Consider the following 144,179-nt stretch of genomic DNA (forward strand, 5'->3'; position numbering starts at 1 on the left):
GCTGGAGGAGCCAGTTGGGATGGGAGATGCATGCAAAAAGTAGATAATGGACAAAACATGATGACCTCTCAGTGTCTGTGTTGCAAACTATAATCCCCAAAAGTAGAAAGAGAGTTCGGGGAATATTGTCTGCAATAGAGACAGGGAGAGGGTGGAAAGAGGGTATACTGGGGATATTGGTGGTGGGGAATGTGCACTGGTGGAGGGATGGGTATTTGATCATTGTGAGATTGTAACCCAAACATGAAAGCTTGTAAGTATTTCATGGTGATTCAATAGAATTTAAACAATTAAAAAAAAAACCCCAAAAACACTACTTAAGTTGTTGCACAGCCACAAATGCAGCCACATGCTCCAGGAATTATAAAACTTTGAACAGGGTGATACAGCTGAAATTAAAATTTTATCTGGGTGGGACTTTGGGGTCTGAAAGCATCTCTGCAGCTTGTTGATCTCTTTTGAGATTTATTTATGAGTGTCTGGATCATGGCTGGTTAATGAGCTTATATGGTGCCAGAGGCAGTTCATGGCATGACTTTCAGGCTCACAGAAGAACAGAAATGGGGGCAGGTAGCCCATCCCTGACAATATTAACATAGAAGGTTTAACCTATAACAACATGTTAGTAATCTCTTATACAAGGACTTAATGGCTCCAGGGTGAGATACAGCAATCTTTTCACACTTTTTTCTAAGGAAACACTTTTGGATCAATTTTAATGAACTATTCATAATAAGCAATATAAAATAAATTATATAATTAACTGATCTGCTATTGGGGAAAACTTGGATAGTACTTGGGAAAATTGGAAATAATGATAGTGGGAAGGTAAAATGCTGGTGGGATTGGTGTTGGAATATTGAATGTAATATATCATCATGAACAACTTTATTTAAAACAAACCCTACTTAACCAGCTGTCCTCCCTTCTTCCTTCCTTCTTTCCTTCCTTCCTTCCTTCCTTCCTTCCTTCCTTCCTTCCTTCCTTCCTTCCTTCCTTCCTTCCTTCCTTCCTTCCTTCCTTCCTTCCTTCCTTCCTTCCTTCCTCCCTTTCCTTCTCTCCTTTCTTTCCTTCTCTCCTTCCTTTCTCCCCCTCTTTGTTTTTGGGGCTCACCTAGCTGTGGTGCTCAGGTTATACTCTTGGTACTGCACTCAGGGATCACTTCTGATGGAGCTTAAGGGACCATATGGGGTACCAGTCCTGAAAGCAGGTTGCTGCATCTAAGGCAAGTACCCCTTCTGTCTCTACTTTGATGTTTTCTCTTATCTTCAGTTCTCTGTTTGTTTATTTTTCTCAATTACTAAATCCTTTTCTGTGAGTGGATTAAATCTATACCTATTAATGTTATCCAGAATCTTTGTAGATTGAAAAGAAAGGCAGTCTCCTTCAACTTTACCCTTTCCCAAAGGTACTATATGCTATTAGTTTCTTTTATGATCAAAATGTCTGGATATAAGATCATCACATATTTTTGCCTCCCAATCATTCATCAACTTATTTTTTTCTTTTTCTTTTTCCTTAACTTATTTTAATATAGTTTCTGCTTACTGCATTTTAAAACATTACCTATCCATGTTTCTAGTGAAGACTGAATTCAAAACATTCATTTCCAGTTTATCTTACTTAATGCCTAACAAAATTCTGCACACTTGACCATTTGCTTCTTTCTGAAATCGCCCATTTCCTTAGTGTTTGACACATCACTGTATCTGTTTTCTCTCCCAATTTACTCATTTCACTAATACTCCTTTGTCAGAGATTTTAATGTTGCCATTTCTCAGATCTCCAATTCAGGGTATATTTTCTTCTTTCTATATATATTTTCTCTAAGTTAGTTTTTCTTAAAAATAAGGGAAATGGTTCTAAATATTATAGATATGTCTATATGTTTGTATAAAGTATTATATATAGAATATATATTCTTACCACTCAAGAGTTTATTTCTATATCCCAGACCATATCTCTGAGCTGTCATAAGTCTAAAAATATAACTTGTTTAGAACTAAACATTCGCTCTTTCTACCCTCTCAAGTATTGTCTTCCTACATTTTCCCCAATGTAGACCCCTAATCTCCACAACTACAGCATCCATGTCAACTGATGGGTATTTGGCCCCTTGATGTATATTTGGATTATTGAGTAGTTGGATTCATAGCCTATGTATCCCCACATGATGACACACCTACCTTCATAATTCACTCAATTCAATATCTGTTTCCTTATCTTAACAACATTCTCCTAGCACATGCCATAGGTACCACTTTACTGTGTTTTTATGGCTGTCACTACTTTAAATCTTTATGCATCTTGTTCCAGTTTATATATGACATCCATATTGTCTTTTAAGCTTGAACTTAAAAACTGAGACCTATCATGTTACTTTCTATGCTAAAATCTTTCAGTGATATGCCTTTAGACTTAGAACTAAGCCAGCATTACCACCAAAAATTGTTCACCAAATAACAAAATCAAGAGCTACCATCTTGCTGCATTTATACTAGATTTTTGGGTATTTCACTTCTTTAAATTAAGAAAGATCTATCTAACTTCCCAATTAAACTGTGTGTGGCAACCTAACTCTTTGAGTCTCAAATTATAGATACCTTGTTCAAAAGCATTATAATTGTCTTTAATACAATTATGCATTTTATTTGCTTGCAATTTCTTTTTCCCCCCACCTATGCTTTCCCCAGACCAGAAGCTCAATAAAGGTAGGCAATGTCTCTTCACAAATACAGTTGAATAGCATGTACCAAACTATTTGACACATGACATATTGAAGAATTTAGTCAACGACTATATCTGTAAATATGTTTCTTTGACTACAAAATCAAAGTTCTATGATCTTTCTTTAACTTTGTTCTTCAACTTTTTGTTTGTTTTTTTGCTTTGAACATGCCCAGTGTTGCTCAGGACTTACTGCTGGCTTTGTGCTTAGTGATTACTCTGGGTAGGCTCAGGAAGCCATATGGGGTACCATTGATTGAACCCTGATGATCAGTGTGCAAGGCAAGCTCCTTACCTGATGTCTTATCTCTCCAGTCCCATCCAACTTTTGTCTCTGGAAAGTTCTAAAGTATGAGTCGATTGATTAGTGTGAGAATCCATTTTCATTGTTACTTTTGTCTTCTTATATTTAACTGTGCCAATGGCTGAGGAAAATCAAGGGAATCCCTATTCCTTCATCCTTCAAGATATTAACTAAAATATTGTGCTTTGCTATGTTTATTTACCTACCATTTCTTAGAATTCTCACCACATAAGTTAGGTTTTGCTTATCTTTTACAGTTTACTTTATTTCTCAATTTCCCTAATAAAACTCAGAGGCTTAAAGAAGAGAAGAAAGCTTATTGTGGTTTGTAGCTTTGTTCACACTGAATACCTCTTCAGAAATAGCTGCATTCATAAGCCGTATATTCTCTGAAATTTTCAAGAAAGTACAAAATGGAATAAAGTAAATGTGTAATAACCATAGAGTTCAGAGATCTCTATATTTTGGTAGAAATTCAAAGAGGTTAATATGAAAAATGTAACAATATTTAACTTTGAAATACTTTTATAGAAATCTTTTAAAAAGAATTCTTTTTAATTGAATTTTAATACTTTAATATACATAAATAAAACATGAACTTTAGTGATAATTAGAAATGGTGTTATTTTCTTCATAGTTTTAAAGTGCATATTCAGTTTAAAAGTTCACTAGCCTGACAAGATTTCAATATGCTTAATAAATAGAGAGTAGACATTTTTCACAGTATTCTAGCAACCTAAGAATAAGATTACTTTGGATATCAATAGTATTAAATATTGAGAGTTCAAAGAAAACAACAATATAACATTTAAAATTTAAATGCTCGATTTTAATAGAGAGAACTACATAAAGCTATGAAACCTAAATTAGGGACTGAGCATTCACTTTATTAAATGCTACATATAATTACATGAATTATATCTTCCATTGGTTTTTACTATTCTTTGATAGATAGTCTGGATTAAATTTCAAATGTAGTGTGTTAAAAAAAAAATGGAATAAACTAAGAGATCCAAAGAAAAGAATAAATGCTGAAATAAATGTTGCAGCCAGAACTAAAAGTAACTCAAGTGAAAATGTTTTCGTAATGAACTTTTATGTTTAACAAACCCAGATACTTGGAACAGTGTAAGCTATATTAAACCCTTTTATGAAAGGATTATGCTTTGTATGATGAGTGTTTTAATATAAGTATGGTACACAGCATAAACTATAACTACATTTAACTCAAAGTAATTACGAGAATTCAGACAACATTATTTTCTCCTGTACTATCACATTGATACAGAATTTTTTTTTCTTTTCGGAACCGTTCACCAACATGTCTCTGTTTCAATTATTTTTGGCAGTATATATTGCGGCTCTGCCTCAGCTACCTTTTATATCGACAGTTGGTAGCACAAGCCTTTTAATGCACAAAGGGTAGCAGCTCTTCAGCCAATCTGTGATAAAAGTGAAAAAATGAAATCACTATGGAAACTGCAGGAAGGATCTAAAATCTCTCTTTATAAAGTAAACGTCTGATGTTTGTGACTGCAGGGGTAAAAAATTCATAAATCCGTATGATGCTATCATTTCTGATTTGTTATCACTGCAAATGCCAACTTGAAGCAACCTGACCTTAGGCTCATTAAGTGCTGTCTGTTTAGAAACAGTTACTATTCAACAGGAGGAAGACTGCTCTGCCTTTCAGGTCCGGCTTTAAGGAGAGCGAGTGTGATTGAGAGAAGTAACTAATTTGCTTAGACTGTTTCTTTTCTTTTCCCTTTCGATTGTCTTTCCCTTTTAAATTATAATACCTGCTCTGTGCTTTATTTTGGTTTGTCTTTCATTCAAAAATGGAGCCCATCTCAGATTCAAATTCAACTTAGAATACTGTCTGACATTGATCTTGAATTGCTGCTAACTCTCTTCCAATCCAAAAAAAAAAAAACCCAAAAAACAAAACAAACAAAGACCAAGGAAGGTCTCTCTCTCCTCAGCACCCTGGACCCCCACGAGAAAAAAGTGAAGGAGATCCAGATGACACAAACTCTCAGGAATCTCATCTTCAATGCATCACAGAAGCAGACACCTGTATCCTGGATTCTTTCTGAATAAATATCTCTACAGTTCTCAGAATTTAAGTGACTTTTTGTTAAGAATAGTTGTGTGTTAAAATAGGAAGTTTTCAATGTGCTAGTCATTCACCTGTGGAGAAGGGACTACGAGGTCAAGAAGACACTGAAAATTTCTCAGATAAGAAGTTCAATAGATTTGACAACCATTTGATGAGGATTAAAAGAAGACTCAAGTAAGTAGATTGTTTTAGCTTAGCACTTGCCACTACCCTTATTTCCCTAATGTTTACAATTGAATAGTACTTCATTAGATTTTTAAGTAATTGGCATTTTGGATCTTCTATGTATTTAATAAATCTGAAAAAATGGCAACTTTATTACAGTTGTAATGCATTGAAACGTCAAAGACTGATGTGCATGGTAATTGATTTCATATTGTCATGCTGCATTTAGACAATTATAAACATTGCTAATCTAATGTTTCAAGGTACTTATGAACAATTAGTGATTCTGCACTTGCATCTTAAACATACTTTTGATGATAATAGAGATAAATTCCATAAGTCTTAAAAAGTGATAAATGTAAAAGATGATTAAAACAAAATATTAGAAGGGTATTTTTTTCCCTTCAGTGAAATTAGGTTCTGAAAAGTAATTGAAGATTGGGGTTATGAACATGCAAAAATAAAAGGTTTTGAAAAGTAATTGAAGATTGGGGTTATGAACATGCAATGCCATTAATAAGGAGAATATATTAATATTTGTTTAAAATAAAATAATATGACATCTGCCTTACTGATTTTATTGAACTCCTACTACTTTAATTATTAACTTGACTCTTTTTATAGCATAATTTCCATGATGCTTTCTCTTCAGTTAGATGAATGTTAATGATCAGTGATATAGAATCAAATAGAAGTGTGTATTTGGGCATCCAAACATAAATACATGCATATTTTCATTTGAAAATATTTAAATGCCTCATACACACTGACTTCATTGATACTTTTGTGCATATAATGAAAACCAATTATCTGTGGAGAAAACTTGACTGGGTGGAAGAGAATTAAATTGGTTTTTAAAGACTCTCCTTAAGCAGCAGTAGCTAAGGATGATGTTTTAACTCAGGATTGTGAGGACTTTGTGATATTAATAGATCATGCTTTATTCTGATTTTTAATCAAAAGACTTGAATTAGTAAGACTACATGACCAAAGACAAAATTCTTTAAGGACATGTGCATGTTCTGGAATCTTCTGTGAACTTTTAGAAGGTTTTACACAGAAAAGGGAAATTCTTATCAATCTTTTTGCCTTCCTCCTTTTGGGTTTTTCCCATAGAAATGAAATGTCTTTACATTAAATCTGAACCCAGAAATCAGCTTCTTTTTTTTTATCCTATAAATCTGAAACTACTTACCAGGACATTTGTAGAAACATGGAAAGCATGTCATTTCATTTATACATGCAACAATGCAAATACTTTCTTAGGATTCAAACTATTGACACTCTATTGTCTGAGTATGTGTTCTCAGAGTTGACCCCCTGTAGCTATTGCAGAAGAAAGGTTAAAAAATATTTTTACCATTACCTGAAAGTATCTGATTGTTTTTGAATTGGTGAATAAAATATCTCACTGAATTTTCCTGAAACCAAATTTTTATCTAATTTAATCTGTGTATCAGGAATCTTGTCAGGCAGACTCTTTAAAAGTTTATGTATTTTGCTGTGGTAAAGGGAGTTGTTAGGGAAATTGCCTACTTTTTCTTCTATTAATTACCAAATAGTCACTCCTTTAAATGTTATAGGTTTTTGGATGGTGAAAGTAGCCCCTAACACTTCCCACCAATTTTCAATGCCTTTCAACAGTACTTTGGGAACCAGTGTTTCCACTTGATGGATTAAACAAAAATTTAAGTCATAAATTACTCAGTTCTGATTTGACCATTGGTTAACTTTTAGATTATGTATTTTATAATGATTTTTCTAATCAGCCAAGTTGCCAAATTCTTTTTTTTAAAAAATCTCAGTTTTGAAAGTAATCATGGTAATACTTTCTTCTTCATTTAGCTGAAAACTAATCTCTTAAAGTTCCCTAAATTTCCTGATGCTACCAAATATTCTCTGTGAAAAAGAGAACCTTGGAAGTTGTGCATAGTTTTAAATCATTTTCTTTTCATTAAAAATATTCTGCAATATTTCTAATAATTTCCAACTTGTGACCATCAGAAATTTTGATTCTATATAAGCTTTCACTCCAAGACAGAATTTATGCTCTAATCTCAAATCAGCCAACTGAGATAAGACAAGGATTTTTAATTAGAATTTTAATATGTAATCCAAGTCATTTATAGATTATACACGGAGGTGATCTTCTATGTATTAAATAACTATGTGGAGAATTTAGATAATGTTTAATTTGGTGGAGATACTATTTTCGACATTGCCGGAATTGAGTTACCCGCAACATTTCCAGAGAGTCTCTTAGAAGTTTTATCAGCATGTGGTTTATTGTGTAAATGAATAACCAAATGTGTCTATAGGAAGTTCTGGGAAGAAATTATAAGGAAGTCAGAATACTTTACATATAATATAAAGAGAATATTCTCTTTTCTTTTCATATCTTCTGGGAAACCCAATTTCAGATCCTTCAGCTCAAACTATGTAGCTGAAGAGAGGTAAATAAATGCACAGCAGTTACCACTGCTGTTAGCTTGCCCTTGCTATAGGTAATGAGTAGTGCCCTTCACCTGTGTGTGTATTTCTTAAAAAACTCAGGATAGAAACCAGTTTTATTTTCTCTTTCAAAGAACTATTGACACTTAGTTTTGACCTTTTTCTTGACATTAATTACTGGGGACTGATATGTGATAATGATAAACTTAGGCCTTAGGGACAAAGATGGCCTAGGAGGGTTTCATGAAAATGTTCCTGAGAGAAAAAATGATCTATTTTCCCTACTTATAAAATAAAAAGAAATGTATATTTTTCCAAATACAGGTAACTATTTACACACACAAACACTCACACACGCCCACATACACACTGCAAGAATACAGCCTCTGTTTTTTATCACATACACTACTTCCACTAATGTTGATAACTTTCCACACATGCCTCCAGAAAATAATGGACCCCCCGCTGGGAGAACTGTCTGTATTCAAACATGTTAAGAGCTTATTATTTGAAATCTATTTGGCACACCAAGCTTGGTTTTCTGAAGACAACAGAAGTTGGATAGCAAGATCAAAAGAAACAAACAAGAACCCGTCATAAAAGATGACATCTGGATGAGGTCTGGGTAATGCTCTAATTAAATGAACTTACACCTAAGTCTTATCACACGCTCAGGAGTGAGAGCTTAAATGTCCCTTTTAAACTGCAGCATTAGAGGCAATAGGGTCACCTGGCCTCCGTGCAGCCTATTCCCTCTGTTGAGATCCAGCTCTGTTCTGTACGCACACCTCTCATCTAGTCTGCTTTCTTCTATGAAATGGGATTTACTATTGTGATATTAAAATAATTATGACAAATAAGATTTGTAATTTAAGTGATCTCTTAAACTTACAAAGATATGCGTGTCCTTTGAAATGAGTCTGAAAATCTACTTGTACCACTTAGAAGAGAAAGGCTATATGATATATTTTTTAAATTTTATCGAATCACCGTGAGATAGTTACAAGCTTTCATGTTTGGGTTACAATCACAGAATGATCAAACACCCATTCCTCCACCAGGACACCACAGATATCCCCAGTATACCCCTACCCCTTTCCCACCCTTCCCCTGCCTCCATGGCGAAAGGCTATATGATTATCTTAACTTTGTTCCTTAAAGTTGAGCTTAGTAAGAGCCTTGCATACTTTCTCCTCTTTTAGGTAAAGTCTTTGGCTATGCTTCCTCTCCCTACCTCTATTGTAAAAGCTTTTCCTATGTAAAAATTATAATGCAGACGTATTAGCTGTTACTTAGTAAAGTAATTTTAAATTTGAAAAGAGATTCTAAAGCCCATATTAATTGCCCTAGGTCCTAGTTAAATTAGCATGACTTGAAATGGATTCATAAAGTTGGAGTTTGGGATAAGTAACTGTGAAAAGGGAAAACTATATTTTTCTAGGTCTGTTTTTCTTTTCAAAAAGGGATTTTGAAATTTCAAAATTCAATTTCTTATTAGCATTAAAAATAAGACAAATCTTGCATATTTAGAAGGAGCTGCTGGGTAATACTGAGATTTACACTGCTTAACTCATTACAATCATGAGCTATGCATGGTTAAATCTCCCCTATTGCGCTGAGTATTTACCCTCTGGCTCTGTAAAATGATGCATGAGTGTGGTTTTACAAAGAAATTTTCATAACCATTTTATAGCTTCTGCAGCATACCTACTATGTCAGATTATGCACAGTGATGTATCAACGGTAACAATGAGTGAAATTAGTGTTCATTCTAGAATAAAAAAGTCCAAAATGCTTGTTTTACTAAGTCCTTTGGGAAAGCTAAGTCCACATTTTGTTTAAACTCAACAGCAGCCTACTTTTTCTTTTGTGTTTCCTTCCTTCCTTCCTTCCTTCCTTCCTTCCTTCCTTCCTTCCTTCCTTCCTTCCTTCCTTCCTTCCTTCCTTCCTTCCTTCCTTCCTCCCTCCCTCCCTCCCTCCCTCCGTCCCAATTTCCCTTCCTTCCTTCCTTCCTTCCTTCCTTCCTTCCTTCCTTCCTTCCTTCCTTCCTTCCTTCCTTCCTTCCTTCCTTCCTTCCTTCCTTCCTCCCTTCCTTCCTTTCTCTCTCCCTTCCTTCCTTCCTTCCTTCCTTCCTTCCTTCCTTCCTTCCTTCCTTCCTTCCTTCCTTCCTTCCTTCCTTCCTTCCTTCCTTCCTTCCTTCCATCCTCGCTCCTTCCTTCCTTCCTTCCTTCCTTCCTTCCTTCCTTCCTTCCTTCCTTCCTTCCTTCCTTCCTTCCTTCCTTCCTCCTTCCTTCCTTTCTTCCTTCCCCTGATTTCTAATGGTACTACACAGTCAAATGCAAGACATTAGCCTTCTTTCATTTCTCAGGAGGCAGTTTATTCAATTAATACATAAAGATAAAAGTCAGAATTCATAGTTATTTTAAAAAGGTCCAGGAACTTACGGAATCAAATAGACCTCAGGAAACATAAGGGAGAAATTAAACCAAGTTATTTTTCTTTGGGTATTACTAATTTTGTTATACTACCTTAGGCAAAAATTAGCCACTGGTGAGGCTCTAGGAAGGTAGATAGTTTAGGGGGTCCTGGAGAAAACACAGGGGTCTAGAAAAAAAGTTAAAAAAAAAAAGGATTTCAGCCCTCAGGAAAACAGAAGCCTACTGGTAGCTTTTTGTGCTGAATGTATTCAGTGTGCCACACCCTTATGCAAAAGTTGGGACCCCTTTGGTTTAGGTAACCACATTCATGCTCTGGGAAACATTCTCATGGTTTTTTTGTTTTAATCCTGTTTAGGTCTTTCTTTTAAATTGGCTGCACTTTTTAATCTTAGATGCTCAGGTTTTCTTTTACTAGCTAAGTCTTGCCTGTGCAATCTAATTCTTCATTTCTGGGAGGGGAGGGGGATATTAGTATCAAAATCTGCATTTCAATAAATAGTAGGAAAAGGCCCAGTTTGTAAAAGATACAGGACTAGTTCACGCTGTGAGCTCATCTGCATCATCTCCATTTATTTCTTGTGGGTGATAAGAAGACCTCTGCATTTGACCAAAAAGCACTAGGAAATAAGGAGTTAAAATGAAGGCAGGCTCACTGGTTTGCTGAGATCTGTCAGAGTCTGACTGGCTGGCTACATATCTGTCTCTGGAACAATAGGTACCTGTATTCTGCACGGACTGCTGGGTAGCGCTGACACTCCGGAGGAGACCGTCCTCTGTCTGCGCCTTGCTGGTGAGAATTCCCTATGACAGCTCCACTTTTCAGTGGAGGAGGAAAAAAATATCTGTCTACACTCTTGATGAAGGACAGCGCTTTGATCATTTTTATTCAGGCTTGACTTGGTCGGAGGTTTTAGGTTCTTAGTCTTAAGTCAGCAGTCTCTGTCTCTGTCTCCCTTTTTCTCATTCACACACACACACATACACACACACACACACACAAACACGCGCGCGCGCACACACACGCACACACTCAAACACAGGCACACACACGCACTCACACATGCACACACACGCGCGCGCGCACACACACATACACACACACACACACAAGCACGCGCACGCACACACTTCCACTCCCTCTCTCTCTCTTACTCTTCTGTCTCTCATTTCCCCTGGTAGGTTCTGTGCAGGCAGATGAGTGCCCCAGCTGTAACTGAGGCACAGAGCAATAAACAGAGTGGAGCCAATTTCCACAATGGCAAGAGGGGGCACTGGAGGTGACAACAATGACAAGGACCCGAGGAGCATCGTTCTGACAAGTTTTAGGTAAGGAAATCTTCATGCCCCCGTTGTTTAAAATTTTTGCATCCTGGCAGCAGAGGTTTATACGATCTCCAATGGGAAATGTTTTCACGAGGGTGTCATCTGTGCTGTTGCTTGCCTGCAAACCTGTATTCTTAGGGCTTTGTGTTACTAGAATCATCCGGAGGTGAGGTGGGAGCGGAGCTGGGCGGAAGGGTGAGCTGCTTTTTATGTCTGTCTGATGACATTTATCATGCTGTTTAAATTCATAGCTGAGAAAAAAAATCTGTTTGATGATAGTTAGCAATGTTTTGTGCAATGTAGAGCATATGGCTGAGTAGAATTCAAGTGATGCTCTTTCATTCTTAATTTGTAATTATTTTTACACTCAACTGTACTGAGGTCAGAGAGTTTTAAAAATTAATGAGATTCCCCGTGGAGTTCAAATAGTAATGTCTACGTGAGCGGCCACAAAATAAAGATAGGAGTCTGTGAGTATATTTTAACGTAGGTTTAATTGTCCTATTTTGAACATTTGAAGCATATGAATTGTATAATAGTTTAAGGAAAGTAAACTCTTTTGGAATATCTGTTCTTAAAAGATCTTTTAATGAGTTGGAGAAATTTGTGTCAAAACTAGACTGTAGAAAATGAATATTTGGGGGGATTGCTCAAACTTAATAGACTTTCTTATTATTGCAAAATGGAGAATATAATATACTTTCTAGGAAATGACAATGAATGAACCACATGTTAACAAAATCTGCAAATGTGCTTTTTGTCTTTACTAGTAGATTAAAATGCAGGAGGTATTTGGGTGAAAAATTGCTAGCATGAACAAAGAAGCAAGTGTACACATAGATGAGAATTCTTTGTCACAAAAATGAGTCCAGGGCAGGGAATTAGGAGGATAGGTGATTCTTCCATTCTCTGCGCTCCACAAAAGGTTTGAGACCAGACATTTAAAATTGTGCCCCAAACTTTCATTTCCCACAATTTAAAAGCATTGTTTATGTTCCTGATATAGCACATTGTTTAAATGAGGGGAATTGAAAAGCAGTTTGAGTATACAGTAATCGGGGCTAAAGATGCTTTTTATCCGGAGTTCCCCATTTACAAAACCCATTCTGAGCTTCCTGTGATATATTGTTATGTAAATACGGTGCAGCCAGGGAAAGCAGTACTATGGAGATTCAATTTACTTTGAAAGTTGTTCATTATAGCTGAGATGAATGTTATTTATTTGATGTGATTCAAAGGCTGGAAATGACTTTTTCATTGTGGTGCCTTTTGTAATGGGTGCAGGGTGATCTAATCTTTTTAATTTTGGCTTTCACACCAGTGGAGATGAAAAGAGATCTGAACTCATTTATCGGTTGCTAGGTCCTTCTGGAGACCCAAGTCCTGATCTTCGTTGCCATGGCCAGTTCGACCTCCGTCTCTGTGGTTTTGGAGACTTAGGCAATCTTTTTTGATTTTTTTTTTTAATTGAAGAGCATGTACCTTGATTTATGTCCAAAATTGTGGCCGAATGTCTTTGTTTGCTTGTGATAAACGGGCGCCGAACAATTCATCAGTCCTTACAAGTAAACACCGCTGTCCCACTAAAAATGTTTTGTTCTGAGTTAATGAAATGGAACAAGGCAGCCTCCACAAACAGCTATCTTTTATTGTGGAGGGGGCCTCTAAAACTTGGCGCAAAGTGGAGGAAATTGTCATTAGTGGTGATTGGGGGTGATAGGCTTTAGGGGGGTTGCAGAAGAGAGGGGAAGCCTTCCTACCCTGACTTTCTTTGCAGTTGAGGCTGCCTATGGAGCAGACCTTGTGAGATGCCTGGTTGCGGCCAGGCTAGTCAGAAGTAAGGAGGAGTTTCTCCTATGGGGTTGGCATCCCCTTGCGAACTGCCAAGTGCAAGGCAAAACCAGGCAGACGTGTTGCGGTTGTTGCTTTCAGGCTCATGCTTTTTTTTTTTTTTTCCGTCTTCTTTTTCCTTTTTTTTCTTTTTTGAGGAAAAGTTGTATCCAATACTGGTGACTCTTAGGAATGTTCTGCCTGTGGGCGATTTACTAGTCCCTGGGCATGCTGGCATGCTTGCGTTCTAGAACCTCGTTAGAGAGCTGCGCTGTGATTAAGAGGCAGTGGGGGGTATACAGCTGTGCTTAGCAGATGAGACCTCCTATATTTCCTGTTCCCTCAAATAATACAGCTTCATTGATGCTGCTCGGAACTTACCCTGTGCTGATAAAATGGTGATGACAAAAACAGGGGCTGGAAGAGGTATTAGAAGCACCCTCAGCTTTCTTTCTAGAGATTGTAGCTTTGAAGGGCAGCTTATTTTTTTAAATAGTAATATGCTAATGGTTTTATCATAAATGACCAGCACTGAGTTTCTGCAGAAAAAAAAAAGGGTTCCATAAGAAGTAGTTTCTTCATCAAATTAAAAGGTAAAAATGAAACGTCTTTAAAAGTGCAATTTGCCAACTATATATGTATTTCTTGCCAGTAATTTTAGAAAATTGCTTTCTAAAATAAAACTACTTAAAACACATAATGTGCCTTTTTATATAGTAAATAAGGTGTTTAAAGAAGACTGTCTTTGAAAATTACATAGTCATTTTTCTAAAGATTGTTTAGCTTTTGTAAGCAAATACAATAAGGTAGTTGTGTTATCTTTCAGCCCTGAAAATAGGCAGGTTTTTATTTTTTAAAGAAAAGTATTTGGGGGGGGATCAAGAAAAAATTTCTTTATCTGCTTTATGTTGATTTTACTGCTAGAGCTGGTAAGAACTGGGATTAGGCGATGTGGAAGGTCTCTGAGTCTTGAAGAATCTTCATAGATTACCAGTTTTCTTGGAAGAATGCATAAGGATGCTATTATTAATGTAATTGCACCAATTCTACTAATGTTTAGCTCCTTTTGTAGAGCAGCAGTTAAAAGTTTTATGGTCTATTGTACAGGTAATCATTGTGGCTGGAAGTAATATCCCAAAAAATGAATGTTTGAAGGTAGTTTTTTGAGACTGCTGCTTTAGCACCTTATTAAGACTGGGGTTTGTAAAACTCCATTCTCTTTCTTCACTTGACTTTCTTATTTAAGGTCTTCTTACAAGTAATACTTAAATGGATGTTTACTTCACAAGAAATTTAATTCTAGGTAATTGAAGGCAATTATTCCCTGCTATACGCTATACGGTATGTATGAATGTGTATGAACATATTTTAATATAGGATGACTTATAACTATCACATTGTGTTTTGTTTTGCTGTTATTTCAAAGAATTTAAGTGAGTATTGGATAGTGCTCAATTTCCTGAAATGATTAAATTCAGTCTCTAAAGAATCTGGAGAAAAGGGCTGTAATGACATTTTGATGACTTTCATTTTAAGGTGTAATAGAAATTGAGTGAAATATTTTAATAGCTATTCTCTAATATCTCATTCCAAATACAATGTTTTTATTGCTCATTCTAGCTTACAATTTTCTGGTGGTAATAATGTTGGCTGGTAATTGTCTCTTACATAGAAATCATTTTATCCTTATGTAAAAGTTATTTCAGAAAAGTCTTCATGCATTTATTTCAGCTGAAGCAATTGAATTGAACTCTTGAGATAAAACAGTGAGTATTTCCAGATTCCTCTATTATAATTTGGTAGTTTTTTAATAGAATTAGTTGTATCTTTAAGGGAGAAAAAAATTATATAGATATATGGATATAATTAGGTATATCCATATATCTGTATATGAGTTTGTGGTTTAAAGAGAAAGCCAAAGAGGCTAGGGAAGGTTTAGAGAAAAAAAGCAATAAATATTATGTGTTATCATATCAATGGCTTTGTTTTTATACAAAATGCATTTTAAAAATTTTAAATGGGCTGAAAAATAAAATATGTGTATGGAAATTTGCAGTTGTTAAATTTCAGTTTTACTAAATAGGTAAATTCTGATATAAGCTTAATATGATAGTTGCTAATGTTACCAGGAATGTCTACACCTCAAATCTTTTGGGAAATGTAGACACAAGTAAAGTTAATCACATAGCTTTAAAAGAATCAAATCTTTGGGGAACTAGAGTTGTGACATATTAGATCAATTTTCATGTAAGTCAAAATGAAATATTTAAATCAGCTTTTCTCTGCAAGTTACTCACAGAGCCATTAACTTCTAGACTGAGTTGTTTTAAATGCTAATTAGAAAAATTTTATTCAATTTAATTGATTATAGTGAACATTAAAAGTTAGATTGTGGTGTTATTGCTAAATTAACACACCAGTGCAATTTTTATTAAAGTAAAATTGAGTTCTAGTTTATTCTTCTCTCCTAAAATGCTCACTAAATTTCCCTCAGTTTGCTTTCTTTTTGTAATTAATATTCTTTTTCATATTCCAGTCTTGCAGAGTAATTGGTTACTACAATACTTTTGAGCTTTCTCTTTTAGCGTGTTATGGATTTTAACTGTAACCTAGAAAGTTGTCTTGACTTAGAAGATATTTGTCTGACCTGTTTGGCTTGCACTATGGGAGCTTAAAACTTGTTTTATTAGAAATTATACAAAAAGTTCTAGAAAATTTGAGATAACCTTGGAGGGTGGGTGATATTTGGATATCACATTTTCCCAATTACAGCAAGTTAATATCATTAAGTAAAATATTTATTACAGTTTATTTTCCCCAGAGTAGTTTGCCAAATGCAAACCTCTGATTTCTACTGAGTATTACCTAGAAAATATAAAGATCTGGATGGGGGAGCTTTTAAGCAGTTACTGAAGTAATCACCACAATGCTTGTGCTGTTAATTCTAGCCTGTCAGCAAAGACATATGGGAAAATTTTATCATCTGTATTTTGTGTCTAGTAAACTCAGGGTTCCAACAACAGGTTTTAATTTGTATTGCCATTGGGAAAAAGTGCTTTCAATTGAAGAGTAACAGAATGATATAAGAAACTAAAACCATGATAATGAGTATAGTTATCTACTCAGCCCTAAGTTATAATTAATGGAAGTGTTTAAAGTTTTTGCATATTTCAAAATGTGAAATTTGTTTTTGCTTATTACTATTTATAATTTCTTTATCGAGATGTCCTTTAATGATTCATAATGACCCTGAGTTTGTACCAAGTTCTAAAACTGCTAGACTTGATTTTACATCATAAACTGAACAGAAACTTTTAATATCCTTAATAATAATTCTAAGTCATGACTTATGTTTTTAATTTTTCTCGGCTTTATTCTATCATTGTATACCTATGATTCTTGAATTTCCTCTATGTTTCTGACAATTACATCCACAGTCTAAATGCAAAGACTAAAACATACTGTAAGACTAAGAGTTCCTTAGAGAAAGACAAGGTAACATTCCATGGTCAGGAACATGTGGTATATAATTAACACTCGCCAGGGTTTTAACATAGTTACAGTAAGTTAAATATTAAATTTTCAGGAAATATCTAGAGAAGAATACCAAGTGCTTGAAATATGAAGTTTTTGAAATACAAAACATAGAAATCAAGTAAATTATTGTACAAACATTCTCCTTTTTGATGATAGCTTACCATTAACCATTAATTTCGTATTCACTATTTGCCAGATTTTACAGGCTAGTAAAGTGTCACTAGTAATTCATATATCATCTGCTAATCACATTTAATCTATACCACTTTAGAACTTGGATTTCTCATCTGTTTTTTAAATGGATTAAAATATGTTCTAGTTATGTATTTTAATTTAGAAAAACATACTCATGAAAAGTAAAAATATGTTTTTAGATGTTATCTGTTGATATAAATGCACCTAAAAAGTGTTGCCTAAATGCATTCCTTTTTTTTTAAACTATTCTGTTGATGCTACAGCAAACACTAAATTGGGTTTTATTTCTGCTTCTTACATTATTTTATACTCTGATTATATTAATTAACTGCTAACATGGTTTTTTTTCTATTTTCTGGCCAGTATGTTAAGGTTTTTACCTTTATTTTTAATCTAATACTTTCAAATACTAGAAGAGTAATGTCACTATCTTTGGTTGTATATGAAGAACTGAGACACTGAGACTGAGAATTTCAATAACTCTTAGGGAATATCTGAAATGATATAAAATTAAAGTCTCTCAGACTCTATTCATTCCTCCAGTTATTCAGCAAATATTATTGAGCCTCTGTGATGTCCCTATTTCAATCAGGTTTTTGAGAATAAAGCAGTGGATCTCAGAGTCACATCTCTGCACTTAAAATAGGGCTCACAACCACCTTACTGTTCTTTCAATATTATACCCCTTGGCATCCCTGGATTCCCCAGTAAATAGTAAATAATTAAAAATTTTAAGTTTCACATCTTTATTTAGACTTCTTGTCATTTGGATTTGGTCTCTCTCCAACTGCATTAGTACTAATCTCTGAATACAAATTTTCTTACAGTAGGAAGTTATTCTTAGTATTCTCTCAGAGTTTATCTTATGCTTTCTGTGATCCACCCTGGACCTGAAGCACTTTTTGCACTACTTTGTCAGTGCCCTCCTCTACCACCCCCTCCCCTTGGGTTAAAACCCAGGACATGCACAGAGCCTAGTCTATCTTGTATTTGTACTAATCTCTTTACACATAACATTCGAAACATCTAAAGTGACTTCGAGTTTAGACAATCTTCAGGGAACCATCAGTACAGTAAGAGAAGAGGCTTGGAAATAAGAGGTCCTCTGCTTAACTCAGTGCCCGTCAGAGACAATGTACTTAATACACCTCTGAAATTGGGAAAAAGGGACCAGAAGTATGCAGAAGAGAAGGAAGGACTGATAAAAGGGGAAGCAAACAGGGAAAAGAAAAGCAATATACCTACATTTACAGAACAAAGATGTCAAAGATCTTTAAGTATTTCTATTACTGACAGATATCCTAACTATTGAGTATAGAAATGACAATTTTCACTTTTAAATATACGTTTGCTGCTTTTTTGGAATCACTGCTCTTTCCAACATAAATATTCCAGGTACAGAACAGTAAGAATACAGTCATCTTATATTTGTGTATGTTTTCTTTCACTACTCAGATCCGTGACACAGCTGACCCTAGTTGGCTTTAGTTGTTTTATGCTTTGTATGATTATTTCCTCTAGTCCTTAGATGTTATTCAGTATCTTAGCTAACCACTCACCTCCACACAAAAAAAAATCCCCTTAACCATCATGACATTTTATTATTTAACTCTTTCCTGTTGAACTTTCAGTATTGAAATCCTACTGCAACTCTGTTTCCAAAAAGGAGTTTTAGTTTTGTGTCATTTTATTTTTCATTCAATTGTATATTCAAAAGTAACTTTGACATCGCAAGAGAAGCACTTATATCTATATATTTTGGCACCTCTTAAACCAAGTATTCAAGGAAAATGCTCTGCATTATAGAAATATCCCAGCCGACATTTCATGAATCAACAACTACAGTTGACCTCTGCTATGGAGCTGTTTTACTGACCACAAAAACACTGACTTATACACATACATAGTAAGACAGAACAAGCTTTAAGGAAGTACGAATAACATGCAAATCAACAGTATATTATTTTCCCTAGATAAATCAAGTTAGAAAGTTTGGTCTTGAGCTGTTGAACCGGTTACGCACAGTTAGCCTGTGCATACCCTCCTAAGTCAGAGGGGCATATTCTGCTGACAGGGCCCCTTTATTCTGTTGTCATTTGAGGAAAAGTGAGGGGGGACTTTTATCTTCAGTCAGGGGGTCTTGAGCTATATCCTTCTTCCAAGAAATACGGATTTTCTGCAGTCTGTATTGTAATAGTAGCAATCAAATAGTGTGTGAGAATTCCAAAAGACAAACCTGTACTCCACACGCTTATCGCATGCTGTGTTGATGTTGGTAAAATGCAGAGGATGAACTTCTCTCCCCTTTAACCCTAACTTGCTATGGTCCTTTCATTTTGACACTAATTTCAGGCATGAACCTTGGCACTTAGCTACAGTGTGTAATTGGTGGTGTCTCACTGCCACCTGGGTGCACAATGCAGCACAATATTTAGCCCCTACGATTTGCCATAAGAACATACCACAAGCAGTTGGAAAGGGAAATATTTAATCAGCCAGTTTGCTCACTGTAGTCTCAATCAGTTGAGTCATTAAAGATTTCTATTTCTTCTAAATTAACAGGTTGTTTGGTTGCTGTGAAGAGAAAACCTTCAGCTTCCTCTCGAATTCACATCATGGAATTTCAGGACATAGCTTATCAGTTTGAGTGTTAATTGATGAGATATAAAATGTGCTAAGTTAATAACTCATTTTTAATGAAAAAATTTTTAACTTCCTCTCTTTTGTTGGTTCACCGTGAGCTTAATATGAAAAAGGCTATAAGTGACGCACGAATAATACCATTCCTTTTTTAGGCATGCTGTATGATGATGCTGTTGATCTTTAAAGAAATTCCATTTGGTGACATTTACAAAAATAGTTTTACGTTAGCACTTTTAATTTTAATTTAAAAAAGAATGAAAAAATTTTCAAGTGACAAGAAAGTCACCTAGTAGGTGTGCACTTATGTAACAAAAAACAAAATCTACCTTACCTATCATCGATGATGGTGTATTACTCAGTCCAGGGCAACCAATGGTCTTGGCAAGTAGAAAAACGACAATAAAATTTTCCGTATAGGCAGAACATAATCTTAAAAAGTGAATTATATTTTCAAGTGGTGATTTTAAAGTATCAATGAGTTTTGAATCCATAGTTCTTTTTTTTTTTTTTTTTTTTTGCTCTTTGGGTCACACCCGGCAGTGCACAAGGGTTACTCCTGGCTCTGCACTCTGGAATTACTCCTGTAGTGCCCAGGGGCCCATATTGGGGTGCTGGGATTTGAACCCGGGTCGGCCGCGTGCAAGACAAACACCCTGCCCGCTGTGCTATCACTTCAGCCCCAATTCTTTACTTAATTGTGCTAATGCAATATAGAATGCAATGTGTATTCAATACTCACAAATCCAGTGAGAATTCTAGTTAACCTAGTATCCTCATTAATTTAGTTACTCACTGGATTTCAAATATTTATGAACATTTTTACCGCTTCCAGTAAATTATTTCTATGACAGTTTTATTTAGCGCTTTTTTTTTTTGGCTATCGAAATACAAAAGCAACTGGCGTTACATATAGCAAAAAAATTGGGTTTTTGCCGAAAATTTTATTTACAGTTCTGGATTTCTGAATGGTTTAGGAAATTAAAATTTTTTATTTTAAGTTACATAAAAATTGGTATGGCATCGGATATTTTTAGTTAAAATTGTTGCCCTTTTACTCAATATTTATGGTTATTTCCATGAACTTAGGAGGCCTTCAAATCATTTGCTCAGTTACTTAATTAACTCCTCCACCTCCCTTAATTATCCAGTTTGGTCAATGTTGTGGAAGGCACTGGGGAAGATTTTATACAAGGAGGAAATGTGATCTTTCACTCATTAGCTGCAGCATAACTGGAGAAATAAAAACTTTAAAGAACAAATTGGCTAATATAATAAAATCACTAATCTAACAAAATTATTCTCAGCAATCATACTCCATGCTGTGAAGGTAGAAATAAACTTCCCATTGGCAGAAAGTGCTCCTAACAATCAAGTACAGTTTTTTTTGGTTCACAATATTATTGACCTTTTTTGAATGCATGATGAGAACATTCAGAATTAAAGTTCTTGAAAATAAATTTTATGATTTTGATTAATTTCACCAGCAATGATTTTTTTAATGAGGAGTTAAAACATTGTGTCACATTAATTTAACCTCACACTTTGCAAATATACTACTTTGTTGAACATTTGTGATTAAATATGTATGTGGAAGATGAGAATTTATTTTTGTCCTTCCTGAATTTAGTAGTACGCTTGCAAAATTTAGATATAAATATAAAGCAAATTTTGTGCGTTTGTTTTGTTTTATACTTAAACTTCCTTACCAATTTGAGAAGATAGGCTAAATAGATTTTGTGCCAGGGTAATAGATTTTATACCAGGGTAATCTTTTAAAATATGTTTTTAACAACATCTCTTTATGAAGAATTCAGTTTATACCTTTGCGCGCCCAGCACAAATATTATACCAACTCCCATGCAGACAAAAGTACTGTTCCAAATAAAACCTAACATTAAGAAAAGAGTTGTGGGATGATTACGTCTTAGTCTCTATTGGCTATAAAAGTTTAGAACTTTAAAGTAGAATCAACTTTGGGGCTGGAATGATAGCACAGTGGGTAGGGCATTTGCTTTGCATGCGGCCAACCAGGGTTCAATTCCCAGCATCCCATATGGTCCCCCAGCACCGCCAGGAGTAATTCCTAATGATGGAGATCAAAGCTTTGGTCATTTCTGACTTCTTCACTTAAAAACAGGAAGAATTGCATAATAAAAAACACACCTATTGCTGCCAGATACGGCCAATGGACTGTATATGGCATCCACTTAGTTGGGGAAGACAGATGTCTTATTGTTAAGAATTGGAGAGGGGGAGTTTAGCTTAAGGATTAATTGGCCGTCATATCCTGTTATGAAGTAGAGGCACATCATAGGGAGACTGAGACAAAGATTACTTAAGGAGCCCTACTCAGAGAAAAAATATCAATATCCGTTCTAACTCTCAAGTCACAGTGTCTTTGGGAAGCAGGAATCATCATTCTCCTGTCTAAACAGATAATGAGAACAGAGAACCTCTATACCTTCTCCTCAGACTTGCGAAGGCCAGTTGGATTTCTATTGCTCCTTACTACCCTTGCCACCTACCCCAAATCCCAAAGGGTGATTTGGAATATGAATATTCAAGACATAGGGATATGAGTAATAGGTTCACCTATTACTCAGTTTCTCTTTTACCTTGCTAGGTCTCTTTGTTCATTTTCTTCCTATTTAATTTTAATTTCATATCCCCCCAAATGAATATATGTGCATCTGGACATTCTGATCTGTATGGGGTAACCAACAGAGAGTAATGCACATATCAAGAAGCTCATTCTTTACAGTTTAACTTTGGCATAACTTGCTCATTGTCATCTGGGTCTTGGCCTCACAAAGTGATTAATGGTGAGATTCTTGTGGCAAATACAACTTATTATGTTTTAATTTGCATATTTAATATAACTTGTAGTTATAGTATGGTGCCACATTATTGTCCAAGAGCTCAAAGCCTTTTTTTGCAGCTATGGTGGATCTATATTGTATCTTATCAGTCATCAGTGAATGACAGTTTCTAAGTTTAAATGCATTTAGGCTACATTAATTGGTCTTGATTTCTGTCATTCTGTATATGGAGTTTTAGTGATCTGAGAGTGTTAAATTTCTTTTTGAAAATCTATCACTCTAATATTTAGCACACACTTTGAAGAGAGGATTATTAGAACATAGACATTTTTGATTGATTTTAGGGATAGTATGTGTTTAATTTTCTTCACTCAAATTTCCTTTTCTTATTCACTTTGGGATTGTGGGTTAAGCAGTAGCTGTTGTGACAGAAAGCTCATGTAGTCTTTGGAATCAAATCTATTAGACTCGAGTCCCAGAATGGCAATTATCTTGAATCAATTATTTGACATTCTTGAAACACATTTTCTTCCTTTGCAATAAGGATACTAATACCCACTGAAATATCAATATTTTAACCATTTCCTACATGCCAGGCATCATACCCACATAGGCTCTAAAACAAGTACTATTATAATAAATAACCATGTTAAGGTCTCAGAGATAAGGAAAACCTACCCCAAAGCACATGTAATGGTTAAGTAATAGAGCCTAGAATTGATTCTTTTATTTCCATAGTTTTTTTCAGGAAAAGACTTGCATGGTCAAAAGGTAGATACATACTGTATCTAATTACTTTCCAGAATGTCATTTCATTTAGACTCTTGACCATGAGAAGCAGTTTTAATGCTGCAAATTTTTATTTTGCTATGTGGCAGAATTGCAAGCTGATGCTGTTTGAGAGTATGTTTTAAGTGGCCATGAAGAGCTATGTGGTATGAGAGCTGCTTTATACTCTTTTTAAAGATGGTGATGATGCTCCCATCTTGATAAGGACTACTACTTTTCAGTACATATTCTGGTCTGTTGCATGGAACTGAATGCAGTTCTGCAAGGCAATCATTATACCATAGATGAAGAATAGATGCAATTTTCAGATAAAAACTGCCATTTTTTGGAAGAAGACTTGTAGTCTATTAAAAACTAATATTTATGATTTGACTATAATAAAAATAGATAATTATTTACTTGGAATATAAAACTTTCATCCTATTATAACTTTGTCTACTCTCATTCCTTGTTCATAAGACACTGCTAACTTCAACTTGTACTTCATCCGAAGTCTCTTGAAGTCTGTGGGATGCCCGTGTGTATAGAATACGGAAATAGCTCAGTGCCTTTGGTTAAGAATAACGTGTCAGTTTTCTTTTCTTGCTTTTGTGTGCTATCTGGAGCTCACCCATGCATGGTGTTCCAGTTGACTTCAAAGGCAAGTCTATGGTTGGATTAGCTCCACAGGACAGAGAGCAAGGTAAGAAATAGGCTTAGTGCTTTCAAGGCCCACTGGGGAGCTGATAGAATGAAGCAATGTGGTTACCAAACTGATTTGTATTTGTGTCGTCAAGGAAGAGCAGGTGAATTTGCCTAATTCTTTTTTTCTTTTTGTCACTATTAAGAATCATTTAAAAAAACTACCAAAATATAGTACAGTAGGTAGGGTGCTTACCTTGCCCACGACCAACCTGGATTCAATCCCCAACATTCGATATGATCCCTCAAGCCCAGCCAGGAGTGACTTCTGAACACAAAGCTGGGAATCAGCCCTAAGCAGCACCAGGTGTGGCCCCAAAACAATAAAAAAAAAAGATAACCAGACACTATTTTTAAAAAGTTTGATTTAGAGCTACGTGCTTTGAGCTCTTAGAGAGTTTTTGGAGGTTGAATCAAAGAGATACAGATAATTTAAATTTAAGTGCTTGAAGGCATAAAATATACAAAAATCATGGTATTACCCAAAATGAGTGGAATGAAACATTGTTGCGTTTGAGAAATAGAAGCTAAGATGTGTTGCCAGCAGATAGACTTCTTACAAAAACACTAATCAAGGCATTGCAAAGGGAAGGTTGGAAGAAGATTGAATGAGTTGGAGACATCATCACAAAATTGGAGCACACTGGTTAGATGGCTGAGAAATGATTGGGTGACGACTTTAAGAAGATTTGCCTGAAAGTAATATGGTAGAGGGAGGGTTTAAATATAAAATAGAGGAGCAGCTGGAATTCCCACGTAAATTGTGAAGCTAGGAAAGCCTACACAATAAACCATCAAGGAAACCTAAGAAGGATGTAGACCTGGTGAAGTTCAAAGAAAACTGGAGAAATTAAACTAGTAATTCTGTCATATTGTGATAATAGAATGTAAAAGCAGATGAAGACACTGCTTTACAGAAGTGAAAGAATCAGATGAAGGAAGTCACAATTATCCAGATAAGTAGTAGTCCTGGAGTCCTGGCCTAAAACTATAGATATGATGTTAAAATTAAAAAAGGAACCAATGAGAGCAATTGTGAGGGAAATAATAATAACAACAACAACAACAACAACAATAATAAAGAAAATAACTAACACCAAAAATCTAACACACTAGCAAGTAGGATAAAATAGGGAGGCATTAAACACAGTTGGAAGTCTTAGCTTCTTTGCTAGAGAAATTTCAGAAAGCATGAGTGAGTGAGGGCATGCAGCAATCCCAGCGCACCAAACATTCCATTGCATTCATTGTCATGAAGGACAAAGAAAATAAGGTTATTTCTTTGCTCTTTGATTTATTCTGTTTTGTCCGCAGGGTCACACCACACGCACACCAGCTTAATTTATAAGAACCTAAAGCACTTTTTAATTTCCTAGCTCTGACCCCCGCAGAGTTCTTTGAGATCATTTATTGTGGTATTGTCTAAGGGAGACACAACTGAAATTGTTGTCTGTGTGGTCACCAAAGGCAGAGACTTAATATTGTTGAGTCTTAGATGGAATCTCAACTGTGGTTATGTTGTTCTAGTGAATAAAGTAGAAATAGAAATGAATCATTTGTCTCCAAAATTTGGCATTCTGGCTTTGCTTTCAAAGATACTGGCATGTGTACTGTGTCTGGAACAATCCTGTTTTGATTTGTCATCAAACATTTGGTATTGAAAAACAATATTGAAAGAAAAGATTTGAAAGGGTAAAATATATTGTCAGATCCAAAGGAGCTTTTTGTTTGAGTAAAAACACAAGGATTATGGGGATTGCTATCTCTTCATAATTATTACCAATAGAAATTTGTCTCCTGGCATCTATAGCATCATTTTGTGACTTTAGGCTTTGACTTCTCCAAGCATGTTTTTATTTAATTTCCAAAAAATTAGAAAATATAACAGGATTTTCAGTCATAGTTTTCTTTTAGCTGGAAATTCTGAAAGAGGAAACCATCAAGTAGAAGCACAATTCTAATGAAGATTCATTGAGAGGAGGGATTTTTTCAAAATCAGTAGGCTAGGTAGTTACAAGCCATGAAAAGCTCAATCTTAGGGGCTGGAGCGATAGCACAGTGGGTAGTAGGGCACTTGCCTTGCATGAGGCCGACCCGGGTTCGATTCCCAACATCTCGTATGGTCCCTTGAGCACCTCCAGGAGTAAGTTCTGAGTGCAAAGCCAGGAGTAACCACTGTGCATCACCAGGTGTGACCCAACAAGTAAAAGGCAAAAAAAAAAAAAGCGCTCAATTCTTTTCATATTCAGATGGACCTTTCTTAACGATGCCCTGCTATTTCTTTCTGGTGTAGGAGATTTTATTTTTATTTATTTATTTATTTATTTATTTACTTTTTGGGTCACACCCGGCAATGCACAGGGGTCATTCCTGGCTCATGCACTCAGGAATTACCCCTGGCGGTGCTCAGGGGACCATATGGGATGCTGGGATTCAAACCCGGGTCGGCCGCGTGCAAGGCAAAATAAATGCCTTACCCGCTGTGCTATCACTCCAGCCCCTGGTGTAGGAGATTTTAAACTGTAGAAAGTTAAGTACACACATACTTGTCATCAATAAATAAATTAGATTTCATATTGAATGCCACATCATATAACATGCACACCTATTTCAAAGGCATTTAAAATAAAATATAATCAATCTGATCATAATGGACAGGGTTTAAGTAGAAGTTGAAGAGATACTGGTGCATGCTCAACTTAAATTGATGAGCAACAGGATGACAGTGCTACAGTGCTATGGTAATTTTATAAAATCTTATTTTTCTGATATGCTAGGGAGATTTAATAAAAAAATGAATCTGACCTATTTTATTCCATATTTTATTTGCTAAAAAGCACCTGTATCCCTACCACAAACACACACACACACACACATGCACGCATGCACACACACCCACGCGCACGAACACACACACACACACACACACACACACACACACTCACAGAGGGAAGGATCAGGGATGGTGCACAGAAAGTTTTCTCCAAGGTATAAATGGAAGGAAAAAAGAAAGGACAAATGAAAGAGGGCAAAAGTGCATAGGTGGAGTAGCCATTTCCAGAGTCTTGGCTGAATTTGCATTGCTCTGGGTTGGCATTCAAGCCAAATAGTTATTTGATCAAGTGTATTTCCCTCATTCTCTCATCCTAAAAGTCCTCCAACTTGTCCTTGTCCCTGTCTATTTCCTCTCTGATCTCTTTCTTCTGCTCTCATTCAAATGTTTTTAAACGATGGGGCTAGAGCGATAGCACAGCTGGTAGGGCATTTGCCTCATACGTGGCCTACCCAGGTTCGATTCCCAGCATCCCATACGCTCTCCTGAGCACTGTCAGGAGTAATTCCTGAGTGCAAAGCCCGGAGCAGGTGTTGTGCATCGCCAGGTGTGAGCCAAAAAGAAAAAAGAAAGTTTTAACATGTGATCTGTATATATACTTTGTGCATGTCCATGTTTCCACATTACGGTTCCCACTGTTTCATACCTGCTCTCAACTCATGATTGAACCAGTGGTTCTTAAATTGTGAATTCCAGAAGAGTTCTCGGGTCTTTCTTTGTGTCTCTGTCCAGTTGCCCCTGTTCTCTCCTTCCCTCTTGAAGTTTCTGCTCACCTGGCTTCTGTGGCAGCATACCTACTTGGTTATCCCCTACTGTCTCCTTTTCTAGCTCTCCTCTGGTCGATTAGAGGAGCTCATTATTCTCTCACTCCCTGTACTCTCCTTTTACTCTCAACTACTGTCCTGATTTGCACTCACTCACAAATTTTATATGTACCTCAAATCCCCTTATGTAATTCAGATTCAAATATCCGACTTCCTGTCATATCCACTCTAGTCCAACATGTGTAAAGTCACTTAGTCATTGTTCCACTTAACCTGCATGTCCTATAAAGTTTGGTGCAGTGTTGTCTAATTCATTTACTGAAGCGTGATGGTTAATTTTTGGCTTTTCTTTTCCAGCTTCTGTTGTTTTCCACTTCAAATTCACCTTCAGGGCCTATTAGTCTCCTCCCTGAATTTCTTTCTGAAGTTGTTTATAATATCTGCATCGCTACTATTGTAGTTCACAACTGCTTTTTCTTGCTGTAGTTTGCTTCCTTGAATGGCTATTTCCAGCATTTAAGTGGTCTTTCTTCCATCACCCTTGTCACCATCAAATCCAACATATATACCACCCAGAGTTAACATTCTCTATGCAAGCTTAAAATTCAATTCTTCACATCCAAAACAACCCTTACTTTTGTTGAGTTAGAGGGTTTAGTCTAGCAGAGGAGTATTTGCTTTGCCTCTGAGGCAATCCACAATACTCTTGGGAACGGGGTTGGTGACGGGCAGCTAACTTCTGTGATTTCTAAAATGTTCCTATCTTAAACCTGCTCTCGAGCAAAGAACGGTAACTTGGATTTGAATCATATTGTTCATTAGCTTTATTCTTATTTACCTCTAACATATTTCACTTTCATATGTCTTTCTTATCCCATTCATAGTCTTTGTTTAATAAACACAAATTTGTGACTTTCTTCCCACACCTAGCCTTTAACTTTGTGTCATCTTCATACCAGTTATCTTTAACCTACTCATACCCCCTGCATATTCCTGTTCTTTGAGTATACTATTTCCCAATTTATGTTTTTGTGAGCTGAGAAGTGCACTGATTGTTGCTACAACTTGTTTTCTTCAAATAAACTCAGATGTCTTTGAATAAGATTTAGAATAACAAAACAATATATTATATGTATGCATATGCATCTTTAATTTAACTTTTAATTCCTTCTGAAATGTAACTGAGTCATTTTACTTTCTTCCCACATCCACACTTTACCTATATTTTATCCTCCAAAGAAGCTAAATTTAAAAGAACTAAGTAGTTGACATACATACAACACTACAGTTTATTTAGAAGAATAAATTTTCTTATTATTTCTTGTAATTTTATGACATTACTTCTCTGGCAGGACTGGGACAATAGCCCAGCAGGTAGGTCATTTGCCTTGCATGCAGCCAACCCGGGTTCCTTTCCTCCGTCCCTCTCGGAGAGCCTGGCAAGCTACCGAGAGTATCCCGCCTGCACGGCAGAGCCTGGCAAACTACCTCTGGCATACTTGGTATGCCAAAAACAGGAACAAGTCTCAAAATGGAGACGTTAATGGTGCCCGCTCGAGCAAATCGATGAACAATGTGATGGCAGTGCTACAGTGCTACTTCTCCGAATTTCTCAAATATTGTCTGTTCTATGTTCCCTTTATTCAGTCACATGTCTAAAACATAGATTTTCCAGGGTGCTCAGTTACCACACCAAAGATTTTTAAAGCTTCCTTTATCCACATTTTAGATATGAATTTTTCATACTGAAAAAATAGCACACTTTACTTTGCTGTCCCCCAAAATACTACAAATTCTATTTTCTCAGGAAGGAGAGTGAGGTTTATTTTTTGTTAATGAATGTCAAACAAGCCCAGCCAACGCTCCTGACATAATTAAATTGTAGCATCTTTGGCAGTAGCTCCAACCACGCAATGTTTTTGCAGAAATTTAGTTTAAGCAATTTTTTAAAGACCAAATTCTTTTCAGGAAAAAAAAAATGGGACATTCAGGAATTGTGACTGCTCTCACAATGTCATACATTTCAAAAATCTGATTAAGAATAAGCCACTATTATTATTATAATTGTTAATTTCTGACCCATACCCTGTGATCACATCTGGTGGAGTTTAAGGTACCATAGTTGGTGCCAGGAATGAACCCGGCTTGGCCATGTGCAAGTCAAGCACCGCTCCCACTACATTACTTCTCTGGCCCAGTTTGTTTTATATCTATCTATAGATATACGTAAGTATTCTAATTTGTTAACTAAGATTCTGTGGTTTATAATACTGCCAATAATGGTTTCTCATACAAACTTTCCCAGTAAAAACATAGGGGTGGCCAGCAGTCATATGGAAAATTGCATAACATCACTCATGATTAGGTAAATACAAGTCAAACAACAATGAAATATAATCTCACACCCATGAGAGTAGCATGTATCAAAAAATCTGGAACCAGACATTATTGGGTGAAACTGTAGTGAGAAAAAAAAAACCCTCAACAACTTTGGGTGGGAATATCACCTGTACAGTACAGTACATTCTTTTCACCCAGTACATTCTATTTTTATTGTAATTTTGCAACTTTCTCTTTTTTTTTTCCGAACCACCAATGAACCAAAGCTTCAGTTTTTTGGCTAATATGTGTGAATGTTGTTTTCAAATCCATACCTCAATGCATTTCTTGTAAAGTTACTTCTATTCTCTCTTGCTTTTTATTTTATTTTTTATTTTATTTTTATTTATCTATTTATTTATTTATTTTTGCTTTTTGGGTGACACCTGATGATGCACAAGGTTTCCTCCTGGCTCATGCACTCAGGGATTACCCCTGGCAGTGCTCAGGGAACCATATGGGATGCTGGGAATCAAACTTAGGTTGGCCTCCTGCAAAGCAAATGCCCTACCTGCCATACTATTGCTCCAGCTCCCTATTCTCTCTTGTCCTTTATTGGCTTTTGAATTTGGTGTTTCGTTTTTGCTTTTGGGGGCCACACCTAGCAGTTCTAAAGGTTTTCTCCTCACTTTGTGCTCAGAGATCACTCGTCAGTGCTGCAGAATCAGATGTTGTGCAGGCTATGGAACCAGGGTTGGCCACATCCAAGGCCAACGCCTTAAATCCTATGCTATCTCTATGGCCTCAAGTTCTGTCTTATAATACTATTTATTTTCTCTTTTTCTTCTTTCTAGTATCAGAGAAGGAAGAAACACAGGCTTCTTAATAAATCATCTTTAGGAATATATTACTCCAAAGAACATACGAAAAAGGAAAATAGACAAATGGGATGTTTTCTCTTTTAAATATACCACCTATTTTTTTTCTTTTCTTGCTTTTTGGGTCATACCCAGTGTTGCTTAGGGGTTAAGGCCTGGCTCTGAACTCAGGAATTACTCCTGGCAGTGCTCAGGGGACCAAATGAGATGGTGGGGATCGAACCTAGGTAGGCTTCATACAAGGCAAACGTCCTACCCACTATACTATCAGTCCGGCCACAACCATTCAATTTTTAACATTATATTTTCTACTGTACCAACTCACTACTTTTCTTTTCAGTTCAATAGGAATAATAGGTAAAGTATAAGTAGGTGAGCATTATAGTTTTCCAGTAAAGTTTTATTCATTCAAACGAGTGATAAAACTAATTCTTGAGGGTGGAGTAGTCTTGGGCTATACCTGGCTCTGCTCAGGGATCACTTCTAGTGGTACTCAGGAGACCATATGGGGTACCAGGGATCAAATCCAGATTGGCTGCATGCAAGGCAAGTGCCTTATCCCTTGTACTATCACTTGAATCCTCAAGCACAATGAATTTTGCATATCAACCACAGTTTACTAACTTCCCAGTTCACTCATTACTTTCATTTGTAACTCTTTAAATTTTGTTTGGTGCTAGAGATTAAACTCTGGACCTCAAACATGCAGGCATGCACTTTACCAGTGAGGTACACCCCTGGGCCTTATTTTGAGCTTAAGATCATAGATACAAAGATCAACACTACTATAATGAGTGAAAATTAAGTTTGTATCGAACATGATCACATTCTTCAAAGGTTGGAAAGTAATAACTCTGAAGATTTTTTCTATGTTTCTGATTTTAAAGTTGTACTTTTTTGAGGGGAGTGAATAGGTTATCATCTATCTTATGCTTTCACCATCACTAAAGTGACTGGTTCATGGTAAAGGAATATTTTTTTCTTCTTTTGGATCTTGGCCTATATGTAAAGGCTACTCTTAGCTTGGCTAATGGGGGATCACTCCCAGGAGTGCTCAGGGAACTGTGTGTCCCAGAGATTGAATCCACAACTCCTACACTCAGACCAGGTAATCCAGTTCTTTGTTTCATCTGCCTGGCCTAGAGGGATGTTCTAAGATGAACAGTGAATTATCAGAACTATGTGTGCCAGCTAAACCACATAGTAAATAAAATGTTTTTGAATTGCTTCCATTTTTTTTCTCAGTTGCTTTAAGAATCTCAGATTAGTGTTCTTAAAATGGGGGATAAAGAACCATGTCATGGATATTGGGGAGAGGTGTGCTATATCCAGGGCTCTTATTCTTTAGCTGTTGCTCATGGGGGTTACAGAAGGTAAGGAGGTTGATACCTGTGTTTTAGTAAGTAGGGTAGGACTCTTATCTCTTTTGCTTTACATTGATACAATTAAAATAAGGAGGATCTGGGTGAACTATATTCACACTCAACCAATCTCTTTTGTCTTTTAAAATTAATTTCAGATATAATTCGAGTCATACTGTATTTTAATTTTTAGAGGAGAGGTTGTTGGTGCCACACTCAGCCATGCACAGGGCTTAGTCCTGATTCTGTTGAGATCAGTTCTGACCATGCTCAGGGGACCATCTCTGGTGTGAGGGATTGGAGTCCACAGTATCCAAGACAAGTGGCCTAACCTTTGTTTTATCTCTCTAGCCTCATTCTTCCCCTCTCCAATCTCCTCAATTCTACTTCTTTTTTGAGATAGAACATCTATTTATAGATTTGTCTTTTTACACTCTTTTCAGTACATACACTTTTCTCTATGTATAAAAATTTCTTGGTTCACAATAGGCTTAAAGTTGTTTTCTAATTTTTGATGGAGAGGCAGCACACCCAGATGTGTTCAGAGTTTACTCTGCATTGTGATTTAGGGTCATTCTTGGCAGTGTTCAGGGTCTCTATGGGGTATTGGGGATTGAGCCTGAGTAGATCATGTGCAAGGCAAAAGCTCAGCTTCCTCACAGTTAATGTAGCCCATGGCATTACCATTTTATCTGTTTTTTTCTCCACTCCCTTAAGCTTAGAGTACTCTGCTCATAGCAAAATTCCAAGGATGCTTATATTAGTTAATTAAGTAGATAATAACAGGCCTCCTCACAATGAGAAAATTAATATCTGCTTTTATTAGCCTGGTTTTCTTCTTTAAGTGATTCACCTGTCATAGTTTTGCAGAGTTTCTGATAGCTTTGTCCTATTTTATGGCACTCTTCCAAATGTGACTTTGGGTCTTATAGTGGCATGTTTTGTATGACTACATATTTTATATAGATTATTTGCATATTTTGTATGAACTATTTTGTGTCTATAATTCTATAAACCTGAGAGTCCATGTGTGCATGTGCACATACACACTGATTTATATCAAGTTCCCAATTCAGATGGCCAAACTCAGTATGAGATCATTATGATATGCATGTGTCTTTGTGACAGTGACATTCTAACTGAGTGTGCAGGTGTTGGGTCTTCAGAACATTCTGTTATCTGACGATAATTGCTACATACTTCCAGTCATATTCACCAAAAGCATCTTTACCCTTCTTTGTTCAGAGGCCTATATCTCTAAACTATTCAGAGTCAGCAATTTTTTTTAAACTTCCAAATTTGCTTGGAGCCTTTTTTTATGCAAGATTTCCCCATCTATCTAAAAGTGTCAAACTCTGACAAAAGATAGCAGGAAATAAGAATAAAGTGTGCTTGTCATTCACACTGGCTAAGAGATAAGCTGAGAAAGCAAGAATTGAATAATAGAGGAATGAGAGTACTATCATTTGAAATAAACTCTTCTGTTTCAAATTCTTACTCATTGGAACTTACCCATTGTAAACTGAGTAAGACTTAATAGTAGCAATTATAATAATGCCTAAATCTTGTCTAGTGTCATATTTTATACCAGTTTGTGTGTGTGTGTGTGTGTGTGTGTGTGTGTTTTGGTGCCATTCCTGACAGTGCTCATGGAATGCATCTGTGCTGATCAGGGACCATGAAGTATCAGGGACTGAACCTAACCTCCTGCATACAAGCAGTTTTTAATGCTACTTTGCTACATTCATTTTTATCTTTTTAAAATCTCATCATTGTGCAGCACAAATTTTTATCATTTCCTCCCTGTTTTCCTGTAGGAACTTTTGCTGCTCTTCCACAAACTGCTGCATCAGAGTGAGAAATATAGAACTCCCAGCGTTGGCTACACTGAATGACATGATGCTTGAGTATAAAGCTTGTGGATATCTTAGCTTAGAAATCTGTGCTATACTTAACATTCCCCTAGAGAGAATACATATCACTATAAAGATCAGATCAGAAAATAAAATTATTGAGGTTATGCTACTCTTTTGATATAGAGACCCACGACAATACTAAAAAATGGATAGCATGTATTAATTCTGAAAATTTACTCTCACTTATATCATAAAGTCATTTGAATTCCATCAGTTTCCCTAATAAATTAGCCACTGATCATCATAATTATGACCTTACTTGCAGTGTGACAACGAAACGCTTCTTGAATCATTAAGAAATGTAATTTATGGCTACTCTGTACTTTTGAGTATTTTACTACGTTATTATTTCTTGAAAATTAGTCACCTCTATATTACATGATATTCATACATGAGATAGTTATAGTACTATATATCAGAAAGTCCTATTCTGGGGCTGGAGTGATAGCACAGCAGGTAGGGCATTTGCTTTGCACGTAACTGACCCAGTGTTCAATTCCCAGCATCCCATATAGTCCCCTGAGCACCGCCAGGAGTAGTTCCTGAGCCCAGAGCCAGGAGTAACCCCTGTGCATTGCCAGGTGTGACCCAAAAAGCAAAAAAAAAATTGTCCTATTCTGGGCTGGAGCAATAGTATAGCGGGTAGTGCAATAGCCTCATTTTTTTATCTTGGTTTTTATCTCCTGCACTCTATACAGTCCCTGGAGCACTATCAGGAACACCACTATCCTGCGTGGAGTTAATTCCTGAGCACCACCAGTGTGGCCCAAAGCAAGCAAAGAAAATTCTATTTCTAGGTTTTAATAAACACTTTTATATAGATTTCCCCCATAAATGTCTGTTTTGATATCTATGATACTGACTTCTTTTTCATTAGGTACAGGTTGCTATCTGAAGAAACTCAAAGAATTCTGGACATTTATACCATGTTTTAATAACTAATGCTTTCATTGTCATACACATTGTCTAATGTTACATAAACCTCAAAAAGGTATTCTTACTAGCTATTTTATACAATAAGTCTCAGCAGCTTAAGTGGTTTGTAAAACTTCTATCAAAAAAGAAGTGATAGAGAAGAAAGCCAGTTCCCTCTGATCAGGTCAAGAACTTTTCCTGTTGTCAAGTCAATGCCATCTTGATATTCAGCTTTGCTTAGTGTCAGCAAGTTTCGTCTGGCTGTGCTGAAACAGCCTCTGCTTCCGCAAGTTCAGCTAGAAGAGTTTCTTTCAACTGTTCACTAGAAAAGCTTGTTTCAAGCAATAAACCCAAGATTCAGGACATGTGGTACAATTCAGATTATTAGGTTCCCGATGTTAAATTGCATCCCATCCACCTAAGGGATGCATACAATATGCAGTTTTCTAGAGAGATGACTTCATTTGTCTAATGATACGAGCAAGACAAGAACTTAGCTAATAGCTTTTTAAAACCATAAGTGATAACGGTAAGCTTGGAAAAGAAATATAGGTGTGGGTATACTTTATTCTCCATGTCACTTATATACAAATCACAATATTTTTTTGGTTCTTGATAAAAATAACACACAGTACTCATTTGGGAAGACAGTGTGAAAAAAGAGAGAGTTCTGAATATAAGGTTTCATCATCTCCTGCTCCCCCATTTTATCATCAGAATCCACTTTTAAGCAGGTCATCCTGATATCAGTAGGTGACATAGAAAAGTTAGTTCCTTGGCTATGCTTCTAGAGGATGTGGGAGCAGAAGGCAAGGGATATATTTATTTTTTTGTTTTGGGGTCATCCCTGGCTGTGCTCAAGGTATACTCCTGGATCTTCTCTCAGGAATCACTCTTGTGGGCTCCGGGGACATATGAATGTCTAGGATTGAACTGAAGTAGGTTTCTTGTAAGGGAAGCTCCATCTCACTATACTATCACTCCAGCAGGAAATACATACACACTTGCCCTGGCAGAGCCTGGCAAGCTACCCGTGGCGTATTCGATGTGCCAAAAATAGTAACAATAGGTCTCATTCCCCTGACCCTGAAAGAGCCTCCAATCATTGGGAAAGACGAGTAAGGGGAGACTGCTAAAATCTCAGGGCTAGGAGGACTAGAGATGTTACTGGGTGCCCACTAGAGTAAATCGACGAACAATGGGATGACAGTGATACAGTGATACAGTAATATATATATATATATACATATATATATACACACATATACATACATATACACATATATATCTTTTTATATGTATATATATGGGGGGGCACAATCTGCAATGCTCAAGGGTTACTCCTGGCTACGCACTCAGGAATTACTCCTGGTAGTACTCAAGGGACTATATAGGATTGCAGGGACTGAACCTGAATCAGCCACATGCAAGGAAGTGTGCAAGGCCATACCTATAGAACTATCACTCGGGCCCTGGCAAGGGATATTTTTTGAGGAAGATTGGCCTTTACCATTATAGATTTCCTATAAGGGTCAAGCTACCTGGAAGGTAGGTTGCATTTAAAGCAGTAGTAATCTAAAACAGATGAGCAAGACTCAGTTATTTCACGAGAATAGTCTGTTGCTATGTGCAAATTCCTAACAAAAACAAAGCAGTTAATCTGTGATCTTCTACTCTGGAATATTAAAGAGAAATATCTCCTCTATTTATTGTCATGTAATTATTTCTGACATGTCAAATAACCTGGATAGAAAGAATATGGAAGAATTTGGGGAGGTGGTGAATCTTTTAAAATGTTTTATCAGTCTTCAAAGATTTCAATGAAGAGTCTCAGAAGGATCAGACTGAAAGTTTGACACTGCCATTTAAGAATCAAATGAAGAAAATATTGAAAGGAATTCTGTCAACATTCTGAGATGAATGTAATTTTGAACAATCAAGCATGATGGCAAGATCAAGCTTAATGTCAAACTGTAGGGCTTATAATTGTGTGAAAGTTTGAATTTGTGAACAAAAGTCAAGGAGAACTACTTACTGTTGAAACAGAGACAGGGGTATGGAGAACTTAAGATTCCAACTCTGTCCCTCTGGTCTTACCAATTATGCAAATAGTTTCATTATATCAAAATAGCAGACTTGAAGTGATCAGTTTCCTAAGAAAAGAATATCCAATTTTACTATGAAAAGGAGCATTTGACATGTCTGAGAGCATCTTAAGTGTTGTCTCATTAAAATGTATGATCAGAATTAATTCACCTTCATTTCATTAAAAACCAGTCACCTGAGTGAAATATCTGTAGGGAATCATAAATACAAAAAAACAAGAAAGGGCAATGAGTTTGTCAAGTGGCCAGCAAGGATCTGTGGTGAATTGGATTCTTTTCCTTTTTTTTTTTTTAATTTTCTGTTAGGATTTGCAAATGACTTGGTATGTGAAAATCATGGCCACTTGCTAACATTTTTATATGATGTAAATAAAAAGAGCATTTAAAAAACTCAGGGTAAGGAGTAAGACTTAAAGACTTACCATGCATGAGGTAAGGAAATATATGATTTCCATGTATGATTTCTCATAAAGAAATCATGAGACTGTCCCTGAAAAAAAGCATTTTGTTTGTTGAGAATAATTTTGAGCATGGCTCTGCCCTAAATAGACTTAATGATGCTTGTAGATAGAAAGTTTGAGCCTCTGATGACTTTAACTCAAAGCTGCTGAAATGGTCCATTTCCTTCCTATAAAGAACTCCTTACCTCAAGTAACAAGCCACCTCAGACCAATTGGCCTTTCCTCACCCCTAATCTACATAACTTCTAGGTTGTAGGATGCTGGTCTTCCCATTTTCCTTCTAATAATTAAATTGCAAACAGAATTTTCTTCTCCTTCCTCCTCCTCCCCTTACCCACTCTCCTCCCTATCCTCCTTCTACCCCTCCTCTTCCTCCTTTATGTTAACCACTTTCTTCTATCTTCATGAGTTCTGATCATGGAACTGCCTCTTACTTGGTTCTTTAGGCAGGTAACTGTTTCTGAGACCCATCATCATCCTCATCCAAGGAACTGCTAGTTGGTTATTGCTACAATTTTATTTCAGAAAGAAAGTCTGTTGGGCTGTGAGTTTATGAATTTGTGTCTTCTGAACATCGGTAGGGGTAAAGTTTCAGCACACTCAGATATCAGATTAGAATCTGAACTTCATGTGCTCTGTCTCACAGCTGCTTTTTCTCTCTGCTTTCTTTACACTAAATGAGGCTGCATTAGCACGTCTTTATTCAAAAATATAATGCTTGACCAGAGTGCTACTCTATCAATACTTCCTTCCTTTTGTGTTTTTCAAAGTACATACTGCCATGCAGACCCTGGGAAATTTCTAAGGCAAAGTCTCCCTCTCACTGTAGCTCCTTGGGGACCAACAAGTGCTTCTCAAGTCCCATGGTGCCAGAGTTGCAAAAATGCAGTTCATTGCATCCTGGGAATAGCCAAGCAAAAGTGTGAGCTTTACCTAAAATAGCTTCTCCGTGTTTCTCCTGCTGGGCCTCTAGGCATATTGCTCTCTCATTTCTCTCAAATGGTGATGTCCATTTTAGAACTGAAAGGAAAAAGATTTCAATCTGTTCCCTTTTCTTTGTATAACACTTACCAAATAGCTCAATGCAAGCAGGCATTCAGCGAGTCATTTTCTTCTAGTATGTGCGTTACTCTCTCTTTGCAATGGAAATTTTCTATTTCAGGTTCCGAAACAGCTATTTCTAAGTCACCCATGTGGCCTCATAAAGTTGGGACACAAGGGTACACAAGCATGGCCCTAAGCTTCTGGAAGATAGAGAAGGGAAGGGAGCAAAGAGGAAAACAGAGAAACAGGATGTGTGGACAGTTTTACTGCTGTTGAATTGTATTAAAATTACATCTTGGTTGTCCGGGTCAATTTCACTTCTATAATTATGCAGAAATTCATTTTTATAATATAGAGAAACAAACAATTAAGCAAGCAATGTTTTCGTTTTGCTTAAAATGTCTTTAAAAAATAAAATCTGTCTCTGGCTCTCCCCCCCCCCCCAGTTCACTTTTCAAGCTTTTCCTAAGAAACTTTTTATTTATTTATTTATTTATTTATTTTAAATAAATAACCATGAGATGCAGTTACAGACTTAAAAACTTTCGTGATTTCATTTCAGTCATATAATGATCGAGTAACCATCCCTCCGCCAGTGCCCATTTTCCACCACCAATGTTCCCAGTATCCCTCCTGCCACCTTCCCCTCCCACCCCACCCAACCCCTGCCTCTGTGGAAGGCATATTTCCTTTTACTCTCTTTCTCCTTTTGGGTGTTAATGGTTTGCAATACAAGTACTCAGTGGCCATCATGTTTGGTTCATAGTCTACTTTCAGCATGTATCTTCCATCCCGAGCGAGCCCTCCAAGCATCCTTTACTTAGTGGTCTCTTCTCTATCCCAGCTGCCTTTTCCCCGAGCATGTGAGGCTGGCCTCCAAGCCTATAAATGATCCTCCTGGACCTTACCTCTAATGTTCCTGGCATTTTTAAAATTTTTTATTTATCTATTTTTTTTGCTTTTTGGGTCACACCCAGCAATGCGCAAGGGTTACTCCTGGCCCATGCACTCAGGAATTAACTCCTGGTGGTTCTCAGGGGACTATATGGGATACTGGGAATTGAACCCTGGTTGGCCGCATGCAAAGCAAATGCCCTACCCACTGTGTATTGCTCCAGCCCCTGTCTCTGGCTTTTTCAGGTGAATGTTGACAGCAGTGTGAGTTCTGATAACTTTTTTGCTTTTTTAGGAATTCTTTTTTGTTTTGTTATTTTCTGTGATTTGTCTGTGTTCTTGCAAAATAAAGGAGAATAAATTTATGGTGCCCTATCTTCATAATAGTTTTTGTTTTGTTTTTGTTTAGTTTTAGGGTGACGCCCTGTGGTGCTCAGAATTTAGTCACAGCTCTGAGCTCAGAGATTATTCCAGGCAGGGCTCAGGAGACTAGGTGAGGTTTCGGAGTTTCAGGGATCAAACCTATGTTGGTAAATAAGCATATCACCCTTTGTATGATCTCTCTGGCACCTCATAATGAATATTCAAGGTTAAATTATTATTGGTTGTTTCCAATGAACATAACTAATGCTACTAAAGTTTAAACTTCCAACCAAAATGTCAAAACTTTTCTAATTTACTAAAGGTATTGTCAGAATTTATCATCAGGGGACCTTGATCACATTAGGACATAGTTAGACATAGGACAAATTACCATAGGAGATAATTAGATACATGGGCTACTTGATCATGATTAATTTTGTAATTCTTTTCTTATTTGATATTTTCCACAATGAATAAGAAAGGACTCTCCAGAAATTAGGCTTTCGAAATAAAATGGAAGGAGATATTGGTTTAGTCACTGTCACTGTCATCCCGTTGTTCATTGATTTGTTCAAGTGGGCACCAGCAACGTCTCTCAATATGAGACTTATTGTTACTGTTTTTGGCATATGCAATATGGCACGGGGAGCTTGCCAGGCTCTGCCGTGCGGGTGCGATACTCTTGGTAGCTTGCCGGGCTCTCTGAGAGGAATTGAACACAGGTTAGCTGCGTGAAAGGCAAATGCCCTACCCCTGTGCTATCGCTACTAAAATGTGTATCAGAAGCAGAAAAATTAAGCTTAATTGTTATAACTGTAAAGTTTTTTATCGTAGGCATTAATTACAGTCATATAGAAATGAGCCAATGTGAGTAAATCACCTTTATAAATATCTGATGTTGATAAATATGTGATAGAGATATCTATTCAAAAATACTTTGGTCTGATAACCATAGTCAGTTATTCTGAAGAGAAATAATGCAAAATGATAAACTCTGGTGCTAATATGTGCAGATTAAAATCCTAGTTCTGACTTTTTGTAACCAAGTGATCTATTTGGGTAAGAGCCTTGCTTTCAATTCCTTATCTGTAAAGAAGGGATGATAATGCCCATTATTTTAAATATTTATCCTGAGAATAAAACATATTTATAGATAAAGCATATGGAGCATTACTTGACTTACAGTATTATCAAGGTCTCTATAATATATCTTCATTCACATCCTTACCAAGGGATGCTCACACAATATGTGGCAAATATATCAACGGTGATTTTATACTTATACACTTTTATGACTTTCATTTAGAAAGAGAAGGTCCTGAAAGATTTATCTTAGATGAAAGTTTTCTGGACAAAGCAAATCTAAATCATCTACATAAACTTTGGTTTTAAAATTTGAATGGAAATTTAAAATTCATAAACTAATGTATTGTCACAAATTTAGTCTGAAGGTGGAATTTTGCTCCAAGCTAAAGATTTAGCCCCTAAATTTTAGAATTTTCAAGTAAAAACAGAATAACCATTGTCTTGGAAATTTTTTAATGGGAGTAGCAAAAAGAATGGGAACAACTCTTCAGTATTCATGTAACTGGAGATTTTTAATATTTGGAGTCTTACGTAGCAACTATACTTGGGAATGATACGGATGGTGATAAAATTCAGCTCTTAGATAATAGTTTTGATGGAATCCAGAACATTTAAATGTTCACTTCTTATTTCTTTAGCAGTAGAATGGTTGCTCCTTGACACTCTTTGTAGTTACACACAGGGGTGAGAGATTTTAGTCCACTAAGCAATTTGATCTAACTCTGCCTGCTTATCAATAGGGAATTTGGCGAAATCCCTAAGGTGATTGATAGATGATTATCCTTTGCATTATTTTATATGAAAAAGTAAGGCTTAGCAGATAAAGGACAAAGCCAATAATTTCACATTTATCTGGCTAAATCTTTTTATTTTCCCTAAAATTTTATAAAAGGGTCTCAACATCTCAACTGGGGGCATTGTCCTATCCCTAGAATAGATACCATTCTTAATTATGGCTGATATTCATGGTAAAATTTGGAAAAATATAAATGTTTCTTTTTTTCAAAATATCAATTTCTATTTTGATCCTTTTGGAGCAATGATGAAATCATCTTTTCAGTGCTTTGACCTTTCATTATTTCCTCCCATTAATAGCAAATCAGACTTTTAAGCTTAATTTATGCCAGCTAGGAAAAATATCATATTCTAATATAATTTCCCCATAGGCTTGTTTTGGAAGAATGTGATTTGGGTTTAACCAAATGTTATTAGTTATTTTTAATACCAATATTCTTTGCCACCTGCGAAGTGTGAGTATTCCATTTTAGATCAGTTCTTTATATTATGTTCTAAATGACTACTAAGTAAATAAATTAGAAGCTTGTCATGTTCTTTTCTCACTTTGGATCCTCTTCATCAAATGCTTAGTGATTTCATTGCACTTGTGCAATTAGGTGAAGAAGCTCCACCCGGGTGTCCATGGGTCAGCTATGTGGACTCTAGCTGCCAAAGGCGCTTCTCCTTCTGAACAGAGCGCTTTGCTCAGCCAGTGTAGACATGGCCTGATAAACAATGGAACTTCTCTCATGAGCACTGGAGTTCGGATTGATCTAACTTTTTTAAAGAATGTGCACGAATTTGATGAGGGATCAAATGCCTGTGTTTAAAAAAAGAGAGAGAGAGAACTAAGTTGACAGTAATGTGAAGAACACCATACTTTATAATGAACTTGGAAAGCAGTAGCACTCCGTATGGGCAAGGTAATCAAAGGCCTATCACATTCAAGTTTTATCTTGCTCTTAAGTGTTTGTGCCAGGGAGGTGGTTCTTGCAGGTTTATATCTGTCAAGTTGTAACACCATCAAGTTGTTATATCTGTTGAACTGTCATGCAACACAGCTGTGTCACTTTTAACCAAGATGTCACACATATCGTGGGAAACAACTTGCTTTGTATCTTATTCTTTAGGGTTTTACTGGGTAAAATAAATGTGCAAGGATTTTTTTCCCCCAACGCTGCATTTTATTTTGCAGATTCTCAGATCGGTGAGAGTGAATGACGAGTGAGTTGTCAATGGTAGTTACTTCGCTCAGCGCAGAATGACTGCAGGGAATATATTCTGACATACCCAAAGAAGTCTGCCCAGGGTGAAACAATTACCTTTGGGGTTTATATCAGGTGTGTAAAGAATGCTGGGAACATGACTCCTGTGGCGGGTGGTAGCTGTGATTTTTCTTTGGCTTTCTGTTGAATAAGAAAAGTGGGGTGATTGGTAGCTCCTAATCTCTGAAATACCTGAAACTTTAATCACCCAACAATCTCTCTCTCCTAGGATTTAATACATTACTCCATTTCCTCAAAGGTACTACTGTTTTATCAAAAGCTTATATTTCAAAGGCTTGACTGTGGTTTTCATATTAAAAGGTTTTTAATTTTCAAGATTTTTTTGGCGGGGGCTAAACCAACCAGTTCTCAGGGGCTATTCCCAAGCTCTGTGCTATTTGGGGTATCTAAGAGCTATGCTGTGTGGTGCCAGAGATGAAATCAAGCCTTTCCACATACAAATAATGCTCTCATCCTGTTGAGCTATTTTTCTAGCCCCTGAAAGTTGTCATTTTTTTTTAAGAAAAAATTTTTTCACACTCAGCTCTGCTCAGGGCTTACTCCTGGCTCTGCACTCAGGGATCACTCCTAGCAGTACTAGAGGATCATATTGAATAAAGGTTTAGCCACAGGCAGGCATGTTCCTTAACCCCTGTACTATCTTTCCACCTCCTTACCCAGATGTATTTAAATTAGGAATTGAAGATTGGTAGATTACATCATAGCTCTACTCTTTAGAAAAATAAAGGCTATTTGTGAAATCTTAAGCTCTGTGATACCTAAGAAAATTATGTTCAAATTATCTTACAAATATTTCCATTATCTTTAAAAATTGCTAAATGGTTCAGAAAAATAACAAGTAAAGATAACATCCTTTAGAAAATGTAAGCCATATTTCCTCACAGTATGAAGTTTTGTGTAATAGCTTCGTTTGATTCATTTAGAAACTACAGAATTTTTGTTGCTATATTTTGTTAGAAAGGAAGGAGAGGCTGTTTCTACAGGTGTCATTGAAAAATCAATACTGAGCCACAGATTATTGGATCCCATAGAACCATGGAGGCTTGGCAGTGAAATTCTTCTAGAGGTGAGTGAGGGCATTGATTTTCCTTCTCATGCCTGAAGAAATATGACACAGGGGAGAGAGGCTAAACTTAGATTGGAAACAAAGCTGTTTTGAAACCATGGCTTAAAATAATTAATGACAATTTTCTGAAAATAAACAAGGGAATGGAATGCAAATTTGAGAATAGATGTGGTTTTCTTACATTTTTTCTTATGTTTATTCTGTTTATTAATTTTGAAAAAATAGATTATTTGACCAACATTTAACCTGTAGTTTAGATCCAGTGAGTTCCTCATGGGATAGCTATCTTTTAGAGAACAGAAGTCCGTCTCTTAAGCCTATTGCCGAGAATACATCAGTCTTTTAGCTTCTAAGGAAAAAGTGTTACACAATCACACTAAAATATATGAACCTGTCAATAATCTCTGCATTTTAACTGTGAATTTTTTCCAGCTAACGTGTACCAGGATTTTATGACATATTTGTCTTTATTTATTTATTTTACAATTTTTTTCAGTATTTGCAAAATTGAAAGCTATACATAACACATTGGTTGTTTTACCGCATTGCTTAGCATTCCATCTATGCAGGCAGACGGTGTTCCTAGGTTTGGAAGTATAAATCCCAGGGGAAGTGAGCTGAAGAACATTTTATGCATCACTCATCCTATTATGAGCCCTGTGCTGTTCCATCTCTCTACAAGGCAAGAGATTTATTGTAAGTCAGCTTATAGCAATAGAAAAAGATGTATGCTAATGGTCCTTTGTTCAAAGTGTATGTTTTTGGAACTCATAATGGGAAGTATAGAAATCATTTTATAAGCCAAATAATAATGGGAACAATTTAAGTTACTTAAATGCGCTCTAGCAAGCTCATCTGTCCCTAGGTAGTATTTGCTTCTTCTACCCTGGGAACCACATGGTGTAGTATCGTAGTCCTTGTGTGAAGTGAGGTGGTAAATTGGTCATTTTTATAATGAATTTAGGCAGAGTCTATGATCAAGGAAGATAATTCAGACCTCAAAGTAGAAAATTGCCAAATTACCACTTTGCTTTGTCTGGGGGTAGAAATAATTTGCGTTTTATTACTTTGCAGGTTCACAAATTGATGATAATAAAGTTAAAACTGAAAATAGTTTGAAGTTCATGATAGTGTAAATAATTCTCTCAATAGTAATGCATTCTTTTTTCTATATAAAAAATATTTAAAAGACTTTTTTTTTTAGATTTGGTGAAAATTCTTATCCTTTATTTCTTATTCTGAACTTACAGAGTGGCGGAAAAATCAAATAATGGCTTGCAATTTGTATAGTCTCATTTCGGATCACTTAGTTTATACTGTGACTGTTTATACTGATAAAACCGTTCTATAAGAAAGACTATATATTAGAGGCTGCTACTGCACTAAAAAGAGAAAAAGAAAAATGCAAGGTTCTGGACCCCCCCATCTAATGAGGTAAAATTTTATCATGTACTATACAATGACATTATATTTAAGTTTATTAATCAATGCCAGTCCCAAGAGACTTTACATTTTTCAATTTGACACAGAACTCTATAAAATGGAACTTTATATATTGTCAAAAAGGGTCTCACTAGAGGTATTTAAATCAGGCTATTTAAATTATTTTATTTAGGAATAAATTAGCTTATTTTTGCTGTTTTTCCATTCTTTTCAACTCAGAAAAGTTTGTCAGTATGTCACAGGACATATGTAAATAAATGATAAGCGATGTACTTTATAATTCTTGTGTGAACGATGCATACTGTTCTCTAACTTATGAGTTATATGTTTTGATGTGTGAACAAAAGCAATGGTATACTTTGAAGTGTTCTAAATTTAAGATGGTATATAAAAATTTTATGGTAAGTAGAATTCTTTTTTATTATTATAAAAATGTAGTGTCTGCCTGAGGGAAAAAAAGGTGTGAAATATACGAGAGACAGGACAGAGAATTTAGACATATGAAAAGTTCCAGGTGACTATTGGTAGAATATATGCATACTCAATTAATTCAAGTAATCTGCTTTATTTGGTATATATGCCATAAGCCATCACAGTGATCAGATGATTTTTGGAATTCCCTTCATAGCCCAAAACTACTAGTATTTTCAACCCATTATCTTGTATGTTTTACCAAAATCTCGAATACATAAAATAAGTCTCATTCACATCTGAGTAACATAAAATTCATTCTTTGGGTTTAGCATATCTTATGACTTTTCCTAAAAAGTTGCAAACATGAATGTTTACTATGCAATTTGTGGTTTGTAAAGTGTCATGAATTTCTGTGGTTATTAACTGGAAAAATATTGTGAAAATGTGGTGATTAACTGAAGCATAATTATATTCAAGTTGAAAATGCTCTGGAATTCGAAGTATAGTGAGCACATGTCTTTGACTTGTTATCATTTCCTTGACTGACTTTTTTGCCATCCTTCCAACTCTTCCTGGACCCATCTTCTTTCCTTCTTTTTCGACTCTTCCATTGAATTCCCATGGCAGATTAAAGAACAGAAACAGAACAATAAGAGTTCATGGCCACATTTTCCCAGTGCCACCAACTGGGAGTTAAGCTAACTAACATCTTGAAAGTCATTCACAACAGGCATGGCAGGTAAAAGAAATTTTTTTGTATTAAAGTACAGACTGTTTCTTCAGATTCTTGGTCTAATTGCTTGTCAGTTGGAGAAAGAAGCAAAAGTAGGTTGGGTATACCTGGAGGTATTGAATCAAATAAATACCCAGCAACTCTTGACTATAGGATGCAGACATTTCACTTTTGAGGATTAAATGTAGTGGATTTTACCAACTTAAATGGGTCTTCCTTCTACACAGCATAAGAATACGCTACATCCTACCATGGCCAAAGGGTTGAGTAGATGAATTGCAAATATTTTTTAATAATAACTTGTGGATTATCAGGAACTAAATGATGGAGTGAAAATTCCTATTAACTAATGTCATTTGTGAATTTCCTTATTATATGTTTTGCATGAATTTTTTTTACTTCTATTAGAGCAAGATATTGAGAATTTATTTCACTGTTCTGTTAATTTGATTACTGTTTTCCAAGTGGTAAGTATAAACATCCTTAAATATTTCATGAAGCTCTTTTAATCAGGCACAGCTCTGAAAGCACATCCCTATATTGATCGTTGGCCTTTTGACTTGTCTCCCTGTCACATTGGATGCCTTTTTCTTGCTGATGATCACCCAGGGAACAGAAAGGCTTCATCCTTTCTCCCTGAGCAGCAGGGAATTTTCTTAAGAATGGTGAACTTGGGATGAATAATAGCAATTTACATTCCTGTCAAATGTATTTTTAGGATGAGTAAGGTCACTACACAAGAGTCATCTCAGAGGTATAAATATAATGTGTGATTAAGGTGGGAAGACTGGAGTTCTGAGATGGGTTAGATTATTATGATCACATCATAGCATATCATATAATCAAACTAATATATTCCTCAGATAGCATTCATTGAAATAAATTTTATGGAGCCTCTATTTTTTTCCTCTACTAGAATTATAGCCTTGGCATGCACCATCTTGCTATGGAAAACATTTTAAATTGTTTTAACTTCTATGACATACGATGACTATTTCTTACCAAGCTAGTTCAAAAAATAACATTGGATGCAGTGGGGAAATCAAATAAGCTTTACCTTCAAGTTCTAGACAAATTTTTGAATGGGGACTGGATACATAGTATGGGGGTTAAGGTCCTTGTCGTGCATGTGACTGACCCTGAATTAATTGTTGGTTCCACATATACCTTGAAGATTGTAGGCATGACCCTAAAGAACCCTCAGCACTGCCAACGTAGCCTGGGTAATTGTAGGAGCCACGCAACACCACATTGCAGGATCCACGTAACACCACATCCTCATGCCCTTACAATGAATGGTATGCTTGGTTGACTGAGAATCTCCAAGAGGTGTCCCTTGGACTCCTGATCACCATTTTTGAGTCCTTCCTTTGCCTCAAATATATGAGTAATGACCCAATATGGATGGCCATACCATAGCTGTATCTGCAGTACATTTTTATTCTTGGCCATACTCAACAGTTCTCAGAGCTTACTCTGGGCTCTGTACTCAGGGTTCATTCCTGGCAGACTTGGTAGATGATATGGGATACTAGGGATCTAACCCAGGTCAGCCACATGCATGGCAAATACTCTACCTGTTGTAGTACCAGGTAGGCTCCAAATCTGGAGTATTTTTAAGAAATGTGAAATCCCAGCCTGGAGAGATAGTATAGGGGCTAAAGCATTTATATATATATAAATGCTTTATATATAGTACCAGGGATCAAACCAAAGGTAGACAACTTTGGTTTGATCCCTGGTACTATATATGGCACCCCAAAATCTTCTAGGAGGGCTTCCTGAGCCCAGAGCCAGGAACATAGAGCCCTATATGCTACTAGGTGAGACTCCAACAGAACAGTGAAAATGTGATGTCCTTGCTGTTTTAGTAGTGAGACAAATTCTTTAGACATTTGGCCTCTAGTTGAAAAGATTTTTATTTATAAATATCCCTTGAGGTCCATGAAAAATCTGATACTCTTTTCTCTTCCAGAGAAAGGCTTAGGATTAATACCTTTGAAAACTTTCAAAATAACCACATACTGTGCTTATTTAAAGAAGATTCTCTGGGACATTCAGCACAGCTACTTGTCTTGCACTTTGGTTACTAAAAGACTCCCTTGTTATCTCATATCATGAGTACTCACATTTGTTTAGTTAGTGCTTTCTGGTTTTTAAAGCCCTTTTCTAGAATTGTCCTGTTTGAGAGGTAAGAGTGGAAAATAGAGGGTAGGATGATTTATTTTGTGCATTTCTTTTCCTAAGTTGCTTAGTGAAAAATGAGAAAAAATAATTTTTTTAATGTAATAATGCATGGAATGTGAATTACAGAGTAATTTTCCTGGGGACGAGAGTTGCCCTTCAGACACTGAAGTTATTAGGCATTCATTCTGCTAACTATTAATAAGCTGAAGGAAGGATGCACCATTTTTCTCTAAAATGACCTTAAGATAACACTTCTCTTAAGCAGATTCATTTGGGAATATGAAGGTCAGTGTCTAGTGATCCATGTTACATATGTGCACACACATTTTTATCTACATATACTTGCCCCAAATTTCCAGCCAAGTAATAGAAGTAATGGAGAAGAGAGATCTTAAGCCTAAAGGTTTGGGGGCTGAAAAAGGCATCAAAATAAGTGAGTGCTTTGGGTTTTGACTCAGAAATTCACATTTTACATGGATTTTATTATGTGTCATAGTTGTAATATTATTGAGTTTTAATCTGCTCTGCCTCTGAATAAATGTTATTTAATCTGGGTATGCCAAAGTTCACCACTGTGCCTCATTCAGAAACCACTTCTTGAGCTTCTGCTTTGCCCCAGTCACTCCTTGTACCTCTCCCTCAATACTCTCACATAGTCTAGTCTCAGCCCTATTCAAGTCTGAGAAGGACATAATAGCAAACTATAAAGCTATGAAATAGATTAATTGACTGTAACCGACTAATTGTAAAGAAACAAATTACTAGATAGCATGTACGTTTTTCTACTCAGGGATTTTAGATGATGGTTGTCTGAGGTCAGCAGAAAGTCCCATGAAAGTAGAAGTTTTTGTTGTACTCAAAGCAATTCTTCTAAGCTGCAAAAGAATGTTCCCCAAGGTGGGCACTATTGTCACTCATCTCTCCCCTTAAGTACACAAAGACCCAGGGGCAGATAGTAGCCTCTTGGTAAACTGGAGGCACTTTCTTTTGGTTCACTTAATGACGTGTTTCCAGAGGGGAACTTGAAGTGATTTTTTCCAAGTATGGGACAGTAAGCCAAATAAGTTTGGAAATCTCTGAGGTTATTTTTTTATTTGTTTCTTTTTTTGAGATACAGAATGCTTTTCCCCATTTCTATATTTGACTAAGCCTCCGCATCTGAAGATACATACTCTTTTATTTTTAATTTTTCCCTCATAAGTTTTCATCTCTTCTGAAGATAAGTTTCAGCGAATAACTGCATTTTTCCTTTATTAGTCCAGTGTTTATATACACAGTATATGTCAAACCATGAGATTGAAGGCTCAGTAGTGGGGATTCTACCTTCGTTGCCATTTATGTAACTTTGTGTGCTGAAATCATTGCAACTAAATTTAGTGCACACACTTAGTGGTTAAACGTGACTAGGTTATCAGTTTGAGTTGCTGCTCTACCACTTGCTAGTTGTATAAAGAGCCTCTAACCCTGCTTCTTCAGCTACAAAATAAGAAAAGCAACCAGGATCTCCCTCATTAGATTGCTGTAAAAGTTGAACAGAATAACAAGTGTAAAACACAGTACTTGGCATATGGCAAGAAGCCAATAAATATCAAGCAATGATTTTTCGAATTACTACTATTTATTGTATGTCAGTGCAATACAAACAGACTGACATCCACGATTTTTCATTTGATAAATTATTCAAAGAACTCTGACTAATCTTAGGCAAATTCTGGAAAGGCAACAAGTTTTCCCTCCGCAGTGCCAGCTTCCAGTGAGAAAAGGCATTGTCTCCCGCCTCCTTTGAATGCCTAGAGCTCGGCCTCTCTCCTTTCCTCCTGAAACCTCCTTTTAAACAAGGACCTGGATTTAGTCACACAAAAGTCTAGATGTTTGTGCAAATTTGGGGGTGTTGCCCTGGTAAAGGTCATTGACCTCTTATCAAAAGTCGAATGCTGAACTGAGGAGGTTGCTGGCATCCAGTAGCAGCTGGTGAAATCTGTTTGACAGTATGGTCTTGTCCTTGCCTTCCGAGGGTTTCCCCAGAGTGCGAATGGTTAACTGGGCCAAGGTAGTTCTGAGGCTGCTACTGCCAGCTGGGGCGCTCCTGGGGGCTGTCTGACATCCTCAAAGGCTGCCTCTCTCTAAGCCTGGGGCCATTTAGGAATGTCTGTCAGCTTTCCCCCTTTTTTTTTTCCCCCTCCCTCATTTGTGTCTGTGGATTTTGAATCTAGTTAGGCCTTCTACCACAGGCTATAGTCCTTTGAATATTTTCCTCCTAATATTCTTTATTTTGAGATACATCCTTTTGCTCCCTCCACCCCCTGACAATATCCCATCAAATACAGATTTATATATATGATGTTCATCTATACTATTCATATATGTTATCTATTCATATATAATATTATTGATCTAATGTCAGTCTTTGAGGTTGAAATGCCTAGTATCTGATATCCTGAAAATAGGCAGTCTTAAGTCTTTCTTTTTCTTTCTTTTTTTTTTCTTGACCAGAAAGATCTCTACACTATTTAATAAGATGTATAGACTAGGTGTGGAAGAGCCTGGCAAGCTCCACATGGCGTATTCGATATGCCAAATACAGTAACAATAACAGTCTCATTCCCCTAACCCTGAAAAGAGGCTCCAATCGTTGGGAAGGAGGAGTAAGGAGAGGCTGCTAAAATCTCAGGGCTGAGACAAATGGGAGATGTTACAGGCGCCCACTTGAGTAAATCGATGAACAACGGGATGACAGTGTCACAGACAGTGATTCATATATAAATATTATATATACAAATGATTATATATATATATATATTTATTCCTGCTTGCCTATTGTATTTCTTTCACAAAGGCCTTCATTCATGATTTAAAGTTTTTTTTTTTATGCATCAAATTATTATCCTGGGACATTCTTCCTGAAATGGGTGTTTTGTTGTTTGTTTGGTTTTTTTAATGAACTCTACTCCATCTGTATTGTTTGTACATAGACTTGAGCATTGGAAGAACTGGGCCAACCTTATCAGGTATGCCTTCACTGGAAATTCATGCTAGCAATCCGGAAAGCCAGCTCACTCACTTCTCAGCCTGATCTTGCCAATGAAGTGTTAACAGGAGAGTCTGTTGTGGCACTGTGAGAATTAATTTAACATGTTGTATAAATTAAAACATGTGTAAGTTTAGAAGGGAGCTTTTATTTTTGGTATTGAAACAACCCCCTTCATTTTTTAAGACAAGGTGTGAAGAAATATGTTAAATTTTTACATATCATATTATTACATTGCTGCCAGTTACCTCTGTCAGTACATTATTTAATGCAGAGATAGCTAAGGAGAGAGTATTTTGTCAGATAAAAGTATAAGAGGAGAAATGCCCATTGGTGAACACTGGGACTTTTTTTTAATGGTTTTGAACTTCCCTCAAAGGATCTTGCTCATTCTTTTTTTTTCTTTTTTTGCTTTTTTGGGTCACATCCAGCGGTGCTCAAGGGTTACTTTTGGCTCATCACTCAGTAATTACTCTTGGTGGTGCTCGGGGACCCTATGGGATGCTGGGAATCGAACCTGGGTCGGCCACGTGCAAGGCAACGCCCTACCCGCTGTGCTATCTATCCAGCCCCGGATCTAGCTCATTCTTCAGAGGAGGGCTTCTTAAATGCTTTTCATTCACAACTCCTTTTTTGTCTAGGGATTTTTTTTATAGGAGACTTGATATACAAGAAAAATATGCATGATAAATCTAACATTTTCTGATAATAAACCATAAGTAAATTTATTTTAAAACAATGTTTTGGTGACTTCCATATTTATAAAGTGACAGTCTACAGTTGTCATAAAGAGCATTTATGGGCCAGAGAGATAGGTGAAAGGGCTGGTACATGCTTTGTTTGCTCTGTGGTTCATCCGGGCTGCCTGAACACCACCAGGAATAACTCCAAAGTGATTTTTTATACATCAAATTATTATCCTGGGAGATTCTCCCTGAAATGGGTTTTTTGTTGTCTGTTTTTTTTAATGGAACAAAGAGCACTGCACCCTCCTCTCACACACACACATACACATACATACAAACAAAAGCTAAGATTTAGAGAAACTTTATATGCAAAATCAGACCATGATGTTCCCAGGTGTTTCTTCAAAGTTTGAAGTCATGAGTCATCATATTTCCATAATTATCTAAATAAGTGAAAGAAGGTCAAAATTAATATTTATCCTATATCTACTATGCAAGCAGACTGGAGTGATAGCACAGCGGGTAGGGCATTTGCGTTCCACACGGCCGACCCAGGTTTGATTCCTCTGTCCCTCTCGGAGAGCCCGGCAAGCTACCAAGAGTATCCCACCCGCACGGCAGAGCCTGGCAAGCTACCCATGGCGTTTTCGATATGCCAAAAACAGTAACAACAAATCTCACAATGGAGATGTTACTGGTGCCTGCTTGAGCAAATCGATGTACAATGGGACGACAGTGCTTTCTTTCTTTGTCATCTACTATGCATACTATATGCAATACCCCTGTAATAAGCATAACTGCTAACGTTGGGTTTTTTGTAAGACCCTGCTCTGAACTATCAATTTTTTTTTTTTTTTGCTTTTTGGGTCACACCCGGCGATGCACAGGGGTTACTCCTGGCTCTGCACTCAGGAATCACCCCTGGCGGTGCTCAGGGAACCATATGGGATGCTGGGAATTGAACCCGGGTCGGCCGCGTGCAAGGCAAATGCCCTACCCGCTGTGCTATTGCTCCAGCTCCAGAACTATCAATTTTTTTCTTCGTTAAGTTCTCAGAGCAATCTGGAGATCCTGGTAGTGGATTGTCCAATGCACAGGTGAGGAAACTGAGGACTCACTCATATCGATGAAGGCATTTTTCTGTGCCCCACACTGTTCCCAGCAGTGTGGAAGGCAAACGCCCTACCCGCTGTACTGTCACTGCAGTCTGCTTGCATAGTAGATATGGGATAAATATTAATTTTAATCTTCTTTCACTTATTTAGATAATTATGGAAATATTATGACTCATGACTGTAGATAGCACTCTATGATTTTGCAGGTGAGGTAATTGGGGTATATATGAATTAAGCATGTGACTTGTCACCCATGGCATTGTGTGGAAGAGCCAAATTTCATGCAGGTCAGCCTGACCTGCGTGTTACACAGCCCTGTGATTTTGTGCATTATAATTCTTCAGCAGAACCACCTCTCCTTTCAATTGATAATATGGTGTGGATTGATTCCTTCATAAAAGAGAATAAAATCAATTTACTGGAAAAACAAAATAATCTAAAGACATCCAAAACACAAACTTATTTCTTTATTATTAGATTTGACAAACATTCGATTATGCTGCTACATTGTTCCCAGCTCTTATAAACACTGGTGCACAATTTCTGGCTTAGGTCATGGAGCACAGAAAAGAAAACTGTTTGCAGGAGTACTGATGCACGGTGCATGTTCAAGGCTATAAGAGGAATTGCTCTTGGTCTTGGGAATTTGATATACCTGTAGACAAGGAAGTTTCCTCATTCACAGATGTCCTGGAGCCATAGATTTTATTCAATAATTTACCTATGAGGTCTTGATTAATAACACGCTTCAGAGCTAAAATTTTAACTCTAGCACTGCACTGTAGCACTGTTCTTCGATTTGCTCGAGCGGGCACCAGTAACGTCTCCATTGTGAGACTTGTTACTGTTTTAGGCATATGAATATGCCCCAGGTAGCTTGCCAGGCTCTGCCATGCAGGCAAGGCACTCTAGGTAGCTTGTTAGGCTCTATGAGAGGGACAGAAGAATTGAACCCGGGTCTGCTGTGTGAAGGCAAATGCCTTACCTGCTGTGCTATCACTCCAGTTAAACTGTCTTTTAACTAAGACAGTTAAAAGTTCTAAAGTTCTAAAGGTCTCCATTTTTGTGGGAATTTTCCTTCCCAAAGCTAAATAGAATGCCTTAAAATATGTTCATAGGAATTAAATTAATATTTTTGTGGAATACATTTATTCTTTGAGAGTCTTTTTTTCCATAATAGCCTATATAACCAAGGCATTTAGGCCCCTGTAAGTTAGCTTATTTGCGATAAGGGAGATAGGTCTATTTGTATATATATCATTCTTTCACTGAAGGACAGATTGTTGTCTCGATTCATTAAAATCCTCTCACTGCCTCCAAGGTGAAAGAAATTAAAAGAAGCGTGATAAAGCTTGAAAAACAAACATTGCTGCATAAGTTCCACAATGACTAGAGAAATGCTTGTTACCTACTTCTGGCTGAGCAGAGCAAGTTGGCTTAGTGGTGGTCACTTTTTTTTTTTTTTAAATTACTCCTACATGCAAATCTTAAAACAGAATAGCCATGAAAATCACATGGTTCCCAGGAGAGTGTTGGGCCTGCAGCAAGTGCTTCTCTCCACACCCATTTGTGGAATTATCTACAGGAACTAGATGAGAGAAAGGGCTTTATAAATAGAAAACATTCAACTAACTACTTTTGATGTTTATTTAACAACTTCACACTGTGACTTGAAGTTCAGGACTATGGCACCTCCCTCTAGGAATACCACTGCATTTTCAAATGCTAAATTCACAAATTTATTAGTCCTAGTTAGGGCTTCCTGACCTCATGGGAGAGCCTGGCAAGCCAGTAACAATGATGGGTCTCATTCCCCTGACCCTGAAAGAGCCTTTAATGTGGCACTGCACAGTTGGGAAGGATGAGTAAAGAGAGGCTGCTAAAATCTCAGGGCTAAGCTAAGAGGAATGAAGACGTTACTGAGAGCGCTGGAGAAAATTGACAATCAATGAGATGATGATGATGATGTTGATGATGATGATGATGATGATGATGATGATGATGATGATGATGATGATGATGATGATGAGTTAGGGTGTATCTGGATTGGGTTTTAACTACACCAATGAGGTGCAAGATTAGAGCATCTGTTTGGAGCTACCACTTTATTAGAGTCAATGGAGAACTACATTCAATAGATATAAAAAAATGGCAGGAAATGCAGAGAATCAATCCTACTTGGTTCTTATAATCCACTTTGCTGAATCTTACACTAGTATGATTAGTGCTATTATAGGAACTTCCATTCTTATTTAAAACAACACCATTCCTTGATAATCTATTGTTCAAATTTCATGTAATCATTGGCATTCTTTTGTGCAGTACTCTCTATTTGCCCTGAGTCTTATTTGATAGATTTGTGAGAAGTAAGGATATAGCAGTAGCTTTAAAACATCGAAGGATTTGTTATACAAAGGGGCTGACTGGCTAATAATAGTGTAGAGGAAGTACCAAACTTTCTCTGTGGAGTCAGGAAATGCTTCACAAAATCTGGGTTTGCAGCATAGGTTGGAAAATTAAATAAGAGATTTTTTTAAATCTAGCCATGATAATACATCAGTGAATTTGTACAATGTGTTTTTCTTTGAGTTCTTCTAATTCATGACCTGTTTTCAGAGGCAATCTTAATGAGTCTTCCAGTGGAACTATTTTTTATTGACTTTCATATTGTTTCTTTGCCAATTCTTATCACCTTCCATATATCTGGGCAATAGATAAAAGTTGAAAGGAGTTAGAAGCAAATTTTATTTATTCATTCAATCTCTCATATCTTTGCCATGTTGATTGCCAAAGCTTCTTTTTACTTTTATAGTTTCAGCATCTGGTGCTGGAGAGATAGTACTTGAAAGAGGTGGACCTGGGTTTGACCTTTGGCATGCCACATGGTTCCCCAAACCTTGCCAAGAGTGATCCCTGGCAAAGAGCAAGGAGTAGGACCTGAACCCTAAGTACCATTTGGTGTGGCCCCAAAACCAAAACCAACCATCAGCCACACAGACAGAAACACTTCAGCATCTGCTGATTATTATTTTTCCCTTTTATCCCAATGACAAAGTCAATCAGTAGTTAAATGAACTTGTAATCATAAAGTTAAACATTAACTTTTTCCTCAAAACTCTATCAGACAATCCAGGCACATTGAGATAGCATTTAATTAAAAAATTAACTGACCCAGTTTTATTAAATGAAGAATACTGTCTAAAAAATTAGAAATAAGTATGTAATCGATATGAAGGTTAGATAATGTTTTTAAATACCCTTTATCACAGATCAGAGAAAAAGTGTAGAGATACTACAGTAGGTGGGATGCTTGCCTTGAAAGTGGTCTATCTTCATTTGATCTGCAGCATCCCATATGGTTCCCTGAGTAGAAGTGATTCCAGAGTGCCTAGCCAGGAGTAAGCCCTGAGTAGCACTGGGAGTGGCCCAGAAGCCAAGGGGGGAAAAGGAGGAAAAGTAGAGTACTAAAGGGAATAATAAGCAATTTGAGGAATTAAGGAATTAAGACTGTTACTATATATTGCTTACTGGAAAATGTGTCAAATTCAACAAGAAAAAAGATAAGATATGAAAAGAAAAATCATACAAGTGAAACAAAAAGTCTCCATCATGTTTTGTTACTTCATTGTTCATCAGACATTATATAGGGTTAAAAGGAATGTAAGGTCATTGAGGAGGTGTGGAAAATCACAGTAAATGTCAACTGAAGTGTGAATGTAGAAAATCTTCATACTTGTCAAAAAAAGGGGAAAGAGTATACCTCAGTCTCCTGTATTTGTAAAAAGATACATTTTTTTCACCATTCAGATACCTAGAGCTTTGACATAAATTAAAAGCAATTGACCATCTGAAAAACTAGAGTATAAGTGCCAGACAAATATCAGTGTTTGTTCATTTATTAGAATAGATTCATGCAATTAAAATAACATTAAAAAATAAACCCAAAATTTGGCATCATACTTTTACATCTGCCAGATGGACACAATTCTTCCTAGGATTAAACATGTTGTAGTTAATGACAAATATCCCATGTATATATCATTTATGATCCTCCCCCCAAAATAAGAAAAGATTCATCTATTGATTAGCAGAGGACAAAAAGATAAGTAGAAGTTCAATGGTTCAATGAACTTAGAGAACTAGTTACAACATGGAGAGTCATATCAGAAAAAGATTTGGGGGAAACATATGTGGGAGATAATTTTTCAGTTGGCGCTGAAGGATCACTAGAAGCTAGCTATTAGTCAAAAAGATGGAGTTTGAGAAGAGTTTACCATTTAAGTACAGATGGAAAGGAAATAATACCGAAACATTATAGAAGCAAGATTGGATGTCATAATAGGGTAGACTTATTGATTACATTACAGAATATAAGAATTAAGTTATAATTAAGAGTTCAAAGAAATGGGAGAACCAATAACCAATATATAGAAGTGGTAACTCAAACTTTTCCAGGGGTAGGCTTAGATGAGCTTTTGGGACTATTTTAACCTCTTTTCTCTCATCAGCACATAATGAAATTTTAAATAAGTGAATTGTGGATTGTGTTAAGAGGGAAGTTCTTTGTCAGCAATAACACATAGGTAAAAATATGTTTTAATTTTTAGTGTTTAACAGGACTAGGGAAAATCTATCTCAAAATATAAATTTTGGACTATGTAGAATGAACAGGACTGGAGCGATAGCACAGCAGGTAGGGCGTTTGCCTTGCAAGCAACCGACCCAGGTTCAATTCCTCAGTTCCTCCTGGAGAGCCCTGCAAGCTACCAAGAGTATCCCACCTGCACGGCAGAGCCTGTCACACGACCCATGGCATATTCAATATGCCAAAAACAGTAACAACAAGTCTCACAATGGAAACGTTACTGGTGCCCACTCGAGCAAATCAATGAACAATGGGATGATAGTGCTATGACAGTGCTATAGTGCTAGATATGAAATTGTGAAGACACATGAACCAAGACACATAAGAACTGTGAACTGTGACATCAAGTTCTTTTGAAAAATGGAAAAATAGATTTCTAATCTTTTTGAGATTAATATCAATGCCATATAAATAAGCCATATTCATTGATCCATAAAGAGAATCTAGACTAGAACAGTAAATGATACAATTGACAGTATCCGTGTACTTTGTGACTAAAGTGCTTGGACAATATTTTTCTATCTTTTTAATTTGTTTTTGGGTCACACCTGGCCGTGTTCAGCATTTACTCTTTCTTCTGTGCTCAGGGGTTGTTTTTGGCAATGCTCAGCAGACCACATGTGGTTCCAGAGATTAAACCTGGCTCATCCATAAGCAGGGCAAGAAACTAAACTATCTCTGCAGTTGCCTTTTATATTTCAAATTCATAAATCCCACTGGCTCCCAAAGTTTTTTTGCAAACATCAATGTTGAATACGTTACACCCTTGCTCAAGATCTTCAGGTAACTCCCATCCCATACGTAGCCTCAGTTTACTTTTATTTTTCTGTAAAAACGTTATGACTTTTATTTTCAAACATCTATTATGACTGAAAATTACAAAGTATTGACATGTATTCTATATTACCTTATGATATTTGTCATTAAAATCATTTGTTTGGCTAGAGCGATAGCCCAGCTGGTAGGGCTTTTGCCTTGCATGCAGCTGACCCGGGTTCAATTCCTCCACCCCTCTCGGAGAGCTCAGCAAGCTACCAAGAGTATCTCATCCACATGGCAGAGCCTGGGAAGCTCCCCTGGCATATTCAATATGCCAGAAACAGTAACAAGTCTCACAATGGAGACATTACTGGTGCCTGCTCGAGCAAATTGATGAGCAATGGGATGACAGTGATACAGTGATACAGAAAATCATTTGTCTTTCATTTGAATAGGTACAGTCTTGTTTTATTTCCTCTTTGTTCATTCTGCTTGATGCTTTTTTGTGTTGTACTTATTTTTATCTCCATTTTACCAAATGACCAGCTGTATTTTTTCCCCATGCAAACTGGGCTCTGTGAGTTCACAACTCTCGGTTCTTTAAAGCCATAATATAGAGATCACGTTTGTTTAGGATCATTAATTGCTTTTTTTCTTAAACTTTTAAATTATTTTATTTTATCTTATGGTTTTTGAGCTAGACTCAGTGTTTTTTAGGGAGTCACCCCAGAGGTGCACAGAGGACTGTATGATGATGGAGACTGAACCAGAGTCAACTGCATTAAAGATGAATATTTAAATCCCTGTTCTATCTCTCTAGCATGATTGCATTTGTTTAGATTTGTTTTAATGGACTACTGAAAATTTTCTTAAGCCAAGGAAGAAATGTGTATCTTATTAGTCACAATATTACAGCTCTTTCCTATTCAGTGATACTAAATCTTCACTATCTAGAGATGTAAATATCTAATCAAGAATGCACATCTACACGGTATCAATTAGATTTAACCCAAACTTTAATGTATATGTTTCCTAAATACACTTATTTTTGCTAACATTTCAATCATTTATTAAAATTATTGCCATCACCCTGAAATTAGCATTAGCACAAGTTGCACATGTAGTAAAATGATTATGATATTATTCAATATCATTTACCTTTCACTTTTATATTAATCATAATGGAAGGCTATGGTACACTTCTATTTTAAATTTGGAAACAGAGATGCTTAAAAGGGTTCACTTATTTATTATTTTTATGTTTATTTTCACTGTATCATAGATATCCTAATACACAGATTCAGACTTCAATCTCTTTTATATCCAAGATATGAGGAAAGGTAAAATAAGTGATTACTTTTCACTTGTTGCTATGCCTTTGAAAAGATGAAAAGTGACTGTCAGACTTACTCTCTGATTAGAAAAGGAAAAGATAAAGGAAGTAATATGAGAAGGATTACCTTCCTGCTAACTTTGGTCACCCCTATTTTGGGGCCTCTCATTTTAAAGTTTGTGTTATGTTCCCTTTTATTTCATTTTGTGGTTAATGGCTTAGGGAAGGCTTTAATCAGAAAATACTTGGTTCTTGTGTTCTTTGGGGATTTATACTTGGAAGGAGGTGAAATTTTGGTGTATGATGTGGACAAATTATTTAGGGTATTAGAGAAAAATTAATGTGATGATTTCCCTTAAGGTATTCACAAAGCAATTAGAAGAATATTAATACTTCTATTATTATTAAGCTTATGGATACAAGTGAGCATGAAACAGCTGAGCTAGGAATGCCTGGGTAATCAGTGATGAATGGAAACCTCTTCAAAAGAACACTTGCAAAAGAATCTGAGTTTTGACAAAAGATTAAACAAAAATTGACAGCTGTACAGGGGTCTATTTAGGTTTTTTCTACTGTAGTGTAGCAGATGCTTGGGTATGACAACAGACTAAAAAGGATTCTAGTGAAAACTGAGAGTAGCACTTGTTGTCTACAGTAATGAATACCTCAGATTTCTTACTATGAAATTAAAATGATTTCTTTCATGTAAATAATAAATAATTAGTGACAATGTCATGTGTTGCAAAAAAGTCCTCTTATTTATTAACTAACAAAATATACATATTTTGTGTTGCATTGATACATTGGCAATAAAGAAGGTAATACGCTGATGGCCCCTTTTCCCCTCTAATCACTATTATTTTTATTCTTCTATACTTTTCAGTATAATGCAAATATTTTTTCACAGCTGAATTTCTTTTTATTAAACTCCATGACAAAGTGTTTAAAATGAATTTAAGAAAACTACTTAAAAAGTTCCTCGCTACAAAAAAAATTAACTTTAAATTTTAAATTTAAAATTTTTAGATTTGATGAAACTACGTCCAGATACAGTTACCTTAAATGGAATATTTTAATATATATTACAAAAGGACAAATAAATTTAAAACGTGCATGTAAAACAATTTAAAACATTTACTAGCCTAAATACATAAAAATTAGTGAATATGAGGCCATTTAGTTGAAAAACCGATCATTTTAATAAAAAATAGCCATTTGAAGTGATTAAAGAGACCGAATCGGGGCCGGAGCGATAGCACAGCGGGTAGGGCGTTTGCCTTGCACGCGGCCGACCCGGGTTCGATCCCCGGCATCCCATATGGTCCCCCAAGCACCGCCAGGAGGAATTCCTGAGTGCAAAGCCAGGAGTAACCCCTGAGCATCGCTGGGTGTGACCCAAAAAGAAAAAAAAGAAAGAAAATAAAGAGACCGAATCTTGATCTGCTTGCAAGAGACTAGGGTTCATTCTCTGGCACCACCTGTGGTTCCCTGAGCTCCAGGAGTGACACCTGAAGCAGAGCTAGGAGTAAATCCTGAGCGTGGCTGGGTGTGGCTCAAACAAAAACAAACTAAAAAGACATTTTCACCATCATCAGTGTATTTAATAGTGTTTCTTTTGTTTGTTTGTTTGTTTGTTTTTGGGTCATACCTGGCGATGCATAGGGGTTACTCCTGGCTCTGCACTCAGGAATTACTCCTGGCCGTGCTCAGGGGACCATATGGGATGGTGGGATTTGAACCCGGGTTGGCCGCGTGCAAGGCAAACGCCCTACCTGCTATGCTATCACTCCAGTCCCAGTATTTCTACTAACATCTAAGCCAAGTAAGAAGATGGAGAAACGTTAAAATATATAAATACATTATATTTTATATTATTGAATAATTGTCAAATGTATCAGATATTTTCCCCTAAATAATTTTTATGACCTATTTCACCTAATTTGTAAAAGTTAATATGCTAGGTATAATGAAATTAATATAATGGTGAGCATTTTTCCTATCAGAATTTATGGTTAATTTCCAATGATCAGTGTGTATCATGCATTCATTAAAATGTTTATCAATTAAAGGTTTCAGGAGGAAAATGAAATATTACACTTGAAATACTGAAGGAAATCCTTGTAGAGATCTCCACCATTAGTAATATGTCATGCTGTGACTTTTTTTGCTTTGCTTTTGAGACAACACTCAGCAGTGCTGTGCTTGTGGTTTACTCCTGACTTTGAGACTCAGGTATTACTCCTGGTGAGGTCAGGAGATCATATGGGGTATGAGGGATAGAACTCAGACATTCAGAGTGCAAGGCAAGTGCTTAACTATGTACTTTCTCTCCAGCCCCCAGTGTAACTTTTATTTTCATTAGTTCTTCTCGAAATAGGAGGAGGTAGTATTTATGTAGCAGTAGAACATACTTCCCTCCAACTCCTAATCTAGAAAAATGAAAGTATCTGAGTACCATAGATGGAAGCTTGGCAAAGTTAGTGTTCATCTTAAGTAGAACAGAAGAGTCTGTCAGAGGGAATAGAAAGAAACAAAGGAATCATGGAGAAGAGTCACACCATGGAAACCGAGGAAAAGATGGATTTTGAGCTGGAGTTCCATTGGTGCCAAGTTCACTATCATGTCAAGTAATATGAAAGCCAAAGATCAGCCTTAGGTTTAAAATGAGGAAGTCTAAGATCATCTCAGAAAAAGTGAATTAATGGGAATGTTCAGATTTGAGGAAGCTGAGTCATTTTGTACTTCTACACATTTGATACTGAGGAAAGGTGTAAGTGTAATAGAATTGAAGGAAGATTTTTGAGTAAGTTTGAGTTGAGCACATTTCTAGGGAAGGATATGTGTGTGAAAGAGAAACACAATACCTTATTGAGCAGCACGTAAGGGAGTTGATGAGCAGCACGTAAGGGAGTTGATGAGGTAACCTGGGTTAAAAAAAAAGTTATTTTCTTGGGTGGAAAAACACATTTTTCCTTCCCTAGGAGAAAAGACAGAATCTAATCATAATGGTGAGTTGATAAACTGAAAAACAAATTTCTTTAAAGCTCCTTCATTCTTTAGGAAATGGGAAGCAAGAGGGTTAGCTGGGAGTTGACAAGAGAATAATTAAGATTTTTAACAGACACTTTGAAGACTAGGAGGAAGCTGAATAGGGCCAGTGAATTTCTGACGCCATCTCTCTGTTGAGGCATCAGGCTGTTGGGCCATTTTTTTCATCATCATTAAATAGTTTTGTAGCAGGAATAGAGATCTATTAATTAAATCACCTGAAGTGAGAAATTGATCCAGGGGCATTTTAGACGTGCAGGAGGACAAGTCATCAAAATCAAAAAGCGGCAATCCAATGATGAAGGGTGGCAGACTAAATAATCAAAGCTACCACCATTGCTTTGATTTTTCACTGCTCTTTGAGAGATTTAGGCAGAAATACTCCAGTTATTCTTAGGCAGCTTTAAAAGAAGAGATAAATATTTAGACAGGAATCAGTGCCTCTTCTTTAGTAGATTCATCATTGTGTGAGGTGGCATAGAGAGAGGAAACACAGACTCATTGACTTAATTTTCTCGAGTTTTTGTAGCAAAATACGTTCTCAGAAAGTTTGTGTAAAAGCCTGAATTCTTACGTGACTTCTAGTTAGTGAGGGTTAACATTTGAGAATGCATAATTAAACTTTATTTATAAAGATACGTTACAAGTGTACATGTAGTAGTAGCATTCCTTACTGTATCGGAGTGTTGTCAAACCTTTAAGTTACTGTCATGAGAATAGTTAGCATTTCCCTTCAAATACTAAAGACTTTTTCACTAATATGTTCTCTGGCTTGTGGTATGAGAACTATATATGTAAGCCTGGTGCTACTCATAATTACTTAACTCTCATCTCTGAATATGTTAGTATATATCTTAGAGTTTTAGTATCATTAGTGTGAAAACAACTTTACTTTCCGCTAAGGTCCAGACTGAGATCGGGCCTTTAAGAGAAATCTTATAATAAAATCCTCCTAGATGACAATTTAGACTTCTCTCAGTCCCCTTCCTTTCCTGCTTCCCCTTCTGCCTCTCATACTGATGAGGTTAGAAAATGCCAGAAACAAATATATATAAAATCAAAGCATTTATTCCTTGTTCATCACTACTGTCCTAATAACAGGTACCCTAGCTTGGGATAGGTGACTCTCCATTTTTATTTTGAGTACAATTTTGTTTAATTTGTCACATATTAAGTGCCTACTGTGTGACTGTCACCTTCTTGGGTACCAATAATATCTTTGAACTTAAGCAATTCTCTGCAATATTCTCTTAAGTCACTATTGGTGACAGTTTATGCTTATTCACTAACCAGCATTTCTCAACAGAGGCCATAAGACCTTTGTGACCCCAGGGTATGCCACAGGTGAAAATCATGAAAGTGGAAGGCAAAGCATGACATTAGGAGGCCAACCATGGGGACTTGGGGCCACAAATAAGAAAAAATATTAGAAGGGGCTACTGTCAGATAAAGAGTTGAAAAACACTGGTCTAGAATATACCTATTTGAATAAAAGGTCATTACTTTATTTCTTCAAATTCCTATAAGTCAGCACAATGTTTAATACATAAAGGGTGGTTTATAAACATTTGTTGAGACTTCTATGGATGGAACATATTTATAATATAATATGACTACTTCTAATGTAGAGATATGCCTTGCTAGATAAAAATAAAAATATATTTGATTAACTTGATTTATTTAATGAACTCAAAAAATAAAGCAGTTTTGTGGTTTTGGTTAAAATTTTAGTTAAACTTCTTCACAAAGCGTTTTTTGAGAGTTCCAAGGATAGATGGAAGCATCAAACTGTCTTATGAAAATCAGATGAGCAGATTAGTTTTATAGAGAAAATACTATCTGTGTTTTCAGTTTTGCCATCTAATAAGTAATTTTTGTGAGTCACTTATTTTCTTTTTAATTGGACCAGTCATAAAATGAATTGAACATCCATAAATGTGTTGAAAATGAAGATGAAAGATCACATAATTTTATTAAATAAAAAATGAATTTTCGAGATAGTTTAAAAAGTCAGTTCTCTGTACGCTCACAATACCATTATTCTAATATGCATTCTAATAAGCCATTATCCATTTTATCTCAGTAGAATGGAGCTTGAGAAGAATATTTTTACTAAATTGGCAGTTGTTTGTATTCATTGCCTTGATCTTTTATCAGACAGGAAATATTTCTGGAACTCTGGTAGATGATACAAACATTTGTCATGCATGTTTGCTCTACAATATAAAATCCACCAAAGTCAAAATTAAAAGAAACAATTCAGTCCAGCAATAATTTATTTGGGGTTTCTGAACTGAATTTATTTTAATGCAGATTTTAAAATTTTATTTTGCACACATACCCAGTGGTGTGACCCCAGATACTCCTGACTCTGTGCTCAAGGATCACTCCTGGTGGTGGTTGGGGGATCATATGCAGTGCTGGGGATCAAACTGAGATTGGCTACAAGGAAGGCAAGTTCTTCAAGCCCTACTGTCTAGCCTCTTTCATGCCAAATATTTAAATTGAATTTAGAAGTCTCTTAGTTGAACAAAGACAGCTTATGTACATGGAGTTCAAAATTTGGATCTTTTTTTTCCCCCTCTTTTAAACTTTTCATTTATTCTTGATTTCACCAGGTTCTTCAGTAATAGCAATAGAAATTTCAAATTTGCCATTCATTCCAAAGAAATTTAAAAGTTTTATAATAGATTTTATCTATTTATTTAGAACAGAGAGGAGAAAAATATTTAAGGAAAATGATTTCTACTGGGAAACTGTGATGACGTCTTTGGGAAATGGTTCTTCTTCCCCTATAAAAGTTTAGGTACAAATCATTCTAGAGTGTCTCTAGAAATTCCTTGCCATTATTTCCCTTTTTCATGTTTTATTTTGTTTCTCTGGAAAAACAACAACAACAACAAAACAACAACAACAATAACAACGGGACTGCAAGGTTATCTCAAAGGGCTAGTCTGACTTTGCATTCCAGAAGTCTAGGTTTGATCCTTAGCACTGCATAGGCCTCTGAGCACTCCTGGGAATAACCTAGAGCATAGAGTCTACAATGCCCCCTAGCATTCCAAAGTGTGGCCCAATACATTTTCTAAATAAATTTTAAAAAATCAAATGAACAAAGAGTAGTGAAAACTCTATAAAATTGATATAAGGATTCAAATACAATAACCCTGGAATTTATTATGCTGTGACCTAAATCAAGGTTTAATCATACCTTGCTTCATATGCCTCATGTATAAATTAATAGTGTCCTTTTGAGGAGAAAATACAATTACACCAGAATTTAAAATGAAATAAATTTATAGAGAGACTGATGCTTGCTTAAAATTATGGGATGTAGAAAAGATAAAATGACTGAATGCATAGCACCTCAGGCTAACAAGATTGATTACCTTATAATAGTCACCTTTTATTTATATATGTATGCATTCATGCATTTAGATGTACTTTTAGCTATTATAAATACTTGACCCAAACCTACAAAGCAATAATCCATGTACACAAAGCATTTTATTTAAAATTTAAGGTACTAGTTTTGTGAGTATAGACTAGAAGGGACCTAGTTTGTCAAAAGTATAAATTAAGTTTGGGGAGCCCAGGGTGAATCCTTTATTGCTACATTTCATGACCAGATACTTATTGAGTGCGTAGTATGGGCTGTGCTAAAGGTGGAACAGTTGTTTGTTTACTTATTGCATCATACCCAATGGTATTCAGGACTTACTCCTGGCTTACTCCTGACTCTGTGTTCTGGGATCACTCCTGCTTGGACTGTATGGAGTACTGGGTATTGGATTGGGTAGGCCATATGCAAGGCAAGAACCTTATCTGCTGTACTATATCTCAGGCCCCAGACCAGAGTTCTTATGTTCAGAGAGCTTCTTTTCTAATTAATCATATAACCCAGAGCAAATCCAATAAATTTTTTTGAGAAAGAGGAAATTCATTTTTTTATATTACAGTTTCCAGCTATAGTGTATTGAGGCTCTAATTAACTTTAGGCTTAAGAACATATTTGTATTCTTATGTTCATTTTATATGATACAGATTAAAATATACATGAATTAGAGTTTCTATAGAAGATAACACTTTGAGTTTTTTTAAAATCACATGCCAACAGTTAGTAATGTGTATGAGAAATGAGTGATAAAACTAAGGGTACACAAAAGGATAGCTTATTATTTGAAATTTGATTCTTAGGAAAGTCAGTTCATTGACTTTATATTTATGTTGTTATAATGCAGTACTGGAATCAAAGAATGGAAGTTTTGATGTGATTGGTATTGTGTGGGTGGTAGGTACTAGGCATCAAATGTGATGCCTCAGACCTAAAAGTTTTATTACCCTATCTATATGAACTATATCTATCCCTCTCAAGAGTTACAGTTCTTAAAAGGTAAATTTCAGCTTAACTGATTTCTAAATAGGAATGTTGTTCTATACACAGGACGTTTTAAGAATCAGGAGGCTGAAAGCGTCCTCATTGCTGAAGTTAGGTCAACAAGATTGTTAGGGACAGATTCGAGTAGGAGACTGGTAAAACGTGCCTTGGATCCTCTAAACTGTATTGCTCCTATAGTGTTTTGTAGTTAAACATTACAGTAATTTATGGTTCCTAAAAGTTCAAACTAAACATGCTTCCAATATCTTATAGGTTTCTGAACATTAGGTTTCTTATAATTTTTTAACTATAAGGATACCTCTACCAATAAAATTTATAGAAGAAAAGGAGAATAAGCCTTTCTTAATCATAGGCCATATGCAAGTACATTTTTCAGACATACAAGGATTACCTTTGTTTTTTAAAAAGGCGGCCACCTTGAGATATGCTTTCTAAATTCATCTTCTTGTCACAATTGGTGGTGACAGGTTCTAATGTCCCCATATTAATTTTTATGGCATATCTATATTTCATCACCTAATCCTCTGTGAATTTTCTGGATTTCGATTAGCTTGTCCTAAACTTCTGGCAAGCTAAATTTCTCTAGCAATCTTCAATTCATTGCATTAGATGCCTGTTCAGCCTTGGAAGATATATTGATTTCCTTTTCTCAGTAAAGTGACAAATACCATTTTCATGACTATAATAGAGATTGATTGCATTTTATAGAACGCACAGAAAGAGCTGATCTGAGTGAGACAACTTTGGAGCTTACAAAAATGAAAAAGTCATTGAAATTAATAATGAAGTTAATGAATTCATCTGTTGCTGATGAAGTCAGTGTTTTGAAAAATATGAAAAGTTCTGCAGCTGCACAATCATTGTGGAAAATTCAGATGTATTTCAGTACTTTGGAAGTGCTGTTTTTGTGAATTGTTTCAAAAGTGAACAATAATTGTTTTCAAAGCTCACACTATGACATTAACCCCGGCACACCTGGGCATGCTGTGCAATAGTAATTATATGGAAACATACTTTTCAATTAAGACAGGACTCATGTAAATCATGATCAAAGTCAACTAAATTTGAAATTTTGAGCAGTCTATGGAAAGCAGTCTATGTCTCTTATATTACTTTCGTGGCTTTGATTTAAAAATTATATTGGTTTCCTTTTCATTCTAGGCTTTTTGCAGTGAGATGCAAACTAGAACAAATGTTAATATGTTTTTATGAGTCTGCCTTATTCTCCAGTAGTGTTTACTGATAGCCTAAGGGAGAGTTAAAAAATAAAGCAAAAAAAGCACATGCATGTTCATATCGTAGGCTTAATGTATGTAAAGAGCACTACTGTAATTCTTTTAGAGTTAATTGCAATACGAAACAAAGGGTAAACATATTAAGGGGCTGAAACTGGCTATAACAAAGCTGGAACACGTTTCCAGGGAAGATTCTGAAACCTGCTCATGTCTGTTTAGGGACCTTACCATCTCCTCATCTTCCCATCATGGAGTTTTGTAGCTACTGTAGTGTCTAGCACATAGGAGGAGTTCATAAGATTCCTTAAATAAGGAAGCAAGTTTTCTGGAACCAGAGAACTAACTAAAAGTGTGACTGTGGGAGCCTGGTTTTGTTCCTTAGCACCAGGAGTGACTCTCAAGCACAGAGTTAGTGGTAACCCTCATGACTGCCAGATAATATCCCCCAAAGCAAACACCAAATATGAAAGCAAGTTTTCTGTAAGAATAAAAAATACTTAAGAATTGCCACAATGAACAATGTTTGCTGAGCTACTATGCCATGGGATTTTACCTGTTTTAGTTCTACTTTTTATAATTTTATCAGGGGTAAGTCCTGGGATGTAGTAGTACTGTCGTTCCATTGTTCATTGTTGTTCATTGATTTGCTCGAGCGGGCACCAGTAACGTTTCTATTGTGAGACTTGTTACTGTTTTTTGCATATCAAATACTCCATGGGTAGCTTTCCATGCTTTGCCTTGCGGGTGGGATACTCTCAGTAGCTTGCCGGGCTCTCTGAGAGGGACAGAGGAAACATGCAAGGCCAACGCCCTATCTTCTGTGCTATTGCTCCAGGGGTATAGTAGGATTAGGAAAATATAGAACACTTATGAAACTGAAGAACATTTATTCATATTCTGAAATATACATCTGCATCCTTGTTTAATCATTAGAAAAATTGACCATCACCTGAAGATTTGAGAAGAATTCACACAAATTATTATGGATTTTATAATTATAGATTATTGTAATATCAGAATGATATGATAATTTTATAGCTTATCCTTCTTTTTAATTTTTATTTTCATTTATTTTTAAAGTTGTTCACAATAATTTATTACTTTCAATATTCCAACACCAATCCCACCGCCATTATACCTTCCCACTACCATCATTTTTAATTTTCCCACCACCACCCAAATCTGCCCCAAAGCAGGTCCTAAATAATTTATTGTGTATAGCTTGTTATGAATAATCCATTAAAAATGATCCAAAAAAGTTTCCTTAGAGGAAAATCTATGAAGATTGTTGCATCACCCTGGAGCCATTAAGCCCTTGAATAAGAGATTAGTAACATGTTGTTATATGTTGGTGGCTCATTCTTCTACTCTGTGATTTTCATAGTTTAAATATATGTTTAAAATTATACTTTAAATGTATATTTTAAAGCATTTAATATATATACATATATTTAGTAAGGTAGGACATTAAAAGTAATTTAAATAAAATTATAGCTGTAGGATTTTCTGATCAACTGTAAAGTTCTATAGATTTCTTCCATTTTATTTCTTTGTGACGAATTTCTCTGTTAAAGCTATTACTTATACTGTTATGTATAAAGACAGCAAAGTGTGCCTTTGGTTCAACTAAATGTATGAAAATGATTTAATTTAACACTTTTCTACTTTCTTCATATTAAAATTTAAGTAAAACTAGAACTTGATTAAACTTAATTGCTGAAAATTGAAAAATGAAACCAGAGAAGTACATAACTACTTACATAAAATTTTCTAATAATTTCATGAAGATATATGTAATATTAAATTAAAAGAAATTTCCTAATGTTAACAAATGCATTAATTTGGTTTTAGTTAAATTTTTAAGTAAAAACAGATTTTTTTGGAGGATTTGTTAAAGAGGAGGGAGGGAGACAATGAGAGAATAACACGCTCAAGAGAAAACGTGGGCTTCTCCGAAGGAGGAAAGAGTCCCAGTACACATCCCAGCATTAGATATGAAAGTGTGAAAAATTACATACTTTAAGGGGAAAGATGGTTTTGGTTAATTTTTTTTCTTTGCTTTTTGGGTCACACCTGGCGATGCACAGGGGTCACTCCTGGCTCATGTACTCAGGAATCACCCCTGGCGGTGCTCAGGGGACCATATGGGATGCTGGAATTCGAACCCGGGTCGGCCGTGTGCAAGGCAAACGCCCTACCCACTGTGCTATCGCTCCAGCCCCAGTTTTGGTTAATTTTTTAAAAAACTATCTTGGTATAGAACAAGCTCCATTGCTTTTACAGATCATAACAGTGATTTAAATAGTATCTGTTAGATTTAATTTTGATAGTAAATTTAATTGTAAAAAAGTGTTCATTTCCAGCTTTCTTGTTACTATATTTTCTGGGAATAAAGATAAACAGTGCCAAGCCATATTACGAATAAAGGTGGTTTTTGAAAGTTTCCTCATGAGAGATAAAGTAGATTGATTGTATAATTTATCTCCAAATTCCAAAATTATGTGTATATATTTAATGCCTCCACTCTTTAATGATATAGCTTCTTCCATCATGCAGGAAAAGTATTAATGTCTTTTATGAAAGAAGTTAATTAATACATTATTAATATCTTAAGAACCAACTTCATTAAATTTAAATAATTAAAAGGAAATAGTTTTTCTTCTATAACATTTCAAAAATGGTATTTTCAAAAATGATTTCACAATTAATAGATTATCAAATATTATATAAACGTTAAGTACTTCAAATTTAACATCTTAAGTTTTATTTTATAAATCATTAGACAGTTTTTATTCATTTTTAAAAATCTTGAAATAATACAAACAGATGTTGTAATAAGATGGATGGTCTATCATTTACTCTTGTATCTTGTCGTGTTAGTTTCAACAGAAGGGTTTCTATAAACAAAGAAATGGCACATAAGCATACTTATTTTTATTAAAAATTGAATAATTTTATACACATTTTACTAGCTTTAAAAATTATCCTGAATATTATTCTACAATTAAACATAGATATTCAGTTTGTACTATAATAGTAGTTTTCTGTGTTCATCTTGATGCAGCTATTTTTTTGCTGATGATTTTATGAATTGTACCCACCATCCTCTTCCTTTAAATTAATGATTGTATGAGTTACTGAGTGTGTGTGTGTGTGTGTGTGTGTGTGTGTGTGTGTGGTGCACACTTTCCATCCTTGTGCATTTCTATATCAACTTTTCTGAGGTTGAGTACAAAAAGCAGTTTTTTTGTTTAGCCTATTATATGTTGTTATTACAATTGCCACTTAAAAGTGTATATCTTTTTTTTTCCTTTTTGTTTGGGTCACACCCGGCGATGCACAGGGGTCACTCCAGGCTCTGCACTCAGGAATTACCCCTGGCAGTGTTCAGGGGACCATATGGGATGCTGGAAATCAAACCTGGGTGGGCCAAGTGCAAGGCAAATGCCCTACCTGCTGTGCTATCATTCCAGCCCCCAAAGTGTCTCTTTTTTTCTTTTCTTTTTGGGTCACACCCAGCAATGCTCAGGGGTTACTCCTGGCTTTGCACTCAGGAATTACTCCTGGCGGTTCTTGGGGGACCATATGGGATGCCGGGGATCAAACCCGGGTCGGTCACGTGCAAGGCAAACGCCCTACCCACTGTGCTATCGCTCCGGCTCCCCAAAGTGTCTATCTTTTAAACTCTCATTAAGAGATTCAATAGCCTTCCATTCCCAGTGCCTTCAGTATTACTCAATATCATTTATTCTCATACTTTTTGTTCCACATAATAGTAATTATGGATGATTAATTGATTTCTTTAAGAAGTAGCCAAACTGAATAGGTTCTTTGAGTTCACAGAAGTAGAACAATGCGTTTTCAAGAATTTTTAAAGACAATAGTAATGTCATACTAAAATTCGATGAATATCAAAGCCATTCTTAAAAAAACATACTAGGGGCTGGAGAGATAGAACAGTGAGTAAGGTGCTTGCCTTTCACACAAGCAACCCAGGTTGGATCCCTGACATCCCATATGGTCCCCTGAGTCCCGCCAGGAGTGAACCCTGACTGAAGAGTCAGGAGTAAGCCATGAGCACCGTCGCTGTAGCCAAACCCCAGCCTCTCCTAAAAAAAAAAAGGAGAAGAAGAAAAAGAAAGAAAAGAAAACAAGGAAACAAACTAGAATATTTACGTCTAGAAGAATCTGATTTGTGTTTTGGGAATAAATGAAAATGCTATTTATCTAGATTAAGATGATTATTAATACACAAATCTGAATAAAAACTTCAGATTCTTGCCCTGAGCACCTGCTTTTCTCTCCATCCTCTGCTTCCAACATCCTTCTAACATACCTGCCAGCTCATGTCTCTCTAAATGCATGAAAGCTTGTCTGTTGCCCAAGAAACTACAAAATAATGAAATAAAAATTGTGTGTTTGTTAAAAATTCCATTTTCTCAATTCTTTTCCCCAAAATCTCAATTTACAATATTTAGAGTTGTGTCCTGGGACATTTCAAAAGGTATACAGGTTTATACTCAGGATACTCAGGATTATATCCTACACGGGCTGCAGGGATATGCACTTGTTGTGTTTTTAAAGACTCCTTATGATCATCTTTATGACCTATTTTTTAAGTAGTAGAGCAAATGGCTTTATTTAGAAAAAAAGGAAAGAAAGACAATGAGGTAGATGAGGAGAGAGGGACGGAGGGAAAGAGAGAGAGAAAAAGAGAGGAGAAAGAGAGAGTGAGTGCAAAAGAGAGAGCAAAAGAGAGAGAGAGGGGAGAGAGATTACACTTCCCTAGCTGGGTTGTGGGTAACTCCAGAATGGAGTGCACTCACCTTCTTCTAATTTTTCCCCTCACCCATGTCTCTGGTCCTCGAACCAAATAGAATCTAGCAGTCCCTAAAATTGGATTTTTAGGTTTTTCTGTCTCCTTACTTTTAACCTGGAAAACTGAGTGCCCACTCTACTTCTATCCACACCTCATCCCTGGTGTTCCTAGTCAAATCCCATCTCTTAAGACTTAGACTTCATCTCACAGTGGTTACTTCTTACAGCATTTTTCCTCATCACACATTTGGCTCCCAGAATTTCTTGCTGTTACTTATGGTTCATGTGTACATCTTGTCTGCATCCCTCACAGTGCTTTATGCAGAAGCATATTGCAAATATGTCTTGTTCTTGATTGATCGGCTGAGTTAATGTATCATAATTAGACCGCTAAGGACAAGTCAAAGGCTGCACTTCAACCCCCATGAAGCCACTTCTTGACATTTTGTAACTTGTTCTATTCCTGAGAGCCTTTAATACTCTCCATTCAAGATTGGATTGCTTGTTTTAGTGAATAGAACAAAAGCTACTGTTGACCATTTATTTACTAAATTAATCACATATTTAAATTGCCCTAAATGGTGTGCTGGGGAAAATGAACCCATATCAGGGGCAGAAGTTTTTAATTTTTTTATTTAAAATCAACTGGCTATACCGCCATACTATTTTTTTTTCTCCCTAGTAGGTCTGGGTTGTCAAAGACCCACATGTTTAGATTTTTAAAAGTGATTTAGTTTTATTTCTTTCTATCTTGGAGTGTGGGGAGGCACACCCAGTGATGCTTGTGGGGGTGGGCCCAACCCTGGGCTCCCATATGCCAGCATAAACTTCAACTCTTTGAGCCATCTCCTTGGCCCATAATTTAGTTTTCTTAAGATAGTTTATGATCAGAATAATTTCTCATCAGTAGAGCATACCTTGCTGTGAGATAATTAAAGTAAATATAACATTTGTCCAAAAGCACAGAATCTTAAGTGTACTTCATTCCTGTGCTGTATTCTTGCTTTATAGAATCAAATGATATGATTCAGCATAACCATGTATATAACTTGGCAATGAGTTGTTAAAAATTGGGATACACTTCAGGCTCATAAAAATAAGTTTCCTGAGTATAGAAACTTAAAATTTTGCACTATTTTTTTTTAACTCTCAATTTTGAAAAAAAAAACTACTTTGTCAATGACCTTGGGGAAATGGAGGCAATCTATTAATTTGCCATTTCCTGAATTGAAAGTATCTCGACAAATAAGACGCTGTTTGGACATCTATGTCCTTTTCTCCTAGAACTAGCATTTCAGTGCATTAGCGGAATGTCTTTGGCCAGGCTGGTCTCCTGTAGGTTTGACTGTGGAGGAGCAGGTGTGCGCCTCCAGAGCGTCTTTACAAGTGTCTCTGTGGGGCTTCCCTCCCACGCCTCCGCAGGAGACAGCTCATCTGTTTAATCCTTATGTTTTAGTCAACCTTTCTTATTATGCAGACAGGGCTCTGAGGCTCAGCTGGATTTTGACTCTCCGAATGAATTGATGGGGCTCTTTGATCTTAACCGTGTATTGCATCTGTTTCATCTTTCCTCTTCACGCATAGTCTTCCAAACTCTAGTTTTAGCTGGTGTTCTGAAAACAAATGGATCATTATCCAAACAAATAAAAGATGCCAATTAAAACTCCGGTTCAAATTCTGCTTTTCATTTTGGACTCTTTTCTTTCACTGTCAACTTTGGGGGAAGTTGTCGAGACTCCCTAAAGCAAGCTAATTACGCTACTCCAAAGAGACCTCCATGCTGGAGAGCAGTCTGTGCATGAGTGTATATGGAGCTTAGTTTTGTAGGTTCAGATTTGCATAAGAAAAATATGTTTGTATCTTTGAAATATGGTAAATTGTTTGATAGCATGATATCTTATTAATACACGATAGGAGCAAAAGTGTATCACATACTAAGAAAAATTTACCCCGAAATTGTAAAGTTCCTGCCAAACAATATATCTCTTATTGATGGCAGAGTGCTTAAGTTGGTGAAGTAGTTAGTGTCAGCACTAATGCAAATGAAGAAATAATTCTATGTTATAAGATGCTAAAGTAACATAATTTCTTTTAAACAAAACTTTTGATGAAAGATTTGAACTTCTGTATGACGTGGCAGTTGAAACAGCAGAGATTATTTGGTTTGCTTACCCACATAAAAGCATCTGGAGTTTTGATTAATTGAACCAGAAAAATAAGTTCTTATCTGACTAACCTTTGATGTTCTAATCTGGTATTCTGGAGACTTGTATTTGTGCTTTTTATTTTTATATCCCCCTGAATCATCATTTATCTTTAAGTATACTACAATCTCATGATGATAATATAATGTCAAAGCTCTTAGAATTATTTCAGCCAAGCAAAACTCTGATGTTTTGTAAGAGCCAGAAGCCTTTGAATGAGTTATGAAAAGGTCTTTGAAAAGAGGAATATTGTAATATTACCTTGTAGTCTGTTAAATATATAATTTATCCTACACATCTATGTAATACAATATATGTTAATTATTAGTAAATTGTCAAACTACACATTTTCCTTAGAAACATTTAGAGATAAAAATACATAAGAAATTTAGAACTGTAATCACAAATCCATAATATTATCATTTAAATAGTCTACTTTCTTCCAAAAGTCTCAAGCCCACACACAGTACTCAACTCTGAACTAGGAAAATTTTTATCACTATTTTTGTACTTCCCATATGGAATTTGAGAATAACTTCAGGAAGGAAATATGAAAGGTTACTTAATCCTTCTATAGTCAGAACTACACTGAGGCTCATTAAAGAGAGTGTTACATCCTTATACCCAGTTTGTTTCTTTTGCTACTAATTGGAATGGGTTTTCTGTGTATGTATGTGCTTATGTATGTACATATACATCAACTAATTGTTCAATTGAAAGGAAAAAAAAGGATTTAGCAGCCAAACAAAGATATATGCTTTTGGTTATACAGTTAACCTTTGGAAAATACATGGTTTAAGGGAACTACCCCTATCAATACTTTTTAACTGAAAATCCACCGATAGCTTTTAGCCTGCCCAAAACTTAACTATTGGTAGCCTGCAGTTGTTTGGAAGCCTTATCCATAAAAAAGAAGTACATTAAACACATGTTTTAAAACTTACATGCAAATGCTGCTATATGTGACATGTTATATTCTTAGAATAAAGCAAGCTAGAGAAGAACACCAAGAAAACCATAAGTGTACTATCATGAAGTTTCTCATTTTTGTTTCTTTCATAGGCTGAGGAGAAGAAAAAGAAGTTAGACCCTCCTCTTTTCCCATATGTATAAACAAAATGTTTTAAACCTGTTTTGTTCACAGGTCAAGTATACTTAACTTAAGTCTCCTCAAATTATTTAACTTTTGTTTCTTTTCTCACACGCTATGTGGCACGTTTCTTACATTGCTATTTTCATCTTTCCATGTGCTTACCCATGTTGATCCATATTCAATCTTGCTTGCTTTATTATTTCTTTATAATAGTAGTTTGGTAATTCATGTGACTTCCATTATCTTTCACATTTAGGTTGAGAAGAACTCTTATATTGAATATATTGGTAGAGATATGTTTTCTAACTCTTAATTACTAGTGAATCCTTGAACCCTTTTAATCCCTGACTATTACAGTATGTCTTTCATTGTTGACCATCTTTTGTACTCATAAATTTCCAGAGAACTAATTTGAGCTTCCAAAAATTATCAAAGTCCATGATACTTTTAAGCTCCTAAATCTGAATCAATTTAGCATATCATAATGAGCACTTAAAGAAAGAAGTCATGCAAGAATCAAAATATATCCTTGAGTGTGGTACTTGTTTTATAATATTATTTTACTATTACTTGCCATTGAAATATTCATGGTATTTTCTCACTGTGAATCTGTTGATGAAAATCAACACCAAATAAAGTTGTGTTGGATCATATAGCCTCCAGTAAACTTTAGCTTGATGGCTGGATTTTAGAATTTAATATATTATTCAATTATATTGAATTTAATTTTTTACCATCTTCCTTAAGCCACAGAGGAATTAGCTCTTAGCAATAGAAATAATGGAAACAACATATCTCTTCAGAATGGTTAAGTTCTAGGCTATACCAGCTTAGTGAGGGTATTGTATTACTAATGATTAAACTTTTAGACTTAAGTAATCATTTTAGAGACAGATGTGGATATTTAGTAACACAGAAAGCATACATATCAAAGAAAAGGGATTTCCTTGTTTTGCCGAAGTTAAGGGATATAAATTTTGGTGGTACACTTGTGTTATGAGAAGAAAGTCTATACTAATTATCATCACTCTTTTAAGATAGCTCAAGGTTAAATATTTGCCATTCACTTTAAAATTTTTATAAGTGTTACCTTTGTTCTGAATTGAAGAGATAGCACAGCAGATAGGGCGTTTGCCTTGCTCATGGCCAACCTGGGTTCGATTCCTCCATCCCTCTCATAGAGCCTGGAAAGCTACCAAGAGTATCCCACCCACATGGCAGAGCCTGACAAGCTACCCACGGCTATTCGATATGCTGAAAAACAGTAACAACAAGTCTCACCATGGAGACGTTACTGGTGCCCACTCAAGCAAATCAATGAATAATGGGAGGTCAGTGCTACAGTGCTACCTTTTGTTCTATTATGAATGATGCAATTTGTTTTTTAACTTCTCCAATGTATCCACTAGGAATTAGTACAAGGAAGAAATTGTAGTTATATGTTCAACTTACTTGCATTTTATTTCAGCACTGGGAAATGGTTTAGTGTTTTGCAGTGAGGCAAACATGAGAAAGGGAAGAAAAAAAGCATAATAGCTTAGTTGTATATATGAGTAAATATTTTAATATGTATTGTGTTCATTTTACCAAGCATAACACTTAGCCTCTGTAAAGCTCACCGTAGTACACAAGCTTGATACTGTGTTCACCACCACCAGCTCTTCCAAATTTGTCCAAACTGTGCAGTCCAGTCTTTATCCCAGAGAAATTGCACAGACATCTTCATTAATACTCAAAAATTATTTACATGATCCTTGAAGTTTATCCTATGTATATGCCATGTTGCTGTGTTGCATTTCGCAATGATTTCACTGGTAACATTTCCTTTGGGGGGAAAAATAAGCAAATAGAAAGAACAAGCAGGCTTCTAATCCTAAAACTGCAAATGACCGATTAAAGGAGTTTAAAATTAACAATGACGATGAAACTGCTGGTGGATGGGATGAGAGCTTTATAAAATATCCCAAGTACTGACCATCAAACAAAACTGCTTAATAACTGTCTCTTTCCTCGCTACGAGTTTATGCTGTTTTATACACAAACTCCAAGGCTTCAGGTTTTCTATGATTACTCTATTATAAATACATTTTTGATGTGATCTTATAGTTTCATAGTGTATTAAGTTTCATATTGTATTATGTGAACACAATGGCTTCATATTGTATTCGTATTATATTGTATTTATTCATATTGATAAAGGGGCCATGGAAATAGTTCAAAGGATTGGGGTGCACACTTTGCATGTGGGAGCCCTGGATTTAACACCTAGCACTGCATACTTCCCCAACCACCATCAGTAGCAATCACTGAACATCTATGAGGGAGTAATTCCACATATATGCTGCAAATTCTAAGACCACATACAATTTTAAGGTTAACAGTTTATTATGTATTATATACTAGGTGATGTTCAATGGTGCCTCTTGTGCGCCAATAGAATTTATTAGTTCTGAATGGTCAGTATTCTTGAAAATGGTCTGCTTGACTGAGAATATTTATTACATTAGGAACACAAGAGGGAATCCATAGGTGGAATGACTCTAGAATTGTATTCCTTAGAATGGTCTTCAACTGACCTTTGCAGATATAAAAAGGTTGAAAACCACTGTTGTCTAGTTCTAACTATAAATTGAGGCATAATGAGTATTTATAGTCAGTTAGAAAATATACATAGGATTTATACACGTTATCTGGTTCAGTAGAAAAATTTTCAGGCAGGAATTACAGTTTCCATTTTACAAATGTGGTCTTTTATTTTTATCGACACTAACAATTGTAATGGTGTTAAGATCAACTTTTGTGAAAGAAAAGAATGCTTTTTAATTGGACAGAACATATTTCCTGTTTTGGCTATTTTGGTTTGTCTAAGTGTACATAGAAATTAATATATATGTAATTATCTTATGTTCTGATTTTATTTCTTTGAGGAAATTCTTGTGTTTAAAGGAGTTGGTTTTCTCAATCATTCTCATTATCAAATAATGACAATATGCAAGTAACTGTCATATTTTTTTAAAATATTTTTTCCTCTGTGGGTACACCCGGTTGTTCCAATTGTCTTTTATTGAGACCATTGAAATATAGAAATTTGTGTATGCAGCACAATTTTTTATTTGTTTTTTAAATTCTCTTGGGAAAAAGTACTATATGGTTAAAAGTAAAGAACTTTTTAAACTAATTTATCTGGAGAATTACTTTCGCAGGAATAAATTGGAGGTATTACAATTGAAAAAATTATATTAGATATGGACTCTTTTTTTTAACATTTTAAAAAGATAGAACTTCAATGATTGTATACCACTTTTATAGCATAGCAGGCGTTTGCCTTGCCTGCGGTCTACCTGGGTTCAATTCCACCGTCCCTCTCGGAGAGCCCAGCAAGCTGCCAAGAGTATCCCACCTGCACGGCAAAGCCTGGCAAGCTCCCCATGGCATATTCGATATGCCCAAAACAGTAACAAGTCTCACAATGGAGACATTACTGGTACGCAATCTAGCAAATCGATGAACAATGGGACAACAGTGCTACAATGCTACAGTGCTTTGGGGGCCATACCTAGTAGTGCTAATAGGATCATATGCTGTCAGAAATGAACCTTTGCATGCAAAGGCAAAGCTGTATGCAAAACTGGCTCTTCAATCCTTTGAGCCGTATTCCTAGCCCCAGTGTATGTATTTATAATATCTGACCACTGACATAAGAACCTGAGAGTAGTATATTTTTGCATTATTTAATTTTAGAAGAAGATTAATTAGGCCTTGAAGAGATTGGTGTGAGCAGTAAAAATATTTATTCTTCATCTCAACCTGTATTTTTTGAGAAGTCAGATCTAAGATGATTTTGTCTTTTATATTGTGCTCAATGCACTCTTATCCTCAAACATCCTGACTTCTTTATTTCTTTGCTCTTATGGAATCTGATTTAGTCCTTAATATTAGCTTGGGACAAAAAATGAAGGATAAAGAATTTTTGCTTCCAGATATGTCTGAAAACATTTTTAAAAAATTTGAGTTCCTGAAATCATATTTTCTACTCTCACCTCTGTTTTAAGAAACCCCTTTATCTTCCGAGGTGAAAGTATCTTGCTGTGTAGTTTTGGAGATCCCTAAATCATCTCCCTATTTTATGTATTCGAGATTCTATCCAATAACATTTCTCTTTCTTCAAAATAGCTAAATAATTCAAATACAGGGACTTTGGAATCTCTATTATAGGAATATGACTCTATCTCTTATTGGATTGCTATTTTTCTTTTTAAATTATGCAGTGAAAACTGTTTACTGTGTCTACTATGTTTACTATAAATGCTTAAACATTTATATGTGAAAATAATCCTCAGTAATTATTATATCAATTTAATGATTTATCATGTAGATCAAGTATTTACTTACCAACTAAATGTTTTACCTTCCAAAGTATTGGTAGGTCTGGAAAGATAGTACAGCGGTTAAAGTTCTTGCTTTGCACACAGCTAATCCTGGTTTGAATCCTGGCACGGCATACGATCCCCCAAATATCACCAGAAGTGATTTCTGAGCAAAGAGCCAGTAGAAAAAATCCTAAGTGCAGCCTCCAAATGAAAAAAAATGTATTGTTATATAGACTTATGGTACATTAGAATTATGTATTAAGCAATATATTTAATTTTAATTGATTCTTTATGTGTACGTATCTACCTATAGATCAGCTGATGAATGGATAGATTGACAATTCTATATGATTTTAATTGACTTTTAAAATACACTTTGTTGAATGAGCTTTTGAAGGAAACTTTTGTATTAGGGTATAAAGACATCTGCCTCTCAATTCAAAGACATATAACTTATTTTTAGCTGAGATGCCCAAATTAGTTATACCATAAAATTATGACTTGAACTGCTGAGGAAAATCCTGGAACTTAAACAGTATTTTTACTCTGGACAAAAGCGATGATGGCAAATAACTGCGTAATGTCAGATTATTGTTTTCATGGATTGACTTAAGGCTACTTAGTTATAAAGCAGGTTTTCCCCCGTAGCTAGCCCTAATAATTACCAAGGTAGCACAGAGGTGAAAAGAAAATTAAAAGGCATCTGAGATAGGAGCTATGTAAGATTTTTAAAAATTCTCATTAAATGTATAATACCTTATATTTCTAACATTGGTATCAAAGTGCTTCCTTTTGCAACTTTGCACGTATCCTACTATTTGAACTCAAAACCCCCGGAACTACGTGTCTGAGATCTGAATGTATTCTTGGTCCAAAATCAATCTTGTCACTCCTCGGAAAGCAATGCAAGATAATAAGTAGTATTCACCTGATTGCTTTCCTGCCCCGAGACAGCTGGTGACGTGTGTCTTCCTGATAACCAGGAGTTTTCAGATCTAAGGCAAGGATAAAGGGAAGCTGGGAGCTTGCAGAATCTAAAATTGACAGTCAGTGGCTGAGGAGAGGGTCAGAAGGGGTAGAAGAATCTGTGACACATATAAGAAAAGAACAAAATTTATCTGCTCTGGTTGCAATGATTAGATGTCTTTGTCTGGTTTTCTTACAGCGTTGACTGATTGATTGTACTCACCAGCTGGCTAATATCATAATTAACAAAGTTGCTACTATGTCTGCAAAGTTTAATCGAATAATTTGCCAGTGATATGATGACATTGTCACAAAGATCACAAGGGACACAGAGTTGACTTTTGCTCAAGGTGGAACGGCAAAGCTGTATAGACAAGATGAGAAACCGTGAACTTACTCAGCCAAAGGTATGTTTCTTTTGTAATACCAAAAGCTTTCTTGCTCATATTTCTGTTTAATTGTTTGAGAATTCTGTTTTGCTTTATGACCGATATCGTATTCATAGGAAGATACTGTTATGAGAATCTTTACAGTTCTTGGGCATTTAAAGCTTATTTTCCGAAAGCTTCAGGTTTCCCCCCAAATCTAAAAATTCATCTATATATTAAAATAGCTTTTTATGTGGAATTGGGATAGAAAGCTGTATTTTGTTAGCCAACCTTTATCATTGTCAGAATAGCTATTTGGTAGCAAAGATCAATTGAATATTTATATTGTTTAGCATTAGACTTATTTTGACCAACTATGTAAAAGTCGTTACTGTTTCATTTGATTGTGTCAACCTAGGTATAGGAGCTGGAAATGAAAATGTGTTTGTTTATAGAATCTGTACAGGTCCTATTTTAGTTTTTAAAAATACTTTAACTGGAGGCAGGGAGGATAGAGATCTTGATTTTATTCAAATATAAAAATTTTATTCAAATATAAAAATTAGGGTTTTTTTCCCACAATATTTAGAAATTCTTGAATTTATGTGTAAGCCTGAATATTTGCATTATACCTGTATTTTCTTTTATACTTATTTACTTTGCTTGATTAAATAGTAAGGCTCTAAGGAATTTCCCAAATTATAGTCTTCACATATTGCTAATTAATGAATGTGAATATTGATGAGGAAGGGCAAGCATCTCTGTGTAGTCACTTGTGTGTTCCTTCTGAGTACAAAGAGAGGGGAAGAAAATACAGAAGGGGAAGTTTGGTTTATTTATGCTGTGTCACACCACCACTATAAAGCCAAGATTGATTAATCTGCAGTATAATCAGAGACATACTTTAGGGTTTTGCTTTTACTTTTCCTCTGTAGTCATCCAGGCCACTCTTTTACGGCCAAAGAAAAGTTACCATTGCCCATTATTATTTGTCTTTTATTTAAATGGCAGTTTGAACATCATAAAATAAGTTTTGGAAACAGATTAATGCACAGCATGAATATTTTTATTAATCTCATTTAAACTTTCTCATGATTTTACTTCTAACCACAGGAGACTAGTCAGAATATAATCATTTTAAAATTTGAAAATTTTACATTCTCAGAGTTAAAACATGAGCCATCTTACAAAATCACAGATTTGAAAATATTTTACTGTGCAGATTTAAAAACAAAGCTAATCTAGTTAAATTTTGGTTAAAATTTGACTTAACCCATTTGTTTTTCACTAAAACTTAATGGCTTTGATAAGAAATACCATACGTAAGCGGTAGTTTTAACTATTGTATTAACATATTTTGTACGTAATATTTTAGAACAGTGTTATTCTTATGAATTTTTTTTAAAATTTGATTTTGCATCACATCCTACTAGAAATGGGTGTGTAATTGGTACTTAATCCATATTTATCAAATAAATAAGTTTAGGTCTTCCTCCTGTTATTCAAATATGGTTAGCATATTACTCAAAATCATAACAATGATTATGGACATATATTAGTAGAAAAGTGGCATAATCACAGAAAATGGGGGAGGGGATTAAGTTCCTAAAATAATGTAATGCTGTTTTAACCTAAAGCTCCATAATATTTTGTGTAATTGAGATTTGCTATTCTAAGAACTCAGTTGGGGTATCAGAGGTGTGTGAAGATTAGAAAAGGCCAGAGAAGTGGTTTACAGCTGATACACTCATTTTTAAAAACAGGATTATCTCCAGAGATGTGTACAAATGAACTCTTGTCAGAGTTTCAAAGGCACTAATATTTTTTTTGGTTAAATGTGCTAATGTAAAGAGTTAGAAGATTAGCGAGGCATAATGAAAGCAATGCATTCGTTCGCATGGAAATAGGAATATAATAAATGTCCTGCAGGTGATTGGGGCTGTAGCAATTTTATCGAAGATTAAAGTTTGATTGACCTTTGTTAGGGTGATTAACCCTTCTGAAATTAAAAGCCAGGACTGAATTATTCTAGCCAATTTAAATGCAAACATTGAGCAGGTCATATGCCATTCACATCATAATAGTTTCAAAACCCTCCTATTTAATTTTTTATTTTTGCACGTCTGAATGGGATGCTGCTTGGGAAGGCTCACAGCTTTAGCAACAGAATTTTGAGGCAGAGAATACAGATAATGTATAGGTAATTGGAAGTATGTGGGAGAGTTCCAGGAATCACTCTCATTCAGAGCATCAAAACACCCACTCCAACAAAAGCAGTGGACTAGAGACTATCTCCTTATACTGACAATGTGTGCTTTCCAAAGGAAATAATCTAGGCATATCAGAAAAAGCTTCAGAATAAATAACAGTGACATCTTTAGTTAAATCCAATGATAACCACCCAAGATGAATACTAAGTCCCTATTAATATATGTTTTGTCTCCTGAAAATGCTATGTTTGGGGATATGATTAGTTACGAAGCGCTTCATGAAAGTTGATTCTTTCCAGTGTTTGGAATCTTATTCCCAGTGATTTGATAGTCTATGGTTATATTCACTATTTGCCATAACTTAAAAATGTTATATGAAGAGCAAACTCTCAATACCTATAAGGTCACCTAATTGGATATTTTTTAATACATTTTATCTTATTTTTCTTAAAATTTTTGCCACTTTTTGTGAAAAGTTGCATGTTTAGCTAACTGCAAAAAAGCTGTTTCCATATTTCAGATCATATTAAAATTTTTCATTACTGAGTCAGTGAGTATTTTTAGTTTTAGGTTCGACCTCACAGTGCATGCATCTTCCTTTCATGTGCTTACATACTATTAAAATGATAATAAAAGTTCTCATTCCATGTGTAATTTATTTCTCTTTCTTTTCATCAAAGAATTCATCAAAGAATTCTGAATGTGTCAAGGTAGAAAAGTCCAGTGTATTATAGTGTAAAAATTAAGAAGCTCAAGGTGCTAGAGTTCATTTTGCATGAGCTTTTCATGCACTCTTTTAACATGCTTCTGAAAGAGAGGTTGCTATTCCAGGCCTAAGAAGAAAGTCAAATATAAAAAAAACTTGTGATAAAGTGACTACGATTATTCAGTTTGCAAAGTGACTCTGGCATTCTCCAGAGATCTGGATAATACCTTGCAGCATAGATTAATAACATGTTTAACTAAGATTTGTTTGCTATAAGGATAATATCCCAACTCTTAATATTTGTGGGGCTAGTATTCAACCATAAATTTTAAACAAATATATTATTCTGTACCTTGCCTGATAAAATGTAGATTATCAGCTTTACCGTGGTACATTGGATTATCAAACTAAACCCAAATTCAGTTGTTCCATGATAATACTTGTTTTCTTATTATAGACAATTTTCCTGAGAAAATAAACACAAGTAAATTAAATCCCTAAAATAAACACTATTAATTATTCAGATATAATTCAACAATTTTCTCTAAGTTGATTATTCTCATTTTACTGCTTATCAGAACAAAGTTGTTGTTGTTGTTTTGTATTCAGATGTATTGTAAATACAGTATTCCCTAAGTAGAAAATGCTTGTGAGGGAAACTACTGAGCATCTTTCTCTATATTGTCATTAATTATTAGAAAATTTTTGCATCAAAAAAATTCTGACCCAAAGAGAAATTTATTTTGCCTTAGAAAAGAGAATTGGTGAAAGCGTGAAGGCAAATAAAATTATATTTATATTTTTTAACTCCCCAATACAAGCATGTGTTTCACTTCAGTGTGCTTAGAAGACAATATTACTTCTTTGTTTCTGCCAGTTTGTTCTTTTCTAATCCATCCATTCCCAGATTTGACATTTTTTTCTTAGAGTTTGTTAAATACCATTCTTTGCTATTAGCATGCCAAAATGAATCTGTTTGAAACTGTTCAGAGAACACATGTTTTTATTGGATACTTTTATTTCTAACCAGTGACCATTGGTGTCCTTTTATGCATTGCCTATTATTTATTTATATATACAGGCTAATTTGATTCTTCACAAATTTTGAGTAACCTTGCATGAGCTATTTTATTGTGCAGGGCTCAAAAAGAAAGATCATGCGGCAATCTTAAGCACTTACTTTTTAGGGATTTAAAATCAACAATTGTCAAAAAGTTGTGTGGAGGGATTTTTCAAGTCATTCTACTTAACAAGTAGTCCTTCTAGAATAAAAGAGTTTGGTTGACAATAGCTAACTCAGTTATTTAACATAATTTGGTAAAATGATAAAAGTACATGGGGGTGTAAAGGCTGTGATGTTAACTCCTTAGCTAATTGAGTTACTTCTCTAGCATTAGCTGGAGAATAGGAAGCAAATTGAAAGTTGCCTAATTTATCGAGACTTCTTGATACATTCCAGGGTATTTGTTTAAAATCATTCTACCCCATGTATGAATGTTTTAGGAATCTGGAGAATTCCTTAGTAAAATGGCTTTGATTAAAAACTCCTTTTGCATACTTACCAGGCAGCATGATCATAAAGGTAGTTTTCCCTGGGCGAGTCTTATCTATCCATTGCGCTCCACATGTGCTGATCTCTGTATATATCCCCAGATGGGGGGAACTCAACTGCCTGATTAGTGGTAGTGGGGGTCTACATTGGCACTCTAATTTAAAAAAAAACAATCTTCTTTCACATTAATATTACTGGAACTCTTTATTCAGTTGCAACAGGATTTTATCGAGCACTTCCTACATTCCAGATACCCCTTACGAGGTATGTTTTAGGAACCAATAATTAGGATTCAAGAAAGCATGTGAATCACCTTATGTCAGGAAACTGGTCAGGGACACAGGCTGAGTAGGATGCCATGTTCAAGACCTTCCTTGGCAGAGCTTTTCTTGATATATCTGCTTCATACATCTTTGTTAAAATTTAGTGACTAAGCACAGGAATCTTTAGTGGATTATAAATACTATCTCCAAAGGGATTTTCTAAAATGCAGGAACTCAGAAGGAAAAAGTATTTCCGGATTCTCCTCTCAGGAAGTGGAATAAAAGAGGTGATTAAGAATACCAAGACTACAAACCAGAGACATAGTACAGGGTGTAAGGAGTTCTAGCTTTTTTACAACTAGCGCCATTCTATTCCTCGAACTGCATTTGCTCCCCAAAGCACCACTGGGAATGATTCCTGAGCCAGCAGCAAGTTGCATATACAGCCCAACCCTTTTTGAACAACAGAGAGAACAGATGATTTGTTTCTGGGCACACTGATGGAATGCACTTCTTTCTTACAGTGTCAATTTTTATGAGCCCCCCAAATTGTCTTGTCAGATATTAATATCTCATATTAGTCTTCCTGTTCACTAGGGACAAAGAGATGATACAGTAGTCAGGGGCATGTTCATCCCTCATCCAACTGGGTTCTGGTCCCAACACCACATTGATCCCAGGCATTGTAACTGGCCACTAGGTGCCTAGGTAATCCGCATGCACCACATGCCCCTGAACCCAACTTTGGCAATCTGTGCTTGCATTAAACCACCAGGCCAAGAACCCCTAGTTTGTCCCCCAACACACTTTGATACCCCTTCCCATTCCCACACATACCCTAACCACCTGGTAGCCTCTTTTTCCTCACACTCATATCATCAAAAAGAAAAAAAAAGAAAAGAAAAGAAATGGGTCTTTTATGGGTTCGATCCCAGCATCCCATATGGTCCCCTGAGTACCGCCAGGAGTAATTCCTGAGTGCATAAGCCAGGAGTAACCCTTGTGCATCACCGGGTATGACGCAAAAACTAAAAAAAAAAAAAAAGGAAAAGAAAAAAAGAAATGGGTCTTCTAAAATTTGACTTTAATTTTTTTTTCTGTTTAAAGACAGTTTGTATCTCTCCAGCTCATACATTTTCATTGGTTTAGTACTTTGCCAACATTTTAATTAATGTTCCTCTATATTTTATGGTTATGATCTTGAAACTGAATATGAGCATAAAGTCTGCTGGATTTCTGTTTTACAAGGAATTCTTGAAAGTTTTTATGCCAAATATGGTGGATGGGGGGTCATGGCATTTGCCTTGCATAAGGCCTACCTGGGTTTGATCCAAGACAGTCTATAAGGTCCCCCTGAGTCTTGCCAGGAGTAAGCCCAGAGTATAGAGCAGGAATAAGCTCTGAGCACCACTGTGTGTGGCATAAAAGCAAAATAAAGAAAGAATATGTGGAGAAAACATTTTTGATAAGTATAAAAATAAAAGCACAATTCAAATGAGATAACAATATGAGAAAAAAATCACTCTACCTGGCGAACAATTTGTTATCCTTCCTCGATTTATTAAAACAAAAAGTTAGAATTGGTTAAGTAAACTGCAAAATTAGCCTAGGAGGTTTCAAAGATTTGGAATTGATAACTAGATTTCTACTTGGATGTTTGGTTTATCTTTGGAAAGCTGATTCTTTAGGCCTGTTAGATCTCTGAGTATGGTTCAGAGAACTGTGCTAGCTCTAAATCTGTCTCGTTATCTATCCACAGGACCTAGAAGAGTGACTGATACATGATAAATAATGAGAATATGTTTGCCAAATTGAAAGTGACTATCATGCTTCCACTAAAATAAATCTAAAAGCACTGTACTCAATCTTACTTTGAAAGAACTTGCACTTGTACTAAGAATTAAATCAAAATTTTAAAATCTAAAGGGGAAAGAAGTAGATAAGAGTAGGTAAAATAGATATTCACCAGCTAGCTAGTTAGATAAGTAGATAGAATGTTTTTTTAAAATTAGCATGGTTAACAAAGTTGCAGAGTCGAAGTGTGCTGTGCACATAGAATTAGCTATTCTTTTAGGTTTTAATTTAAAATGGTCTTATCTTCCTACTTTTTATTGTTCAATCACTAGTTGGTCACTTAGGGTTTTCTCAACTTTTTAATACATTGAATAAAAATCCACAGATTAATTTTTATTTGAAGAAAAAAATAATTCCTAATAATCATTTTGAAAATTGATAAAAACTCCACTAAGGGACACTGCATTGAGTTGGAGGAGCTTAGGAGTATAGAAAGGAGTATAGGCAGAAAAATAGAAGTACTGCGTTAATTCAAACTACTAATCAATGTACACATCAGCAGAGAAAATTAAAGTTTGTAATAAATAAGATATAGTAAGAGCATCTTCCCTCAAAGATGCTAAGCATGATGGAAGGGTGCATTTGACCAACATCTCTTCTAATTATATAAATACTTGAGATTTCATTAACCATTTGAGTCCTGCTTGATGATGATTAAACCCTTAGGCAGATGTGAATCAACTACATTATGTGGAAACATTGAGGAAAACATTTATGAAAAATATGATCCAATTTCTGAAAATACAGACCAATTACAGTTTGAGATTTAATTTAGGAATTTTTACTCTGTCTGCATGATGTATATATTAATGATGATTTCTCTCCCCTCATTCTTCATCTTCATAAGCAAAAGGAGATTTTTTACTTATTGACATATTACTGAAGAATCTAGTTTTTCTACAAAATTACACATTTTTTTTTGCATAAATGTGCCTAATTACCTGAATTCAGTTTTGATTAGCAGTGTTAATTGATGCAGCTGTGGATGGTATCTGTTTACCTAAATTACCATGTGCAAACAGCAATATGTCTGGAAGTGAATATGCTAAACTGAAAATACTAATTAGCTAAGACAGATTGTTATTCAAGTCACATCGTGGAGCTTTCTAATGAAAGCCTGGATGTGTCAGGGTTTTATGATATTCAGACAGAAATGTCTATATTACATATGATTTCTAAATTTAATTCATAAGAACAGATGGGATGTCAGCCAGGGTTCTTCTGCTTTATTCCAGTATTAATGTGAATATTTTACTCAACTAGGGATAAATTTATGAGGTTCTTTTGGTAAGAATCACGTGCTTTGACAATGTGCTAGCTCTGCATGTCTAGATTCATCTATTTCTTGACCAATATATTCCCAGATTCTAGCCACCTACTACTATACAGAAAATGAAAATAAATAAACCACCTTGCAGGTTTAATCACATCAACTGGGTAATTTAATGAAATCAAATAGCAAAAAGGTTAGATAAATAGACAGCTTACTCTGAATCGTATTTTCTGGGTGTTTTCCTTTTGCATCCCAAGTAAATATAATGAAAGTTCAGTCATAGAATTTCTTAAGAATCAGTGAGCAATTCACAGGGCTGAAAGGAGAGTTAGCATGGCCTTCAGCTTGTCTTATATCTTTAATCATTTAAAAATTGAGAGGCAAGGACTATTATTTTCAAAAGAACTCAGTTTTTGGGTTAGGGAGTGGGGATTAAGTGTCTTCCAAGCAATGCTCAGGCTGCTGTGGGGGCCATTCCCTAGTGATACTCAGAACTCATCAATGGTGGCTGGGCTTCCGTCTGGAACTGGAAATAACAGGTTTTGAGCATGCAAGGCATGTGCTCCAGCCAACTGAACTATCTCCCTGACCCTCAAATGCCTAGTTTTTAAATACTATAGTACTATTTTTTTGCTTTTACATTTATTCTAGCTATGACCTGCTTTGCTGAAGATGTCTCTGCCACATAAAAGATTAATCTTAGCCATCCGTTGTGGCATAGTATTGAACATTTATTAATGGCAATGTTATTTTGAGATAGCTAAATCTAACAGCAAAATCCTGTACATCTTGTAGTGGAAAAAATAATGGACCCATTGCTCCTTTCCCAAGAGACTGAATAACTATGCTTACTGCATAATAACTCTCTTCCCAACGGCTATGAAAATAAGGCCTCTTGACTCAAACTTAAGAGTTTAAGATCCCTTATTAGATATTTAAGATGCCATGAGCAAAATGGGGATAATTTTCATGATGCAAATTTGAACATAATTATAGTTTGGCATATTTAATCTAGGTTTAAGTGTGAATTATAATTGCCAAAAATTGAATTATTTTAATTATGCTAATTTCTTTTCCCAAAGTTTTGTGTAATTTGGGTTACCTAAAAAAGATTTGGATGCAGCAAAATTACAATGGAATTTATACTAAAAGTAAGATATTTGTGATAGTGACACTGTTACCCTTACATCTTTTGCTAAAAAATGTTAAAATACTATTTTCTTATCCAGGAAAACACAGATTGCTTAAAATAGCTTATATCAAAATGGAGAAAAAGAATATTAAGTACTGTGTAAAATATTCGCATTCCATTTTTGTATCAATAACAATTTTAGCATATTATTATTACTTGTGTCTCATTAATGAAGCTAATCACAATGTTTCAAAAATAAGATTCATGTATTAAAGTAATGACTATTTAATAGAACGTTTTGAGTGTCACCTTAAGAATTATATTGTCTTTTACAGCACTTATCCATACTTATTGGGGTACCAGAAAGATAGTACAGTGAATAGGGCATCTGCCTCGAACATGGCTGACCTGGGTTTAATCTTTAGTATCCCATATGTTCCCCAAAGTATTGCCAGGAGTAATTCCTGAATGCAGAATCCCTGAACACCACTGAGTGTGGCTAGAAAATTATTGTAAAATTTCTTAATTCTCAGAATTTCTTTATTCTTGAAAGCTTGAAGAGTTTTATTTCTTTATGACTAAGGGTAGTTGTTATATGACGGCTCAAAACAGTTCATTAGTATAAGGGGTGATGTGTGTATGTGTGTGTGTGTGTGTGTGTGTGTGTGTGTGTGTGTGTGTGTTCATTAAAATCAACTCTAGGTAATAAATTTAATTCAGACACCAGTTGACCAACATGTTTGATTTTTAATATCATGTGTGTTTATTTTCCATGTTTCTGGGTCCACTAAGGTAAAGCACTGTAGCACTGTCTTCCCGTTGTTCATCGATTTGCTCGAGTAGGCACCAGTAACGTCTCCATTGTGAGACTTGTTGTTACTATTTTTGGCATATCGAATACGCCACAGGTAGCTTGCCAGGCTCTGCCATGCGGGCCGGATATTGGGTAGCTTGCCAAGCTCTCCAAGTGGGAGGGAGGAATCAAACCCTGGTCAGCTGCGTGCAAGGCAAACGCCCTAACTGCTGTGCTTTTGCTCCATTTTTAAAAATGTCAGTTTGTAGATCCTCGTTGAAAGAAAAGACTCATTCTTAATCATTCGGTTATCTGTGCTATCAAAGTTGTTTTTATTAATGTATCGATAGAATATTTTAGGTTTCTGTTTTTTCATTTTGTTCCCATCTCTAAATGTGAACATGTTCAGTGTCAAAATCTCTTCTATAATCTTTATTGACATGTGTTTATGATAATCTTAAACTGGGAAAAGAGGTCAGTAATTTGAAATGTGAAAGAGAGTTACGGAAGTTTATCCCACATTCCAGTAGATTGTCTTTAGGCAAATCATTTAACTTCAGTGTGCAAATTGGTTAATTTTGAGATAAATATAGTTATCTTCATGAGTTATTAGGGACTTATCACTTGTGCCCAAGGTTCAATGAGTCTGCAAATGAACTGTAGAGATCTTTCCTTTGAACTCTAATTGGCATGAGAGGGGAAGCAGGTCAGACTGAGTTAAAGACTGTGAAACTTAATCCTTTGAAGAAATTTTGATTTAGTTTCAGTACTTATAAGTACTGCTAATATATTCTAAGATTGATCTGACTCTTGGCTTTCTTGTATGCTGGTTTCTTTCCAAAAAGCTGGGTTGTAGGTAATTTCTCTGAGGAATATCTTCTACTTCTTGGTTAAATGCATCCCTTTGCCTTCATAGTGTTTTATCACATGATAATTGATTGCAAACAGTAAGAGTACTCAAGGTACTCTTTAAATGAACTGTGGTTACCAATGAGTAAAATCAAGGTCATTAATCTCATTTAAACTCTCAGTAACCAATATTAAGGCTGGAGCAATAGTACAGCACATGGCCAACCTGGGTTCAATCCCCAGCATCCCATATGGCCTCCTGAGCACTGCCAGGACTAATTCCTGAGTGCAAAGCCAGGAGTAACCCCTGTGGATCACCAGGTGTGATCCAAAAGCAAACAACAACAACAACAACAAAAAAAAAAATCTCAGTAACCAATATAGAAGAATACTGATTATTACCTGATGAAGGCCTTAATTTAAAGAATGAAACCCTCTGAACAGAATTGAGTGTTTATATGCTGGAGTCATAGTACTGATCCTTAGCACCACATGGTCAACTGAGCACTTTTGGGTGTAAACAGGGCTCTGAAATGCTGAATACACTGGATATAGTCACAAAGTCAAAATATATAAAGTTTCTCATTTTTGAAAAATCATTCCAGACTTTTTTTAAATCACTTTATGGTCTGGTTGGTGTACCTTAAAATTTTTAAAAAATCATTCCAGATTAAAAAAAAATCACTTTATGGTCTGGTCAAAGCATTCTAACATTTCACAAAGAACAGAATTTGTTTGAACTTTTCCCCTAAAAATTGTAACATATGCTACCCTTTAATTAATGCAAATTTAAAGTGAATGGAACTTGAATTGGTAAGCAAAGGGTGAGGAGAATGCAGAGTTTGATACATTGGGGTGACCTTAGGGCACTTTTCTAATTCTTTAGAGTTTAGTTTATTGGTATAATAAAAGGAATAATATAGAATCCATTTATATAGCGATATGGTGCATAAACCACATACAGATATAAACACTTTAACCCAATACCTAGTGTCAAGTTGACACTAAATAAAGAGTAGATGTAATTACTATAAAAAGTACAGTAGCTCTACATCAAATGCCAATGGATGCAATTAAATATTTTAATGTGGCATTTATTTTTAAATATTTATTCAGTAAAGCGATTCCTATTTCCACCATTATGCAAGCATTTTTTGTTACAGGTGTAGCTGTGTATGCAAATATATGTACACATATAATTTACATCAAAACAAAATTGAACACCTGGCTCTTAAATAGGTGGTACTATAACTTGTATCTTCTTTCTTTTTAAAATAATGTCTATTCCTCTGTAAGTAGCACTGTATAGCCAAAAGCTAATCTCTACAACATTATCATTTATAATCTTCACATAACAAGATAAGGAAAATGACATCACATTCATCTTTTAATTTTCTTTTTGGGTCACATCCGGTGATGCTCAGGGTTCCTCCTGATTCTGCACTCAGGAATTACTCCTGGAAGTGCTTGGAGAACCACATGGGATTCTGGGAATCGAACCCAGGTTGGCCGCATGCAAGGCAAATGCCCTCCACACTGTGCTATCACTCCAGCCCCCCATTCATCTTTATAAACGTGATATGCAGAGATGTTAGGTGACTTCTTAATGTCTCTTACTATAATGAGGGACAGGAAAGACATTAGTAGTCTTTCTTTAGACTATTTGAAGAAAGGGAACTAATGATGCAAGTTCTTCATGTAATATTGATAAAAGATAATGTCCTAAGTGAATGTTATGGCATTCAAATACATATATAAAGAATGAGTATATTATAAAATCCAGGATATTAACCTAGTTTTGACAGATGGAGTTGAATTCATTTCTCCTCAATAAACAATTATTTAGAAATTGAGACTCTTTGTGTTCTTCATAACAGTGAGACATGATCATTCCTATTGTCATAGGTCATGTTAAAAGGAAACTGACCAGATCCCTAGGATCTCTTGTAGGTTTGGGAAAAAACCTCAAGGTCTAAACATAAGCACAATCCTAAATATTTGTTATGAGATTGGCAATGGAACCAGATTTTTTTAAAAATGTATTATTTTTCTAATACAAAAGCAGGAAAGTAACCCAAATGAACCATTTCAATTATTAATATTTATTATATTGAGCTAAGGCATTTTACTGATTCAATAAATATCTTACAATACCTTGTTCTTATGAGGTGTTACAAAAGGTACATAAGCATATAAAAAGTTCAACAATTTTAAATAACCATACCATTATTTGATAGGCTATCATTATAGCAGTGATATAATTTGAAGTGAAAATTTCTTTCTTTAAACCATTGGTGCTAAGTGATCCATTGGTCACTCATGTATTTACTCAATAAGCATTTATTTCTCCTGTCACTAGGTCTGGAATATATATTAGTCTTTAATATCAGAAAATATGGGTGTGGATTATTTATTCTCCACTAAATAGATGCAGACCAAAGTACTTGGATCTTCAACTTTTTAAATGTAAATATAGCCCAAAATAAATTTAAAATAAATTGTGGAATGCATAAAAAATGCTCTTATTTCAAGAAGGTGACATCAAAATAGTTCAAGTGGAAATACACATACCTAAAGCAGTTGCTGAATGCTAACTAAACTGCAGCAAAATGCTCTCTGAACAGTGTGGTGTATAGATTCTAGTCATGTGTTTGTTCAGGAGATTCAGTCTGATGAGCATCTCCCTGGAGACCGCTATTAATTTAGGTACCTACAACATCTGTGTCATTTAAATAGGACCAGAATTCAAATCCCAAAACATATACAATACAATTTGCTATTGAGTGTGGGTGAATAGGACAACATCCGTCCCTGGACTTTGATTCATGAACTACATGGACCTAATTGACACAGGGTTGTTGCCTTTTCAGACAGCATGCATGGTAAAGCTTTGGTATATTTGGACTTGCTCAGGTCCTTACATCTAGAAATTCCAAATTAGATTTTTGTCATTAGCTTGTCAAGCTTGTCTTAAGCCCACTTAATGAGGCCTGGGGGTGGAATGTCTTTTATGTTCTGGGCCTTTATGTTTAGCCTCAGCTACTCTAAACTATAGCTGAAAAGTTAATGAAGTTACCAGAGTGCTTGCTTGTTTGATGCTTTTGAAAACACACCTCATATGTGTTTGGTTATTTAAATTCTGTTTTCTAGCTTTTAGGGTTTATGTTCTTGTGGCATTCAAGTGCTATGGAAATAAGACCAGATGGATATGACAACCAGCCATTCGGGTAATTATATACACATTGCATTTTAGAAAACCAGTGTACATATGTCTATCTGGATGTGTTCATATGCTGGATCATCTTTGTGGCATCCAAATGGTTGGGATTTGGGGGAGGCAGTTACCTAGAATGTCAGCTTGAAATTTTCTTTGAGAGAAAAAGCCTGCTCCGAAGAGGATATGACTGTTTTCTTGACTAAGACTTAGTATATAACTAGAATTAAAGCCACTTTGCATTTTTCCACATACCTTGCATTTTAGCTACAGATAGTTAATGATAAACTTGTGTAGATCCTGTCATTTACCTGGAATGTAAACTCTATAAGGACAGAAAAGTTTTTGTGCCTGGTAAAAAAACAATGTACAGTTTGGTACATGGTAAACTCTGTGTGATCATGAATAAATTAGCTGTCACTGAGAAAGTGAGATGATCTTTAATCCCCCCTTGTGTTAAAGTCAGCATAGCAAGGAGGACTTAAAAAGATATTTTAGGTCTCTTGTGTGAGTGTGAATAGTCATAATAATACCAAACAAAAACTGTTTACTCTGTGTCCATGTCCACATGCTCTTGCTAATATTCACAAAGACCTTTGGTGGAGGGCTTATTAGTCTTCTTGTTCGGGGGATGGGAAATCGGAAGTACGAATACTACCATGTGACTGTTAAGATTCAAACCCAAAAGCCTGAACTCATGCATCTTCACATGTTGTTAAAAATATGGCTTTCAGGATTTGAAAGTAAGTCATCTGTAGGTTTTATCCATCTACCCTTTCAATCGCAAAACTATCGCCATGATCTAGTTATTCCATGCAATTTTAAAATATTCTTCTCATTTCAATCCAGTGATGCAAGGAAAATTACTCTCATTTTCCTCTAAGAAGAGGGAAATTGTGGCATTTTTTTCATTACTTTCTTCATTGATTTCCCTACTTATTGTTGTTCTTTTATGAAAAAAACAGAAAATAAGAGGATAGAAGCTATCAATAAATTCTTCATATTTCTGTATTAATTAAAATGTGGTATTAACAAGCCCAAAAAATATAGTCAACTAAATGGAAAAATAGTTACTGGATTATAACTTGGCTTGCTTGAGTTTCACTTTTACTGAAATAAATGGTGATAGAAAAATCAAATTTACATTAGAAAAGAATGCATATTTTAAAGCTTTTTGCCAGAAATATGCCTGCCTAAATATGTTTCATTAAGCTAAAATTAAAGATTAGTTTTTCTACCTCAGCACAGATTTGGCCACCCATGTAGTATATGATTTGTTCTGAGAGCTAAAAGAAAAAAGTCAAAACAGAATTGTAACCCTCCTACAAATTGGTTAAAATCACCACTATACACATAGGTAATTGGAGATTGAATAGTGTGTAGGAAGTAATAACTGATAATGTTGCAGAAGAAGGACCTAGCTTGTAGGAATGCATTTGTGTATATTGGACGAACATCGTTCTACCATATCCAGAAGTACTTTATCTTCATTACAACTGAGAATTATACTAATTATCTGTACATTTTCCTGAACAGAAGTGCCGTTTAACTAAAACTATTTTCATGAGTCCTTTTCTAGTCAATCCAGATGCCCAAATTATTCTTTTTTGCACCCCTTCAGATGTAACTAGCTTTAGGAAATCCCATCCAAGTATTAAATAGTTTATTTTTCTTTAACAGGCCACTACTGATTCTTCTTTGATAATATATATTTTTTATCTAAATATATATTTTTCAATATAACCTAATATGGTAGGATATGCATCCCTTTTTCTAGCAATTAAACGCTGTATCTCGTGCAAAATATGTAGCAATACGAAGTTCATTATAACAAACCCCAGGAAATAGCAGCTATTACTAGTAAACATATTAATAGATATTGGAAAATAATGGGAGAAATTTATATAAGGCCTTTAAGAGGTGTCCATGACTTCAGTCAGAGTCAGATAAATAAAACCAGATGGTTATATTGTCATAATCTTATATTTTATCATCGTACTGTCTGTAGGCTGCTTCCTTCCACTTATATATATTATGGAATCATCACTACCACTACAATGATAGCCATATTTAAAACCTAAAAGCCACTAATAATATTTATTGACTAATTTGCCATTCAAAGTCACCTTCCTTAGATTTTCTTGTTTCCATCCCCTTCATTGTTGACATTGCATATACAGAGGAAACAAATTATGCTTCTACTGTGGGGCAGGTATAAGATTAAGAAGTTGATTTTCAAATTGTATATCATAGTGCTAAATGGGAGATTTTGGTAATTATTAGAACTGAAGAGATTTTTTTTTCTTTTTGGGTCACACCCAGCAGTGCTCAGGGGTTACTCCTGGCTCTGCACTCAGGAATTACTCCTTGCAGTACTCAGGGGACCATACAGAATGCTTGGGATTGAACCCAGGTCAGCTGCGTGCAAGGCAAATGCCCTACCTGCTGTCCTATAGCTCCAGCCCCTTGAAAAGAATTTTTAATAACACCTATAGACATAGTTCACTGCAGACTTTAGGAAAAGCTTTTTTTTTTTAAAATAAAAAGTTACTGAACTGACTCAAGAAAAATCCTTGCCTGTGTCTCTTCCTCCAGTTAGTGACTTTGGAAAGGATTCTTAGTCATTGACTTTTATCCTCCACCCAGCTCTTCTCAAAAGCAGAAAGTGTAACCACAATATAGGACTAGGAATATTTGCCTTTCTATCGGGATTGTAATATGGCAAGGCCAGAAATATAGCAGGTCATAAAAAATGTTTTATGACTTATCTATAAAAGCAATTAGGTTTATAGCATAATGAAGGAAGGAAAATAAAGAATTTTCCTATATTCCTTCTTCCACACGTCTATAGCCTCCATAGTTATCAACATCACTGACCAAAAGGACACAATTTTACCAACTGTGAACCTATGTTCACATATCCTACTCATCAAAAACCTATTATTTGCTTGAAATTTTTTCATGATGTTATACATTCTATGAGTTCAGATAAATGGATAGTGACATATATTTATCATCATCATACCATACACAGTGATTTTACTGCCCTAAAAATTCCATGTGCTCTGCACATTTATCTTTCCATGAAATCCTATCATCCCACTCCTGGCAATCATTAATCTGTATGTGTGTGTGTGTGTGTGTGTGTTCGTAAGTGTTTGTGTCCATAGTTTTGCCTTTCCTGGACCCTGATATAATTGGAATAAAACAATATAAAAGCTTTCCAGATTTTCTTTTACCTTGCAAATATGTGTTTAAGTTTCTTCCATGTTTTATTTAAGCTTGATAGACTTAGAAAAATTAAACAATATCCCAAATGTACCTCAGTTTATTTACCTACTTAAGGGCTTCTTGATTGCTCAGTGTAACATTGGGTAAAGAAAAATACTCAAAGGATGAGCAAGTTCTCTTTGGAAACATAGCACTGCTACTTGTGACTCCACATAAATACGTATACAGCAGCTTAATAGCTGAAGAGGAGATGGATGAGGGCAGGATGCTTACAGATTGTTTGTGTCACTGGGTGGGAAGAAAAACTGGAATATGCTCCTTTCTTATTTTAGTGATGGTTCACTAGGTGACATAACATTCCAGATAACAGGAGAGATTTATCTATGGGTGCAATACTGAGTGCTTAGTCATTGTAAGCAAAGAACAAAATGGGGAAAGGAAGAGGCTTGTATAAGTTTACTTACTGAACAAGATGTGCCTTAATCTTATCAGCTATTATTATTTTTCCATCAAATTTCCAAATTGAGCTGCCATTTTCAAACCCTTGAAGGGTTTGTCTCTGAGGTAGATGAGCTTAACTCTTTTTATTGATTTATGGTGCTACTCATTGAGATTATTTGAAAAATACTATTTTTTACTTTGTCTTCTTTGCCCTGAGAACAGCTCTCCTGCCAGTCTCTCATCCCCTGAAAATGTGTACATTTATTAAATTGTTTTCATCCCCTCCTTGGTTAGGAGCATACCTGCTCCCCCACCCCCTCTCCACACACACACACACACACACATTGCCTCTGTTCCTCCCAGCACTGTCTACTTCAGTGCTGAAAGGACCAGAGATAATAACAGAGGAGAGCCTCCATTTTGGCAGCCCCATGTTGCCAAACCTCACTTGACCCCAGCTGCAGCTCCTAAATGAATGTCGTTTTTAGGGACATCGACACAGCAGAAAATTCACTGAGGCTGAGGCTACCCTGGTAGAGGTGACTCTGGAGCGGGAATTAGAAATGCATTGGGAAGCCTCATTATTGATTAGGCCAGGAAGATTGCTCTGACACAGTAGCTGTTTGATTTTGTCACTGTGGCCTTTTCCCTCTCAGGGGCCATAGGACTCATCTGCCTGATGGTGGCCTTTCTCTTTCTCTTTACCATGTGAAGGAGAAATACTCACGTCTTGTAGCTACTTTTCTGTGTCTCTATACTCTGTGTGTTCATCTTCTTGAATTTTCCCTGGATGCCTGGGGAAAATGCTTGACTCATGTCTTGACAGAAAGAAGACAAAGAAATACTGGATTAATAAGATTTTAAAAGGTAGAGGTGAGTTTAATTCTTCATTTACATTTGGCTAATAAAAAAATATAGAGTATAAGTACAGTCTGTTTGTCTAGTTTTGGGTCACTGAAAAAAAAGAAAATTGAAATGAAGACAAAGTTTAGGGAAGATGATTTGGAAATATCAACAAAACAGAAAAAAAATGTGTTTTAGAATGTGTAGAGTGGAAAGTTTGCCCACTCCTGAATGTTCACCCTGAATGGTTTTAAAGCCTGAAAAAAGATGATAGAACAAACACATCTGCACACCATTAGCATTAAAACATGGCCCAGTAAGGAGTCAAGATGTCCTTAAGGGGAAAAAATGGTTGAGCAACAAATCCTTTTTGGATTGCAGCAGAGAACATGTTTTACTTACCATATGACTGGTAAAGCGTTGAGAATACCTTTTGTATACATATGTATTCATTTGCTTTGTAAAATAGCCCATTCCCTTCATGGCTGGAGGAGCAGTTTCTCAGAAGGCAATCTCAATATCTGCAAATCCCCAAAGCCAAAGAAACACTAAGTTTACGTTTATCTACTGGGGTGTATCTTTCAAAGCATTTTCCTTTTACAGCTGGCCCAAAAGGACAACAAACTGTGCCACCATTAGGCCTGATAGGATAAAAATATGGTGGCATTAAAGAGCATTCAGCAAGAATATTCTGCAAATTATATCTGTTTCCAGGTCTATTGTCAAGGAGATAAGTAAAAAAAAAAAGAAGCCATGGACATAGGACCGTCCGTCACTTATTTTTCAGCCAAACAACCAGGAATTTCTTAAGTACGTTTAGCTCCGATTCATCTAGGTAGCATATTTGTCACAAAGCATAGATATGTAAATTTTCCATCTCAATTTCTCACCTGCAAACTTTATTGCTAGTATAAGTGTGATGAGGCAGTATAAATATTCGAGAAATTGATGAACATTTTCTTTGTTGCTGGAAATGTAACTGGTTAAAAAAAAACCTATTATTAAAGTATGGCTTGTCCTGTGCTCCATAGAAATAAGGGAGCAATCAAAATCAAGTTTGCTTCCATATTACTATAAAATTCAATTTTTGTTGATATTGTGGTATCTCGGATTGCACCCAGCAGTGCTGGAGGTGTTGTTTGACAATGTGGGATCATGTCAGGGGTTAAACCTCACACATGCAGCATACACTCTACCACTGAGTCATATCACTGGGCCCTACAGAATTATTGTGTATATTTCCTTTCCCTTTTACATTTAAAAGACAAAAATGTGCAAGTTTTATCAAGTAATTAGCCTCAATAAAAAGCTTAAAGTTGAAAATAAGTTAAAGAAGTCAAGTTACATATTACTGGCAAAAATTAAACGCAAATAACATCTTAATGTTCTAGCTGTTGTATCCGCTGCAAGGAAAATGTGTACTGAAAAGAAGTAAGATAAATGGTATCCAGACATAGCAACATTGACTGTGTTTTGTTGGTCTCACATTGGGCTTGTCTAGGGAATTTACCTGATAGTTCAGAAAATTGTCAGACAATTTAGAGTATGATGGGAAAACCCTTATTTTTGTAAAATAGTTGTGGGCTTCCTTCGTCACTGCAAAGTTCGATTGAAATCCCTTCTCTTGGCTTTATGAAATGAAATATTTCTGCGGGATCTCTATTTACTCAACACTATTCTATTGGTGAAACTATTACTGCTGTCACCTTCATGAGACCCATGCTGCCATGGATCCAGAAAAAAATAAACCTATTTCATGGCATGTTTTCTTAATAAATTCCTCTGGACCATACACTTATCTAGACAAATGGGGAATGGGAAAGCAGGATTAATTACTAAATTCCATGATCCAGTAATTCCAGTTTTCACTAGAGCTTTGAGGAAAGATGAATTAACATCTTCTTATTGAGCACTCCTATATTCCAGGCTATTTAAATATATAACTTTATCTCACAGCAACCCAGAAAAGTAGCCAATACTATGATTATTGTTTAAAAAACCTGAAATTGTGTTAAATGAACTTTTCGAGCGTTACCAAGATCGTATCATTTTCTATTTCTACTACTGCTGCCACCTATGCTACTGCTGCCCCCACTACTACTACTATTCCTACTCACACATCCTCTGCTATTAGTGCTCAGGGGCCCAGGGGCCACTGCTGGGGAATTTTAGTCAACCAGGCCAGTGATTCAATGTGAAGGCTTGAATATGCAGTGCTACTTGGGCTTTGTGGTGCTAGGGGCCACGAGGGGCTACATCGTGGTGCTCAGGGTCCTCTACGGCTGCACTCAGCAATGCTCAGGGTGTGTGTGTGTAGAGGAGGGCTTATGGTGTCAGGGATAAAACCAAGATCATGTCGCATGCATTATAGGTACCCTAGCCCTTATACTGTCTGCCTGAGCGCGAGATCAGATTTTTATTATTGGTATTATTTTTATTTTTTAAATTTTTTGAGTTTTGGCTCTCATGTGGCAATCCTCACAGGCCACTCCTTGCTCCGCACTTAGGAATGACTTCTGGAGGTGCTCAGGGGACCATATGGGATGCTGGGAATTGAACCTGTGTTAACCACATGCAATATGGTGGGCCCCCTACCCACAATATTGGTTCTCCAGCCCCTGAGTTCAGATTTTTAAACTAGGGTTGATTTGAAGACCATGTCCTTCCTATTATGCCACACCTTGCTGACTAATGGCCTTGAGAGGTTGGAAGAATTTGAAATACAGAATGAGTCAGTGGTGCTCAGGTTCCATAATTAGCGAACAATGATGCTGTCTTGCTTTTCATCTGAGGCTCCTTGGTCCTTTTGGTAGATGAATAACCAAGATCAACTTTGCTTATATAATCGGGAGAAAGATAAAAAGGTAACTGAATAGGGAGACAATAATAAAACATTAAGTATATCTACTTGGTAGCACTGCAGTCCTGTTGTTCATCAATTTGCTCGAGCAGGCACCAGTAATGTCTCCATTGTGAAAGTTGTTACTGTTTATGGCATATTGAATATGCTATGGGTAGCTTGCCAGGCTCTGCCGTGCGGGCGGGATACTCTGGGTAGCTTGCTAACCTCTCTGAGAGGGATGGAGGAATTGAACCTGGGTCGGCTGTGTACAAGGCAAAGGCCCTACCTGCTTTGCTATCACTCCAGCTCATCTACTTGGTAAGAATTGTAAAAGGAAGTAGAAGAAAATATCTGTTTTCCTGTTGTTTCCTGTTTAAAAGAGAAAGGGGATAACAGAATCAAAAACCAAAAGAATATTGGTATAGTAATAATAAGCAAGAGAATGGTTTGGGAGTTAAGTCTCCATTTCTTTGGTCACTCTACTCTTTACTGAATGGGAATACTTTGGCTTTCAAGCTGGGCTTGTCATGCAAGAAGTGTATGCTAATTTCATGTTTTCTCATAACTTTCTTTTGGGATAAGCGTTTTGGTTTTCTACTGTTGATTATTTCAAAGGCATCTATATGCTAATATGTTTATGCTAATTATTTTCATGTTTCCCCCTTAGGTTATACTTTATATCACCCACAAGGGAGGATCATCTCTCATGAAAACTTTCAAATTTGATTTTGGAAATTATTCAGAAAAAATTAAGCCTTGCTCACTCCCAACATAGGGAAGAATATGCTCTGGAGATTCCCATAATTCAAAGAAAATGGAATGGGATAATATTCAGGTTGTCATGCTATCAACTCCTCTTGAGAAGGATGGCCAGGTACACAGAGCATTTATCATTGTGACATTGAAAAGTTGAAAAAATAATTAAAATAAAAATCTAATCAGGGTCTTAGAAATCACTAAATGATCATGTTTGATCCACAGAGGATAGAAGAAATGATTTTTCAATCTCTACTTAGTCAGAAGTGTGCTAATTACCTCTATGGCTATAAATACCACATTTTGATTGTGTGTCATTTTTCCTGATCATAATTTCTAAACAAAACAGTCAAAGTATTTTTCAGTTGTTTTATGAGAAAGAATTGTTTTCATAATGGTCATAATTGGTTTTGAAAAAAGTTTGTCATTTTTTTTAAAAAAGTAGTAATTAGTCAATTAACCTGTCTTAACTATTTATTCAGACATCTTCTCTTGAGGATAACTAAGGCCAAAGAACCGATGGCTCATTATGAGATATTAAAAATGGGATTACACTGTAGAGTGTTTGGTGACTCTTTGGGGTTTGGAAATTGAGCGCCTTTTGCTCTCAAGCACTTTAGGACTGCAAAGAACATGATCCCATTTTACATGCCTCATATTATTGTCTTCCCTGCTCTGAGTTTAAGCAAAGCAAGGGATCAGATATTCTGGGGTTCCACACTCAGATTTAGGATCATTTTGCATGCCAATCTCATCTGTATTCTTCTCTCCACCTTTAACAGCAGCATTTAATTTAGTTTCTAATTTTTTAGATGCTTTCCCTTTTAAACTTCCAACTGTGACTTCATTCTGTCAGTAATGCTGCTCAGTGGCTATTCTGTCTGCTTTTGGCTCCCTTTACCGCCCTTTCTATTAGCCGCACACTTTCTACTGGGAGAGCTCCTTTTCACTGGAAGAAAGTGTTCTTTTTCACTGGAAGAAAACGCCTCCTAAAAGGAGGCCTGACAAGTAAAGTAGACACACACCCTTATAGACAGGAAGCTCAGAGTGAGCCTAATATGACAGAAGAAGACAAGTGCCTGGACCACATGCACTGTGATTGCCAACCAACATTTCATTACTTAGAGTCCTAACCTTGCTGAATATACATTTGGTAAAATGGTTAGAAAAAAAATATTGTTTGTTGAAGGTAAAATAACATTTTGTTAAAGCTTGCCTGTGTTTTGTACATTCTGTTGAACAACAACAAACCCAAAAACCTGCAGCAGTATTCATGTGCTAAACCTCCCCAAACCATCATTATTTTCTTTTCCTTTTACCCATTTGTGTCTAACAATAACAAGTGAGTTACATGATTTTCCTTTTAAGGCTGTGTTGGGAGGATTCATTGAACCAACACATTCCTTCTTCATGCTGCCTCAGTTAAGAAGAACCCGTTCCATCTTGCTCTTCTCTGAGCATAATTCAAATAGAAAAGCAATTTGTATGCAGTTAAGCTACAAAATTTAGTATGTGTAGGGGAACTGTGCAATCCCACTAAGGAAGCCGATGTGTGAGTATTATTTTCTTCACAGACTAGATGCCACAAGGACTGGAAAGATAATCTATCAACTACTATTCATCCATAGCTCTAGTTGGTAGCTACAGTTTGTGAACTTTTTTTTACATGTTTGTTGGGCATGAAATTCGGTTCAACACAGCCACATAAACATTCTTGAGCAGAGAGGAGTACGCTCCCTGGTCCTATAAATGCTTATGGAGCATGGTTAATTAAACACATAGGTTTGGAATAAGGGGACTAGAATCAGGTAAGCTGAATCTAAGTCCCACACCAACATTTAATAGTATTGTTCTTAAAACTTGTGTGACTTTCTTGACTTCTCTGAGCCTTATTCTCATCATGAGTAGGGTGATGGGTAGGTATGGATTTCCTGGGAGATGACTGTGAGAATTAAATGAGATAATCTATTTACTTGGTGTCTGCACACAGAAAAAAAGCTTAACTGCTTCCATCATTGTTTATTTCACTATTAATAATATTTTCAGGAATACTATTACTATTATTAATGACACTAATGGTTGTGTGAAAAATTCAGAACTTTTCTTCTGGAGAACTTGGGTCATAGGAACTTGAAGATGGACATATCATAGACACTCTGCCAGTAAGACAGCACCTATAAAATAAACATGTAAAGCTTGAGCTTTGAGTGTGATTTCCAAGGTCTTCTAATTCCACTTCTAATGAAATAGAAGGTTTCTAACAAGATCTTGGTTTGGGGCCATGGCTAAGGTACTAAATGAGGTGAAGAAAAAACAATTTAATGCATCAAATAGTATTGCTTGTGTCTAAATCATGTCAAATATTTGGAAAAATATAAAATTTGATTTGAGTTTGGAGAGTTGTGTGCTCCTAAAAAGCATCGAGGTATGTAGTTAACGAATTGGCTATTTTGCTTGTCTTTTGGACATTGATACTAGGCAGAGCCATTTTGTGCTTTATTCCTAGGATACAGATTGTGGTGGCCTCACTGATTAGAAGGTACAATTGGATCTACCTAAATCCTGTGAGGGGTGGAATGGATCCAAATGAAAGACTTTGGTAGGAAAAGCCTTCTTGCTAGTTGAAAGGCCCTAGAGACCTACCAGCTCTCTTCACAGAGCCAAAACATAAAATAAAAGCACCCAGTGTCTAGGCCATTAAAAAGTTTCAGCCTTGCTACTAAAAAAGCCAAGAATAAATAAGCTTGTGTTTGCCTCCAAAGCACATGGCTCCTCACAGACATGAAAGTCAGAAGTTAATTAAACCTTTGAAGGGCTAGAATGGATTGTGCCATGCTGTATTGAAAAGTCAGTACTTTGACTTCTAATTGAATGCCCCCAAAAGACCATGAAATATATTTGCTAACAAAGGTCCTTATTGCGTACAAATCATATTTAATGTAAAGAGAAATGTTTTTCCTTGGTATTTGGAATGGCTCCAATAACAATGAAACTTTATTAAAAGGAGTATTTTTATTAAAACAATAAATACTTATGCTTTACTTATTTTTCCTTTCCTATGGATTTCCCTTTATAAGGAAACTGCTCCTCAAAAGAAATGCTGACAAAACATGAACATCTTTACCACCATAGTGTATTATATGATGTTTCTTTTTAAATATTTATTCTTGGATTAAAAGGCAGTACGTTTCACAATGCATAGTTACAGTGGAGATTAAAAAAGCAGCAATTAAAAGAAACTGATTTATTAGAATTATAGCTTTCTTGATTTTATTTTTATTCTGTAATTCTTCAATGAAGTTCATGTAAATGCTCTTCAAATGAGAAGTATTTGGAATTGTTCACAGTCATGAGTGAGAGAACAAAATAGAACAGCTTTTCATTTAGAAGACTGCCTTTCCCTTATCTATTGGTCTTCCCTCCCAGACTGTCTGTCTGTCTCTGGAAAGCAAAGTCAATAAAAATGATTAGAGCAGGCATCTCACAAATGTACACCCTTAAACCATGAAGCAGTAATGCTGTGCAGGAAATATTTTTCTGACCTTTTCAAATTGCATCCAACTGTCTCGGGAATTTCTCAGTGACTAGAGGTAATAAGGTTCAATCCGTTTTACTGGCTGGCTTCAAATTTAGTTCCTCTGAATCTCTAACTTATCTATTGTTTGTATCTTGGCTCTGGTCCCTATTCAGCACAGAAATCCATGGATCTAATCTTTTTCTGCACACATACACACACACACACACACACACACACACACACGGCTCAACAAACATGACAACTCCCCCACTTAAATTGCCAGTTCAAAAGCAAATTTCTAACATGGAAGGTTAGTCGACTTGTTTTCATTGGAGAAGTCCTACTTGGATTTAATTAGTGTTTAGATTTCATCCAGCTATTAAATCTCCACCTTTACCTATGTGATCTATGCCTCATAATCTTCATTATATAAAACTTTTTCAAATTAAGTATGTCACAGGCACTCTCTAGAATACTAAAGAGGCAAAAAAATGTAATGTGAATTTATTTTGTGTTGAAATAATTCTGATTTTTGTGTGTGTGTGTGTGAGTCCAAATACACTGGACCCACTCTCCCAGGGAAGATAGGAGTCATCCAAGTGTGATGTGCTAAGAGACAGCTGGCGGCACCTTCGTTGCCGTGCTCCTTGAAGGAGAACCAAAAACAGAAGCTCAGGACACATTTCTTGACCTCAGGAAAGTGTTGGATGTCAGGAAGCCTTGACAAGGCGTTAAAAAGCTTGTTTTTTACTTTTCATATTTAGAGCATGTCCACACTGAATGTGATTCTGGGGAGATAGCACTGTGTTTTTGTTTGTAAGACATACAAGATTCAGCACATTCTCTGAATTGTATCACCTTTGTTCTTCCTTCTACAGAGGTGATTAGAATCTTAGCTGCAAGTTCCTGGGGTCAGTGGAGCTTGGAAGACTCTTTTTGCAGTCCCTCTGTTCATGGACAAACAACCATCAGGAAGAAGAAATCTGTTTGAAGTTGCCCTTGTAAAAATCTGCCTTTGCTTGTACAATAATAGATGGGTTAGATCACCATAAGAAATTTGACTTTATGAAAATACGATTGTTTTATGGGACTGGAGAGATAGTGCAGCAGGTAAGGCATTTGCTTTGCATGTGAATGACCCAGGTTTGATTCTTGGTACTGCATATGGTCCCCTGTGCACTGTCAGGAGTGAGTCCTGAGCACAGAGCCAGGAATATGCCCTGAGTGCTGCTGGAGGTAGCACCCCCCACCCCCCCAACCCCCCCACCCCCCCACCCCCGTCTCCAAAATGAGATCATTTTAAACAACTCTATTAACAAGATAGGTTTGGGGGAAGGAGGTGAAAGCAAACATCTTAAATTCACAACTATATATGTACTCTTAAAATAGATCAAATATGCATATGTTAGAATTCATTTTCATAAATAAGATCTCTTCTATTAAAATGTAGTGGTTTGGGTCAAAGTTAAAAGGAAATATATTGAGCCAGAGTTGGCTCAGCAATAGAGCAATTGGTGCCTAGGTCAGAGGTCCTAGATTTGACTGCTGGCACCACAAAAGGGAAAAGGGTGGGGATGAAACAAGAGAAAATATATGAGTTTTCTTTGAAACTGTGCTTTGTGTTTGAAATTGGGGGATGGGGCCAACAGTTCTCAGGACTTATTCCTGGCTCTATACTCAGAAATCACTCCTGGTAGGATTCTGTGGTGGACTATACGGGGTGCTAGGGATTGAACCCAGGTCATCTGTGTGCAAGAAAAATGCCTTACTGGTATATATGTATACTATCTCCTAGGCCCTTATGTTTGAAAGCTATCCATATTGACAATACAGCCACAATCCTGATATCATCTCCTTAATCACTGCTAGTATGTTATCTTGTTTAGTGGTGATGAGGTATTTTGCCAGTCTTAGAAAATCAGCTTTACAATACCTGCAATGCTATGTAGTGTTTTTATCATTAATCGGGAAACACTTTCAGGTGAGGTAACCAGGGCTGGTTCATTTTATGGACTTGCAGTACACTTGATAAATTCTAAGTTCAAGTGTATGTTTATCTGAAGACATGTGTATAACTAGGTAAGGGTGGATATTTTAATTTGATTCTGGAATAGAATGCAACAACTCCCTTGGCAAATAGATTTGCATGTACCTGAGGATGCCAACTCTTTGTGAACTGGAAACTTGACTATTCCTAAGAATCATTTCAGGACATAGAGTAGTTTACCAATTGCACTAGTTATTATACATTTAGTGCCCCTCTTGCCTATTTCCTAGGTATGTCATCTTTTCTATCTCTATGGACCTGTAGATAAAATTATAATGTTTAGTTCATTCCCCATTGCAAGTATAAAGTGATTTGAGTCTGGAGGAAGAAAGGAATGAGGCAGAGCCAGAGTTCATTTATAATGGGTTATTTTGTTTTGCTGGTTATTCTTAGAGCAGGCAGGCTCATTGGGATCTCATCAGGTATGTCTAGATAGAAAGGCACAAAGGGAAGGAAAACCTAGTTAGCGTTGCTATGATTATTGAAGTAGTTCCTTATTGGGTAACTGTTATTTATGGGGATGTATCCTAGACAACTCATGGAAAACACTTGATCTTCATGGGACCTTGTAATATAGGCTCAACTGTTCTCACTGGCCAGGCAGCAGTGAGGCTGCCAGGGGTTATTACTGGGTGTGTGAGTGGCAGGAGTATTGAGGAGAATTAGCTTTATGTGTCAAGGAAGAAAATAATTCATTTGTTGTTCTTAAGGTTTTTGCAATGGTTCCTACTTTTTTCTCCATACCCTTCTTTCCTCTTTCTCTTTTCTTCTTATTTTGCTTCTCTTTGTCCTTTTGCTTTTCTCCAAGAAAGAATAATGAGGCCAAACAGTTAAACCTCTGTCTTTCTGTGTCTTCTTGAGTGGAACAATGATTCTTCTTCCCCCATAATAGAATTTCTTTCAGTAGAGTTCCTTATTTAGTTATTTTGAAAGTAATAATGGCCAAGAGTTCTGGCTGGTCATAAGGTCATTTTTATTCCGTTAAAATAATAACACAGGCGAGAGAAGATGGTGATTATATGCCGTCCTCACAAGCTCACATTCAGCTCTGTCTAATCTATCTTTTGTCTGTGTTACGGAATTACCAGGGTCAAAGACTGGATTTAAGTAAGCAAATGTTCAAGGTAATTCTGTTGGTAACCCAGAAAAACTGATTGTTATAAAAATGGCATTTTAAATTCTATATATGTAGGAAATTAAGTTCTCTTTAAATATTTTTTCTCCTGTTTATTATTTCACACATAAATATTAGAAAAGTAAAAATTCTCCACCGCCAAAGCTGTGTGGTTGTGGCCTGAAGTCAATAGACATACTGATGCATAAGGATTCAATTTCACTCTTATAGCAATGCCTCATATACTTCAATTTGTTTCTCACTGAAGGGGCTTGGTTATTTATTTTTGATAAACTGGGCTTCTTATGTTGCCACAGTACCATTTTGTCTCTGAGACCGAGGCCAGCAACCTGATGGGTCCTAATTTGTTCCCAGTCATATCAGAAGACAGAAAATTGATTCAAATCTAAGCAGAATAGTAGTATCTCAAAAGCTCTATCACCCCTGTTCACTTCAAATATATCAGTTCCTAGAGTGACTATTCTGAAAATCTCAGATGTGATAAATATCTCCCTTTTAGAAATTTCAACAGAACAACAAAAGAAAGACAGCTTTAGATAGAAATATGATTTCAATTCTTTTTCTCTCTTTCTCTTTGACACACACACAGACACACAGACACACACACAGACACACAGACACACACACATACACACCCTTTGAGTATGGCCTCTTAAATATGCGTGTGAATCAACAGAAGCTTTATATTTTGCACAAAACCCATTTGCTACCCACTATTGCCCTCACTGGAAAGAAACTCCAAATAATGCAAACAAATGGAAAAAAAAAATCAGTTGTCCTAGAACTATCAGCTCCATTCAGTTTATCTTCAATACTTTGCTTTCCGTGACTGTGAAAGGAAGGGAAATGACAGCATCAGCTTTAAATCTGTAGATTTAGTGGTGGGCACCTGCCTGTGAGTCTGAGATATACTGGCAATCTCACCATATTGTCAGGATTGCAGCAGTATTTATTTTTCCTTAATTGGAACCCCGCTGATACCTTGTGGGATTTCCTTCCTTGGCAAGGCAATATATCCATATAGACATAGAGCATAGCCACTATAGTCTATCGTATTCTCATAGTTAGAAATATCAGCACTGGGATCAAAATTAAACCAACACTTGGGCTCATGGAGTTTCAAGACTGCTTTCTAATATTATTAGAGATTCACCATTTTATTTTTCAGTGTTTATCTTTGAAGTTAAAGTGATGTCAGCAGAAATCCAAATTGAACACAATTAGTTGCAATGGGCCCTCTTTTATCGTGACTCTTCATTGCCATGCTTTGGGAAGTGGGGCAATGACTGATAAATAGTATTGGATATTACACAATATCAGTGTGAACACAAATAGTGAACACAGAGGTTGGAACCTTCTACCAAAATGATACTGATTTATCTTTTTTCTAGTAGGTAAATTAATGTAATAAGATCAATTTTAAGAAAATGGCTGGAAATTCTTAACTTTATTCAGATTAAGTTAATGAAAAGAACCCGTGAATTGCCTTTAACTTAACTTTCCATGTAAATACAGGATTGGGTTTGTTATCTTGGACATGAGAAGTCCATTCTGTTTTCTATATTTATGGTTACAGCATTTGCATTAGCTTCTTCCTTCTGCTATTTTTATTTTTGTCACTGGAGTTCATGAAGACTTAATCATCAGTCCTCTAATTTTCCAGGAAAAAAAAATGTTGATTTATTGAACTGGTTACCAAAAAAAAAAAAAAGAAGAAGAAGAAGAAGAAGATCAATCTGACATTGTAGGTTAATAGCAGGGAACAAAACACATTCATAATTAGAAGAGAAAAGGACTTTCCTTGTTCATTCCAGTTTATAATAAAAAGCCCCTCACCAAAGTGTCTCAGAAAATAATGCATTCAGACTGAGTCGAATTACCGCCTAGCAGATTCTATTTATCTGTAGCTTAAAAAGCAGCTGCGTTTTTGTAAAAAGCAATGAATGTGGCAGTCCTACTTAAAGGTAGAAGAAAAAGAACACCCCTTGTTTTGTAATAAGGGGATTTTCAATTTAAAAGAGAGAGCGAGCCTGTTGTGTGAAGTAGGGTTATTACATTCACTGTATTCTATCTCACCCACCAGGAGGCTAATAATGAAGGGCCGGGGAAGGAGGCCAGTGTGACCAGGGTTATCTCAAAGCCTCAGATGCTGGATAAGTCGGGGGAGGCAGAATCGCTTTGGGATGACATTCAGAAAGGCTGGAGTGATTATTTGGAAGAGAAATGCCTCCCTATTCTTTTCCAAGGTAAACAGTTTATTTCTTCTGTCAACTTCATGTTTTAGTAAGGAAATATGTTCATATAAAGATATCTATAAAGTTTGCCTTTAAAAATATCCTTTTAGGTGTATTCCCCCTACTCCGTCCACTGATGAATTCTTAACATCCTGCCTTAGACAAAGGCTGTGCTTGGAACCCCATCACCCCTAAAACCATGCTTTGAAGGATCTGCCAAGCTCAGTTTTAATCACGGAAAGAAATTACCCACATGGAGTCAGCAGAAAATGAGAAAGTGGAGCTCGTGCTGAGAATAATTCCAGCAAGTGCCAAGGGTCTAGTTGAGGAATGACTTCATGAGGTGAATATCTTTAGCTTGTACTTAGGGTTTGGTTAGCGTATAATCATTTCTCTTTTAGGAGCGATGACTATCCCAAATATATTTCGTAACTGAAGAGTGCTCTGGGCATTTGTCACGATGTTGACAGATTTAATATTAGTCCGGTCTTTGTTGTTATTTACTGTAACTAATTTTACATTTGCAAATATGCAAAAATGAATTTAGGTGGAAAGGCTCTCTGAGCCAATGACTCTTAATGATTGTCTGCATCTGTGTGCATTGCTGTGAGTGTGTGTCCAGCAATTTCTGTCTTTGTGTACATACGTGCCCATGTTCTCGTCTTCTCTCTGTTGTGCACATAGGTGGGAGGCCTATTAGCCAATGGACTCTCAGATGTAGTTCAAGGCTTTCATTTGGGTTTTGGACCAGGAAAAAAAGAATGTGTCACATCATGATTAATGGTCAATCTGAATTTTCAATCCTATGAAAGGAGAAGGGGGAGGAGGCTCCAAGCTCAGTGATGAGACTAACCTTTTCCCTATGGAAAGAATATGATTCAAATTAAACATCGCTTTCAGTGTGAAATTAGTTTGAAGGCTTCTTGTTGTTGCTCCTTGTTTAACTCCTTCCCCTCCTTGCTGTTTCTGTGACTGAATCTATTCCTAATAGCCCATGCTTCTTTGTTTTATTTTTCTAAAGATCATGCCCCAGAAACCAAGAAAAGAATATTTTACTAGTTTAAATTGGTGCTTTTTTTTTTTTTTATTATTCACAAGGTAAGAGTCTCCTTAAAACATGTTATTTCTTTGGCCACAAACTAATATTTCAAACCAACTTCCCAAATAGTAAGCTGAATCATGATCGTTATTAAGAATAATCTGGCCAGCAAGGAGGTAGAAGGCAAGGAGTTTTCTTTCCTTTTTTTTTTTTTTTTTTTTTACCATTTGAACACTCCCTGCTTTATGCTAGTTTCTACTGGCTGGGAGAACTCCAGAGGAAGAATAGCAACAAAAGTATCTCAAGTGTTCCCTTGGCTCTCTAGTTTCCCACATAACTGAATTACAGGATCACCATGCCAACCTGCAGCAACTTTGGCTTCAAGCAAGCCTCTGCCAGGACACTTTGAAACAACCCTTCCACACTCACTGGTCAAAGGGCACAGCCTGAACTTGTAGAAAGAACTCACTGTCCACAGAAACAAGAGGCTGCTGGCTCATTTGTGCAGATTCTGCCTTTGTTGGCAATTTCGGGAGTTGATAAGCAAGCAGTTCTTTCACTTGGGGGAATTTGGTGGCTTCTGAGAAATGGGAAAGGAGTAAAAGACCTCCGAGAACAGGGCTATTCTTTCTAAGTATATTCAAATTAGGGCACTTTCTTCTGAGAAGGATGGAGAGGTGTGGTGGAGGAGGTGAGGCAGCCGGAGGGGGCTGCGGTGGAGGAGGTGAGGCAGCTGGGGTAGAGGTGGAGTGGGGGAGGTGGAAGGTGGAGGCAGATGAGCAGCTGTGTTTATTTTAATACATATCATTTAACCCTCGCCTAAAAACAAATTGGAGAGGTTTGGGAGTGCATTAATCTGGACCCAATTAAGCATGTCTTTCTCCTACAAAAAGTGCGACCTGAGATTAATGAATATAAACTAGAGTTTCAGATGCAGTGCTCAAATCATTTGCATGTTTCATGCATGATAATTGAATTTATGTATGCACTTCCTTTCACTTAACTATTTCCAGTCTCCTCCCCGTGATTCACCTAGACCAAGATTTCATTATAGGACCTTCTAGGTGGATATAGCTTGCAGGACCTTCCTCCTGAGAAACTCAAGTTCATGTTTTCTTAATTTCAATTAAAAAAAAAAACAGTCGTTTCTTTCTTTTCTTTTTTCTTTTTTTCAAAAAAGAGGAAAAGAGGGTAGTGTTTGGTGCGCTGTTCTGGAGTCAGGAAACAAGCACTCAAAGTTTATATTTGGAAGGTTAGAAAATTCATGAGAACTTATGGCATTGGGTTTGTAGTGATCCTAGAAAACTGGCTTTCCATGTGGCCACTCTCAAGTATTTGATTAATTCTGGAAACAATGTCCCTTTAATTCAGCATAATTAATGTACCTGGGCTTTAGACCTTAGATCCCTGAGGGAGTCTGTGCACATTTTTATCGTTTCTGGTGCCGTAGACACGGCTTCTATACGTAGGGTGGAGCCTGGTGTCAGGCTCCAGGAAGGGCTGCACATGAGTGGTCAGCACCTGTCCCCTAGCAAACTGCAGACTTTGTGCCCCTCCCCCATTTTCTTTCTTTTGTTATTAAGTGTAGAAGGCTTAGTGCAAGCAGGCTCCACCATCCCACCTCACCTCCCTGCTCCAACATGAAAAGTCTATGGGCTTGTAAGAAAATATCCTGGGGAAGAAGTTAAAGTGGCTTGCAAGAATTCCCCTGGTTTCAGCTTGTATCAGAGTGATTTGTCTGTCTTCTGTCTTTCCTCATGTGTTTCCAAGTCCAATGTCAAAGTGACAAGCTTTTCTCCAGGAATTCTCCCCAGTGTTCTTTGTTTCTGGTGAATTCGATGGTTGAGTGTTGCTGAGTGCCTCCTAGTCTTGTTTTCTGGTCCTTGTAGCTAAGAATGTCGTTGGAGGATAAAATCTTGTTAATTTGTGATGTCACTATTTAAGTGTGCTTCCTGTCACTTATGTGTAGTTTAAAATGTTTCTTAATGTAGCATGAAATGATTGGTTAGCATTGAAATGGTTGTGAAGTCATGTGAAGAAAATAAGTTTTTCATCCGACCGAGATAAATTCACTCTAGTGCTTTATGGCTTTTTATTCCTATGTGATAGTAATAAAGTCTCATGTAGGGATGGAAGCCATGAAATACATTGTGAAAAATCATCAACTAAGAAGGGGCCATCAGTCTAGAAAACGTTAGACTGTGGAGCTGTGAATGTGCTGGAGAAATGATTTAGCATATAGCTTTGCTATATCTGTGGTGTTTCTTTCGGTTTCTCTTTAGATTTTGACAGCTAAGGAATCTAGGCTACAGCGTTGATTCATCTTTGTAATCATTGATTTACATGAACATTTTGGGTTTGCATGTTTCTGTTTATCATACATTTTTCTCTGTTTTCTATTAACAAACATGCTCTAGGGGCATTATAAATAGCCCGCCAGTCTAGTAGGCAGCATTCGCGCCTCCTGTGCCTTCTTTCTCCTTGTGGTCTTTCTTCTGAAACAAAGAAGAAAGAGTCAGATCAGACCTGCCCTCTTGGAAATGTGGTCCAGATTGCTCTACTCCCAAGCTCCAAACAGGTATTCATTGGGATGGTTAGACAAACACTTCCTCAGGTCCATGAATCCACTGAGACTCGTTTTCCACTTATGGGGGTAGTGCAGTAGAGAAACGCCAGGTGGTTACAAAAAGGATGGCTTTAGAGCAGAGCCGGATTCCAGTTCCTCTGCCTCTTATCGATGTGACCTGGACAAGTTATTCAAACTCTGTGAGCCTCTTTATCTCTAGAAGGGGAGAAAAACCCCTGTGCCATAATATTTTATCAGAAATAAATGGAGTAATGTATAGATATATGCCTATAAAGCATGTTTTTAAAAGTAATGAAATATTAGTTTTTCTCCCTTTCTCTCTTCCCTTTCCACTCCCTTTTACCCCCTTCTCATGCCCTCCTCTCCCAAGGTTAGTCTAAAAACAGCACCTTTGAGAAAGAAAAGACATCTTCAAGGACGTCTAGTTGTACCTCCTTCCTGTATGTGGCTTCAAAGCATAGGTTGGATCAATGACTTGGATTTATTTTTTAACTTGAACTCTTTTAATATTGACAACTAAACTGTATTCATTTTTCACTGTTTTATGTACATTTGCTTATACTTTGATTGCTTTAATACTGACTGTTGACCACTGCTCATTTTTGACTGATTTTCTGTATTTTTTTAATGAAAATTCAAATAAAATTATTTTGTTATCTTTTGCCTCTCGATTTCCTCCACACCATGAAATTGTAGCCTGCACTTTGAAAATGTCGAGGCTTATCTAATAATATAAATGATGCCCTTTTCTTAGAAACTGTCCAGTGGTAGTGCTAAGAGAACTATATTCACATATCATAAGTGTGTTTGGGGAAAATTTGCAATTCAGTTGTAACTCTGATGCTAGTTTTCCAAAGATATAGGAATGACCACATAACTTTACTGTTAACATCTAAGAAATATTATTTTACATAAAACAGTATTCTTTGTAAAAAAAAAACGAAGATAAAAACATTTAAAAGTACAGATAAGTGCACGTTACTCTAAAATTAGAACATAATGAAAATTCATGACAATTATATTTCAGACTACTTTGGGAAGAATTAAATTTTTTCTTAAGAATTCCGTGCTTATTTGTATACATCTAGTTCCCAGTTGTCTCTGTATTTAGTACACATTAACTTCATTCACACCTCCATGAATAAATAAATCACGAGACAAGGAAAAAAATGTGAAGAGAGAAAAATGAAGAAATAAAAGGTCATATAAACATCATAAGAACTATATTGTGTGTTTGAGATGGAGGGCAACCACATAAACAGTTAAAGGCCTTCTCCCAGAATGAGGAGAGTTCAAATCTGTAGTAGTATTACTAGGCAACTTAAGGTAAACGGCAATATGGCTAGCATAGAAAAAATTACTCCAGTTCTAGGAAACCAAAAGTAACATTCCCTAAAATCAGGGTTTGTATGAAATGAATAAGGAAAAAATGTCAGAGTTTAGAACAAGCAAAAATTTTTCATAGGTAAGGTTTAAGAATTTACAAATCATCAAGGAAATTCATAAAAAGCTCAAGTAAGTGGTTCTTGGAATTTTTCCCAATGTACAAAGTATTCTACCCTGGAGAACATATTTGCTTCTAAATATCTTCACAAGTGCCATTAGAATCAAAAAGTAGATTTTAATGGACACACTTACTTAGATTAATTAATTGCTGCTGAGTCTCTGTGGGCTGCAATTAGCTATTACCCATGTGGGATAGGATGAGTCTAAGCTGCCAGCAAGCTTGTGATTTCAAGGATGGCCATGCATTTTCCTAGCGTCCTTTACTTTATTGTGGCTATATTTAAATTCCAATATTTGCCTCACTTTAAGGCAATTTGTGCAAAAGTGTTGTCTTCAAGAAAGACTGAGTATTTCCCAATAGCTTTGGATACTGAGCCTGTCACCAGACCTTGGCTTTCTCAGGATTATTGGCTGACAATAAATCTCACAGTACATTTCTATGTAAAGTGCATACAAATACCTTGACAAGTGCAACAGAAAGCTGCAATAAAAAGTGAGCCCACGAATGAGGAAATGTCTGGCTTGCCAATGGTCATGATACAAACAGGTGACTTTAGTATCAGAAAAGCCATATCGGAAAAGAGATAGTATGGGAAAACGTCTGGCAATTCTCACTGCATTTCCCTCCCAAATCCTAGTCCTCATCAAAAGTTTCACTTTTTCCGAGGCATCACCACCATCATGCTTTTATGAAATTATAAAATTTATGGATTTGGTCAAGTTCAGAAGAGCTGAACAATATTCATATTCCAAAATGGAACTTAGAATTCAGCCATATCCTAACACTTTTTGAATAACCCACTCACTCTGAACCTAGATTTCAAGTAGCCAAGTTTTTGTTTAGAAAACTCCAATCTGTCTACCTTTATCACTAGTCACTCATGTCTAGCATGAATGTATAGCATTTATGTATACATTGAATGGTGTATGGTATGTATAGCATGAATGACAAGAGATTCACCCAGCAGCTCCAGGTCAGAGATCCTATACAGGAGAGTAAAGACAATTGGTAGGGCATTTGTGTTGCAAGAGGCTAACTCAGTTTTGTTTCCAGCACCCTGTTTGGTTACCTGGTGCTGTCAAGAGTTACCACTGAGAGCAGAGCCAGGTGCTGAGAGCAAAGCCAGGAGTAAGCCCTGAGCACTGCTGGATATTATGAGAGAGAGAGAGAAAGAGAGAGAGAGAGTCAAATCCTCAATAAGCTCCAAAACCATAACCTTCTGTGTCACTAGTTCAGATTTTCCATCTCTAAAACAATTCTTAGAATGAGATCTCCCAACGTGGCTACTTTAGTCAGGATTGGCCCAGCCTCTGTTATTGTGATTAGACTATTCTTTGATTTGAAATGTTGATGATTAAAGATAGAATGGAGTTTAAGAAAAAAATCTCTCATGATTAATTATAGGATATGTCATAGCCTTCCAGAAGAAAAGGTTCCATGGCCAAAGAGATAGTACAGTATGTATAGCATGAACATCATGAATGCCAAGAGATTCACCCAGCAGCTCTGGGGCAGAGAGCAAAGTATAATAGGTAGGGAAGTACACTTGCCTTGCACATGGCCAGCCCTGATTCCATCCCCACCATCAGATATCTCCAACCCCAAGCACTTCCAGGAGTGATTCCTGCACCCCAAGCACTCTGGGAATGATCCCTAAGCATAGAATCAGGAGTAAGCCCTAAGCACCAACAGATGTGGCTCAACCCCCACTTTCCATCCAAAAAGGCCCCAGGCCTATGGCATATTCAGAAATGGATGTCATTGATGCCTCCTTTTTTCCTTCCTTTTTGTTTTCAGTCTTCATTAAGGTAAAATTAAATAAGGTGGTTGGTTTAAGATATTAGACCTCCATGTTAATGCAAATTTTATTCCTTTACCATTTTTCTCTTGTGTCTTTAATAGAATATTGGCAGGGGAGAGTGCTTTCTAGCTAAGGAATTAAAAATATTTGCTAAATGTTTAGCAGGGGACATACAGACTATTTATTGGTCACCCAAAATAGGTTGCACAAGTGAAGTTTCAATAAATATTGATGCCTTAATTTCTTGCTATTTAAGTTTAAAGTTTTATTGTGACCCACCAGATCTCTTATGGTTTACACTGCCCCCTTTCCCCAATTTGACCTTGTCTCTCACTTATGGCTCTTTAATCTGTCTTTGCTGACTTTATGGTTATTCTGCGATATACCAAATATATTTTTACTTTGGATCATCTAACAGTTCTGCTCCTTCAACCTAGAATACTCTGCGAATGAATATCTACATGACTCATCCTCTCTTACAATGAGAGAATATACACAATTCTACAATTTTCACTCTAAATAAAGTGCAATGTTCGTTCTTAAAAGGCCACACCCAGGGATGCCCAGGGTCTACTTATTCCCTGGTCAGTTCTCAGAAGCTGCTACAGGTAGTCATTGTTTGTTATCTGGAACCTTGATAGGCCTCTTGAACGCCAGGCAATTTGTATCACATCCCGGGGTCCTGCCTATCAACTTTTTTTTTTATCTTTGCTTTTTGGGTCACACCTAGCAATGTACAGGCATTATTCCTGGCTCTGCACTCAGGAATTACTCCTGGCGGTCCTCAGGGGACCCTATGGGAAGCTGGGAATCAAACCCAGGTCGGCCGAGTGCAAGGCAAACGCCCTACCCGCTGTGCTATCACTCCAGCCCCCTATCTATCAACTTTTATTCCACTTCTTCCTTTTGATAAATTTTTCATCCTAGAAAGCCTAACAGGAGTTAACAGGCATTGTTATGGCCCCAAATACATAGCTACCAAACTGCTTTCCATGCAGGTGACACCACTCCACACTCCATTTTTTTTTTAATTTATTTATTTTTAATTAGTGAATCACTGTGAGGGTACAGTTACAGATTTATACACTTTTGTGCTCATGCTTCCCTCATACAAAGTTCGGGAACCCATCCCTTCACCAGTGCCCATTCTCCACCACCAGTAAACCCAGCATCCCTCCCACCCTCCCCAATCCCATCTCCCCCCACCCCACCCTGCCACTGTGGCAGGGCATTCTCTTCTGTTCTCTCTCTCTAATTAGCTGTTGTGGTTTGCAATAAAGGTGTTGAGTGGCCGCTGTGCTCAGTCTCTAGCCCTCATTCAGCCCGCAACTCCCTTCCCCCACATGGCCTTCGACTACATTATAGTTGGTGATCCCTTCTCTGAGTTGCCCTTTCCCCAGAATGTGAGGCCAGCCTCCAAGCCATGGAGTCAACCTCCTGATACTTATTTCTACAATTCTTGGGTGTTAGTTTCCCACTCTGTTATTCTATATACCACAAATGAGTGCAATCTTTCTATGTCTGTCTCTCTCTTTCTGACTCATTTCACTCAGCATGAAACTTTCCATACCGATCCACTTATTTGCAAAGTTCATGATTTCCTTTTTTCTAACAGCTGCATAGTATTCCATTGTATAGATGTACCAAAGTTTCCTCAACCAGTCATCTGTTCTAGGGCATTCGGGTTTTTTCCAGATTCTGGCTATTGTAAACAGTGCTGCAATGAACACATAAGTGCAGATGTCGTTTCAACTATACTTTTTTGCCTCTCCTGGATATATTCTCAGCAGTGGTATTGCTGGGTCAAATGGGAGCTCAATATCTAATTTTTTGAGAATCATCCATATTGTTTTCCAAAAGCGCCGAACCAGTTGGCATTCCCACCAGCAGTGTAGAAGGGTCCCTTTCTCCCCACATTCTCTCCAACAGCAGTTGCTTTTGTTCTTTTCACTCCATACTCCTTGAAGAAGATAAATGTCAGAAAATCTCTCTTTACTCTAAAACATTCAGTATTATGCTTTCTGCGAAATTAATGAGATTGCCTTGCTCTCGGGTTTTTTCCCCTTTGTTCTTCCCGAGTGTTAAAGTTTTTGAAAAATGTATTTTTCCAACTTTGTTCTAGAAGTTTTGGATGAGAGAAATGATTTTAGAAATGAAAAAAAAATCACTAATTGTGGTTCCAGTTCACCTATTCCACATACAAAGAAATGGAGTGTCCTGGTTATCTCACTGGTTTTCCAATACAGTTAGGATCGTGGCACTCAGCACTGACTCTCAAGGGAGAACCTGAAATATTTTAAATCTCTGAGTCAGCTAATAAGCACCCTGCTAACTTCTAGCAATCAGAGTCTACCTGTTCTTCATTTAAAATAATGTCAATAGATTGCTAAGAATATCACTTAATGATGAAACAAGTGCCATTTGTTGCATTTCTTTGAACACAAGCAAGATAATTAGATGTATGGTCTTACTAAAGAAAATGTTTTTAGAAGGTTTGGAAGCCTATCCCAGAGCTTAGTGTGTCTTCCTTGCTAACATATGATCAAAAGTTTAAATACTGTGTTCTGTATAATCTCTAATCACCTCCAGGATATAACCCACCCCCTACTTAAAAAATACCTTGTGATTTTTCTGGAGCTAACACAAAGTTATTTTTTGGAAAATGCGATATTGACTTATCAATTTACATGTACATTTATAAAAAAAACTGCATACCTAGGCAAGAACTATTTGATTAATAAACACACCTAGTTTATTTCTCTGGAGAGAAATACATGCTAATGAAAAACTTAAAATTATATTTTTCTATTCATTGAAATCCTAAAAACTAACCTTATGTTTCTTTCTCACATGTGTAGACTTTCACTATTTCAAATAGTGACATTATCCTATTCCTGTATTAGTTGTTATAAGAATGTCATAGCTTAAGGCCAAACAATAGTTAGCATTCATGGTAAACAAAAAAATTTAATAGAACTTTTATTTCTAGACTTATCAATAGGGATCAATCAGTCAATAGCATAGCTAGGACTCTGTCTTGATAAAAAAACATATTAATTTATGATTGTCTATCTTAGCCTTCCTTAGTAAGGCTGTCTTTCTTGGGGGGAAACTCCAACAATAATAGTGAGTTTTGTTTTGCAATATTGATAATTGGTTTTTCCATTAAAAGATTGTATGTTTTCAGTTTTTAGAAAACTGGCGTTGCTCACCAGACTGCCTGGCCTCTTCTCTGTTCAGTGTGGCAAGATGGCGCTGAGGGTGGGTCGAGGGCAGGACTTCGGGCGGCCGGGGCCATTTGGAGTTTGGACTGGCGCTGCCCCACTCCAGTGCCCCCCTGAGGCTCGGATGTGTTCCAGTCCCGCAACCCGGAGCCGTGTTAGTTGCTACACAGTGTCGCCAGGGCTCCATTTGGAGAGAACACAATTATCTTAATTTAAGGGAAGAATTAAGAGGCTTGCCTGAAACTTGGCTTTGTACAAGTAACATAATGATATTATTGAAAATTTAATTATTTAAATGTGTATTGTGTGACTATGTCCACTTTTGTGCAGATTTTCAAAAATAATTTCAGTAAATATTGCATTCAGTTTTACCAAATCCAGATTTTACAGCCAACTGTACCCTCATATCTGTCAGAAGTTAGGTACTCTCAAGTTGAGAAAATAACCTCTAAGATTTCATCCCTTTCCAATCTGTCCTATTTTACTTTCCCATAAAGGAACTTAGGGACTAAGAAAACTCCACCAATAGTCTGTTCTGCCTTCTGTGTTTTTATGCACACAGTCATGCATCCTTAGTGACTGGGATAGATTCTGAAAAATGAGTCATTTGACAGTTTTTTTGTTATGTCAGTATTGTCTAGTGTAATTACCTAAACCTAGGTGGTATAATATAGGGCTTCTTGAACCTTTCTCATTACCTTTTCACCTAAGAAGTGCAACATATCAAGTGCTGTCAAGAAACACATCAAGAAACAGGAAGGGTTCATTACTCATATGAATTTAAATCAATTTTTGATTGTTAGTCACCCAGAAATCTTTTATTGTCACCAAATGTTTTGTAACCCTCCACCTTGAATTATCCACATAGGTCCAAAACCCACAGTTTAAGAAGGTAGCATACTGCATACTACATACAAAGGCTCTATTGTACAACCCATTGGGACCACAGTTGTAATATGTGGCTTAAATTTGAACAAGTATTGGGAATTATTAAACTGTATTATCTTAACTAATTATCTCAGAAATCTTACCGGAAAATGTGTCCTCATTTTTTTTCAGATTTGGAAACTAAGGTTTGGAAAATCTGACTCAGAGCCACCTATTACGATATTCTCATTATATCCCTTATGTCAGGCCTCAAACCTAAGGCATGACTCATGCTTGGTACACCAGTTAGAAAGATGCTGTCTCTCAGCCCTTTGTCCTCCTTCTATACTTTGTATATGGTGATGTAATTGCATCCTTTCATAGTTATTATTTCCCTTGAGGAAATTTAAGATTAGAGTGAATACCCAACAGAGCCCCTCTCCTCAATTCCTTTCCTTTTCTAATTTCCTCTTTTGGTTGACTCTGCTTAGAAAAGGAGGGCTTGCTATCCCAATCACCAACCCTATACTTCTCTCTGTACACTGCTGCCAAGATTTTTTATACTTCTTACTAAAGTCAAGAAAATTCTAGTAAAGAAAGAAATGGACCCATAAGAGCTGAAGAGATAGTATAGCGGCTAAAGCACTTGCCTTGAATGAAGCCGACCTTGGCTCAGTCCCCAGCACCCCATACGGTCCTTCATGCCAGGAGTGATATCTGAGTGCAGAGCCAGAAGCACCAGGGTATGGCCCACCCCCTTTCCTAAAAGATAAAACAAACAAAAAACAAAACATAATGGACTCATCAAGGGAAAATGTCATAAATACCATATTACTATGTGATGAATACATTCTCTGCCTCCCGGGAGGGAAGAAAAATATTAAGGGTCTTCAATTGACTTTTTCTGTGGGAGTTTCCCAGAATTTCCCTACTTCTTTTGTGCAGATGAAGAAGCGACTCCGAGTTCTGTTAGGTCAGGTGATGTTAAGAATCCAGGAAAATGTAGGAATAGACATTTCAGAGGCTTTGCCATTCCTTTGCAATTCTTGGAAGCATTGATAACAGAATAAAGAGTATGCTGTTTGAAGACATCTGATGAATGTGGAGTAGAATTATGGTCAGAGGCTCAACTCTGTTTCTAGTTAGCTGTTTTGACCATGAGAAGGTCACTTGGTCTCTTGATGCCCCAGTATTCCATTTATATTTTAACAAAGACTTCCATTTTCTCATTTTGGGTTGTTTTGATGCTATACTAAAGCCACACGTGAGCAGAACTGCTGTGGGGAGCTATAACAATATGATGGAGATGTGAACTCTAGAGGTTGGCATTAAGTTTTTTTTTTCTTTTTGGGTCACACCGAGCGATGCACAGGGGTTATTCCTGGCTCTGCACTCAAGAATTACCCCTGGCAGTGCTCGAGGGACCATATGGGATGCTGGGAATCGAACCCAGGTCGGCCGCATGCAAGGCACATGCCCTACCCGCTGTGCTATCAGTCCAGCCCTGTTGGCATTAGGTATAATGTCAGATGGACCGTACACTAGTACAAAAATGGCAAAACAATTATAATTTCACTCAAAAATGTATCTGCGCATTTTAAGTTCTTTTACGCGTTTATGTGCCAAGTCCTGTGCAATGGGCTGGGAATACCACCAAAAACAAAGCAGGCACATCCCTCAGTGGGATCTGCTGGGGGAAGGAAGACAGAATGGACAAGGGTCAGAGCAGAGTGGAATGAGTATTACAATGAAGGATTGCCCAGAGCCCTATATACACACAGGAGTTCCTTTTGGGGATTGAAGAAAGTTCTCCTTAGAGAAGTTTACTTTCTTGTGAGTTAAGGAAAAAAAACAAACGTGCCTGCAAACATCAAACATAGTCCAGGGGTAAAGCATTTGCTTTGCATGCGGTGGTCCCTGCTGCCACCCCCGACACTGCATATGGACTGTCAAGCACTGCCAGGAGTGGTCCCTAAGCAGAGTCAGGAGTAAGTCCCGAACACCACTGGAACAGGCCTCAAATCCAAAATTACAGGAAGAGAGATAAAACTTCAGGAGAAATTTAATTCTGGTTTTAGAGGTAAAAGGTCAAAAACCTAGAGCTGAAACTCTCCCTTTATCTGATTCCCCCAACTTAAGTAAAGATTGAGCATTATTCCTTCTGTAGCCATATTAAACATACAGATAAATTTTTTTAAATTTTAAAATTTAAAGAAATTATAAGCCTGAGGGAAATAAATTTTTATACAGAATGTTTCTTTTCTGATCTTTCTTGGCCTGTGAGCTGGCTCAATATTTCCTGACATATAACTGAGAGGTGTGCCCCCGTTGTTCCTGATAGGTATCCAACAGCAGCTTTTTTTTTTTAATCATTTCTTTGAGGGGATAAAAATGTATCTTACTATCTCTGCATAGAAACATCAAGGGCTTCTATGCAAGGGTGAAGGACAAGCTACTCCTCTAGATACTTTCCAAATAAACCTCTCCTCTTTAAGTATAAAGCTTCTTCAGATAATTGTCATTGTGTGTGACTTTAGACAAGTTATTTAGCCTCCCTTTGGAGAAAAATTAAAGTCAAGACTATTTCTTACAGGGCTATTGTTAGCTGATTTTTCATTTTTAAAAGTACCTGGAATAGAGTACATGTTACACAAGTTTTACCAAATAGCATGATTATACCACATATTTTTCTTACCTCCCACTTATTCTCAGGTCACTTCAATTTGCTATAATACATGACTCATATCCGTAAACAGCTGTAGCTAAGGTCACTAATTACTTTCATGTAGCTAAATCTAATCAAATGTTTCAGTCTCTATTTTACTCACTTCCCGATCAGCACCTATATATATATATATATATATATATGTATATATATATATATATATATATATATACTCTCTTCTGCTGAGGTAATTATTTCTTATTTTTCCTTTTACCTCTCTGACTAAAGTACCCTTTCTTTTGCTAACTTTCCTATTTCTGCCCAACTATTTAATATAAAACTACTCAAGATGTAGGCGTGGGTCTATTTATCTTCTCTCACTAGGTCAACTCATGTCAGGCTCATAGTTTCCATTCTTTGCTTTTTTTTTCTTTCCTTTCTTTCCTTCCTTCCTCCTTTCTTTCCTCCTTTCTTTCTTTCTTTCTTTCTTTCTTTCTTTCTTTCTTTCTTTCTTTCTTTCTTTCTTTCTCTCTCTCTCTCTCTCTCTCTCTCTCTCTCTTTCTTTCTTTCTTTCTTTCTTTCTTTCTTTCTTTCTTTCTTTCTTTCTTTCTTTCTTTCTTTCTTTCTTTCTCTCTCTCTCTCTCTCTTTCTTTCTTTCTTTCTTTCTTTCTTTCTTTCTTTCTTTCTTTCTTTCCTTCCTTCCTTCTTTTTTGTATTTATTTTGTTGTTATTGTTTTGTTTTGGGACCACACCAAGCACTCCTTGATGCTTGTTCCTGGCTCTGCACTCAGGGATCCCTCCTGGCAGTGCTCTGGGGAACTATATGGTGTGCTGAGGATCAAAATTGAATCAGTCATGTGCAAGGCAAATGTCCTGTCCACTGTACTGTCTTTTCCTCCTCCCAGTTTTATTTCTGAGTTCAAATACATCTATAGAGTTACACTTAGAAATTACTGGGCATTTTCAAAGGTACATCACTACCAGTTGATTATCTATTGCCTTAGACTTGGACCTCCAGTTTTCCATTTTAGCAACTTAGACTTACTGCAGAAAGTAGAAACTTCAGGATAACCCTTGATAGAGTTCTTGTCCCATAATATGCTTCCAAGTTTTATCTCTACTTATACTGAACCCACCTTCTTTCTGTGCCTATTATACTACCGAAGGCAGTGGTATGCCAAACTGATGGCCATAGCCCCCAATATGCTGTTTCTGCACTGCACTCTGGGTCTACAGTCTTACAATGCGGCCAGATATACCTCTTCGAGTATGATTCAAGCATGTCAAATCCTTCTTTTTCTAGAAAAGTTTAAGGGTTTCAACACGGCACAGTAAATACCAAATTTTTTATACCACCATGTGCTCCAGGTAAATCTATCTCCATTGCTTTATGGATTCTCTTTTCCTTAGTCATTCAAACGTATTTTTTCCTAAATCTGGGAACTCATGGCTATCTTGTTCTGGAAGGCCCTCCAAGCTCACACTGTAGTTCCCAAAGAACAGAATCCCAAAGTAAACTGAACAAAGAAAGGTAATAGCAAAAATCCACAATAATAAAAATCAAGTAAATAATGCAAAGGATCTGTGACTGGAGTGATAGTACAGCAGATAAGGCACTTGTCTTGCATGCAACCAAACTGGGTTCAATCTTCAGTACTCCACATGGTTTCCTGAGCCTTCCTGGAGTGATCCTTGAGCACAGAGCCAGGAGTAAGCCCTGAGCACAGTTATGTTAAGTTCAACGCCCACCTCCAAATACACACACACACACACACACACACAAACACACACACACACACCCCAGCACAAAGGGTGAATGAAATCATTTGTTTGCTTGTTTATTTTTCAGAAGAATAAGCAAAATTGAGAAACACTTATATAAAGCTCAGAACAAAAAGAAATAAAATTCAAATAGATCAGAGATGAGATGTGATAAGTTATAACAGGCACATCACAAATACAAAACAAATAATAATCATGAGGTTACTATGAACTCAATGCCACTGAGCTGGATAACTTCAAACAAGTTAAGTTCCTAGCATCATGTGACTTCCCAAGATTGACTCAGAAGGAACAAACCAAGTAACAAGTAAGTAAATGGAAACTGTAATTAAAATATTCCTCAATAATAAAATCCCTGGTTCACATGGGCTCACAAGTAAGTTTCACCAAGTTTCAAAAATGTTGCTGCCGTGGTGCTTTAAGTTCTTCAAAAAATATTATTAAACAAACAGGAATCCTTCCTGAACAGTTTCTATGAAGCCAACATTACTCTGGTTTATACCTGTTCAGTCTTCTGATGCTCATCCTTTCATATATAAGCACTTCAGTTTCCCAGGATAGATCAGATTCATCTGTTACATGCTCATATCAAAGTGAATTTCTTTCTAGTAGGCTATTTCATTCGAATATTCAACTATTTGTAGTTGATTATTCATTGTGTGATTGAGGAATGTTTTTACTACCAAACATAATATAGGCTCCATGAAAGAAATGAGTCTCTGATTTGCCCCTGTTTTCACCTCCACTATTTGGAGGGTCTACTACATTCAATTATTTGTTGAATAATTGAATAACTGATTTCTCCATCCTGAATCATCAAAAATATTTCATGTTTATTTTCTAAAACTTCAAGGTTGATCTTACCACAATCTAAGAATGATTTGAAATCATAATTGAATTGAATTTTTGACTAAATCATAACATAGGTTCCTTTTTAATAGCTGTATTTCCCCCATAAAAGTGAGGTTCATTAATGTAGAAGATAAAAGAATTTGTATAAATGTTGACAAGTTAAGTATGCAAAATTCAAATAGGAACATAATAATTAATTTGAGACCCAAATTGTGTTTTATAGCCACAAAGTTTTAAAATACTAAAGTCATTAATTGCTATTGTGACACAGACTGGAGCTATAGTTGTAGTACTTTGCATAACTGTAATATCAAACTACTTGAGAGGTTTGCCACATTCTTTAATTTTTCTGATTGATTAAATGGATTATTTGACATTTTGGCAGATTGTAGAAATTGCTGAGCAACAAAGACTCCTTTCATTCCTCATTATTTTCTCTTTGAGCTTAATGCAAATTCCCAAGAAACAAAGGTATGATATTTCCTTTTCTATAATTTTATTTCAATGGCAGATTTTTGTGGATAATAGTAGTTTTTACATGAAAATTTCACATTATTAGCTTATATAACATTCTCTCTAATTAAAATGTAATGCATAATAAGATATGAACTTCATATTGCATTCAGACTTTCATATTGTCATTTGTACAGAGGATAATGTACTATTATATTCTTGTCATTGAAACAGTGGAATAAAAGACACATTCACTGATGGAAAATATTTTCCATTTTGGCTGTCAATACACCCTTTGGGAGTGTACGTGTTTCCAGGTGGCTGGTGAAATGATGGTTTGGATATTGTTTACACACTCTAGACTGGCCAGAACAGGACTTTTTGATTCCAAGTTCATTTTCTCTGGTCTACTCAGTTAGTACTGACTATATAAATATTGCATAGTTAGTTGTCCCTCATCCACTGGGATATTCACAGACCTCAGTTTATAACATTCATCCAAATTCTGACGTTTAAAGTCTCTCAGGGTGGCTCTTCTAACAAGATTATTAGGCTCCATCAAGAAGAGATGATATTTGTTGTGGGGCTGATTGGGTAGAAAGGCTATCCCAACAACCACTGAGTTCCTTTTGAGTGAACCTAATAGATGAACCTTTTCAATGCTTTAAAAAGTTACTCTCTTTAGCAGCTGTTTGAGGCATTAGAAGCTAGACAGTGAAAAGACACAGACTTCTTTTTAGTACAAGTTACTTGGACTCAAGTGAGGGAAAATACAATGATTTTTCTATTGAAGGAGTTAACCATCATCTACTCACGCCTAACAAGCAGTGGAAAGCTTGTTGGTGAAGTAACATCTTCATTGCAATGTGGAGGAGAAGCAGGAGCAAATCAAATGAATAGGGTTTGGGGAAAAAATTCAGAATGAAGCAGCAGATTTTGTTAAACATCATCCACCAAGATTGGTCATCAAGTCGCAAAGTCCAAGCATAGGCTAGAAAATAATACCTATAAAAGAACAATTCAAGTAGAAACTCTATGGATATATCAAACGAGGAAATCTATGTTATCCATGTAAGCAACAGAACAGAACTTCACACACCTTTTCTACTCTGCAATCTCTCTTTTCAATTATGAAATCCACACAGGCAAGTGCTATTAGAAGTACCTCATATTTGTTATGTGGTTAATTTTTGGTCACTGCATGTTAGCAGCCTTTAACTATTCCCCCAAGTTACCTATCCCCACATTTATTTATGGAACTTATATGGGCTTACAACCACAGCTTAAAAAGGTAGACAAAGAGCACCACTTAAGAGTCTGACTCAGGGAAAACTATGATGATATTTGCTTTGCTAGAATATCTCTGTGGTCATTAGGGTAAATGTTCAAAGATAAGATGGGAGAAAAGCAGCCCATTAGCAGGATAAAGCAGTACTCTGAGCTAAAGAATTTATCAGTACCCAAACCACTCTGGTAGTACCAGAGACAGGGACAATATGGGAAAGCTTAGAAAGCTATTAAGAAGAAATATTGGGCAGAAGTTTGCAGCCATTGAATTCAGGCTCGGGTGGGGGGGATGGACTTAATGTTCAGTGCTTTCATGCTCACGCTTTATTGGATTCCTATGTGAATAATTATGGAAACACATTCCATAAAATAAAACATTCATTCTATAAGCAGTACTAATTAAAAAAATGGCTGGACACACTTTTGAATCTTGGAAATTTTAAGCAGAAAGGATTCATTACTCACTTAAAAACTTTTTCTCTCAAAAAAGAGATTTGAGGCAGTGGTCTTTTCTACATAGGGAATATTCAGTTAGGTTGCCTTTTATGGTCTCACACTATGTTCTTCCTAGACTTAATTCTTACCACACTCATCAGAGTCTATCCTAATTGTGCCATTACTTAATTTTTTATCCACCAGACTGTGAGTGCCTTTCAAGAAGGAACCATATCTTACAAATCATTGATCAGACATGCCTTCAACCTTGTACTCTGCATTCATTATACCTACTTTGAACGAGACACTACTTCGTTGTATGCTGAGAACCCAGTATACCTAAAGAATAACACATATTTGCGCCTTGTAGATGTTTGATGTTTTGATCAATTTAATTCAGCCCAACATCTGACTTAGTTGGCTATTTTAGAAGTCTTTTAGTCTACTGGGAGGAAATCTCAAATTATCAATTCTTTGCTGATAGGCAACCAAGACTAGACTTCACACTCATGTGGACAGAGGACCAGTGCATTTGCATCCTGGAGCGATAGTACAGCGAGTAGGGCATTTGCCTTACACACGGCGAACCCGGGTTCCATTCCACCATGCCTCTCAGAGAGCCTGGCAAGCTACCGAGAGTATCCCGCCCTCATGGCAGAGTCTGGCAAGCTACCTGTGGCATATTTGATATGCCAAAAACAGTAACAACAAGTCTCACAATGGAGATGTTACTGGTGCCCGCTTGAGCAAATCGATAATCAATGGAATGGCAATGCTACACTACAGGAGCTTATTGGGAATACAGAATCTCAAGCTTCATTTGGCTCTCAGAATAAAACTCTGTGCTATAACAGGACCACAGAGATCTGTATGTGTGAAGGAAAGTTCAAATAACTGAGAAGTGGAGAGTTAATATGAATTGCTTTGGTCTGTAGATTAAAAGTATATAAGTGGTGATACAACAATATTGCCTAATGGATACATCTAGAGGGCTAATACCTTTTCCAAGCTCAACTGCTTTCTTCTTCACTCACTGCCGTCTCTCAGTTCTAGTCACATGAGTACATTGTTATCCTCATATTTTAATCAAGTTCTTACCATTTTGTAAAAGGTTGCATTATAGTAATAGCCAATATGTAGAGAAATAAAATATGATGTTGTTTTACGGGGATAATAGTGATTAATTGTTGTACTTTATAGTTAATCCAATCTGTGTTTGAATTTGGACTTGGTCAATGAGTATTGGGATGTCTCAATTGCTTTATTTCATTTTCTGAGCATCCATTTTCTTTCTCATCAGTTAATCTTGTGAATGGGGAGAGGCAGATAATAGCATTCACACCACAGAATTATGGTAAGAAATAAATGGGGCGTAAAATACCCATCTCAGTAATTGACACATAGAACTCAGTAAATTTATCTATAATGTTTCCATTTATGGAAATTCTTTCCAATTTTTCATATGTATTTAATGACATGTAGTGAATATTAATAATGTCTAAAGTTTTGTATCACAGATGATACAAAGACAAATACATTAGATCAAATAAAAGAACTAAATAGCAAACACTTTTCTGAAAAAATAATTAGAAAATCATCTATGAAACATCCACAGTATAGTCACTTGTTATAGGTCATTGGTTCTTAATATGACTCTTGAACAGTATTAATGCCAGATGATATCCTCAGGAATTTTGATTCAATTTTCCTGAGCATCTGGTATGTTTTAAGTACACTGTAGATGGGTCTATGTGCCCCAGGTTTCAGACAACAGATCCAATGAAGAAAATTTTTCTTATGGATGAGATTTATAAAGAAGTTTTTAATATGATCATTCTAAACATTTAGCAGCAAATTTTTATTATAAAAAATTATGACAAAAAAAAAAAAGAAAACTATTAAAATGTCATGCTATAATAAAAATAAAAATAATTTCTGGATAATTTGCATTAAAATCTACACTTCTCTTCAAAAAAAAAAAAATTATGACAAACTATGAAGAAAACAAGCAAAAATCCCACCTACAAATTGCATTAATATTTTAAGACATTATATTTGTATCTATTTCCTTTCTCCCCCTTTTTGTTCATACAAACACATATATTATATTATATGCATATCATTCTAAGTAACAACCATTTTTACTGAACAATGAGGCAAAGCAGTTGACAAGTGATATTTCAGCAAAGATCTTGTAAAATTCTGAGCAAAGAACATCCACATTAAGAAAGATCAGACGTGAGGCCCTGATAAACGTTCCTTTGATTGTTGAGTGATGGCTAAGAGACAAGCATAGCTAGAAGAGAGTGAGAAAGAAGTATGCCAGGATATCATGTATGGCTTAGAGTCATAAATTGGACTGAGTTTAGATGGTATTTTCTCTAAGATGGAATCCCATTGTTAAGGAGGCAGAGATGATTGAAAAGTATTTTCCCAGTGTAATTTGAATTCTGTATAAAGTTGTCATTTATAGATGTGGGAGAAGAATAGGGAGAAGATTATAACAATATTTTATGATAAGATATTCTTAAAATTGGAATATCAAGTTTTATATGAGACATTAAGTTTGAGACACTTATTAAATTTCTAATTTGAAAAGTCAAATTAGAAGCTGAATATATATATTTGGAGTTCAAATGTATATATGTTCAACTATATATATATTGAATTATATATATATTAGATAAATATATATGTTTGAAGTTTAAATGTTGTTGAATTTATATAAGATGAGAACTGAGAGTAGACCATTGCATTTGATAATAGAAAGATGATTATTGACCTGAAAAATAATATTTAAATATTGTTTTGGGAGTATGAAAGCCCAAGGAAAAAAATAGGAAGAGACTGCTTCTGATATGATGAAAATTTTATCAAACATTTTTCTTAAAAATCTAGAAAAATTTGGTTCATCTAGAAAAATTTGGGTGCCCTACATATTTTGACTATGTAGAGAGAAAGTACATTGTGGAAAGCTCAGTATTTTATTTTATTTTTTTCCCCTACCTAAGTGAAAAGCCAATGGAACAGATCTAAAGGACTAAAAGAAAAAGAACTGCCAACCTAGAATTACATACCTAAATGGAATACCATTTTCTTTTTTTTTAATTAAGTTTTTATTTTATTGAATCACTGTGAAAAAAATACAAAGCTTTCAGGTTTAAGTCTCAGTCATATAATAATTGAACCCCCATCCCTTCACCAGTGCACATGTTCCACCACCAAGAACCCCAAAATAACCCCTTCCCAACCAGTTCCCACCTAAGTAGTTAATGATATTCACTTTATTCTTTCTATACTTTGAATACATTTGATATTTCAATAGAGAACTCACTATTATTGTTTGGAATTTCCCCCCAACAATCAGGCCTGCTGAAAAGGCATCATTTAATAATTTCTTTTCATTGCTGAGAATGAAGACTCTATGAACAAAGGATTTCTGATATTTTAACTCAGTTCACAGTCTAGATGCATTTCTGTAAGAAGCTGCTCTGGGTGCCAAAATGGGTTAGAAGACCTCTGGGATCATAGTCATTAGGAGCAGAGGCTGGAATACCATTTTCAACGAAGGCCAAATGACAATGTTTCACATATGAGAAAAACAAAAAAACGAATGTGCAATTATTAAAGTACAAAAGAAAGGTGGAAGAAATAATATTGGGGTATCACTGTATCACTGTCATCCCATTGTTTGTCAATTTACTCTAACGGACACCAGTAAGTCTCTATTACACTCAGCCCTGAGATTTTAGCAGCCTCTCCTTACTCATCTTTCCCAATGATTGGAGGCTTTTTCAGGATCAGGGGAATGAGACCTACTGTTATTGTTTTTGGCATGTCGAATATGCCATGGGTAGCCTGCCAGGCTCTTTCGTGTGGGTGGGATACTCTCGGTAGCTTGCTGGGTTCTCCGAGAGGTATATATATATATATATATATATATATATATATATATATATATATATATATATATATATATATATATATCTGTTACTGTATTTTGGATATGAATATGCTACGGGGAGTTTGCCAAGGGTATGTTGCCAGAGAACTTGCTCTCTCCCTTACAGTGTATAGATAAGGTATGTGATTCACCCCAGTTCAGTCCCTGATACACACTTGGTTTTAAGTGCTACCACAGGCGTGATATCTGAGCACAGTGCCAGAAGTAAGCCCTGAGCACTGCTGGTTGAGGCACAAAGATCATGAATAAGTACATATGCACATACAATCATATGTGCATACATAGAAATTATCTTAGACTGAAGGAAAATTACCCCAGACAAACATTCCACAATGAATAAAATCAGTAGGTAAGGTCAGAGAGATAGGATAGGGGTTAAAGTGCTGCCAACTTCAATTTGTATTCTAGCATCACATATGATCTTTTAAGAACAAAACCAGAAATAACCCCTATAACAGCTGAGTATGAACCAAGCCCCCAAATCTGGTAGGGTAAAATGGGGAAAATCTGATGGGACAGAGTGATAGTACAGCGGACACAGTGATTAATTTGCATAATCTGACCCTGGTTTGATCTCCAGCATCCTATAGGGTCCCTGAGCATCAGAGGGATAACTCTGAGCACAGAGCCACGAGTAACCCTTTAGCCTTGCTGGGTGTGATCCCCAAATAATAAAAATATGAAAAAATCTATATAAAACAGTTTAATGTACTAATGTCCAGGAGGCATGAATCTGATGGTATAAAGTTCATTTTCCTGAATTCAAACCAATTTGAAAATTCACTTTTAACTGTTCTCTATCAGTTCTGACCTAAAATGAATCAAAATATAACATTATTTATTGTCCTAGAAGTTAGAATAAAATTTTTGCAAAAGGACCACCTATTTATCTGATTTCCCACATAATTCTAAGCTATCTACCTTATTAGAACATTTAAATTAAGCAAAACATTTCACTGAAAAGAAAAGATAATAAATGAACACAGTACTTCATTGGAAAATGAAGGGATAAAAAAGACTGTGGACCCTAAATACATACCTTCATTTTATTTTAAAACAATTGAACAGGACTCATTAACATTTTTTATACCTATGACCCATTTTTGCCCAAGAAATTTTTATATGAATTTGTGCATGTAGGCATATAAAATATGTATACAAATTAAACTTTTCATGAAAATAAATTATAAAGAAATTTATTGTTAACTTATTTTAGTATTCAGTTATATGACCCCACACAAGCTTATGGCCCATAGTTTAAAATGCTAGGGATTAGTCCCGTGTTTTTTTTTGTTTCGTTTTGTTTTGTTTTGTTTTGTTTTGTTTTGCTTTTTGGGTCACACCAGGCGATGCACAGGAGTTACTTCTGGCTCTTCACTCAGGAATTACTCCTGGTGATGCTCAGGGGACCATATGGGATGCTGGGATTAGAACCCGGGTTGGCTGCGTGCAAGGCAAATGTCCTACCCGCTATGCTATCACTCCAGCCCCAGTCCAGTGTTTTTTTGACCTTTATCCAACCATGGCTGTTTTCCAATCATAGTGGGGGAGAATTGGGATTCTTTTGTTTTTAAAGTGATCCTGCCCTACTTTCAACTCCCATCCTACCTGTGGCCTCCTTGTCTTTTGTCATGGCCTTACATTGACATGATTTTCATAATTTTCACCAGTGACACCTTCGGAATATCCTGAGGGCTCAGGAGGTGCCATATGACCTGTAACTAGATCATATACTAAACTAGGCCTTATACTTTATTTGAAAGAAATCTGCATCTTTGTTCTTTTTTTTCCATGTTAATTAGAAGTAAATCAATTCTTCGAACTTTTGTTTTGGGAAAAGACGTAGAGAAAAGGTAGGAAAGATAGATGATGAGTCAGATACTTGAAATGGAAAACACATGTACAGTAAAATAACAGTACTAGAAATGATCTAAATGTTATTTAGGCCAGGTTGTTCAGGGGGTATGGAGGAGGTTGGTGCTAAGCAGATGTGAGCTAAAGATCAGTAGGAGCTCTTACAACTTCCTCCTTAAGCTTGAACTGTCAGGTATTTTCAATTATAAAATTCTTTGGAGGAATGTTTCCACTGATTATATGAAAGAGAATCTATGCAAATTTAATGGCAGCCACTGAACTAGTTCAATCCACTCGATGAGAAAAGTGCCTTAGAGAAGAAAAGAAGAATGCTTTATATTATAATTTTATGGAGCTCAAAGACAAAAATGTTTTGTTCAAAAGAGCATAAGAAACCCACAACCAAAATAACCCAAGCTTTATGCATTGGGATTGCTCAAGTGTGAAACCTTACATTAGTCAGGTTGAAAAAAATTACCTGAATAATTTTACTGGCAAATAAATCAGTAACCTAAAATGATTAGCCTGGGACTAATGATACTTTATATCATTTTAAGTAGTTAAACTTCTTAATTACAGACACTCAGGAGACTTAGAAAAATGGCTGTAATAGCGGCAGGCCATTAATTTTAAGAAAATGCAGATTCCTAGGCAATACCACCTAAGATTATACACTGGCCAGTTAATATGGACCACTGGAAATGAATGGTTTCTTTATTTTTAACATAGCAACCTTATGAAAGTATTTACCTCCTCTACTGGTGTCCATTATAACTAGTTTCAATATTCTATATTGATAGTATTATATTTCATAACAGGTGCTATGAAAATTCAGTACACATACTATTGGATGTAAAGTAAGTAGAATTTGACTACTCAGAATTTAAGCTCTGAAAAGTAATGTTTAAGGGAAGTAATGTGTGCTCAGAGCAAAATTATAAGACATAAAATAAAAAATGACATTCCTATACTTTTTCACTTCCAACTAAAAAAGCTGACTAAACACTAATGCACTTTTTTAAAAAAAAATCGCTATATATATATATATATATACATATACATATACATATATGGTGAGTGAAGAAACACTATTACCAATGCTTTGGTCAAAGTTTTCAGGTTTTGATCAAATTTTCCTTCAGTTTTTTTAACTGAACTTTTCAAATATTCTCATTCTTAAAATTCAGCATGAATCTTGTCTTTTCCTAGTCACAATTACTACCTATCTCTAGGAAAGAATTATTGTCAAAGGATATATCCGTATTTACTGTTAACAGTAATGATAACAATGTTAACATTGAGTTAAAATTTTCCCTATCATGTAGTTCATAAACATGATCCAAATATCAACATTCAAGAAGCTTATACATATGGAGACGGCACCATATTCTACAGATTATAATAACACTGTTTTATAGATTCAGAAATTTAGCTTTAGGGAAATAAATGTATATTGACTAAGCTGGAACTCTCACTTTATAATCTGTAATTTGAAATTTTTTTGTAAAATACTGTAGCTAGAAAAAAATCATTTAAATACTAATACTTTGTATTTACAAAGTTTTTCCCCTATATCTTTGCCACAGTTGATTCATAAAGCTCTTTAGGTAAAGAAATCAGAAGGTAATATGAAAAAGTATGACATACTCAGTATCCTATAGTCCAAACCTATTAGAGATATATGGTTTGTGAGTCCGTGTGTGTGTGTGTGTGTGTGTGTGTGTGTGTGTAAATTTACAAATCATTTGGGCTTTACAAATCATTTGGAAAGAAAAACTCAAGATTTCAATTAATTTAGACACACAATTTCTGTATCACATAGCAAGAATGCATTTAGTTTTATAAAAAGTCATCAGATTGTCTTTCAAAAGTTCTTCATTCCCATCAATAATGTATGAGTTTCCACTGGTGGGCTGGAGAATTGCTTGCACACGGCTGACCCTTTTCAGTCATCTGTTCTTAGGGCCCTGATTGTTTCTAGATTTTTGGCTACTGTGGACAGTGCTGCAATGAATGTAGCAATGCAAATGTCTTTGCTCTACTGTGTTTTGGGGCTATTGGGGTATATTCCAAAAAGTGGATTGAGCTTAGTTCCTCTTTTGATATGTGCCAGTCTCAATGGTGTGAGGTGATCTTATTGTTGTTTGAATTTGCATTTTCCTGATAATTAGTGGCACAGAAATAAGAATATATATAATATATATTTAAAAACATATATAACTTTAATTTTGAGACCACACCCAGCAGTGTTCAAGGCTTATTTCTGGTTCTGTGCTCAAGGATTATTCCTGGAAGGTTCAGAGGACCTTATGGGGTACTGAGGATTAAGGCCTGGTCAGCCCAACTGACCCTATTTGATCCCCAGCATTGAATATGTTTCCAAAGCAGTGCCAGAAGAGCTCCATGAGCACAGAATTAGGAGTAGCCCCTGAATATTGCTGGATGTGGCCCAACCCTTCCTTCCCATCAACAAAAGAATTTTTATTGCTACTATCCTTATCAGCATTTGGTGACATCAGTATCCCATACTTTGGCTTTTCTAATAGACATATAGTAATATTTCACTATTGTTTTAATTTGCTTTTCCCTATGGCATGTAATGTAGAACATTTTTCATATACTTACTTGACATTTGTATATATCATCTTCTTTGGTGAGATAGCTTTTAAGTTCTGTGGTTGTTTTTTTTTTCTTGTTGAGTTTTGGAAATTCTTTGTCATTTAGATATCATCCTTTATCAGATGTCTTTGTGAATACTTTTTATAAGTCTGCAGCTTGTCATCCTATTACTGTGTTTCAGAAAGCAAGATTTTAAAAGTTTGATGAAGACCAGTTTGTCAGTTGTTTCTTCATGGTTGGGCTGGAGCGATAGCACAGCGGTAGGGTGTTCGCCTTTCACGCGGCCAACCCGTGTTCGATTTCTCCGCCCCTCTTGGAGAGCCTGGCAAGCTACTGAGAGTGTCTCGCCTGCACGGCAGAGCCTGGCAAGCTATCCCTGGCATATTGGATATGCCAAAAACAGTAACAATAAGTCTCACAATGAGAGATGTTACTAGTGCCCTCTCGAATCAATCGGTGAGCAATGGGATGACAGTGACAGTGACAGTTTCTTCATGGATGATATCTTGAGTGTATCTAAAAATATATCACCATACCCAGGGTCATCAAGGTTTACTATTATATTATATTTTAGAACTTTTTTAGCTTTGCATCTCACTTTTAAATCTAGATTCATGTTTTATTTTGGTAAGGATATATGTTCTGGGCTTAGAGATATGGGTTTTCACATGATTGTCTAGTTTAGCCTTGCATTGGAAACACTAGCTATGTTTCATTGTATTGCGTTTGTCCTTTCTTAAATTGACTGAATTTTGGGATGAGAAGACTTATATTTCTGGATGCACCATACTGCTCTGTTGGTTAGTTTCTATATCTCACTAAAGCCATATTGTCTTAATTATTATGGTATTTTAGGAAGTCTTAAAATTGTAGACTGTCATTCTACAACTTTGTTATTCTACTTGAATATTGCAGTATATCTGTATTCCAATTATTTTTCCTCTTCCTTCAATTTTGGACTGGAGCAGTAGCACAGAGGGTAGGGCGTTTGCCTTGCATGCGGCTGACTCAGGTTCGGTTTCTCTATCCCTCTCAGAGAGCACAGCAAGCTACCGAGAGTATCCCACTCACACGGTAGAGCCTGGCAAGCTACCCATGGCATTTTTGATATGCCAAAAACAGTAACAACAAGTCTCACCATGGAGACATTACTGGTACCCGCTTGAGCAAATTGATGAAGAATGAGACGACAGTGCTACAGTGCTACAGTGCTTCCTTCAATTTTACTGATCATTGTCAGGGTCCTGGCCAATAGACCCCAGCAAACTGGAGTATGATCTCCCAGCCACTGGACTTACTCCCTATAGGAGAGGGAGTGGGAAGGGGAGAAGCCTCTGCCCTGCCCCTCAGCGCACCGCAACCACCCCACCGCTGCCACGGAGAAAGAACCATGCAGAGGGGGGAGAGTTGGAGGTCAAGCAACTCTCATTTTAACAGTGCTTACATATTGATATTTAAAGGAAAATTTTCAGGAAGGAGTGGACACTATGGACACCTGGTTATCAACTCTTGAGCAAACATTTTGCTGGGCCCTTTACAGATGTTAACTAATGATTTATGTTTCCCTTCTCTCAAGGTCGGGTATGCTAGCTCAGACAAGTGGTGACTTTCAAGTTTCATCCCAATATCTCCTCAACCAGGGCGCCTTTGTGCTGGCACAGGGCTTTAGGGCCCTGTTTGAAGAGGGCCTGCTCCTGCTTCTAAGGGCAGGGGATTTGGCCAGGGTCTCAGGCTGGCTGCTTAGACCCCAACAGATCATCTCCTTATTTATTGTGTTTTCCCTTTGATGCATGCTCTTGAAAAAAATAACTTATCTCAAAAATACTGTTTCATTCCTGTCATTAAAACACCTGTTAGTAAAAAGTGATAACATCTTTTTAAATTTCAAAACTCATCTATTTCTAAAGTTCTCTTTTTATTAGGTAATCTCCAGGATTAGTCACCCATTACTGCCTAGTATCTTGATTGCAAACTCCAATGTTCTTAACTCAAAGAGATTATAATTCCTAAATTCACTGTCACTGTCATCCCGTTGCTCATTGATTTGTTTGAGCGGGCACCAGTAACGTCTCTCATGGATAGACTTATTTTTACTGTTTTTGGCATATCCAATACGCACGGGTAGCTTGCCAAGCTGCCGCTTGGGCTCAATACTCTCCGTAGCTTGCCCGGCTCTCTGAGACGGGCGGAGGAATTGAACTCGGGTCGGCCTCATGAAAGGTGAATGCCCAACCGCTAAATGTTCTAAAATACAGTTCCATCATTTATCACTTTGATTTGATAAATGATTTCCATGTTTGCAGTAGGATGTACACCACTTTCTTCTCGTTCTCATAACTTTTATCAATCTTATAATTTTTTTAAAATTTTTGGGTCACACCCAGCTATGCACAGGGGTGGCTCCTGGCTCTGCACTCAGAAACCACTCCTGGTGGCACTCAGGGGACCATAGGGGATGCTGGGAATCCAACCCGGGTCGGCGGCATGCAAGGCAAATGCCCCACCCGCTGTGCTATCACTCCAGCTCCTATCAATCTTATAATCTTTCCTGTAGAGAATTCCAAGAGACTACAAACAGAATAGTATATTCTGAGATAATAAAATTAACACAATTAAATTTTTTTTTTGGCTTTTGGGGTCACACCTGTCGATGCTCAGGGGTTCCTCCTGGCTCTGCACTCAGGAATTATTCCTGGCGATGCTCAGGGAACCATATGGGATGCTGGGGATTGAACCCAGGTTGGCTGCGTGCAAGGCAAATGCCCTTCCTGCTGTCCTATGGCCCCAGCTCCACAATTAAAATATTTTAAGAAACAAAATAAAAAACAGAATCAATAATATAAATGTAAGACCTTATGAAATATAACAAGAAGATTTGAAAGAATCCAATAAATTTTATATAATGAAAAACTAGACAGATTAACTTATGGGTTAAATATAGCCAAAAAGAGAATTGGTGATCTGGAAGACCACTTCAGATGAATAAGCAGAAAGTAAAACAGGGAAATAAATGATCCAAGGAGATAACATAAGTGGTAAGGTACTTGCCTATATGTGACTGTTTTTGGATTTCTGCCACCATATGGTCCCCTGAGCACTGCTAAGAATGATCCCTGAGAGCAGACACAAGTGTAAACTCTGGCATAATCCTGGCATAAACCTGGCATAATCCAAAAACAAAAAAAAAAACAAAATAAAACAGAAGCAAGAAAATGAAAATTAGAAAATTTAAAAGTTCACTTGTAAATGTGAATGGCAGTATGAGAATTTCCAAATAGACCTCTTATAACAATTTTAAGAAGGAAGGGATATGCAGAGGTAACTTTAAAGAAATGCAGCTGAATATTTTTTATGAAAGAGCACATAAACTTATAGATTGAAGAAATTCTGTTTGATCAATAGTGCAGAAAATTAAAGA

At 36.2% G+C, this 144,179-nt stretch overlaps 1 long non-coding RNA gene across 1 annotated transcript; it reads left to right on the plus strand.

Moving 5' to 3' along the window:
* The first annotated feature begins 10,899 nt into the window (after positions 1 to 10,899).
* On the plus strand, positions 10,900 to 118,103 carry LOC129399181 (uncharacterized). The gene is made up of 13 exons (XR_008626970.1): positions 10,900 to 10,994; positions 11,384 to 11,530; positions 42,933 to 43,077; positions 43,981 to 44,089; positions 44,643 to 44,785; positions 45,340 to 45,523; positions 82,765 to 82,972; positions 96,716 to 96,792; positions 104,804 to 105,010; positions 109,288 to 109,519; positions 113,675 to 113,837; positions 113,936 to 114,168; positions 117,822 to 118,103. It is a non-coding gene; the product is annotated as an uncharacterized LOC129399181 (long non-coding RNA).
* The last annotated feature ends 26,076 nt before the right edge of the window (positions 118,104 to 144,179 follow it).

Source organism: Sorex araneus, chromosome 10 (genome assembly GCF_027595985.1).
Source record: "Sorex araneus isolate mSorAra2 chromosome 10, mSorAra2.pri, whole genome shotgun sequence".
Classification (NCBI taxonomy): Eukaryota; Metazoa; Chordata; class Mammalia; order Eulipotyphla; family Soricidae; genus Sorex; species Sorex araneus.